The sequence below is a fragment of the Perca flavescens genome, chromosome 1 (genome assembly GCF_004354835.1).
Source record: "Perca flavescens isolate YP-PL-M2 chromosome 1, PFLA_1.0, whole genome shotgun sequence".
Taxonomy (NCBI): Eukaryota; Metazoa; Chordata; class Actinopteri; order Perciformes; family Percidae; genus Perca; species Perca flavescens.
Genome location: NC_041331.1, coordinates 28420592 through 28564770, shown reverse-complemented (window position 1 = coordinate 28564770; position 144179 = coordinate 28420592). Strand labels below are relative to the sequence as shown.

Here is a 144179-nt window from a genome sequence, read left to right as displayed (position 1 = left end):
CCCATGATCAAGCATCCAACAGCTGTCAACACAATGATGTTTTGAAACATTGTAGTGTCTCATTTTTCCATGGTCGACTCCACATAGAGGTTCAAATCTTCGATTCATTGTATCTTTGAAGACAGTAAATGGGTGTCAAATAAAAATGAATGCCTGAAAACTATAATGACAAAACAGAGCACAATCCTTCGAGAACAGGGCCACAGCTCGTCCCTTTGTAGGTCCTGAAGAACCAGCGTCTTAACTCTGCCAATCTATTGTGACCATTTCTGTTTGTGTGTGTTTGTTTGTTTGTGTGTGTGTGTATGTGTGTGTATGTGTGTGTGTGTGTATGTGTGTGTGTCAAAGCTCTTATTGTTGGTTTGCAGGGGAGACAAAGAAACCACATACAGAGCCTAACACACACACACTCACACGTGCACGCACAAGAAAGTGAATGTATAATAAGATTTACACACCTTGCTCCCTGAGGAATGGTCATTGAGGAAGACTGAAAGATGTGAGGGGCATTTGAGGTATTCAAACAAAAAAAGGTCAAATTAAAGAGGGATGTACAGTAATTTTGCATTAAAGTATCCAACAGAGAGGAGGGAGTTTGTACAGAAGTGTATGAAAAGAGAAAGACATTAAAAGAAACACAGGACAAGGCAAAAAGTTACAGAACATACCATCTTCTGTATCAGTCGCTTTACTGTGCTGCAAGAGCTGCAGAGTCAGCAGCACAGCTGTGTTTGGTGCATTGAAGCTGCAGAGTCAGTGTATGTGTGGTTTAACTGTGAAGCTACTAGGTCACTACTAGGACAGTGAGGGATTACCCTGCTGTGTGTGTGTGTGTGTGTGTGTGTGTGTGTGTGTGTGTGTGTGCGCGCGCACGTGCTTGCACGCATGTGTGTGTGTGTGTGTGTGTGTCGTAGCCCTCAGATGGCAGCATTCTAACATGCTAATCCCTAACAGATTAGCGTGCTCACTCCTGTTAGCAGGCAGCAGTTCTCAATACCTTTCCTTCACTCCTTTCTTTAATTCTTTCTTATATTTCTATCCGTCATTCTGTCTTTCTTGATGCTTTGGTTTTGCTGTGCATTATTTTCTATATTTCTTGCACTCTGCTGCTTTCTTCCTGCCTTCATCTTCAACACATCTAATCTGTCATGAATGGATTATTATAAATACACTGATCATTGCACTGTTCATTTTATTGGATTGTATCCAGTATTGTCAAATCAGTTTAAGATTATAATGCGACATAACACAACCCCTAATTGTATTTTCTGCTTAAGAGTTAAAAAAAGTCTAACCATCACATTTACTGTACAGTATATTGTACTCCTGACCTCATAATTAAGGTCCTTGATTTTATCAGCGATACTAATGTAAAACACATCGATGGATGTTACTTCAGCATGTACCATGTATACAGAACAGATAAAGATACAGGCGAATGGGCAAGGATCCAGCAAGACAGATAAAGCAGACAGACAGAATGGACAAAATGGCACAGATGCAGAGACAGACAGGCGATCACAAGGACAGAGAGTCAGTCAAGACGGAACAGAGTGCTGGTTGTTTTTATTGTTGGGAAATGTGGTCAGCGGCATTCCAATCCTCCTCTTAACCTTCATCAATACTGAGATACTGCTCACGAACGTGACTCTCTCACGCACGCACGCACACACACACACACACACACACACACACACACACACACACACACGTGTTTCTATTCTACTTTTACACTGCAGTAATTTGTATCAGAAATTTTGTTGATAAGTTCTTCAGTTCTTTGAAGCAGATGCTTCTTTCACACTAACTTAATACATTATTTAATATCAATCTATTTAAAATATATGGTGTATGTTGTATAAAAGAGACAAAGAGAAGGTGTGTGTGCGCGTGTGTGCATGTGTGTGCAAAGAGACAGTTTAGTTCTTCAGAGAATCACATTTTGACAACTGAAGCTTATTAACAGTTGCCATAGGGAATGTTATGGCAGCTGTATATTTCCGTTTTGTTTGGTCTCACTTAAAGTGATAACCTTGAGTAGTTTGCAGGGTGTGATTTGTAGTACTCAGTCCTGGTATCAAAGGCAGAGACTCTAATCAGTGCCGTGCTAACACTAGCATCAGGTGACTGAGCAGCTGTTGGTGTGACACTTTTCCCAGAGTTGACTTGGTAATGATTGGAAAGTAGAGGGATCTGGTGTAAAGCCCTCAAGTACCAAATATGTGTAAATATTTGTGTTAGGCCATTCATACATTTATTTTGAATTTCAGATAGTATAGTGTATATCTAATACAGAGCAGACAATAAAATAAGGGTTTTTCGAGGAACAAATATGAAACATTTTCAGGTTAACAAGTTTTGTTGTTGTTGTCAAAAATCCCAGTTCCTTACATTTTATAGGGAACCAGAAGTTATTCCCTGGCAGCAGTGCCTTCATTTTAGCTGGCTGCACAACGCAGCCCAAATGGCTGGGCTCAGGGTGGGAAGCCTGTGAGGGATCATGCTTTGAAAACCTCTGCATGTTTTATGCTCTTCAGGTCAGGCTCCTTGCTACCAGGTTGAAAGAAGCTGTTGGTGAATCCATTTGTATCTGAGGTGATATATGACAGTCTGCAGCTCTCCCAGACCATCAGACAGACAGACAGACAGAAAACTATTAATCCCCAAGGGGCATTTCATTTTTACAGTCTATCCCATCCATGTCATAAATAAGTACAAGAGTAACAACAACACTAAGCATTCACATCAACATCAACATGCCAGTGACAACAAGAGCATAGATCAACGGTTTGTGTTCAGTAGCCTAATGGCTGAAGGAATGAAAGAATTCACATATCGATTAGTTTTCCGTGCAGGAACATAATAGCGCTGACCTGACGGCATAACTAAACATTCACTAAAAAGTGCATGGTCAGGTTGAGTTAATATTTTATCAGCTTTCTGAACCACTCGTTCCTTCCACAGAGAGCTGAGGTCTTTCTGCTGGACTCCAATGATCTTGGAGCAGACCTTAACAATGTTAGACAGACAGTTTTTGTCCTTAACAGACAAACCATTAAACCAGCACACAAATGAAAAAGTTAAAAGACTCTTGATAAAAGTTTCATAAAATTTCCTTGCAGACACCGAAAGAGTTTAGCTTTCTTAGCAGATGAATTCTCTGCTATACAGTATATTCTACTATACAGTCTGTGTTCTCATTACATTTCAGCTGTGAATCGTATTTCCCAGGTATTTGTATTCAATAACGATTTGTACATCTTCATCATGTATGATGCTTTGCTTTCGACACTGCCTTTTCTGAAGTCAATTCATTTCATTTTTTCATTTTGTATTTTTTAAACAGGAAAATCGGGCCTGACTCAGTATAAAACTGATTTTCAGCAGGTTCCTGCTCTGCAGAACATAAACATCACATACACAACAGAAACTCCTAGACAGAACAGTAACAAACACACAATTATCAAAAGGCGACAATTGCAACGAGAACAGCGGTGCTGATGGAACTTGGCATTAGAGCTTTTGTCTGGCCACAGCTGTGATGAGGGCAGCACCCTTTCCGCTGCCTTCTTCGGATGGCAGGAAAGTCACGTTACACTGAGGAGCCAAAACTCTGGCAGTCTCTTGAAGGACTTCAGCAAAACTAGAAACAGCAGCAGAAGAAGAAAAAACAATTTTGTTTTTAGAAAGTTTTTTGAAGAAGCAAGATAAAGGGGTATCAAGGAAAACACTTTTAATTGAATTGAATCCTTTTAAAATAGTTTTGTGCCTGTAGCACTTCCCAACTACAACAATTAAAACAAGAAGAACTCACTGTGGATGTAGTTTGTAGAGTGCACCGTCCACCCCTACAGTGATGTTTAGATGGTCCAGGCCTCGGTTCTCTCTGATCTTATCGACCACGGCCGCCATTCCTGCCCCACACAGCACAGCTGCACGACGTGACACTGCTCCACATACCTGTATAACAATGAAAACCATTATCATTATTGCAACACTTAACAGACTGTTTGTGCCACAGTTAGCTGAGCCAGACAATATAATATCACTCCTCAACTAGTAGAAAGAAATCTTACTGAATGCCAAAGTGAGGTTGCAACAGAGAACATGATTTTCTTGGAGTGTGTCGAAATTTAAACTCTTAACCTCTCTCCTTTTTTTTTACAGAAATCGGAGACAAGAAATAGGCCAAAGGGTTGCAGAATGATGATATTTTACATTTAAACGCTTACTTTAGAATCGTCGTTAACAAGGTTCAAAAGTTTAACATGAATGATGGCTGCATTGCGTTAGGTGTGCCAAATGACCACTTTCAAAGGGTACAGATGACCTCTTATTATTATTATTAATGTCAAAATATTGACAACTGGTTAAAATATCTATGTTTGTCCTACACAGTCCTCAGCTACAGTATAACAAAGATTATGTCCTTAAAGGACAATTCCGGCGCAAAATGAACCTAGGGGTTAATAACACATATGTACCGAGTCGACCGTTCTCTGGGATATGTTTTGATGGTAATTGAATGTGTCTGTAGCTTGAAACAAGCTAGCACGAACCGCTGATTAGCTTAACGCTAGACTTTTGGGGCACTGGTAGAGTAAAAATAAATCGCTATTTTATACCACTAACAAGGCTCAAAACAAGACATTACCTTTGGGTATACAGGCAGGCGCCATCGTGGGAAAACAGTCATGACCAGTCGAACCACAAACGCCGTGTATACCCGAAGGTAATGTCTTCATAAACTGTCTTTTTAATAAACTGTCTGTACACTTACACAAGTTTTACACGTAGGGACATGTAAATTATGTTGTTTGAGCCTGGTTAGTGGTATAAAATAGCGATTTATTTTTACTCTACCAGTACCCCAATAGCCTAGCGTTAAGCTAATCAGAAGTTCACGCTAGTTTGTTTCAAGCTAGAGACACATTTGATTACCATCAAACAGAGGTGTCAAGTAACGAAGTACAAATACTTCGTTACCTTACTTAAGTAGAAATTTTGGGTATCTATACTTTACTGGAGTAATTATTTTACAGCATACTTTTTACTTCTAGTCCTTACATTTTCACGAAATTATCTGTACTTTCTACTTCTTACATTTTAAAAATAGCCTCGTTACTCATATTTCAGTTCGGCTTCTTTTCATTCCGGCTCGTCATCGTTAAAAAAAAACACACACAAAAAACCCTATCCAAATCGCTCCATCCGGAGAGAGTGAATGTGATTGTGGTTGGATGAGAAGTATAAACATAGTCATTCCGACACCCTATTGGTTTGTACGCGATCCATCAAACCTGCACAGACCCGGTGCTAATACGCCACCGGTGCTTTAACGACCGTTATCTACCGGACCGAATAGCAACGCTGATTTCGGTGCCTGCTTCTCTCTGATGCTCCGAAAACGGACGTTAGAGGGAACTGAAACATTGCCGCACGGGACGCTAGTTAACACTACAGTTGGCAGCATCTAACGTTAGCCTACGGTTAGCTAGCAGCTGGAGTAAACACGGTTAAAATGCTGACAGCTAAACAGTGTAAAAGTGTGTCTGTATTTCACTGGAGAGGATTGTAACACCAGACTGTAGCTGCCGTTGTCTGAAAAACACATAAGAGATGTGTCACCTTTTTCAGCCCTTCTGAGTTTGCAGGTATGATTTTAATATTACATTATTATAGTCATGTGATTTTGTCCTAACGTTTTGGGGTTAAGCTGTTGTCCTTAATGGCATTGTTTCCCCCTTACATCAGGGGTCTTCAACGTTAAGGACCCCTTAACTTAAAGTGAGATGTAGCAGGGACCCCCTACTACATATTGTATGAAATTAAGTTGCATATTAAACTGGGCCTACAATAACAGTTAGGGCAACCTAAAGCGTTCTTACATACCCTTTTTTCATAAGCTATTAAAATATTAATTGTTGGCATGATTTTATAATATTTTAATGTTACATACTGTATGTGGCACAGTAAATCTAGGATTAACTGTATCTTGGGCTGATATCTTAGGGACTCCCTTACCTATAGGCCAGTAAGCCTATCATCAGTGGGAATTTATATTTGCTAATAATATGATGGAATTATGTTAAGGCATTTTAATTTTAAAAGACTCAAAGATAATAAAAAGACAAAAAAATGTACAATAATTTGGAGGCCCCCCTGCAATGACTTTGAGGACCCCTGGTTGAAGATCTCTGCCTTACATTACTTTTACTTTTATACTTTAAGTAGTTTTGAAACCAGTACTTTTATACTTTTACTTAAGTAAAAAGTTTGAGTTGATACTTCAACTTCTACAAAAGTCTTTTCAAACCCTAGTATCTATACTTCTACTTGAGTAATGAATGTGAATACTTTTGACACCTCTGCCATCAAAACATATCCCAGAGAACGGTCGACTCGGTACATATGTGTTTCCGGAATTGGCCTTTAAAATTGCATTTTACTTTAAAAAACACACTGACCTTAAAGTTAGTTAGAAGTCTGAAACTGTACTGAAACAGCTGTTCGACTACAAACATGACATTATTTATTTTTTTTCTGTCTTTTACCTCTTTGACAATGATGCTGTCATCACAGGTGCTGTCGAGCCCCAGCTGTTGGAGAATAGATCGGACCTGCAGTAGAGCCAGGCGGTCACTAGACGGAGACAACACAGTTACACGCATTCCAGTAAAATACAGCCACACAGTTACAGTCCTACACACCTAAATTCTGCCCTGGTGTGTGGGATAGAATGAAAGTGTCATTCACAGATTTAAAAGGCATTATTGGGGACAAATAGGGGACAAAACCTTTATTCTGTGGAATAGGAAATTATCTGAAAGAGACTTCATGTATGTATACATTTGCACATGTCTCAAACACAAATAGACATATACAACATACACACAGTTTCTTCTACCTCTCTATTTGTGACAGGTATTTGGTTTGGAATATTCCAGGTGTTTTCAAAGCTTCAGTGACGTGTCCTCTGAACAGCAAACCTCCTCTGGTTAAATCCAACAATACCTGACGAACAACTTCTCCTAAATACATCCCACTGGTCAGCTTTTCAAACCTGTACACTCACAAAGACACATATTATTTGTTAGATCCACAAAGACCAAAGTGGCCACCTGATCGAGTTACCGAACAGCTCAATATAAAACATACAGAATTACTGGAGCATGAGGCACATACGTACATGTGCATAAAAGTATGCAAGTAATATGGGGCCTTAACACACAAGCACAAAACCATGATTAACACTTAAAAAAACATGTACAGGTATGAGAATTTCCTCATACATATGCAAAAAAACACAGATAAGGTACTGTCCTGAAATCCTGAGAGACACACGAGGATACACACACATGCATGCTGATCAAACAAAATTCAATACAGACGCGTACACGCACATGCGCGCGCGCACACACACACACACACACACACACACACACACACACACACAGAGTGTTTCTAACCTTTGTTTTCCAGGGTTCAGTGAGCTTTGGTCAACCTCAATGTCATAAGGTGTGATGATGTCATTGAGAGAGCCATCATCACCCAGACCTCCCCACTCTGTGTTTATACACATCTTTGGTATCTCAGCATCCCCCACCTTCTTCTCTCTTTTAGTCCCATCATCCAGCTGTGAGCAGAAACAAATGAGGGGGTTAAATATATGGGTTATCATCCAAATATTAATTTAACATCAACACAGGTCACTGAAAAACTAAACACTGAGTGCTGCATAAGACTTGTTCAACCTTTTCCTCGCCTCCTTCAGGGGTCCCCTCTTCTCTTTCCATTTTTTCTGTCTTTTGTTCAGCTTTTTCAATGTTCTTCAGCTCCTCCATGTAACAAACATTAGTGCCAGTTCCTGTGAAACAGAGTCACATCATCTCTGTTATATAAAACATTACAATAACAATACAGCAAGCATTCAGAATATGTATTGCTTACCAAATTAAAGCTTGTGTTTAGAGACAGAACCCAGAGTGCTTAGCACCAAACACAAACATCACATTACTTTTACAGTACTTGTGAGGACCCTGATTGGTGAGAGCTTTTTCTAACCCCAAATTATAACAATAACCATGATAACTACAGGACTGACCACAACCCTAAACACAATTCCAGCCTTAATTCAAATTCAAAAACCTACGCTTGAAAAGCACACTAAGTTACTGACTAATAACCAAATGTCCTCAGTTTGTAAAAAAATTAAAACACTGAAGGCCACATACCAGCAATCAGTCCAATTTCACACTCAGGGTCTTCATAGGCACAGCTCATCATGGTCCCCACTGTGTCATTGACTACTGCTACAATGTCCAAGTCAAACTCCTATACAGACATAAACATGTGTGTACACAATCATACAAACACACATACATAGTTGATATTTAACTACTGCTCTACAGTATACAAGAATATAGTGACATTTACTTTGTAGTGACACAGTTTTGTGTATCTTGCAGACTCTTACATGTACATAAACAAATTATTACATATAGGAAAAATGGCCCATTATTCTTTCAGCTCATCTGATAAAACCCAGATCATCATCTCTATTCTGTTGTATTTTGACTCACGTTGCGTCTCTTGATGGCATCCCTCAGCATGCTCACAACATCATGTCCTTCACAGTCTGTGGCCTTGAAGCCTTTGGTCCAGCTCACCAATGTGCCCTGAGGAACACACAATGGTTGAAAGAGGTTACAAAATGGATGTTACTCATTTTGGTGTCTGTTAACTTGTGAATTTTTACCGTGTGTTTTTCTTAAAAGCTATTAAATTGATCCTTGACTGATTGGTTGCTATTCCTATGATAAAATGTTGTCTGTGGTTGTAACAAACTAAACTCATATAACTGAACTCTGACGTCCACACTTACCGTGTCAATAGATGTCTGCTCGCAGGGGAAAGAGAAGGTGAAGCCTGCAGGAAGATGAGCGTTCTTCATCCCCATGTAGTCCAGGAAGTCACTTACACACTGCGCTATATGATCAAACAACTAGAGACGGACAAAGAAAGGTTTTCAATGAAAGAAAAGTATCCAGCCTAGTTGGCTTTTTAATGCTTTTAAAGAAAATTAATTTGACCTTCCACTTCTGACAGGCTTTTTTTGACAAAATTGCATGTACTGTGCTTCTTTGTTCAGTAATTTACTGAAAATACTCATTAACTCTTTATGAATATTTAATTTACCAAGCCCCAATTTCACATCTTTAATATCTGTCTGCCTACCACTGTCAGTCCTTCTGTCTGGATTGTTTAGTAGGAACACTACAACAAAATGTCGTACCTCTTCTCCACTTCCCTGCATTATCTCCAGCGGTATGGTGTAGATCTTGTGGTATAGCCGGGTGTTCTGTTGCAGACCTTTTTTAAAGTTCACCAGCAAAGCTCTGAAGTTTGTCCCTCCCAGATCCAAGGCGAGGTACTTTCCATGTTCTGGAAAACAAAACAAAAGATGAGCTTACGGATTATCTGTTTTAATACGATTCAATTTAATTTATTCACAGACACATTGTGTGTTTTTAATTTTACTGTCTGACCTGTGCCGTCAGGTGTACGGTACACAAAAGAAGGCAGCATCTTGATAGTAGAGGGGCCTTTACTCTTGAGCCCTGCCTCCAGCCCCGTCCTCATCCTGGTCTTGACCAACTGGAGCTGCTCTTGGCTCAGTCTGAATGGAGACAGCGTCTCATCCACCTGCGATACACGTAAGAGATGCTGTGTCATACCAGATATGACAGCATTACAGTACAGTACAGAAACACGCACGCACGCACGCACGCACGCACACACGCACACACACACACATACACACACACACAATCCTAACCTGCCGCCTTCGTGATGCCAGTCGTTGGGCGACTGCTGTTACCAGGGCAGCTCCTTTGCTGCTGCCGCTGTCTGAGAGGGCAAACCTGACATGGCACTCAGGAAGCAGCCGGCGCACTACTTTATGGAGACGGGAAGGATACCTGAAATGGAAGGAGTCTAATGTTTAACCTCTATTGGTAATCTGTAGCTGCTGCAACATCTTCACTGTTGTAATTTCCCAATGTAGAAGTCTGGCACAGTGTATTAGGTTGATTTAACAAATAAGAATCCATAATTATATTATAATTTAGATACTTACAAATGTATTTTTACAGGTCATAACAATGTGACCAATGACAATTCAAGGTGTGTCCTATTAGAATGTGACTAATCAGGATGATAATTCAAGATACTGTATATCCAAATGATAACCACTGGCATATGATTGTGATTTTTGGTGAATATTTCCATAATAACCTACTGTGGATGCGTCTTGTACAGAGTTCCATCCACACCTACAGTGATCCTTACTGTCCTCAAATTCCGGTTTTGCTTTATTCGAGTCAAAATGGCAGCAAGTCCTGCAGCCACCAGATTTGAGGACCTGAAGGACACTATGGTGCTGACATGTTGAACAGCAACACAGTCATCGGATGTCGGAGTCAAATCAAGATCCATGAGAATGTTTCTGGTGTTCTTCAGACCATTTTTGTATCTGAAATAGACAAACACGTATGATATAACTTGTGTTTACACAGAGGGAGTGTGAGAAAGACTGATGGAAGGATGGATAGACAGACAGACAGACAGACAGACAGAGAAAGATAACTTACTCCTCCATGGCTGCTACATGTGCCGTGGTTATCTTCCCTTTAGTTCTCAGGGCATCAGACACATGTCCATCAAAAAGCAGTCCGAGTTTAGCCATCTTTAATACAACCAGCCTCACTAACTCGCCCAGATACATCCCACTGACCATCTTCTCTAGGCTGCCATGAGGAAAAAAGAAGCAGAGGGGTTTAAGGTTGATATTGTGTCATACATGCTGTGCCATAACATGTTATATCATGAGAAAAGTCAAAGCCGCTCTCCTCACATTTGTTTTCCAGGGTTGTTGGAGGCTGCATCCACATCCCTGTCAAACTCTGTGATGTAATCATTCAAAGCCCCGTCGTCTCCGAAGGCTCCCCACTCAGTGTTCACACACATCCTGCCCTCGTCTCCCTCCACCAGGTCAACGTGACGCAGCTCCTCCATATAGCATGCATTGGTGCCAGTGCCTAAACACACAAGCATACAGGACACCCATAATCATACTGTTCAAAGGTTTAGGGGTGGGCAATATGGCCCTAAAGTAATATCATTATATTTCAGGGAATTTCTGCAATAATGATATCCTTGATGATATGACAAAATACTGAACAATAATTTTATTTTTATTTCAAGAACATATAATGGCAACAAAATGAGTGTTATAGTTTTTTTTAAGATTATTTTTTGGGGCTTTTCAGCCTTTAATTTTTGACAGGACAGCTAGGTGAGAAAGGGGAGAGAGAGGGGGAAGACATGCAGGAAATCATCACAGGTCGGATTCAAACCCTAGACCTCTGCGTCAAGGCATAAACCTCTCAGTACATGTACGACGCTCTACCCACTGAGCCAACCCGGCCACATGAGTGTTATAGTTTTATGTCTTCATAGACGTTAACAGTTTGCCTTCAAATATCCAGTAAAAACTTTTCAAAACTTTTTAATAAATTAGCGTGACATTCAAATTCTGTATAAAATATAAATACATCAAAGTGCACATCCAAACAGTTCCCAAATTAACAGGCAAGTAAGTCAACAAGTCAGAATATTGTCATTATCACAGTATGAACTTTATCACATAATATCATGATATTAAAATGATCACGGATTATGTGATATGGCACACCTCTACTCTGGTTAAATTAATTTGATGATCAAATGATCACAAGATGTTAAACCTATCTAACCTTAAAATGACTATAATCTAACCCCTTTTCACTCAGAGTCTGGTAAAAATGGTTCAAACACATGGCGCAAAACCATTCACACAAAACAATCCTTCCCTCACACAGATGCATTAATACAATCAACCGCTAGAGGGCCTCAAACAGCTAAGTGAACTGTATGAAGATGAATGTACTCACCGATAATGAGTCCTACATCACAGTACTGGTCATCAAAACCGCAGGTCATCATGGTTGCTACAGTGTCGTTAACCATGGCTAACACCTCTACATCCATACCCTTCAGAGTGAGTTACAGAGTGAGTGATTATAAGGTTAATGTAACATCAACTACAGTACAGTTTGTATATTGAATGAAGTGTTTCAGAAGAAGTGTAGGGAGCTCTAAGTTATAAAAAAGTGGGTAAGGGTTAGTCAGTAGTTCTATAGAACGAGCTGCTCATGAAAAAGTCATGTCTCAGTACCTTTACTGGCCTGTCTGATAAATGAAAACTGGTTTGTGGGTCAAAAACAGGTAAGTAACAGTATGTATACTGTAATGAATACAGGCGTCCTACCCCAGTTCTGTCTATTGCTTCTCTGAGGGCCTGGACCACATCTTTACCCTGGAGGCCTCGAGCCCTGTAGTTTTTACTCCAGTTTACCAATAATCCCTACAGAGAAAGAAAGAATATATACAGAGTAACATATACTGCAGGTGCAGGTCATAAAAACCAGATGACCAGATGGATGTATAGTTACCTGATTTAAGGTGGACTGTTCACAGGGGAAAGAGAACGTGAAGGCCAGAGGATGTTTCTTCTCCAAAGTGATGTTCTTCTCATGCAGGAAGTCCTTTAGAGACTCTGACACGTGGTCAAATAGCTACAGACAGAGAGGGAGAGAAGACAGGAAGACATTGTAGAAGAAGGTTCATAATGTGTTAACTTTCCAACCCCCTGTCTGTTTATGCACCCTCCTCCAAACCCATCCTTGTTCAAAACTCTTCACATTCATGTAGATCCTATATGTCTTTTCTGTTCCCTCTAGAATTCTACAATCCCTTGTTTCTATGCTTTTAATTGTCCATGTTTCCTCTCCTCCGTACCTCTGTTCCTTTCCCAATGAGTAGCTCCTTAGGTATGGGGTAGGTCTTCTCCACCATCTCCACTCCTCCCCTCCTAATCCCCATACCCTCTCTCACTTTAACTTGGAGCACCTTAAACCTAGAGCCTCCAAGATCCAATGCCAGAAACTGTCCTTTCTCTGCATGAGTGGAGAAAAGAGGCAACATTATATTAACTGTATTGTATTGTATGTAGTTTATATTCAGTGACATTGAACACAAAAGCCTGAAAAAGTGTGAAAGCCATTAATGTGAGTTACCTGATCCATCAGGAGTGGAGCGGACATGTGTTGGCAGCATCTTCACTGATGCTGCAGCGTTGCTTTCTGCTGAAAGCCCCTTCCTCATTTCAGCCTGGAAACGAGCCGAGATGTCACTTAACTGGTCGTCATGGAGACGCATGGCGTACAGAAACCTGTCCACCTGAAGGTTAAAGGATAAACAGAGTAAACGGTCAGCAAACAGAAGTAAAGAGAAATGAGGCATACTGATTTACTCTTTTGTTTTCTATCTTGCCAACAAAGTAATAAAGAAAAACGAGCAGCAGAACAAAGGTCAGTGGAAATTCAATCTTGTTTATTCGTCCCTCAAAATTGGAGTATATCCACATCATAGTGAAGATTTGTCTTTTATCAGCAAATATGCTGTAATCTTTGATCTTCTTTGAGGTTTACATGTGGCAAACATTTAAAATGTCACAACAGTTGCTGCAGCATACTAAAGTCAGATGTAATACTTGTATCAAAAGCTCAAAGGTCATTTTGTGGTTAACAGTAACTTGATCCAGGGAGTGTCGATTGATTGTGGGACATGTTGTAGGAAACAGAGGAGACTGTGGACTTATTTTCCACACATTGGCTAATATTCTTAAGAAATGAGAAATATATATATATATATATATATATATATATATATATATATAAAACAAGCTTTCCCACGCTCTGTCCCACCCTGTATACTCAATTACTGTGGTGTCATGTATGGGCATGTACTGTATTTGTGTTTGAGTGTGAATGTGTGCAGTGTTTCTAATGGAGTGTCAATACTTTGTCCCTGGGACAGTGTGTGTTGATCCCATCTGCACCAAGGGAGGAGTAGTGACACTGCCAGGCAAAGATGTTAATCATTGCTCAGGAGAGATGAATGGTGACACAGTTACTAATGATTACAGCATCTTGTTACAGCACAAGCTACTGCCGTATCGTTTGGATTTAGTAAAAATAGATGTTGGCACATCTGCAAAACCTCAGCAGGTCAAGTGCTGGATACATAAAATCAGTTTAAAATTTCAACTTTTTATCATATGATAAATCCTACCAGAATGTCCCACACTGAATGATGCAGCACTACATTAGAGTAAGTGAGAAGTACACATTTGTCTAATCTTTTTGTTGAACTTTCCGTAGTTTGCGTATATAATGTTTTACAGGAAATGTTAGATAAAGTAAGGCCATATATAAACTTTTTTGCATGAGAATTTAGCGTGTGTGTTGAGGACCACAACGGACATAAGTCTTGGACTTTACAGTGTTTTTATCCTCGATTGTATTTGATGTCCTTTTATCAAATGTAAGGCATTCTCTTACAATTAAATAAATCAAATCAAATCAAATCAAAAAAGCAAATTATTTTGTTTGTTTTGAAGGACATTTCAGTTTGAATGTATTGCAGCAATCTTGTCAATTTCATAATACCTTGTCTGTAGCAGATTACATCTTGAAAGTAGTCTCTTTAATATTGAGAATTACTGCTACTGGAACACAAGTTTAGTTAAAGTTGTGGAGTAGTTCTTACCTTCTTTGTGGGGTCCTCCTGGAGTTTGGAGAAGAAGAAGGAAATAAGATGAACAGCAAACATCTTGATGTGCAACACACACCACCATGAAAACTCTTCCAGCTGGTTTGTTAGTGAGTCTGTGCTCCTCTGTCACTGCGCGATACAACTGCACACACTCCAATTATATTATATCTGCACATACTAAGATAGAGAAAGTCAGTTTCTTCCCTCCTGAGTCTCGTTCGTCTTGTTCTCACTGATTGAGCCCACTGAGCAGAGATTAACCTCCGCTCTAACTCAATGATTAACAGCAAGCCAAACCCCTTGATCTCATCATTTCCCCCAATCTCTCTTTCCGCCCAGCCCTCTCGTCTTTTTAGTTTCAGTTAAGCGTCTCTTGTGACCAACACTAGTTCTGCAGAAACACTGAATTACCAAAATGTTAGCAGACTTACTCAGCAAAGGTCAAGAAAATTATTTGATGGAATAATGCAGACATTTGAACATCAAATAACTTCAATGGATTGGAACAAACTGATATAGAATATTTATGATACTGTGAAATAAGACGATTTTAATAACCTTAAGGCAGCTTAAAGGAAAACAAAAAGGGAAAATGCTGTATGTTAAGGGATATAAGTAACTACTGGTATATATTGTAGAGGCAGATCCTGCCACATCCATGTTTGTTAATTCCAACCTGTGGCTGATGTCCCTCTTTATTGATGTAGTTTGTCTGTCAGTCATGACTGGAAATACTGTAGTTTCCCATTAGTACACAGGTTTCTTTCCTGTTTGGTTTGAATAGTTACATAATTTAACCCTCGTGTTGTCTTCACCCGCCGACCATGCGCTTGTTGTCCTCTCAGGTCAAAATAGAAAATTAATGTTTTTTGTTTTTTTACTGTCGACGTTGTTTTTTCCTTTGATGGATAATCAAAGACATGTGTATGTCAAAGTTAAGTCAGAATACTCTTTAGAAACCGTTTAATTTTTTCAAATGCTATAAAATGTAACAAAATAACTCAAAATTCAATGAAAGTAGTGATCATTAACTTTTCTTCCGAACCTGGAACCATCCATGTTATTCTCTCATTTCATGAGAGTCATTTTGGTTGGAAAATGTCTATTTTTTTTTTTAAATAGACATTTTGATAACGGGTCCAATTTGACCCTGAGAACAACAAGAGGGTTAATTATCTTTGTTCCCTAATCTTCCACTGATAAATTCACATGTAAAAGTTTGGATTGAATTATGCTAAATGCTATTTAATCTGACCCATCTTTGAGCATTAATGTTACTTCTGAGTAAGTTTTTCATCATGTATTCTTTCATTTTGTTACTCCCTAGTATGAGCTGCATAACAGAAAATATAAACATGGAATAAAGAGTGTTAAAACATATTTTAATTGACTTAACTATACAAACAATAAAAAAAGAAATGTGGCTCATCTGTATCAAGACACTAACAGAAATGAACTGAATTCTATGTATTCAAAATGTTTACAGAAACTGCAATTCATTTCAGATTAGTTCACTGACAGTAATTGCTAAGTTGGATACCTGCTCATGCGGTTTTATGTTTGAGTATATAGAGCAAAATGAAAGCAAACTGATTCAAGACCTGCATAACACACACACACACACACACACATACAGTACAGTGCATGTTTAAAGGTCCCATGACATGGTGCTCTTTGATAGACCTTAGTGGTCCTCTAATACTGTATCTGAAGTTTCTTTCCCGAAATTCAGCCTTGGTGCAGAATTACAGCCACTAGAGCCAGTCCCACAATGAGCTTTCCTTAGTATGTGCCATTTCTGTGTCTGTAGCTATTGAGGAGGAGAGATGGGGGGGCAAGGTGGAGGGTGGGGGTGTGGCCTTGACCAACTGCCCCTTTGCTCGTTTGCAAGCCATGATGTCTCTCTCTCTCTCTCTCTCTCATGGGTGGGCCAAATTCTCTGGGCGGGCAAAGCAGAGAAAGGGGAGGTAACCAACAAGATTCCAGATCGGCCCATCTGAGCTTTCATTTTCTCAAAGGCAGAGCAGGATACCCAGGACTCAGTTTACACCTATCGCCATTTCTAGCCACTGGGGGACCATAGGCAGGCTGGGGGAATGCATATTAATGTTAAAAAACCTCATAAAGTGAAATGTTCATGCCATGGGACCTTTAAATGTTTCCTGGTCAAAATGCTTCTAATACACTAAGTGACTCAACTGAATCTTTGTGGTAAACCATGTTGCTGGTCAGTTTTCTAGTTTCAACTGTGGGCCGGTAGCTCAGCCAGGACAAGGCATCTCCCACAATAACCCCGGACAACGGGTCTATTTCTACTAAGCCAAATTCAAGTGAAGTCAGTAAAGTTTGTTGTTGGTCTAATTCGACCGTTTTAAAATTAGATTCTGGGAGTTATTTGATGCTCTCACTAAAATGGGTGAAAATAAAGCAAGTGTTTAGCACAGTCAAAACAAAGTAAATCACATGAAAACATTGTATAACCCAGTATTCAGGTGTCGGTCTCAGTCCGGACCAAATGCCCATAATCAAACACTGCTCTTGTGTTCAAACTGCATTTTGGTGATTTTATTTTTATAGCTTCAGCTCAAAGCTCTTTACGATCCTTCCAGGGCTGGAAAACGGGATTCGTTTGAAACCAACCATCAGATATTATCCAAGGCTTGTATCAGTTATCGATCTTCATGGGAACAGCATTGACCCATTTGTGTTCTCTTCATTTCTTCTTCTTTTTGCGTTTCCCTTTGTTGTTGTTGTTGTTGTGATGTTCTGTATCGAGTGCGCTCTGATTGGAGAATTCTTGCTTCTGATCTTTGGACCACTCCCTCTGCAGCTGCCGGAGCAAATCAGGAGTCAACAGCCCGTCTCTCACCAGGCGACTAGCCAGAGAGTGGTCCATCATCTGCCCTGAGCCTCTTTGTCCCCTTTGGCCTCTGCTATGGGTCGAATAACTACTGCTGGCACTTCCACTATTACCAACCGTTTGTCTGCCCTGTGTCTGCAGTGAGTCAGTGATGGTTGGGTCAGTCGCTCTTATGAGACGGGTGATATTTCGGACGCCCTGTTGTATGATGTCATCAAGTTCCCGCTGGGTTTCCCGAACCAAGGCCGTGTCTGGGAACATGTCCATGAAACGATAGCTACAGAGACAGAAATCAAATTCACTGCACCATGTCTCACACACACACACAACCAATAGATGATTACGTCAAACAACAACAACAACCGCCCATAATGATCCCATTTAAGTGACAGGAAGAAGAAGTGAATATTAAAAACATAAAACGTACCTTAACCAGAGGTACAGATCGAACACATCATGAACAGCTTCTAAGTGAACCAGGTCTTTTATGTTTTTGGGTGCAGACAGAGGCCAGCCAACGTGGCGACAGACCCAGTCAAATGTCAGGGGTTCGTCTCGACTGAACTGACGGGCAAACTGAAAGAGAAACAACAAGAATCAAATCCGTGCGACAAGGCTGTACGTACAGGGCAGTATGCAAAGGTCAACAGACAAGCTCAACAGACACAACGAAACATTGTCTAGAGCAGTATCATAGTATTAAGAGATTTCTTTGCACACATCGACAACACCAATATTAGAAGTTACAACTTGACCTTGAATCTCAACGGTTACTTGTTGAGGACTGAAATTTAATCCTGCTAATCTTGTTTTATCAGTATGGCCATAAAGTGGGAGAGCAAAAGTACAGTGCCTATAAAAAGTATAAAGCCATCTTGGGACCTTTATATATTTAATTTTTTTTACAACACTGAATAAGTTCATATTGTTTGTTAAACAGGAAAAACCTTTAAAGCTGTGGCAGGCACTTTCTTTTTGGCGTTGTTGGGCAAAACATTCATAATAATCTTTCAGCATATTTTAATTTGAGTGACCTGAGAGAAAACTAGACTTCTGCACCTCCGCTTGGCTCGGGCTTCAGAAAATCTAGCAGTCACAGGAAAAGTTAGCCAATTACAGTTCATTTCGGAGAGAGAGACAGCGTTCCTATTGGCTGTTCTCTGCATGCATTGTTGGTGCAACAAAGAAGGGAGAGCTACAGGAAGAGGTTTCACTTTAATCAAATCCTGGCGTTTGTTGCATTCTACAAACTGCAGCTTTAATGTCAAGGTAAAAACTAATGTAATTGCTACATGTCAAGAAATGATGCAGCAAATATGAATATGTCTGATTGATGATTACAGATCAAATGTCTGGTTTGATCTCTTACTGTGTCCCCCCTGTCTGACCCCAATTAACCCAGACACTGCCGTTACTATTAATGAATAGCTTTTACTTTCCCCTCAGTGTTGCTACTCCTCATCAACCCAACCTTCTCTCCTCATCTCCATTTTGCTCCTTTCATCTCATGCTTTCTTCCCATATTTACTTCTACTCATCCTTACCTTTAGGAAGGAGGTGCATACAAAAGGTTGTTTCTTGTTGATGGGAGCGGTGCAGAAGACGTAGCGTGACCTCAGGTTAAGTGGGATATGCTGAATCATATCAGCCAGAAACTTGAAGTCGTCAATGTTGCAGACAAAATACATACCGTCCACCTGAGACAGGCTGACAAATATGTCCTGCGAGAAAGATATGGGGGTGGGGGGTGGGGGAGAGAAGGAGAGAGCATTCTTACTGACAACTTACATGTCTTTATGAACAGCCCTGTTTTAATTATTCCATTGAGATAATGTGTCATGACATTCAAAGCATTCAACAAATGTCAAAATGGCTTAGGGAAGATAGCAGTTACTTACTTACTTACCAAATAGTGCAACTGTAGGAAGACATTTGTAGGAAAGATTTTGGGAGGGACAACCGGTCCCTTCCAAAAATTAATGCAGAAACCGTTTGAATAAACACCTCAAAGAATTCAGGCTGTCCCGAGGACAAAACAACTCCCACCCAGTGCTAGAGAGGATACTCATTTGACAAAAAAAGTAGAAGAATCCTAGGTAGGAGGATGAATGGATTAAATACTCACGACAAGGTTTGACAGTGTAGCATCCGGTAGATGATAGGCAAACATCTCTATCTGCTCTGCTGTAGGATGGAGACCTGCAGTCTGAGACAGAGTGATAAACATCAGGAACATTTTTGCACCATACTCTACTACGGGGATACACAATGAAGCTGGGCTTTTTTTCAGGGTTTACTTAGGAGTTTGTGTTTGTGTGTATGCTGGTGTGTAAATGATCACCTCTATGGGTTCTACGGAGTGGCTGAGGATTTCCTTCAGAACAGGCAGATCATCTCTGTGCATGGTGGTAACTTCTCCCTCTTTAAACTTGGAGGAGAACCTGGGAAATGTGTCGGAGAGGAGAGAGGTTTAAAAAAAAATGTACTTGACAGAAACTAAAATTACTTGTAAATAATGTATCTTCTCTCCCACCTCTAACCTTCCTGAATTGGGAGAATATGAGTGAAAATGAGACTGACCTCCCGGCGCGGCCAGATATCTGCAGAGCTTGTGATGTGCTGATGGCCTCCATCTGTTTCTCCCCTTTCTCGTTAACATTTGGCTTTATCAGACTGTTGAAGATGATACGTTTAATACTCCTGGAGAGAGAGGGGAAGAAAGGCAGAAAAATAGATGCACATGAGCTGAGTTGATGGAATCTACACAATTTTCTAATTAAAATGTGACATTACACTGCCGCTGTAGCTAAAGCAAGAGTGCCTTTAAAGCCCCCATGTGTAGGATTAAATCACTCCTGACTTTAGCAGCTCCTTGTGGTGTATGCTGGACATGTCAGCAAACAACAGAACAGCTGTCTTGTTTTAAGGTTTCCAAATGACCATTTTAGATAAACACAAGGAATATAGCATGGATGTTTATATAACATCTCCATAGAATGGGGCATACAGAAAAAAGGCTTGATTCCACAAGGCACTGTAATGGTGATTTTTTATTTCTTTACAATCTTTTCAACTGATTTTTGTTGGAGAAAAAAAAAGGGATAAGACCTTGACAGTTAAACCGTGTACATAATGGTACTTACAGATTAAGGCCCATGCCAATAGCATCTGTAGCAACCAGTATCTTGCAGGGATCATCGGGGTCATTGAACTTCTTGGCCTGTGACAGCTTGGTGCCTGTAAACCGCAGAACAGCAGAGCTTGGTCTCTGTCACACAGTCTGGAGCTCATTTACAGACAAAAGGCACAAACAATGGTTTCGCCCATTTTTATAATGACTAAACCTTTTAACAAATAGAGCCCACTGACATGTTGTGGATTTCAAAGACTTTTTTTGACACACATGACCACTTCTTACTTTAATAAACATGCAGACGCTTCATGAATGGAAACAAATTCACAGAGGGGTAGATATTTTAATTTTATTTTTTATGTTCATGGTAAGGTAAGAGCCCCGTTCATGTTGCATAGACATTTTAATTGCATTTTGTGTCTGTTACGAGGCACAAAGACACTATTAATCTTATGCCACCATAACTGCCGTTTTAGCAAAGTGAGCTCTGGGCATTAGCTGCAGCAGCTCTGTGTTGCTAGCACCGATTCAGCTCGTTTTTTTTTTTGCTATCGACAGTACTCACATACGTATAGCGATCAAGATCAACGTAAAAATTGCCAGAGTTCTCCTTTAAGTCTACATAAGGACTGGGGAACAAGTTGACATATTGGGGTTTTTCCTCCTTATACATAAATGAACATCTATCTATACATCACACACAAACTCACACACAAACTCACCTGGAGGTAGACTCCCATAAATTACAGCACATTCTAGTCCTCTGGCCTCAATCTGTCTACTTATGGAGTAGATGTCATTTTTACTGAAGCAGACGATGCAATCTCCTGGTCTCAAGTTGTCTAATGACTCCACAGCATGGTCCAAGATTGTGAATGGAGTTAAACGCTGGTAGGTGTTGACCTTAGGAGAGAGAAAAAAATGGAGAGACAGAGAGAGGGTTACCCAAAGACAATTATTAATTTTTTTTTTTTAAACCTCAAATAACATCAGTGACACTCCCCTCTCCTACTGTACTACATATTACAGCCTCACCTCCACCTCCTCTCCAGTTGTGAACATCAGCTCTCTGATAAAGTCTATGGCTGCTGGTTCCCCGCACACATGGATCTCCTCTGCACAGAGACCTACACATACACAGAGAAGATGTTAACTGCCAAAGTCGGAAACATTAATCATTCAAAAATAAATTATAAAATCAAAAGGTATGAAGAAAACATGCAAAATCAGTGTCCATTAGGGTTTTTAGAGGTGACCATGCATGTATCCTGCCTGAAAATGTTGCGTTTGTGTGTGTGAAAACTCTTTCATTTATTAATTATCATAAATGTTACTATTGCTATTGCAAATATTAAGTGTGAGCTTTATTAACCGAATGGTAAAAGAAAGTTTTAGATGATGCTTATTAGTTTAGTCTTAGGCCAAATTAATCACAGAGTGAGATAGAGAGAGACATGAGGTCCAAGACAGTGAAAGAGGTCCTGTGTGTGTTTGACTAGATGTTGTTAAAATGTGCGATACTGTGTTACAAACCCAGCAGCGCTCTGGTCCAGGCCCAGCCTCTGGAGAGATCTCTGATCATTTGAATTTCATCGATTACAGCCACCTCATCTGAAGAAAATAAAAATAAAAAAAATTAAAACCTGGGCTAAACATTCTAGGGAAAGTCATCTCCCTCCTTGTTTCTCACTGAACACACATAGAGTAATTTCCATCAGTACTTAAATGACCTGACAAGAGAAACATTTGCTTCTAGCGACCAGTCATAACTATCAGTAAGTGTGCAAATGACTTAAAATGTCTGCTGCTTGAAATATCATATGATGAAATGCAAACAAATGAACCACTGTTTTTTTATTTATGTTTTATTTATAGATAGTAGCAAAGTAGATTGATTTTAATTTAACAGAATCACAACTCAAAACTTGTGCCATACAAAAGGCAAGATTCCTTTCATCTTATTTTTTTTTGTGATTTAAAGAGATGAGAATCTTCCTTATGGAAAATAGACAGGAGTCAAACATTCATTTTTTATTTAGCTGATACAATCTAATAAGATACAATTTAATGTGATGTCCAACAGATAAATGTTTTTGAGCTTTCTTGTTTTATTTATGCTAATGAACTGAAATGTGTGTATGCGTTATGTTTACTTACAAGGTGTGGTGACACTGCACATCTCAATGGTGCAGGCCACATGACCAGCTGCTCGACCATCCAAGTCCATGAAGGTCCTCTCCTCTCCAGTAACCAAGTCACATGGCACACCCTACCAAAACACACGGGGCAATAGTCAACAGTACAGCATGGGGATAAAAGATGAAATCTTAAAAACACACAGAGATGGGAAATAGAAAAGACAGGATAGTGAGATAACACAGTTAGATGAGGACACTTTACTTTCTCAGACTCAAGACTTTTTTCACATACAGTATGGAGTAGTAAAACTCCAAGACCTTGATGTGTGAAGTCAGCGGAGTTCCGCTTAAAAAAAACCAAACGGATGACAGAAGAAGACAAATACGTACGGCATTATTGCTCTTCTCAAAGATCTCGTGGGCCAGTAGTTTCAGCGGGCCACAGTAGACTCCAGACTTAGCAGCCAGGTAGCGCTGGATAGCGTGGTAGGTTTTACCACTGTTAGTGGGTCCAGCATGGAAAATCACCTTCCTTTGGATGGCACGAGCCTCAGGGTACCTGTTGACCCACACACGCACGCACGCACGCAAGCACGCACCACAAAGTAACAGTGTGCAAGTTATGACACATGAATTTAAATGGTGACTGAAACCTACAGCCAGTATAAAAGGAAGAAACAGTGTAAACCACTGTTGTACCAGAGTGTTAACTCCAGTATCAGATGTATAAACGACACACACAGTACATGAGACTGACATTCCTAGGCATCTCTAATACATACCAGTTGGCTGGGACTCGGAGGTCCGAGATCTTTCTCAGGTCTTCCATACAGTCCAGCATAGGAAAGATTTGCTTGGCGTGACGCATAAAGTACGGGTATATGTCATCTACATGACCTTGAGAACAACAGAAAATAGAGCTAATTAAAGTTGGAGTTAAATTCATTAATATTATCTCTTGACACAACTCCATCTTGAGGTTTAATTAAAAACCGACAAACCTGCTCTAGAGCAGATGTCACTCAGGATGATGTGCAGATCGGCGGGGAGTGATGTCATTTCCAGAACATACTTCCTGAAGCTAATGAAGGCCTGGTGGAACAGACGAGCTGTATACACACACACAAAAAGACACATAAGGCTCACCATACAAAACATGCTGGTTAGAGCTTCATTCTGATTAGGATGTTGGGACCAACATTATGTTTTATAGAAACTCTTCACTTTCTGTTAATTGAAAATATTTTGAGTTCATTAGTCTTCATTTTTACTATGAACGTTTATTCTTCTAACAGATTAAACATGCTCTGGTTGATGACAACATTTATCAGGCCAAATAAGTAATAACAAATTAATTTCACAACAAGTGGGACATTTAAAATAACCTTAGTAGAGACTGATGTTGGTTGAGCCCTGGCTGTATTTACACCTGTATGGTGACATAACTGCATCTTGAAAAGGGTCTTCATAACATTTCCTTTTTACTCACCATGTATGTGCGAGGATATTTTGACTATTGATTGAGGATTTAAATTTCTTTATTTTGGAATGTGAATACATGTCTTTACATTAAATTTCTATATAAATTAATTTGGTAAATTATCTGCATTCCTACAGCTTTTATCCAATTTGGACCTCAGTGTCTTGCTTAAGGACACTACGACCAGTGGGCAGTAAGAGCCGGGACGAACCCCAACCGTGCAACTACCTCCTGAGCCACAGCTGCCTTAGAAGTTAACAGCCAGGTCAGGTTAATTAGTATAACTGTTAAATAATAAATGCTGTCATGATTATTACCATATATATATATATATATATATATATATATATATATATATATATATATATATATACACACACACACAAAATCACTAACGTTAAATCAATAACATTTACATTGGCGTCAAAATTATAAGTTTTTGAAAAAGTATTGACATCTGTGAAAATGTTATTTAATTCCTCACCATCCAGGCCATGGTCTGCTGCCATTTTCTGAATCTCCTTCTTCTTATAAAACCGGTTCAGAACTTTCAACAGTTCATCTGAATCAGAGAAGAGACAAACACTCTTATGTCTATTATTAACAGAGAGCAAACAACAACGTGACACACAGTGTTCAAGACACTGTACATCTGAGACATCTCAGAAAGCCTTGTTGGCACACAGAAAAAGAAAAACTGAAAGCAACACCATACGTTAATTGTCGCCTCTGTTTCCGAAGTGCAGAATATTTCCACAAAACCTACAGGTCACTTACACTTAAACACAAGTAAATTCACTCACTTTTATCGAGTGGTTGTGTCAGCTCTATCCCCACGCTCCCATCTGCCGAGAAGTCAGTCTTCAGAGAGACGGGGACAAACAGAGAGGTGTCCGGGGGTTTTGGAGAAGAACTGTTTGATGAGACATTTCTGCTGCATACCCCAGCACCAGCCTGTTGTTGTTGTTGTTGTTGTTTGTGTAACAAACCAGACCCACAAGACGCATGGCAGCTGCCAGCGGTAGTGCGGCCAGTCCGGGTGCTAATGTGGCGTTGAAGCCGAGAAAACAAATACATACACCGGTTTACTGACATCGCTGCAGGTCGTGTGTACCCCGGGTATTAGCACCTTCTGCGGGCTACGCACAAAATGTGCTATTGCCGCTCCATGCTGTTCAGCAGCTCTAAATATGTGGATTACACACCACAAACTCCGCCAGAGGACGGTCAACACCGTCAACACTATCCTCTTCCTGCTGACACAACGTGGGACAGGACCAGTCGCTAGTAGAGCTGACCACAAATGTGCCTGTGTTGGCATTGAACATAAAACTATTTGTATTCAAAACGTAATGAGAGCTACTCGCTTAAATTAACCATAACTTTCCAAATTATTTAATATGACCGAAAATTAATATTTGTTTTGAATATTGTGTAGCAAAGAAAGCAAAAAATATAAACAGGCAAGTAAGGACTACTATATAGCTGAAGCCAAAGATCGTAAATGCAATACTGATGATTACCTCGCCATATAAAAATGTCCCGCTTTAGCGTCCCTTTGCCTGCCTAACACGATCTTTGAAGGTTTCCAATGCGATGCATTCGTTCTCTTAATACATCCATGATTCACTCAAGTTAACTCTGCAGAAAGAACTTTCCATTTGTGGTAGAATTGTAGGCCTATTTATGTTTTAGTAAATTCTGTTAGTTAATAAAAAAGCCATGATGAAAATGTGTCTATTCCATATCCTTTCTACTATATTTAAAGACATTTTTTCTAAATGTAGCTATTTCCTTCAAAACCCAAAGTTCATTACAACACTACACCCCACAGAACATTGTTTATCAAAGTTTCTTGTGACTACTATGTACCATGTGCAGTGATCCATCAGCTGAATGTGATAAAGGTCTTTAAAATATTTACAATGTGGGAGTCAAGCAATTAAAGTCTCTCTGAAACCTCTCACACACTTTCCCCAGGTGGTCATCCTAAAGAAATTTTAAAAAGCAGACCCAAACAAATGTAATTATCATTATGAATGTGTATGACTTTAAAAATAAAGGACCTGAAAGCTGTGGGTATTTTCCACACAGAAGTCTAGTCTGATAAATACATTCTTTGTACAAGACTTGGTGAGATGTACCTGTTAACAATAAAGAACTGAACTCTTATGACTATATGTTGTTTTAAAGAAAGAGTGTTGTTCAAAAGATATTCTGTATAAATTTTCTTTATTCATGATTCATTTTGGCTATATATTTGGGTTTGGTGTATATACACATCATATACACACACGCACATGTCGATGGCATGTTCAGACATTGTGTAAAGATTAACATGCAGTAGATGAGATGGGGGCAGAGTTTTGGCATTTAAGTGTTTCTTCATAACCTTTTAAGGTATTTTAAAGTACACCAAACAACCCTACCTGTACAGTGTTTAGAAAGACAGAAAATATGTCTGACAGGCAGAAAGCATTACCTGCAAATAAATTACACTGTTTCCAAACAAAAGAAAACCAGATTGCAAAGGAACAAACATATCTTAACTGTAAGATGAGTGTTCAGAGGTTTATAAAATGAAACATAGAACATGATAGCATGACTTGCCCATGAAAGAGACAAAAAGCAACAAAATAGTGTACTTAGTCAGTCCAATTAAAACAAATAGTGATATATAAATGACCGTATCATTTCCATTATAGACACAGGAGATCTCGGAGTTGAAGTTGTCCTTGAGTGATGTTTAGTTTCAGCTTCCATGCCCCTTTGTAAGTAAGTTAGGCATCAGAGGGGAAAGTGCAAAACTGGCCACAGATCAGAGCTTAAGGGCAAATTCAACCTACACACGTAACATCACCAAACTGTGTGTGTGTGCATGTGTCTTTAAAGCAGGACTTAAACTGTCCGGTCTGAGCATCACAGTGGAATATTGTTGGATTTTACAGTATATTGATATGTTATCCCTTCTAGTGCTTACAATAGCAGACATGAGCCATTTTTTAACATTAGTATTCTACTTATATCAAACGGCTCCAAAAAATGCTGCAACCTATGAAGAAGAAAGTGGAAATGTCATACATTTTCAGGTATAAGTAGCCAGACAACTTCTTCAACTTTCAAACTTTGTTTAAACGTTGAATTTAAGATATCGAAGAAAATGTGACGGACGTGAGAGAACTTAAAGGTTCAGTTCACCCAAATTACAAATGAACATATTTCATATTTTCAGTTTTGTCATCTCTCTCTACAATTTCTCCCTCCATCCCAATAAAATGGAGGTCAATGGAATTTAATTTTTGGTGCTCAAAGCAATCCAACTCCCTGTTGATCCAGATAATCCAAATATCTGGCTTGAAAAAAAATATGTTCTTTTTTTGTAATTTGGGTGAACGGACCCTTAAAATATCTTAAGGAAGACAAACAACAAATGGTTTCTATTCTTCAAGATTAGTCATAAATAAACATCACTTTAAAGACCAAGCAAAAGGCCCTGTACCAGAGAAACATCTTGACTTAAGAAAAACCTAGGGGTGAATCGCCAAATCAGTTTGGAGGCAATCCTGTAGTAAGCAGACCTCATAAGTGAATACCGCATCACATATTCAATTTAACAAAAGACTGAAATGTTGTATTGAGCTCAAGAATCTTTTACAAGCAGCAACTTTGAACGTATGATGCTTTAAGATCTGCAATGATTAGTCGATTAATCGATTTGTGAATCGTCAGAAAACTAATTGCAACTATTTGGATGGTCGATTAAATGTTTCAGTAATTTAAGGTAAAAATTACAAACATTCTCCAGTTCTAGCTTCTCCAATGTAAGCATTGGCTGTGTTTCTCTCCATTATGTAATTGTAAATTTAATATTTTTGGACTTCTGGTCAAACAAAACAAGACATTTGTAGAGGTTACCTTGGGCTCTGGGAAAGTGGGATGGAGCCATTTCATTAATTTATATAACATTTTATAGACTAAACGATTAATCAATTAATTAATCGAGAATGTGCAGTATAATCGATAATGCAATTAATCATTAGTCGCAGCGCTAAATTATTTTATAGGATTAAATTATTTTATGACATAAATGACATTGAAATAATAATGCTCTTCTTGAATCAAACACATTTCTTGTACGGAATCAAATGTGGACTGGAACTGGAAAGATGCAAGACTGGAAAATGTTTTCATTTTACCAAAAACAGCCGCATTTGAAGATGAAATAAAAGATAACATTTGTGTTAAGATGGACATTTGTTGCACCAAACAGACATGGAAGAGTGCATGGAAGAAGCAGTCTGGGGACTGTTGCAACATACTTACCAACAACTGGAAAACTCTTGATTTCCCAGCAAGACGGATCAACAGGAGCAGTGGCAACATCATAGCTTATTGTGAATAAAAACAGAGTACGTGTGTTGACTCATAGCTTAGCTTCTCATTTCCTTCGTTCAGGCTGATCCCCACGTCTTAGATACTTCAAATCACTGGCTAGCCCATCCAGACTCTAGAAGTGTGTGTGTGTGTGTGTGTGTGTGTGTGTGTGTGTGTGTGTGTGTGTGTGTGTGTGTGGGAGGGGGGGATGCCAGAGAAAGTCCAGGATAAGTGCTGTCCAAATATGCAAACAAAAGAAGCTCCTGTTGCAGAAGAAAGGGATAAATGCTATGGTATAGTGGTCTGTAGCCGTCTCCTCTTTGCTCCTGTTTTATTACGCATTCAGCAAACTGAGACTGTATGGCTTCACTTGTGTATGAATGTATGTGTGTTTTCAGAGACGCCAAGATCAAACAGGCTGCCTCACCGTTCCTTACTTGTGTCGGTTTGATTTGCATTCTTGCCTTGACATTCAGCTATCAGCCGTCTTGGATGGTATGCTTGTGCATCTGTATGCAAGTGTGTTTCAGTCCTGGGGGAGAGAGTGAAAGTGGCCGGACAGCTCACATCTGAAGCTGTGGAGTGATGACGGGGATGTCTGAAGGTATGTTATATGTATTCATGTATACATTTCTCAGTCCAGGGAGATAGTGTGGCAGCCCTCACACCTCTGGCTGTTCAGCAGTGAAGAGTTGGTGTGTGTCTGTGTGTATTTTCAGTTCATAGCATCACCCTCACATCTCTGGTTGCTCTGCATCAACTGGCTGGGTTCGGGGCTCGGGTGACTCGTAGCGCTGATGGAAGTTTCTTTTCCTGATCTTCTCTGGAGCTTTTCTCCACAAAACAATCTCCTAAACACAGAGGCAGAAGAATGAAGGAATGAAAATTGACAGTAATCCCAATTCGAAAGCTAGTGGTTGTGTTTCCATTCAGTGTTTCTCACCAAAACTAAATGTATTTCAAATATGTGTTAAATGTGTTTCCTTTGTTAAAAAACATCTGCAGAGACAACATTTTAAATCCTGCATTGTTTGCATCCATGTTTGCTTGGTAGCAGTGGTCTTCTTCGCTGCCTTTCTTGGCCATTGCTACGCTTCTTGGGCAGTTGCCCTACCAACCATTATCATCAATGAATTAATCAACTTTGTAATATGCTTGACAGACAGACAACTTTGTAGTAAAGCACCAAAACTAGTCTCTAGTCTTTTCAGATGATTTTACATAAAAAGGTTGATGATCAATTTTCTAATCATGTGTATGTCACTTTGAATTATTTTAACTAATTAAATAAATAATTTAATGATAATGTTGGAAAACAAAGATTTTTTCAATTTGTAATGGTCCACATTCATTTCAGGACGACTTAGATTGTATTTCAGGACGTTTCTCGGAGAATGGTGAAAAAAAGTTAGGTAAGGACCCAGGGACTCACTACATTGAAAACCTATCATCACTGCTGATGTAGAATACTAGCTAGATGGTGTTTTAAGCCCCCACCGTCGACTTCAAGGCACCTAACCGTAACCTTTGCCTAACCCTAGGGCCTTCCATGCAGCGCTGCCTGAAAGACGACATTGGGGGTTTAAAACACCAAACACCAGAATGCTCTTGCTGTGCCTGCAAGTGTGTTACCTGTTGTTTAAAGTATCTTCTGTCCTCTTCATCTACCAGCACCAGATTAAGGAAGTAGCGTACAGAGAACTTCTTGTTGACATCCCTCATAGTGGGTGTCAGGTCATATCCTGTAAGGAAACAGAAGATGGGATATGCTAACACTTAATCTTTCAGTACAAATATGCTATTATTACTTGTAACTGCAAGAGAAGAGAAGAGAAGAGAAGAGAAGAGAAGAGAAGGAAACTTACCTGCCAGGAACAGTCTGATGGGGATTGATTCTCCTTTAACTGGAGCTCCATCCATGATTTCATACTTTGCAACCGTCTCTGTCTCTGTGGTAGTACTAGGACCTAAAATGGAGGACAAAAATGACTTGATTATGTGATAGAATGCGGTAAAGTGGAACAGAGCTGACCGAGGTTTATGCTCTTATTGGGACCTTACAGAAGAGTAAACCAACTACAGAATTTTACAGGTAGAGAAACCTCAAAAGTGATGAACTTCAACGTTAACAGAGTCATGCTGCTGGTCCATTTGCATTTCAGATCTGTGTTAGTTTCATTTTACACGTATTTACCCTTGATTCTTACCTATGCCTGTTATCTCCTTCTTGATGAGCTGTAGCTCCATGTGTTGGATCTTGATCCTGACCAGCAGGAAGTAGATCTTCCCAACAATCACATCCTTAAGGTGGTATCTAACAAAGAGACACACCAAGAGGAGCTGCTTGAACTGACTTATTGTTATTTGGGGCTTGTTGAGGGAGCAATAAAGACGTTACCATGAAAGTCGGGGGGAGGAGGAAATAGGGTAAAGAGGACAGAACAGAACACTGTGCAATAAATTATTAATAATCTACTCACATACATACCTGGACACTCTAACTGCTCTTAACTGCTAATTTATGCTAAATGTCATTTATTAACTGTATAATAACACAATACCATACACAGTCCTATATATATATATATATATATATATATATATATATATATATATATATATATATATATATATATATATATATATCTTTATTTATCTGTAGTTTATTGTTGTTTTACTGTTTATATTTGTAAAAATATTTAGCTAAAAGTTTATTGTTATTCTTATACTGTATTTTTTCTATTTTTTTTCTATTTAAAGAGTGTTTTGTAAGATGCTAAAATCTGCTGCTGGAAATCAAATTTCCTTGCGGGAGTCATCCCAAAGGGATCAATAAAGAGAAGTCTAAGTCTAAGTCTAATATTGGACTTACTTTGACTTATTGTATTCAAACTCAATGTGCAGGCAGTCTTCTATGCCAACTTCCATCTTGATCGAGTTGTTGACATCTGGGTAGGTGGCTAACTGGTGGACAATCAGCTCGTATTCCTTCACTAAGTCAGACAGACGACGAACTATTGTCACCCTGAGGAAATACCTGTGAGAAGAACAGACAACGCAAGCTTTAAGAGTCGGACCGAAACAATGTTGAAGATGCTGTCATCCAAAGATAATTCCCCTCTGTGTCAATCTGTGACAACCACATGAAATTTGCAGGAAAAATAAAATGGAGTCTTTTCTTTCTCCTTCAAATGTGTGCATAACTAACTCAAACAACCCTGAATGTGTTTTGGTCATATTTTGGCTAGCCACTGCAATTTTCATGTATTGTTCCTTAAAATCAAGTAAAATTGGGCTGTTTCTAAGACATATTATTAATAGCATAGGGCTGCAACTAAACTATTACTGTAATTATCCATCCGTTGACTACATTTTGATTGACTGATTTATTTCCCATCTCCCCAACTTCTCATTTATAAGATTACATCATACAAAACATAGTCGTGCATTGCCAGACCTACCTCCACAGCTTGACATCCCGGGATGGGAGAAAAACGTGCTCTGGTTTATTGGCATTTCTTTAAACCAATCACAATCATCTTAGGCGGTGCTAAGCGCTGGACGGAGCAATAGTGCCTCTGCAAAATAGCCTCGGGAAGGAACTTGTTTTGTTGGAACGTGTACGTTCAAAGGTTGTTTTAGTCGTGCAACAGAAAACTCAGATTGGACAGATAGTCTAGCTAGTTGTCTGGATTTACCCTGCAGAGATCTGAGGAGCAGTTAACCATAGTCCTCATAAATTGACCGGAGTTTAGAACGGCAACACAAAGAAAGCGGAAGGTGGTGGACATCTGGCCGAAAATTAGGGACATCCGGCGGAATTTCCCACGTCACCTGAACAATCCCGGAAATGAAACGTCGTCGATATAGACTATACAAAACATGATTGGTTAATGGTCACATAACTGGTTATGTTTCAGCCGTGATTTCAGTTGTGACTTAAACCATAAACAAGAGCTGGGCAATATATCGATATTATATCAATATTGTGATATGAGACTAGATATCGTCTTACATTTTGGATATCGTAATATGACATAAGTGTTGTCTTTTCCTGGTTTTAAAGGCTGCATTACAGTAAAGTGATGTCATTTTCTGAACTTACCAGACTGTTGTAACTGTTCTATTATTTGCCTTTACCCACTTGGTCATTATATCCACATTACTGATGATTATTTATCACAAATCTCATTGTGTAAATATGTTATGAAAGCACCAATAGTCTACAATATCGTTGTGTTATCGATATCGAGGTATTTGGTAAAAAATATAGTGATATTTGATTTTCTCCATATCGCCCAGCCCTACCATAAACTGTATATAAAGATGGACAACAAGTCTCCATTTCCTCCCACTGTACAAAAATGAAGCCAAACTATCTTGTAATTTTGGAGCCAGAGTCTGTGTGTGCAGTAGTGATCAGGCGGTGGAGCCGATCATACACCAGACCATACACCCACCCAACCAATCACGAGTCAATCACAGCTGTCAACCATGACGTTTCAATAGCATCAAATAACTAATAAAATTAAATTATAAAAACTTATCAGAAAAATGAACACTTGAACAAACATCCGTGTGATGACATATTTGGAAAAACATTATTGTGTCTTTGTGTCTATGTCTAATCCTCTAACAGGAGGGGGCAGGATTTATGACACACTGCAGCCAGCCACCAGGGGGCGTTCAGGATGTTTTGCACTTCTATGCATTAACCACTGATTTGAAACTACAGAGTAGAGCATTGTTTGAAAGTGTTTGGTATTGTGTTCCAAAAGTTTGTAGCTCTAATGAATCATAAGAGATAGAAAATGGAAAGAATTTTTAAAATCACATGATCCTACAATTGGTCACGCTGTTAAAAAAAAGAAAAGAAAAGAAAATCGTATAACGGTTATATTTGTAAACCTGTAGCTAGCAAAATGTTGTCGATAACAAAAACGATTGATCAACCTATTTATTGTATTTCCTGTACATGAACAATAAAATAATGAATTTCAGCACTACTGATACCAATACTAATCACAGCAAATATATGTATTGATCCCTGTAGTGAATATCTCGTACTGTCTCCCTCCATTGTGACAACAGCACAGGAGAAGCTAGAGCAAAGTTCTCCTGCAGACTGTGTGCTGCCATAAGACTGAACGTGGATAAGAGATGCTGAAGTTCCCTGCCAATCAAAAACATCAAGTCAGACTAAAACACATGGGTGTCATAAATACACCCTGTGTGATTGATATGATAATAGAACCTGCAGTTTGCCTTATGTCAAACTGTGTAATAAATATACCTTAGCCTGACATTCGCTCCGGTATAGGACTCATAGGGCTTCTCCACCTGCATGAACTCAAAGTCGTAGCTCCTGTTCTGGGTGAGTTCTCCAGGTAGAGCCAACTCTTTCACCAAGTCCACAAACTCATGGGTGTTGCTCTTATCAGAGAACAGCTCTGAAATACAGCAGAGTGGATTTAGAGTGATGGTGTAGCATTCATGACAGTTTAAAACAGGCTACAAAAAGTTTGATGTATTAGCTTAGTATCGATTCCACGCTCTTTCAACACACTGCTCTCGTCCCCCCTCCTCCTCCTGCAGATACAGTTGGAGGAGGGTTTAGCTACACTATGGCAGGCTGCACATGATGACCACATGCTTTGTTAAACCTTTTAGCCACATGAGAAAGCCGGCAGCTGACAAGTAGTTTTCTAGCTATGAAGCATATTAGCATTTCAAATATTTCATGGAGCTAGTTACGTAAAGCAATTTAGAGGTTATAAGTGTTAAACAGAAATAAATCCATCAGCACCAACCTACTGACATCAGACCAAGTAAGTTGGGTAAGCTCAACATAACCATAAATAGCATACTCCATACACTGTACAGAGATATAAATGCACCACTTCACGCTTACCTATCTGTCCAACAAACTCAATGCGGATGCCTTGATGCTCCAGTCGCTTTCCTCCCTGCTTCACATTTAGATTCACCTGGAGAGGAAATATTTGATATCAAGTAAAAACATGTTGTCACAAAGAATATTTTTGACTTTGAGTATCCTCTCTTTATAGAACACAAAAACATCTCTGACAAGAACTATCCCTTGTTATTTGGATAATATTACTTAATAAAGCTGCTATATCTGCGGATATATTTGTGGATCCTAAACAAACTAAGAGGCTTCGCTTCCTCCTGAAGTCAGAGCAAATATTGCACACACATCAAAAGAACCATCATTTCCCAGTGGGCTCAGTTAAAGAGAGGATCCCAGAATAGACTGTGGTATGGCTGAGAAGTCTGTTATCTGCTGACTGGAGTACTGTTAACAAATACAATGACAGCAAATTTAAATTAAGCTTCATGTGTGTAGGACGGCCTTACTGAAACTTGTGGAGCACTGCATTTCACTTTATAAATAATGTAAACTCAGTTTACCTTGCCAGACACAGACTCTCCATCGTAGAACAGGTAGTGTTTCTCCACTTTGCCATCTTCTGTCTTCAACTCGGCTGTCTTTCTGTTCTCTGCATCGTTCAGCAGTACGTCTATCTCACATACCGGCCCAAATAAACCTCCTAGGAAACTCTGATAACACAAAGTACAGCATAGAAAACAGTGTATTATATACAGAAACAAGCTATTTATGAAATGCATAAGACTATTTGTTCTGAGTTTACTAATTGGGGGTTTGTCAGAATAATACGTTAAATAAGACTTTATTCAGAGTAGATTAGGAGGTACTTCCTTGCTACATTAATCCTGAAAAGCATGAACGGCACATTTCAAGCAGAATGACAGTTGACATCTTTTTTAAAACTTTAAGATTCCTCTTTCTGGAAATGCTGCAGGTGAAACAGAGTGAGCCAAGTATATTAGAATTTGTTGCTGTCTGCAATAACCACGCACCACAGCTAAGTTCAACATGTATAGTGTGTGTGTGTGTGTGTGTGTGTGTGTGTGTGTGTGTGTGTGTGTGTGTATGAATGGGACTGATGGGTGTGCTAGTCTGGACACAATCACAGTCTGAATTTGTAACCATGTAAATCCCCGACAGTTACTCCCGGTTATTTCCACACTAACTCAATCACTTATCATCAGCTGCACAGCCACATCATTTTTCTCTCAGCTGGCACAGAGTCACTAACACATGCTTCAGCATGAAGCAAATCTGAAGCAATCAGCCCAATCATCGAGATGACATGTGAGACCAGTCGCTGCCTGGACACGAATGGGATGCTTTTAATACACTGTATCCCTTAAGAGGAATTCCTAGATAATTTAGGAGCATCCTAGTACAAACTCCAACCTTATGAGCTTCACAGGAGCAAACACAGAAACGGTGCTTCAAAGTCAGTGGGTGTCAACCTGCAATTGTCCGTAACTAACTAAATCAGGAAGCGATCAAGGCTTATCCTTTAAACATGAACAAATTTACGCAATTTAAAGAGTTGTTGCTAACCATAGCTGCAGGGCCGTTAGCTAACTAGCCAAAACATCATTGGGAAAAGCAGAGACGGCCTCGTACTGATGCTACTTCGAACGACCCAGCTAGCTTTCCTGTCAGGCTAAAATATGACATTGCTGCTGTCAAGTGAAACTGGGGGCCCGTGTAAATGCTGGTTTTTTATGAATTAATACCTCAGTTCATTTCAAACAGCTGACGCTTGTTTTTACACTCACCATCTCGGCCGTGTAGACAGTTGAAGCTAACAGCTAGCCTCGATCCGTGTAGCCCGTCTGTCTGAACCAGGAGGTAGTATCAAGGCTCATGTGACCCGGGTCATGTGTGTGTTGTCAGGGGGAGGAGGCTAAAAAAACTCCCCTGGGATACAGTACGGTTGAAGACACCAGACACACTATTCACATTACTGTGTATTATTAAGAAAAATATTAAGTGACTTTGTTTTACAATTGCTGCTTGATCCAGAAACAAATCCATGACTAATAATTTTGGGAGCAAAGCAGACATCCAATTGCATAATTACATTGTTTATTTCATTAGTTCATAATGTCGTTATAAAAATCACTTAATTCTAGTGACAACCACATAATCCATATGTCACTTTAATTAGAGAATGATCATACAGACATTTTGAAGCCAATACATATACTTATTAATATATAGCCTATATATAAAGTTTTGAGGAAACATGATATATTGTTTGATGTTGTTTTTTTTAACATACACACCTTTTTTTGATAGGGATCCCTTAATTTGGTTATAAAAAAAAATGTGTGACCAAAATATGTAGGCTACTGAGTGGGACATTTATTTTACAGTTAAAGATCAGTGCTCTCTGCTGGCAGACTAATGACGATACTGCTTCTAAATTTCGTCAGCCATATCTTTATACACATTTATCTACTGCAATTTGTTGTTACTTGTCTGAGTCTGCCAACATATACACTGATACAATACAGTCCTATGTGGGATAAACTAATATTTGAATAAAATCTGCCATACAACTGATTTGTCTTTATCTTGCTTTAATTGGTGGTGTTGTTCAAAACACCCCTCACCCTTTAAATTAGCTTTCCACTAATTATTCTGTTTATCATGTTGTTTAGTGTGCACATTTGTGTTTAATGTACCATCTCATATTCATCTTTTATATGAGTATTAACATAGCATACAATGTGCAATATCTAAGTAAGTATTTATGATTAGTAATGCATTACATACATATTCTCTTCATGTTAGAAAAGTAGATTTATAAAGTAATTTTAGTTGAAATATTTATGCAAAAAACAGCCTTGGAAATGATACAACTATAAAGCATCCAGAGATAATCTCTTTAATGTTCTGAGCAAGTATAAAAGTGAAGGCTGGAGCAGATGAGGATAAAGTCAAGAAAACTCTGTTCACCCATTAACTATCCAAACTACCCAACTGACTGCAGATATATAATAGCTAGACAGTTAGAAGAACTGATAGTAAGACAATATTTTGAAAAAATCTACTGAAAACACAATTGATACTGTTGATATAAATCCTTTATTGTATTTCAAATGCAAATTAGACAACAGAGCATGTTGAAATGCATGCAAGTGCACAATACATATTTTGAACATGTTTCAGCTCACAGTGGTTAAGATTGCGTGAATCCGTTCCTGAGGGGTTTGGGTGTGCAAGATTCTCTTGTTCAACTTTGCAGAACAGAAGTTTACCAAAATATGTTGCATAACCCTTCTGGCTAAGTGTAAAGTGTCAAAACATTTGAGACAAAGGGATCAGATAATATAAATATGGATTTTCTTTTGTGTGTCTTAAGGGAACACATGCCTCATAGCTTCAAAACAAAAATGGTTGGACCCACAGCTATACAGAATGAGCAATACGTGGACAAAGACAAACATCTTATTGCACTGGTGTTACAATTATTTGAGCATGTTCAAAATTTTATAGTAAAAAGCATATTCCAACTTACATATCTTTTCCACAAGAAAACGCAAATACAGGTCACTGCCAGCTTAAACTAAATTAAAGTGTGTATATGTCTCAATAATGCAGACCATTCTTTTACTTTAGTAGCTACTTTTCAATTGTTTACAGTTGTACTTCTGCCCCTGAAGACAGTAATTCCTACCAATAGCACATTTGTCAATGTCTGAGCAACATGTTTTTAAACCACCAGGTGGTGATGCAATATTTGTTTTACTATTTGAATAGATAGAGAAGAAATGAAATAGATGCTAGCCTTGTATGTGTGTGTGTGTGTGTGTGTGTGTGTGTGTGTGTGTGTGTGTGTGTGTGTGTGTGTGTGTGTGTGTGTGTGTGTGTGTGTGTGTGTGTGTACAGTCTACAGCTGCAGAAGGTGGTCTTCTTTCAGCTCCTGCTCTGCTGGTTTTGCCTCACCCACCAGAGACCTGCTAGGGAACAACCGCCTCATGCCACTCGTAACCCCAACTACAAGCAGAAAAACAAGCATGGATCAGACTACATGAAGCAGAAAAAAAGGAGGACCTTGAAAACTATTGAATTCTTGCAACTCAGGAGCCTTTTTTTTTTAAAATTACCTTTGTATAGCTTGCCATCTTCCTCTGTCCTGGACTCGCCAGAGCCTGCATCTCTCTCAGCAGGCACAAAAGCCCAGTCTGCCATGAATGTACTTTCAGCTGCAGAGCCTTCAAAGCCTCCAGACCCGTCCTCAGTCTGCACAGATACATCCCTCTGTTCACTCATCGATGGTGTTTCCTCCTCTTCCATCCTTAACTCCACTCCATCCTCCCTTGGTGGACTCTCACCCTCATCAGGCTCTGCGTCTCTGGAAATACAATGAGATTCAGATATTAAAAGTTGAGTCTGGCAGGCTGTAGCTGTCTTTTTTTAGAAGGCTGTCCACATTTATCATTTCAGTAAATAATACTCATGTTACCATGTAACCTTATCATCACTGACATGATTGAGTTGAAGTTGTCATGACATTGACATTATAGACCAAAAAAACATATCAACAAAATAATTGTTAGTTGCGGCCCGACTGCACACATATCATTCTGCATAGTGACAGTGACAACAATCAAAACACATTTTTGAGTGAAGGGGGGCTTTAAGGGTCCAAAGTTGGGTATTACTTTGTTTATGTTTTTTCATACTGATGATATAAAATGACTAATGATACTGTTTGTGTTGAAGCTGTTACTCCAAAAAAGAACAGAGGTATATTTACTGTTTTAAGCTTTTGGTTCTCTTTAAGCAAGTGAAAGAGAAGAAAGAAAGCTTAAATCAGCAAAAATGTCTCTTTTCTTTTATAGAGTAACTCTAGAAGCAGTATCAATTTGAAATAAACCAGTCAGTGTAAGAAAATGACAGTTTCCAGTTTAATTATTGTCTTCTTTTTACATGTTATCTGGTACTTCTCACACATAACTATCGGACTACTGTGGCACATACGCTGATACAAAACAATAGACCAGTAGCAGCCCACCAGGCGTCACAGCCCACTTCCTCTCAACACTTCCCTCTGACTTCCTGTTCAAAGCAATCTGCAAAATGGAGGGCTGCTGCTGAGGCCATTGCTGCTTCAAGCAAGCTGAAATGATGTAAGAGGCCAGATAAGACTCTGACTAACAACACTTTACCATCCTTTCCACTTGCTACCTTCTGTCTTCTACACTCCTTGCCTCTTTTCCCCTTCAAGTCTCTGATCCTAAATCTGATTTTTAGAACTTTTAAAGGTCCCATGACATGGTGCTCTTTGGATGCTTTTATATAGACCTTAGTGGTCCCCTAATACTGTATCTGAAATCTCTTTCCCGAAATTCAGCCTTGGTGCAGAATTACAGCCACTAGAGCCAGTCCCACAATGAGCTTTCCTTAGGATGTGTCATTTCTGTGTCTGTAGCTATTGAGGAGGAGGGGGGAAGCAAGGTGGAGAGTGGGGGTGTGGCCTTGACCAACTGCCACTTTGCTCGTTTGAAAGCCATGATGTCTCTCTCTCATGGGTGGGCCAAATTCTCTGGGCCTTATGACCTCATAAGGAGCAAGATTCCAGATCGGCCCATCTGAGCTTTCATTTTCTCAAAGGCAGAGAGAGCAGGTTACCCAGGGCTCGGTTTACACCTATCACCATTTCTAGCCACTGGGGGACCATAGGCAGGCTGGGGGAACGCGTATTAATGTTAAAAAACCTCATAAAGTGAAATTGGTATGCCATGGGACCTTTAAAAGGTGCTTCACAACCAAGTCATTTAATTCTCAGTTGGACTTTTAACCAATTTTATAGATCAGACCAGGTGCAATTATGTGATGGTAGTATCTCAGTGGAGTAGCTTTGGCACATTGATTCTAAAGTAGTCTCACATTGCCAGACCTATGTCCACAGTGCTGCGGAGTAATGCTAAAGCAATCAGTCATCCACCTTTTTTATGCTTTAGAAAATGTGTCAGGAAGCAGTGTTTTATGACAGATTAAATGCTTGCATTTGTCATTGGACCTATTGTAAAACATGTACGTCACTGTGTTATCTGAGAGTTTACATTATGTGAAGACTATGCTACCACTGATTACATTCATTCAAATCACATTGTGTGATTTCAACATTGTAGCTGGACTGCAGCTAGATAAAATATGATTTGTGGTATTCATTTTTGAAGTTTCCTTTTTTTGAATATAAGTCATTAACTGATAGAATTGATGTTGGTTAAGAGGAACCCTAAAAGAGGAAACTGAGGGCTAAGGTCAAGACTGTGATACAGAGTTTCTCAGAAGTCACACACATTAAAACAGAATGTTTTTCACACATACCATATGTGCTAATAACACACGCACATGCACACACACACACACACACACACACACACACACACACACACACACACACACACACACACACACACACACAGAATTATTAACTGGCTCATTAATTCCAGAGGGTCACAGTTTTGAAGTTCAAGTTAAACTAAACTGAACAATCTGGACAGAGAGTCTATATAAAAAGGATGGTTTAGATTCCTTTCAAGATAAAACTAGGAAATATAATTCAATCCTAACTTCTGCTGGAAGAGTTGGATGTTGGATGATTTTACAGTAATCTAAGCTGTGAAGCAGTTGGTCACAGAGAAACGAAAAACTTCAGACACCACCAGAGGCCAAAGGGATTAGGGCCAGGGTGCAAACTGCGGGGGAGCTAGGGGGAGCTCGGCTCCCCTTAATAAGACACCCTGAAAACGTGATTTGTGAAATTTTGGGGGGTCTCTAAAAATATTGACAATGTGTCATTTTGACGTGCAATTTCAGTTTTGTGTAATGTGATCATCGTGGATTATTATGTGTAAAATTGCAAATATATTAATTCATGCATGATGGCGATTTAAACCTAATTCACTTCAATAAAGATAACTATACATGCTTCTCTTGTCATGAGCATCAAGGCGTGGTTGCGCTGCGGTGCAAATTCAACTCATGTTTAGTACATGTTAACTCAAAGATTCACAGAAAAAATATAAACATTGGAGGCCATTAATCGGCGCGCAAAGTCCTTGAAATCCATTTTGCAGTAAGCATCATATAGCCATGGCATAAAGAAAACAAGGCAGTTTAATTAATTTTGGCTTTACTGAGAAATTGTGTAGCGATGATGTTAATAGCACGACCAGTTCACCTGCTGCAAGCCCTGTTAGTTAGCACACCTCCCACCGGGGTGACAACGCAAGAAGAAGCTGAAGAAATAATGTCCTCTCTGGCTGAAGATGATCCTAACCCCTCTTGCTCCTCTCTCTCCCATTCAATTTGAACAGCCAGCAGTGGAGAGACTGGAAGAGCCCATACATGGCTGTTTGTTAAGGATGAAAGCTTGGGGTGCGTCGCTAAGGTCTAATTGAGGAATGGAGGAATTATGTTATTCTTCGGTAGCCTGAGTAACTTTAACCGTTGTTCATGTGCATACACTTGTAGCTGTTATGTATCTTTGTAAGTCATTGTAAGTCGCAAGCGCACAACCCCCTCTTCAATATACTATTGACTTTTTTATAGCTGTGTACATAACCTCAGACATCTTACCTGGACATATTGGTATCTTTGCTTTTTTACCCGTTTCTCTCAAACGGTACAGTGTATAATTGTTTCCTTCTTATTTGGTGTTTGTGTACAAAACAAAAAGGCTTTCTGAGCTTTCTCTGTATAAATACCATATATGTTCACTAACTAGTCTAAAACAAGACACCTGCTTAGGCTTTCAGCTAAAGTTGCAATCAGCAGTGTTTGATAGGCACCAGGCTGAAATCTATTCTGTTTTGAATATGTGGTTAACAGTTTTTACAGCAGTATGTTAGTTGAACAAAGTGCTGTAAATCTACAGTGTTGTGCACGTTGTGGTTAAAGTGATGGGATAAGTGTGTAGAGTTTTGAAAACTGTGTTCAAGCAATGAAAAACAAACTAGAGTTTGGGCCACATGAACTGCTGCTGTGCAGACTGTAGTTAGAGTTTGGCACATGTGACTCCAGTTGTGCCCACTGTCCTTCAGCAATCGAAAAAAAACCTGTAAATTATCTTTCAGTTCAGAGAAAACATTTCTGCCCTTAACTTCAAACTTAGCCATAGACCAACACCTTCTGCATTACTGTAAATGACGTATACTCCTACTTCTGCTCTTAGTGACTACATGAAATAGATCATGATTTCTTTAGGTCTTTCTTTCTCCAGCTCTAACCTCTCTGCCCTCTCTGTCAGTCCCTTTGTCTTTCTTTATCCCTCCACGTTGTCTTCTATTTTGGTTTTTTTTGGCCACCTACCTCACACTTATGTACTCTCTTACACACACAAACACACACACACACACACACACACACACACACACACACAAGACATGTATATACGCAGAGATAGAAGCGGACAGAGGTTGTGTTGCTGGAATTGGGTTAACCAACATAACTGATCCAATGCAGCATCAGCATTTCTATATTTAAAGTCTGCATTTATCTGACAACAGTATGTTATCACAGTCAAGGTTGTTTTGTTTTTCCAGACTTACCGATACAAAGACAATCTCACCTTAGTCTGAGCAACTCACAGAGCAAAGAAACCATCACATCCCAAGCTTGTACATTCTCACACTCACAGACACACACAGACAACACATGAATACTTACAGATACTGTGCAGCTGAAGCAGGCAGTTTGGCTGGCAGGTCGGGTCTCCACGCCATTTCTGGGCTTTTTTGGGTCACACAGTTTGCCTGGTTGTTGGGGTTACATCTCAGAAACTTATACACAGCAGTTTTAGGTGCTCCTAGAGAGAGAGAGAGAGAGAAAAAAGGGTTGTTGATGTTCAGTTTGTGCATTTTGATGCAACAATACTAAAGAGTGATCTTTGTAATAGAGTGTTTCAGGAGATTACAGCATTATTCTGAAACAGGGTAAAGTGGAAGTTGACCTAACGGTCTTCAGCGGTGTTTATCCTCTTCCATAATATGTAAGAATAGGAAGTAACCTCACCGCTTTTTCTCAACACATAGCAGCAAGTTAATCATGGAAATTATCTGATGCTAAGCATTAGCAGTTTTTTTTACACCAAGATCCTCTGTAAAGAAATTAGCTATTGAGTGTTCCATTGCTTATCATCATCTGATCGGGGGATCTTAAATGTTCGATGATTGATGTTGAGCATTCTGTTTCAAACAGTGCTCCGCCAAAATCTTGGCATTTATACATTTGATAAATTATAAGAAAAGCAAACGTAAAAAAAAAAAATTGGTGTGACATTATGGTATCACACTGATACTACTGCCAAAGATGATCTACCACACGCTACCATACAGAAGATATCTGAGAGTTGTATCAATATCATTTAATAATAAATTGGTGTTTTTATATGGGTGACAAGTAATTTGGAACTTGTTTCAGTAAAATGGACAATAATAGTGTCACTAAAAAGGCAATAATAGGCCCAGTACAAACTGATGATAATCTGTTGCTTGGGTGTAGGGGTTGGTGTCATGTGTGCATGCTATGTGACACCTATAATAAAATAAGATTTTGTTTTTATCATTTCATTTATAACATATATTCAGCTGAATGAAATCTTGATTTAGCTGCTGCTCTTATTAGTGATTGGCAAAATACAAGCAGAACAGAGCCAGAGCAACAGTAGCCTAGTTATATACTTCCTTTCATTTTTCTTTTTAAATGTAACCCTGTATTAATACATTAATTGGGACGTGTACTATAAGGAATCATTAGACATGTTCTACACATATGCAGTAGACAATATACAGAAAACTAAAGTTATACTTTGGATATCAATACATTCTTATTTGTCACATGAAATCGTTTGAGGTACAATTCCAGTATAATGTAAACCCATCAGCTCCTTCAAACCTAAATAAATATTTTAAGTTGAGTCTATAATACTACTACTTGATTTAAAAATGTATTAGGGTTTCCCTGGCAGTTTCCTTCCTCTAGGCCTATATAAAAAAAAGACACTACTTGTGTCATGGTGAGAGTCCAAAAAAAAACCTTACATGTACACAGTATACACAAGTCACAACGAAACTTCACTCGGAAACTGAACCTTTCCTCTTTCAGACTGAACATGAACTAGAGTAGGCAGGGGCTCCCACATATTTTCCCCTCATGAACCTTACTGTGATGTTATCATATGATTTTATAGTATGATTCCTGTAGGAACAGATTTTGACTTTAAAGTGTTTTGTACATATGCCATCAGATCAGCAGTGAGGACTAAGTTAACTCATTGTTAACATATGAGTCACAGTTACTTACGGTAACCCCATTATGCTGACATAGTGAGTCAAATAGCGGGAAGGTCCCTAATTTTGCTTGTCAATCTTAAAGTGACCCCAGTTTGGGGTCACTCACTGCTCTGACATTGTGAGGATATTCCGGGAATTCAAGCACTCAGGATGTTGACTACTGCCTGTCTCAATAAAGTCCACATGAAGTCCACAAGCTGCGACCTGTATCCCCGTAACAAGAATCCGAAAGTATTTAAAAATAAAATGGTCGACTTACCCTTTCCGTTATGTAAGGCGAGGCAGGAGATAACGAAGAACAGAATCAGTTTCATCCTCAACTTTGTCTTTCTTTAACAGAAATACCAGGGAAATATAAAGGCGCTCCTTCTCGAAATGAAGCTTCTTGTGCTTGGTGGTGAAGAATAAGTGTAAAAACTCACACAGACAGCCAAACTCCCCCTAAATGAGCTCAGCCCTCTGAGTGCGTCATGGTTTCCTGAAGTCTTCTTGTGCAGAAAGTGGCTGAACATCCTCTGTGGAAACTTTTTTGCTTAAGCAGCCTCAAATATCAGATATCAGGTTGGAGTTTGCGTAACTGCACACTTGGACTGAGGAAATAACAGAAGATTCAATCAGTTTTTTCTGATAATAACGTGAGAAGAAGCGATAATTTGTCTTAATTGGCTGCGGGCTCATTTTGTAGTAAGATAAGAAAACGACAGTATCTTTGAGAGTTTCTTATTTTACATGTCACAACTCGGCCCATTGCATTTGATCTGTTTAGCTCTCCAATTCATGCAAAAAAAAGCAATGTTACGCTGTCTTACTTGTGTGTGTGTGTGTGTGTGTGTGTGTGTGAGAGAGAGAGAGAGAGAGAGAGAGAGAGAGAGAGAGAGAGAGAGAGAGAGAGAGAGAGAGACGTCAAAAGACCTCAAAAGTCCTCAAAAGACCGCAAGGTCGATCACAGATTTACTGATGCCAAAATGGAGAATATGCATTGTACATACTTTATACAGAGTGAGCAGCAGCTTCTTGTGGAAGTATGATGACGTGAAACACTGTATTTGTATAAAAAAAAGAAACACGGCCGCTGTAATGAAACAGCGAGAGAAAGCGTAGCAGACGATCACGGACCGACTGGATGCGTAATTGTAGCCTAAATATATACATTAACTGACCACGGCTCTGAATTGAAGCCGTCATGATCATATCATTCAAGGATTAGGCTACTAATCATTTGCACAAATTAACAGTTGTACTCTTTGCCTTAAAAGTAAGCAGAAGATAATGTTACTCAGGAAATTTACCATGCAGATCAATTTTCTACAACGCTACATGTATATTTTTAGATATCAAAGACACTGAAGAAATTGGACTCTAAAATCTAGAAACTATAAAGATAATAAAGTGATAAATTCCATGCACACTGTAAACATGAATGGAACAGAGTATATTCATCAGTTATTTCCCCCCAGCAAAATATAAGGTCAAAATCCATTGAGGTGTTCTCTCCCTTTTGTTACATGAATGTACAGTAGCCTACATCACTAGATAGTTACTGGTCCAGTGAACTAAGACTATCATATGGGAGGATTGTACAATTAGGGTATGTTCTTAAAATTGTACAATCCTCCCAAATTATAGTCCCAGTTTACTGGACAACACAAATTGTGTGCTAAGAATGCCAAATACAATGCACATGGAAGAGGAACAAACATGATCCTTATTGTCAAAGAATCCAAAAAAAAATTAATCAACTAAAACAATTCAAGGTGCTTTGTTCAACTACAGAAACACACATGTAGATCATTGTATGTATTGCCCTTAGTAACAGACTTTCTTTTTTATATTTCATACAGCAATAAAACAGTAGCAATGAAAAAATAATGGTCAAAACTTTAAATAATTAAATGAACAGCAATATGCACCTGTTGTATTTTAATCCAGGCTGATAACAAAAGGGTAAAACCACTGCTGAGTGATCAGAAAAGGCTCCAGGATTAAATAAATCCTGGCTGTTAGCCTGGTCAGGAGCAGGCTAGCTGCACAGAATAAATCTCCATGGTGATTTATGTGCCTCCACTTTCGTGAAACCGAGTCAAGGCTAAATTCATCCAGGATATCTGGGAAATCCCAGCTTAATCCCTTATCTTGGTTTTGTGAAAAAGGCCCCTGGGAGTCACTGCAGGTCCCAAACCCCTGTTAGGGTTAAACAAAAAACTTACTCCAAACTCTACACAGCAACAGACCCATCTCCTGAGATATAGCACATTATATTACCACTGAAGTGTCCTCTCTTTATAGTATGAGTAAATGTTTGGCTGGGTTTGTGTATCAGTGTTGTGTGTGATATTATGTTGTCTTAAGTGCATGCTTTTATGTGTCAGCGCCTGTTTTTCCATTTTGTGTAGGCCTATTTGTTTTTTTATGCATCTCCACGTTACTGGTTGAATCTACTTAATTAGTTTTGAGGAACTAGCACTTTACTTGAGTATTCAAACTTCAACTTTTACTCTACTGTTGTGCATGTTTTTGCTAGCTAGATATTACAGTTACATTGCAAAAGTCATTTTGCATAATGGAATATATGATCATTTTATAAAATATGTATTTTGTAGATTAAGCCACCCAAACAGTGTATAAAGTAGTTAAAACAAGCTCCCCTTAATCATATTAAAATGCACTCTGAGTAGGGCCATATGGCATTATGAGTAGTTCACTTTTGATACTTAAAGTAGCCTACATGTTGCTGCAAATAATTCTGTACTTTTACTTAAGTAAAATGTTCAGGGCAGGACTTATTCTAATATATAATTTTCTTACCATGGTATTACTATTTGTACTTTATAGAAGATCTAAATTCATCCTCCACCACTCTCATGTTTGTGTATATCTGTGTGTTTCACTTTCTGTGACGTAACACTGTGCTGGTAAACACAAGTTGAGACATTTCAAGTGTGGAACACCTGGCATGTCCCGGTGCCTTGGGCAAATGAAGAGCATTTATCAGATTAACTCGATGATTCAGAAGTTACTCAGGATGCTCCTGTGCTGTTAGGAGCTGCAAGAGGAAAACATGAAAAGAAGAAATACATGGTTGTAACTCGAGTTGCAAGCATGTGATGCACTGTGCATGTGATTTTTAGGAAGTGTTAATGATGGTTAGATATTAGGATAAAAGAAGAAGAATTCAGTGTGCCGTCCCATCGTGACATTGGGTCAGGACCCTCAGAAATCGGCCTTTTACACAACAAAAAATAAGCTTGACAAGTTTTTGAAAATCTGGTGCGTTTTCTTCAATTTTCTTGAGAATAACAGTATGGATGTGGATGGTTGGAGTGATAACTAGCTGGACCAAGCGTGTTTTTTTTTATAAATAATATAACATTCTCTTAATGCCTGTAATGTGCCATCTATACTGTACAGTGTTGAGATAAACAACGGCGGTATGTTTTTCATGTAAGCATACTCCTATGGATGTACGGACTTATGACTGTGGATACTACAGCTACTACATTTGATCCTTGGTCTTTTTTCTGTTTTATGCTATGTGCCTTGTACTGTTTTTGTCTGTAAAATGTAAAAAAATTTAAATAAATACATGGTTTAAAAAAAGAAATCGACCTTTTGGGATGTTACTAATGAGCAGCTGTCTCGCCGCTGTCAATTTGTAACAGGTTAAACAAAAAATTCCAATAATTCTTACGCAGGTGTTTTTGAAAGAAGATCAATATATTAAAAAGAAAGAGTTTAATTGAATCGGTGTACTCTGTCCCTATATACAAACATTCATTCGTTTTTTTTTCAACCTTCCTTTATTTTTCTTCTAGGTCAAGGTCAAGTTTATTTATATAGCACATTTACAAGCAGTCACTCCTGCCCCAAAGTGCTGTACAGATACTAATACAGGTAACAGCATAAAAGCATACTAATTAACCAAGAAGAAAAAGTAAAAACCCATTAAAAACATAGTATCCCCGAAATAATAATAATAACTAAAACACATGAAAAACATGATTACAAACAGTATTAACAATGTCACATCTCAGCTTGTGTTAAAAGCCATTTCAAAGAGATGAGTTTTTAAAAGTGATTTAAATGACTCAATAGAGTTAGCTGCTTTAATATTGAAGGGAAGAGCATTCCAGAGCTTAGGACCTGCAACTGCTCTGTCCCCTCTGGTTTTCAGTCTGGATCTAGGACAGTCCAAAAAAAAAATAATTCTGTCAAAAAGACTTCAAAGTGAGCACTGGAAAACATCTGCAAGGTTGGGCTTTTTTTTTAGTTGGTCAAGTTAAACTGGGTATAATTAAAATTGTTAACAATTCTCAATTAGCTTTTGGCCAATCCGATTATTGCATAAACCACGGACTGTGGTGTGCTGTGGCTATGAAATGTCATGAGGAGAGTTTGGTTATGTGATCACAATGAAAATAGATAGACAACAAAACATAAAAAGGGACTGTTAACTTTCAGGTAATTGAAGGGTAGCTTGAACTTCTCTTAAACCTCAGTATTTCTATAAATTACCCTATCAGCAGTGTCATCATTAGAAGGAAAATCCACTCTGTCTGTATACAGTGATACATATATTATATATTATTTATACTCTGTAGTTGCTTCTTCCAACCCTTCATTGAAATTATCACTTTTATATTGAATGAAATATTCAAACCCAATTTATTTTAAACGGACCCTAACATTTTGTTGAATTTTCCTATTTATTTACCATGTCACACTCATCTTCCTGTATCTACTAATAACATATTGACACATTTAGTCGAAACCAATTTTTAATTTTTTTTAATTTTAATAATACATGTACAATACAGGATTTTCATAAAAAGAGAGAAAACACACCCTCCCTACCCCAACAGGAGAGCCATACAGGTATATTCACACCCATTATACATATATAAAAAAAACAATCAAGATCACATTATTAGTATTACTCAAGAGTCATTCCATTCTGTTCCAAAAAATGAAGGAAGGAGTCTCAGATCCTGTAAAATATGTACTTTTTTCGTTTGAGTAAGTCAGTCTTTCCATTGCTATACAAGAAGACAATTCTTTGATCCAGAGTGATAAAGAAGGACAACAAGCACTTTTCTAGCGTATGTCGAAACAAAATTTAATGTTGTGTTTGTCTTAAAATCATGCATTTGTCTTGATGCACTCACTAAAGGCTCTGCAGTCCAAGTCCATGAACACTTGAATTCTGTGTAATTGTTGATGAGTGATGGTTTCATCAGTCAGGCTACTTGATGATCAATGGGAAGGACTATGCTGACAACGTCTGTGGTTTTGTGATTGTCACATTCTGTGAGAATCAGCAGTTTAATCTCACATCACATCATCTCACTGCACCTCACTATCAATGTTATCACAGGGTGTAGTGATGCTACACAACCCAGCTTTTCTTCATGGTACACAAGCTAAACTGTGTACCTAGGGTGCGTGTTGAACCAGAAAGAGCTGCTCACCAACACCCACGCGCGCACACGCACACACACACACAGAAAGAGCTGCTCACCAACACCCACGCGCGCACACGCACACACACACACACACACACACACACACACACACACACACACACACACACACACACACACACACACACACACACACACAGAGACAGGTCACTAAGTCGAACCAAAAGAAGGCCATCCAAACATCATAAACCACAGTTTGTTTGTTTGTGTATATGTGTGTGTGTGTGTGTGTTACTGTCAGCACACACACACTCTCTGTGCGACAGAGACAGAGGTGGTTCTGTGGCTCCTGCATTCCTCTCATTGACTACCGTTGTGATCTTCTTACTCCTCTTCAGGCCTATTTCTTGTCTGTGTCAGACAAGAAGAGAAGACGACAGAGAGAGAGAGAGAGAGAGAGAGCGTGAAAGAGAACTGTTTGTTCCTGCTGACACATTGGTACGATGCTGCAGGAAGTGGTAACATAAGTTGCTATCAATTTCCTTCAGGAAATGACACAGTAGCCTGCCCAGCCTTGCCTTGCCTCACACACACACACACACACACACACACACACACACACACACACACACACACACACACAAACTGTAAGTGACATATTTAGGAGGAACATACCCAGCTACACACATTACTGCACACACAGCATGTCTCAAGTTTCCATTTAATACTCAGGCATTATAAAATGCTACAATGCCTACACAATCACTAATGTAAGAGATATTCGGTTTGATATATATATGAGAACTGTGAAGGTAATATATATTAGCATTTTCATCTATTGGATGATCATAATCATTATATCAGTATTATAACTTTTATTTAACAAGGTAATCTCATTGAGATCAATCTGTTTTGTAAGAGAAGCTTGAGTACAGACTTCTCTTAAAAGGTTTAAATCCATCCAATGGGATGAGGCATTCAAGTTTCAAAGTGGTTTTCCCTTCATGTCTGCGTTTAATATACTTTTTCATAACTGGCATAATGTGAATTGTAACCATCAACAGCATCTGCAGTTATTCTTGGCACTTGATAAAAGGAATCTTACAAGAAACTGCATTAGTGTACATAGTAATGTGCCAAAGATGAATATGAATGTATTGTGTACTGTGAATCTGTATGCATATTCTGGGTAAGGGTGGGCTCTCTTGGCTTACCAAGAGAGCTTACTGGAAAATAATTCACAGCACATTAGTTCCAAGTGTCATGTGCTAAACAGGTATGTCAATAAACGTTTTGACAAGCATCAGAAAGATTAGTGAGAGCATTAATGAAAGCAGGAATTGCAGGTTCTGATGCGTTTAAATAGTTTCCATTGAATAAAGAAACCACACATTGTTTCATAATAAACTGCAATTTACGTAACGTCAATATTGTTTATGTATGGGAGCATCTGCATTAGCTATGTTTTTCCACTTTTCTTCTCCAAAGAAGCAACACGCTGTAGTGGAAGGGGCTCTAGCGTTCTGGATAGTGCGCACCACGGCAGGAGGCAAGCCTAATTTCTGCAAGCGTTCCCGCTCAGCAGCCAGCCCCGCAGTCGCTGGGTTACCACCGGAGGTGAAATATCACGCCGTCCAGCTGTGACAGAGCGTCCTGGCGCCACGGCAGTTGCCAGGGGGGACCCGCCAACAGCTGAACCAGAGTCGGGAACCAGGATGCGCTGGTGTGCTCCGGTGTCACTAAGATGACTGACAGATTCTTCTCCTGGATGCGTTCCAGGAGGCGAGGGATAAGAGGGACCGGAGGAAAGCGTATAGGAGGGTTCTGGGTCAGGGTTGGTGGGAGAAGGCGTCTATGCCGAGGAGTGGATTGTCACGTGTGCTCAAGGAAAACCACAGTGCGCACTGTGTTTTCTCTCGTGAGGCGAACAGATCCACTTCCGCTTTCCCGAACCTGCTCCGCAGCTCCTGAACAATAGAGGGATTCAATTTCCACTCATTGTGAGAGGGCCCTCCCTTCAACATTAGGTCTGCTGCCCGGTTCAAAACCCCGGGGATGTAAACAGCTTTGAGGGACCACAGATGACTGTGGGCCCACAGCAGGAGGCTCCTGGCCATTTCCAATAGCCGAGCCGAACGCACGCCGCCCTGGCGGTTTATGAACGCTGCTGTAATGTTTTCTGTCCATACGACAACATGTCTCCCTGCTACCACTGGGTGAAGTGTTTAAGACCTTCAGCACCGTGGACAGCTCCAGGCAGTTTATGTGGGGGGGCATCCTCCTCCCACCACCTGCGACTCGCATATTCCTCCCCAGCCAGTAAGGGACGCGTCACGTGTGACGTCACTTTGCCCAGGGGAACCCCGGTTGAGAGGGTTCGAGGGTTTCCTCAATATGCCAGGTCTGACTGAAGAGAGGGAGGAATGGTCAGCATTCGCCACTTGTGGCGTATAGGCTCAATGCGCTGGCGGTGAGACCACCTCTGGATTATCCTCATGTGGAGGACACCCAGGGCGGCTACTACGCGACCCGCAGACATCATGCCCAGAAAAAACATCACAGACAACGCTGACAGTGCCGCGTATGTCGCGGTGCGCAACAACAGAGAGATCAGCGCGTCTCGTCTTGGCGTTGACAGCCTGGCCCTCATGACAATCAAGTTTATGTCCACGCCCAGATAAACTATTGATTGTGCGGGGAGCAGTGAGCTTTTTTTGCCAGTTCGTGGCGAAGCCAGTGTTTGCAGATGTCGCAAACTTTCACAGTTTGCAGCGCTGCCTTTTCCAGGGAGGGGGCCAGAATGAGCAGACCGTCCAGATAAAACAGGGCACTGATGCCTTTTTTCCGCAACGGCTGAAGTGCCGTCTCCATGCACTTGGAAAAAGTGTGGGGGGGCAGTGAGTACCCGACCAGCAGCCGGTTGTACTAGAATGGGCCCCTTGGAAAAGAAGCGCAGGAATTTCCTGTGTCTGGGAATAATTGGATGTGAAAGTATAAGTCTTTCAGATCAACAGACGTGAACCATTCGTGGTGGCGCACACATTCCAACACTTGCTTGACCGTCAGCATGTGGAATTGGGCCCCGTAATGCACCGGTTGAATTGGGGCAGGTCGAGAATAGGACGCAACCCGCATTTCTTTTGTGTGTCACACTCATCCATGCCGCGCTGTGCTCCGAAAGCGGGCGTGCGCATGTTTGTGTTTACAGACATGGCCAGCAAGGAGCGCAGAGCCCGTTCCGCCGCTGAGCGAGACGTGTGATTGTGTCGCCCAGCACATGGTAGGGCTCTGTTGAAAGGGCGGCGGCCTGTCACTGCCGACTGGGGCGGGAGCGGCCACCGGGTCACTGTCGTCTTCATCCCGCTGGCATAGCCGGGGGGAGAAGAATGCTCCCGCTGTCTGCATAGTGAGAGAGCGGTGGAGCTCCGCGTGCTGCGGTGGGCTGGTGTGTGCTTGTCATAGAGGGCGGAGGAGCGGGGCTCGAAGCCTGGGAAGACACCGCCGCAGCATTTTATGGCAGTTGCCATGGCGACGGCGCTGCTCTGGAGGAACGGGCTTCCCAGAGCCGAGCCTTTGGAGCCGCTCCGCGTCGTCGACCGCTTGGTGAGGAGGGACGTGGCTGTCTGATGACGGGGCCCAAATAGTCCATCGGGAGCTATGGGGCCGTGCAGAAGCTCACGCCTGACGTCAGTGGGTAGCTGCGACATGTGGGGCTAGGTATTTCGCTGGGCCACAGTCTGCCACGCCGTGACTCTGGACAACGCCACCGTGGACGCCATGGTCAGGGTGAGGGTGGCGGTCATGGCCTTGCTAATCTCCGTTGCTAGCTCCTGGAGTGGTGGCCATAGCGGAGATGGCAGAGGTTAGCATACCTGATCCTGGGGGAAAAGGCGCGGGTTTCCGGTGGCATAAAAAAAAGCAGCCTCCGGAAGCAGAATGGACGCCAGGCTCTGCTCCAGGGGGGTTACCAAAGGGAAGCCCACTTATGTGTCGCCTTGAACCCGAGTGAACGGGGTGTAGCGAGAGACGGGAGCCTTCAGTTTCCCGGGCTGGGAGAGAGAGAGAGCCTCCTCCACGAACGGCCGAATGCTCCGTGAAGCGTGGCCAGAGTGGAGCCCATGAGAAGGGCGGCTCCTGAGCGTAACATCCCCGCTCAAGATGCCAAGAGCGGGGGCTGGAAGCTCAGCTCAGCCGGGAGCGCTATGCCTCTCTGGTCTGCCGCCTTTTGATGATCTCCGGCAGATCCAAGAAGAGAGCCTAGCGGTGGAGGCCACCGAAACGGTGCCCCCGGCCGTTTCAGAGATGGGGAGAGCCGCAATGAGAGGGCATCAATCTCAAGGTCCAGTCCTCCCAGGGGGGAGGAGGGACAGCCGGTGACGGAGGCGTTATCCGAGGGAATCGAGCCATCGGGCTCGTGCTCGTCGATAAAGCCTTCCTCCAGCAGATCCAGGGTGTTGACGGATTGCCGTCTGTCTGCCCAGCTGCCATCCCCTTCCCCGCTAGCCTGACAAGTCAGTAAGCTTCCGCCCGCCGGTTAAGCTCTTTAGATGGCAGGCGGGAGCAGAACTGGCAGGAGGCGTCGGGGGCGAGAGCCGGGCCGGCGTGAGCGGCGCCGAGGCAGGTCTCACAGCGGGGATGGAGGTCCGGCGGCGGGATGTAGCCGGTCCGGCAGACTGTGGGGCAGAGGCGAACACCGCTGGAAGTTGTGCGGATCCAGGGTGTTGACGGATTGCCGTCTGTCTGCCCAGCTGCCATCCCCTTCCCCGCTAGCCTGACAAACCAGAAAAGCTTCCGCCCGCCGGTTAAGCTCTTTAGATGGCAGGCAGGCGCAGAACTGGCAGGAGGTGTCGGGGGCGAGAGCCGGGCCCGCGTGAGCGGCACCGAGGCAGGTCTCGCAGCGGGGATGGAGGTCCGGCGGCAGGATGTAGCCGGTCCGGCAGTTGGAGCAGAGGCGAACACCGCTGGAAGTCGAGTTTGTCTTCATACTGCTAGCTTGAAGAAAAAGTGGGAGATGAACAACGGGTCCGCTCTGTACATATACAGTATCTGCGGACGTAGTTGAAGCCCGTACTGTACGCAAGGGCGGGAAAGAAAATCTTCACGACTGCGCATGCGCAAAGGGATAAACCCAATAGCGTAGCCTTAGAGAGCGAAGCCTAGAACAATATAGTAAATTAAATGCAGGACACAGCTGTGGGAGACAAACAATATACAAACATAATTGACAAAAATGATCTAAGTTGAGGTATAGCCTGTTGTAACTTTTATAGAACTTCCTCAGATTTATTTTTTAGACATTTCTTTGCATTAAGTAATTTAACAGACTGGGAAGGTTTTTAAACTAATCTGGGCCCTTAAATCAACTTGGGTACTTCTGTTATATGGAGATATAATAGAGAAAAGACTGAGGACCCATTTTACATACAGCCTCTATTTGCAAGTAAAAAAAAAAGCACATATTGTGATTGTGACATGTGTGTATTAGTTAATTGGTTTATTATAACATACAGTATCTGCTGTACATAAAACAGGATGACATTGTGAGTCCTCACACAGGAAGAAAATACACTAACTGGAACTGGATGAAGCTGGCATCATGCAGATTATTATATCTCAAACCAACATTAAGTCCACTTAATGACACTGGAACGGTTGTTTCTGACAGTTCAGGCAGTTGTTCTGATGATCTGCAGAATAAGCATCTCAGTTTGAGGCGCAACAACAACCTGTCAATAATACAACCTGGGTCAACTGGCTCTACTATGTGTACTGGAGACCTGCACCGGGTTGGGTACCCGACAGATAAAACCTGCAAAAAAGTTGTGTAACCGGTAAAAATTTATACGGGCACGGGTAAAAATTAACTTAATGCGGGTGGGCAGCGGGTCACAAAAATATTTTGGACTTTTCTGGAGAAATCAGAAATAAAAATGATTGTGCATTTTTACTCTCTCACACGAACTGGCACAGGGTTTGATTGACATCGATGGCTGTGTGGACGCTCATCTTCTACCTGATCCGATAACTGTATCACGCAGACTGACAAAATATGCAGAGGACAATCAACAAAACATCATTCTGGAGCTGAGGATGCAGCTGACGGATAGCAATCAGGCAGTTACTTTGGATATGTGGACAGATTACCGCAAAATTGCTCATCTTTTGTTACTTTTGCATTACATCAACAACATCATAGGTGACAAGTCATTGCGGGACTTATATAAACAGGTTGAATCAGATCTGGATTTGACTTGGAGATAATTAAGGGTAACAGGTCGGTTCCGGTACTGAGCTTAGCGCGTGTGGGCTTGCAAAACTGGACCCCTGCAGGACTCTGATCTGAACCTCTGGCTGCCTATTATTACAACACTAACCCTGGTTACAGTAGGCCTCAACAATTGTTTAACTGTCAGAGACATAAAGTAGCTAAAAAAAAGAATTTTAGTGTGCTGAAGGGCTTTACACAAAATGAAGCCACATTAAATGAAAACCAATATGATTAACAATAGAAAACAAGTATGCATCAGACTAGGGTCACATAGGATTGTAAAATAAAATGAAATGACACAATATAAAATAAAAATCTGTCATGTACATAGCCAACACAAGGATATTAAGGGGACTGCCTTAGTCCAAGCAGCTAGTTTTTATTTTTTCTTGCAAAGGGAGCGTTTTAGCGATAGCCCAACAAAGATTTCTTCACACCACTCTGAGTGGGAAGAAAGAATTGATGTAAAGAGAAAAAATAGGTCTGGGTCAACCCACATTCATTTCAAAGTGTTGAAACAATATCATCAACTATTCTCAATTATGTATTAGTACTATGAGAAAGACAAAGTCACATTAATTTTGAAGTGAGTATATTTACGGTGCTATTTGAATTAAAAGTAAATTGACCACACGTTTTACTTCACAGAAGAGAGCACATATGTACAGCGTGTAATATGTTCAAAGGTCCTGTGGAAGCAGCATGCCCACTGCACCAAAATTAAGCCATCACCAGTACAAAAAAGAAAGTCATTCACTCTGCCATCCAGTTTCTCTAATTGTTGGGAGTGTACATAAAGATGGTGAATTTAGACTGACTCATTGGCTCATTTGGATGGATTCAACACTTTCAGTCAAACAATAAGTCAGTCAGTGAGCAGTGGCGTCCTTCAGTTGTTTGCAGTCATCTTAGCTTTGAGGCGATTGATTTTGAGAGGGAGCAGACCAACCATCTCCGTACTCAGCTCCAGCTCCGTCTCCACAGCGGCTTTTGCCTCAGGGTGGGCCTCACAGTACTGCACCACATAACTAGACAACAGGTGGAGAGTGAAAGTGACAGTCAACATTATACAGGTACATCCCAATAAAACCTACCCCAGCCCACTCATTTTAACTGCTTTCAACAAAGTCCTTTCTATTCCACCAAATACACCTGTCTTACTACAGTATATACCTTATGCTTCTACATTAACCTAGTCTATATCCATGACGTTCCACTTCTGGGATTGCTCCGGTGCCGGCCCTCTTTTGTCCGGATGTCCGTTACCTTCCGCTTTCTTTGTGTTGGAATTCTAAACTCCGGTGGATTTATGAGGACTATGGTAAAGTGCTCCTCAAATCTCTGCAGGGTAAATCCAGACAGCTAGCTAGACTATCTGTCAATCTGCGTTTTCTGTTGCACGACTAAAACAACTTTTGAACGTACACATGTTCCACCAAAACAAGTTCCTTCCCAAGGCTATTTTGCAGCGGCACCGGGGCTCCATCCAGCACACGACGATTGTGATTGGTTTAAATGCCAATAAACCAGAGCACTGTTTTTCTCCCATCCCGGAATGCTGTGTGCACTAGCCAGACCCTCCTCCGCAGCGCTGTGGAGGAAGGTCTGGCAAGGCAAGACCAACGTCAACCTATAACTATTTACATTACTAGCACATCTTTCAATATGCAAACCAGAAAGTGTTTGGATGTAACACCATAAAATAACAAATATATCTTCTTACTTGTAGTTTTCCAGAGACTTGTCAAGGTTTTCCAGCTGAACAGAGAGTGAAGAGCTGATAAGCCGGCTGTGGAGTCGGGCCAATCTGAAGCGGGCCACCAGAGCCGGTCTGAGCACCTCCTCCTCAAGGTGCTCTGGAATCTTCCCCTCTGGAGAACACAGAGAGTCTATGAACATCTGGAAGTATCTGGAGAGGAGAAAAGAGTAATTCAAATCATTTAGATGGAATAACTATAGATGCACAGATAAGTACCAATAAGTCACACACACACACACACACACTCACTTGGCAGAGGCAGAGCAGAGATGGTTGAATTTCTTAATAGTGTGGTTATCTAGAGACTGTGTATCAGCTTGTCTGTTGGCCAGTGTCAATTTCAGGTCCATCATTTCATTGTAGATCTCAGCCAACTCAAACATCATCTGTCTGCGGATCATTAGGTAGTACCGGGAGTTCAAGTCTGTAGACAAACAGAGAGAGTGAGAGAAAGTCCGATTTAATCAATTATGTCAGCTTGCGAAGACATTCGGATTGGAAATTGTTACAAGTTATTTTGCGTCATCTTTGCCTACTGTAATCTCTTTTATGAAAATATTCAAAAAGACAAAAAAAAACAAAGTTAGTGCAGTACCATTGCAGATTGGCTCCAGCATGTCCACTCTGCGTTTGTGCATTTTGCAGCGCCGCTCCAGATCCTCTTCAAAGAAAGCCAGGGCCCGGAACAGAGCACTGTGATCCTGCAAGATCTCTATGTGGTCTGTCACATAGCCGTCCATCTGAAAGTACTCCTTGGCCTGCAAGAGTGAGTGAAAGGATGGAGACACTTTGCCATGTTTAGCAGTTGAAACTACTGTATACATTGTGGGTTCGACGCTTGGGGCATTTTCTTTCCAAATGTAAACCTGTCTGGATGAAGGATGAAGGATTGTCAGATAAATTTTTGTACTTACAGAAAACCTGGTTTCGTGCTCCATGCACAATACAAAATTCCTTTGAGGGGCAACTCTGCCATTAATATCAGCTTAACATCATAATGCAATTTGCTTCTTGAAGTAAATATTTAAGTCGACAATATGGTTGAGGACTTCAGGGACAGGAAAGTAGTACCAGTGCAGTTAAAAACATCTGCAGCTATCTGCTTGGTACATTCACTGATGTTCCAAGTCAAGTCCAGTCTTTCTCTGCTAACTTCAATAACTCAGCTTCATGGGATTATTTAATTGTGCTCCACTGCCGTGTGAGTCCGTGTATTTAAGAGTGTCTAAATTGAGGATGAGTCTGTCCAAACCAGTTTCTGTGTGTGTGTGTGTGTGTGTGTGTGTGTGTGTGTGTGTGTGTGTGTGTGTGTGTGTGTGTGTGTGTGTGTGTGTGTGTGTCTATGTACCTGCGTGACATAATTCTGTCCCACCAGAAATACAGCTCTGGCCTCAGCGAAGTCCAATGGTAACAAACAGCGCACCTGGAAAACAGAAAGCAGAGTTTCAATCCCATCTTCTACAATGGGTTAAGTATTCATTTGCAGAATGGCGCCCTCTGATGCTAAAAACCTTGTATTACTAAGACATGAAATTAAAAAGATAGCTACTGTTATTTAAAGTAACGATAAAGGAAAGCATTGCTGCTGCTACTGACACAGAGATAATGGTGACTTTTAACAGGTATAGCATGATCTATGACACACTAGTAGTTATAACAAAAAACATTACTTCTAGCAGTAGCATCAGACACAGTATATATACCTTCTCTTCCAGGCTAGCAATGGAGTCAAAGGTGTCCTCAGAGCCAAACAGCAGAGCGCTCTTCCTGCCCTTCTCTTCCTCCTCCTCCTCACGTCTCCTCGCTCTTTTCAACTCTTCTTGACGATCAGTATCCAGCTCCCCGATGCTGTCCTGGTCACAAACACGTGCAAGCACATTTTAAGACACACTCAATATAATTATCTAGAGAGACACTTAAGCATGTGGACATGTAAACATAAACTTTGGTAGGTAAACACACAGATATACAGATACCATAGTTGTTATAAAAACAGTCCACAGTCCAAACTGTGTTTTTCCTTGGGTTGTCTCCTGATAAAGTTGAGGTTTTATGTTATTGTGTATGGTGCTTTTTCCTCGCTGTTCATATGAGAGGCGTGGACTTGAGTATAAAGATATGAGAAACAGCCACACATCAGTGCCCACACATACAACCATGCCGTACCTCTAGCAGCTTCTTAGAGTCCTGCAGGACATTGAGACAGTATTTGATCCAACATCTCGCAATCTCGGCCCTCTTCTGCATGAGCTGCTCCCTACGCTCACTCTCTGTCTCACCTGGGTGAGACAGAAGGAGAAAAAGATGTTAGGATATGCCGGAAGGAAGGATAGATACAGTATATCTGAGATACAGTATATCTGGATGAAGTGAGAGGGAGTGAGGGGGAAGGAGTCAGAGAGAGGAAGGGAGGGAGGGAATAACTGAGAAAGGGAGGTAGGACTGGTCAAATAATTGAAGCAAACATTTGCTACACAGTTGTGTTCATTCCTGCCAGACTAATTGTATTTGATTAGGACTATACAATACAAAAGGAAATAAGCAAATAACTATGCTTATTTGGATGTGCATATTAAAGATTTAGATAGATGCTTACTCTCCTGTGCTGCTGCCTCAGAAGGAACCTCTCCTGCCAAACCTGATATGACAGTAGCTGCTGAGAGGCAATGTCTGCCTTCCATGTATCGGCCCTAGAAATCACACACACACACACACACAACACACACACACACACACACACACACACACACACACACACACACACACACACACACACACACACACACACACACACACACACACACACACACACACACACACACACACACACACACACACACACACACACACACAATGATTTTACTCCATGTAAAGTCCCCAATATATCCATAAAATTGTGGAGAAGCAATAGATTTCTTTCGATTTTGGATAACACACTAAATCCTTTTAGATGTGAGGTTTTAAATCAATTGTTTACAAAACAATTTGAATCAATATGTGCCCTACCTTAGTGATGTAATACTGTGACAGTGTAGCAGCGTTCAAAGCCCACTCCATTGGACTGTACTGATTTAACTGCAACTGTCTCTGCAGGGTGCTGTGGCAGTAGGTAGCAGCACGCTCAGTTTCACCTGGGAGACCAAACACTAGAGTTATTATTACTTTCATCAAGTAAAGTAATACAGTAACACAACAAGGCTCAGTTTCCTTATGTCCACATAGATAAATAGGAATCCAGTTCAGAAACAGATATCTGAATTGCCTTAAATATTGATGGAAATGATGCAACTTTAAAATACTACTTCTGTCTATATCTGTTTAAATATTATGGAGTACATTTTACATGCATGTTTTAGGTATTTCATTTACATGAGTCAATAAATATATACTGTTACTACTTTTTGACATAAGCAAGAAAAGACTCACCAAGGTTTTTATAGACTTGAGCAAGGTAGTACATGGTATGGGTGTAGGCCAACTCAAACCTGAGAAAGAGCAGTTGGAGAAAGAGTGAAAGGTAGAATGGGTATATGGGGAAGGCAGATCGTAATAGAGAAAAATAAAAATCAAACCAAGGGTTTACTGCATGAATGACCCCTCTTATGCAAACCTTTGGACAATAGTATTATTTGAACAGGTGGGAAGTCTGTAAATGTAAATATGTGTGTGGGCCTTCTCTGGGAATGTTGGAGCTGACAAGTTACCTCTTGGTCCTTTCCTGATGCGTCAGCAGCTTCTCTTCAGTAGTGAAGTACTCTGCCATATCAGTGGGTGGACTCCCGTCCTGAAAAACACAAAACGCAACAACCATGGCTCCATGATCTTGCCCGTCTTGTGGTTGCAAGAAACTAATACTCATCAGTCAATTTGTCTTTTGAATGCTGGTGTCATCAACACAGTTACAGCAAGTGGCACACACAGTTAGGCCACATACTTAATTGCTCGCTTTTTGCTACCTACTTCATATTTAATCTTAATTTCAGGGTAGGAATAACTTTTAAGCCCTGGACACAATCAGAGAATGAAGAAAAATGCAATTTCAACAGCACATACACAACTTTTTACTAAAAATACAACAATAATAATACTATGCCTTGGCTACTGACAGACAGGTAAATTATGGTTATGTGACACTCGACCCGTTGACGGTGAGGCAAATTGACAAAAGTGTACAAAATCTAAAATGTACTAAGAAAAGATACAACTGTATTAATCACTACAACTACTACTACCACTACTACTACTACTACTATTAGTTCTATACTACTCACTACGGTGTATGCTGTCAAGTGTCATGAAACCTGTTAGGATAATTATTTATCAAAGAATGGACAGAAATCACTGGAGTTTCTCTCAAAGTTTGTTTTTACTTGCGCAAGCACAGTCAATTTTACAGCACCCAGTAAGTACAGAAAAAAAATTACTGGTATTCTGTTGACAGCAGTGTCTTTTTATAACAATCAGGGAGTGTATTACAAAGGAGATACTGTCTAATTATCTCAGATCACGCCCGGCATCTCCTCCACATGCGCTCTGCCCTAAGGGGCATTCTGTGCTTTTCACAAGGTCAGTGGCTCTCATTATCTCATGAGGCAGAAATAGTTTGCATTTACTTCAAGCAAATAGTTTAACACTAAAAGAAAAGTACGCATAACTTTTCTAACAATACCCAAATAGTAGACGAGTTGTGTGAGACAATAAAGAAGCTAGATATTTATCAGTCTGACAGTAACCTGGGAGGCTAACAGTTACATGATAGCAGTGATGGTTTTCTTCTACTACAGTCTCTCCTGTCCTTTCATCAATCAGTCAATGTACAAGGCTTCAAGTAAACACTCCCACAGGACACCAACTGTACCTCCTTCATATAACGTTGGTAGATGGATTCTGCTGTTTCAAGGAATCCCTGAGCTGTCTCCGTCTCATCCCGGCCTGCCCACAGGATACCCAACTGGTTCTGATAACACAACAGCCAATACATGAGCAAGTGATCAGCATCATCTGATCTCCTACTACATTTAATCTATTCACAAGGCTTTATAAAAAAAAAAAAATGATGGCTCTGATGTACTCTGTGATTCTTGTTCATATGTTATTACAAATCATAACGCCGTAACGTAGCTATGTAAAAGGGCAATTTTGTGGTTTAACTGCTTTACCACAGGCCTACACAACGCTACTTCAATGGCGTTATTGATGATGACATTGGCAATTGTATTGGAGTTTAACAGTACTATGGTCAGTTAATTCGTTATGGTTGATATGTAGCAGCTCGGTCACGATCTATCATATCTTTCCAACATTATTGTTAAGAAAACTTTGGTTGAGCTTAACGTTAGCTGCAGCCATGGCCTGTTTATTCTGTTGGGAAGTTAAAGTTAACGTCAACGTTACCCTGACATGGATAAACAGCGACACATTCTCCGACGACACTCTGCATCTCTCAAGTAGTTTCATGCAGTTCATCAGATGCTCCTGTCCGGCTGACAGCTCCTCTGTGTCAACATGGTTGACGCCCAGATAGTACTCCACAGCCCCGAGTTTAGCGGCCCGCAGCCCGGCAGGCGAGTCGCCGCTGAAGCCCTGACCGAACCCGTCCTCCCTCTGGCCGTCCACCGGCGGCTCTATCGGCCGCTGGTCGCCAATCTCTTCACCGCTTTCCGCTTCACCTTCGCCGGCCTCGAAACTCTTAAGCGAGCAGTGTATCTCTCTGAGGAGCTCCCTGGCCTTGTATTTGGAGCGGAACGGGTCATTCTCAGGGTCATTTCGTGATTCTACAACAGTAAGGTTTTGGGCGTTGGTGAATTTGTCGCAAACAGTCCTCCACTCATCACTGCTCGCTGACGCCATGTTGGTCTTCTTCTTCTTCTTTGTCGTTTCCCTACAACTAGCACAACTGGGTTCTTTTCGTTGCACTACTGCCATCTCCTGGAAGCAAATTTTCGTTTCCTTCGGTACCGAGACTGTACAACATCCATGGACTGTACTCATTGTTTATGGATAGCCTTTTTTCAATTAATAAATGTGATACGTGTTTAAGATCTGTACTTTCAAAAGAATGTCTTTAAAACGGGGATATTTAATGAAGGATTTCTCAATTAAATGTTAATATATTAAGTTCCCTCTACCAGCCAAAGCCAAAGAAGTGCACTTTAAATTAATGATTGATATTTATCCTTCAAGGAGTTTTTACGATTGAGGTTTAACATTGACCTTAATGAATGCACATTTTGTAGCTCAGGAATAGAAACAATGGAACATCTATTTATTTTTTTTCATTTTGGGAGGATTTCTACAGTTGGATTTCAGCTAATAATTTGGATATGCCAGTAGGGCTGCTCGATTATGGGAAAAAATATAATTACGATCATTTCAGTCAATATTAAAATCACGATCATTTAACACGATTACTCGTTGACTTCTGGAAAGATGTTGCAATTATTGAACTTAAAAACAGTGGAAAAAGTTAAATAAATCATCAGTAAAAAAAAAATAATACTACTGTGAACTTTGCCTTAATACTTTTCCTATTGAAACTTTATTTTTTCATTCAGAACACAAGAGAAAAAAAGAGGTTACTTGCAAAACGTAATGAGCTAAATTATTTTTTTTCTCGATTATTCTGTTTTTGTGATCATTGGGAGCCGAAACGATTAAATTTCGATCAATTGCACAGCCCTATGTGCCAGCCCGGATTTATAGTAATAGTTTGGTTTCCAAGAATAACAACAAAATTAGAATTTTTGTTCACTAATTTGATAATACTCGCTAAATAGTTTATACACAAATGCAAATGAAAATTCCTGAAAGCTATTCCATATTTTACAACCTTCCTGAAAGAATTATCTATTATCTATATTCTTAGATTCTTTAGAATTGCTTAAATTAAAAAATGGTCTTCATAAAAGCTGAGATGTGTGTACATAAAACATATGAAATAACCATTCATTTCCTGTTTATTTGATTTGTACTTAACTTAGTTAAAAAGATGTGGTGGTAATTTAACTGTTTAATTGTAAGGGCATTGGGTTGCAGAACAAAGTGTTGAGTGTAAATACGGAGCAGTGGCCTATTGTCATTACCATGGTGAAATATCTGACATTGTAAAGGTGACCTGATCCCTAACAATGACCATGGAACAGGACTTTGAGACCAACAAGAATCAAATGAAAACTGCAATTGCAAAGCTAATCTTCATTAAAAAATAAATCACTCACTCGCTGAATTGTGTTCAAGTTGGTTATAGCCAGTTTATTTGAACAAACTCTGAGAATCAATTCACTAATTGGAGAAAGAATAATGTGAATTATACAATGACAATAAATTAATGTGAATGACATATGACAACACATAATATACAGTATATGTTTGGGCAGCACTGACAGAAGCAACTTGTCTTATTTGTCATACTGCAATAAAACTATACCAAATTGTATGCCCATACACACTCATAGCTTAGCACTCAGTGTGTCCTCTGTGTTTAAGTAAAGGTTAATCAACATAGTCTATATGCTTAGCACAAATTGACCTCAGGCTAAGTTCTCTGTGAAATTCATTAATATTTCAATTACTAAGCAGGTAAGATAGTAATAAAAACAGTAATGCTAATGAAAAGACTGTTAGGGTGATTAGCTGAGAGTACATTCACCCATGTTATAGTTTTGTGTGTGAATGTGTTGAATATTGCAAAAATCTAAAAAAACAAATTACAGCAGTTGACCTAAATTCTTGGAGGAGTTTGTGCAGTAAAAAGTGACTAAAACTTCATGAGGAAGATCAATCATAGTAACATCAGTTTTAAAAAATGGTGCAAGTACCACAGTATCAATAATTAGATGTTTAGATACATTAGTTTTGATGTCCAGGTTTAGGTGGCTGATTAACCAGCATGGTGCCACTCCGCAATGAACGTTCTGCATCTGCTTCCCTCTGTTCACTAGGATCCCTTCTTCTTCTCAATGCTGTAATAATATAGAAACAGTCAGAGTGAATATAATTCTGTTTTATCCTATGACCTTAAGTTTAAAGATCATTTCAATTATTTTGAACATACGTCTTATTATCCTAAATGTCACTATCATATAAGCGCTAAAGGCACTTTAATAACATTGGGCCTCATTCACCAACCGTTCTTACGAAGAAATGTGTTCTTAAACCCTTCTTACGTACTTTTTACGAAGATTCTGGCATTCACCAATGTTTTCTTAACTTGGATTTGTTCTTAGCGAAGAACAAAATCTACGAACACTGAAAAGCACTCTTACGCACATTTGAGTGATGACAATTTGCTCCAAATGAGTGCTTACTGCATTTTATTTAATTCTACAGTCGTTTACAATGATAGTATTGTACTGTAATGTATTTCTGATCATTTGTTGATAAAAAATCATATTATTCAAAAAAGACACTAACACTGCAACTTACATCAGCAATTAAACTGATTAAATCCTGCGTTATTTGGTGATTGATCGCTATTTATAGGGCCGAAATGCAGTGGTGTATGTAACAAAGTACAAATTCTTCGTAACTGTACTTAAGTACATTTTTCACGTATCTGTACTTTACTTAAGTAGACTCAATAGTGCATAGCCTACTTTTGACTTTTACTTTGTTACATTTTGCAGCAATTATCTATATTTTCTACTCGACTACATTTTTACAATGTTCCGTTACATTTTCTGATCAGTATCCCCCTTGCCAAAAGGTCTTCCTGACCGTCACACGTTTGTCTCACCAGTAAAGTTTGGTTGCCGTAGATACTGTATATATCGGGCACCGCTGATCCAAGCCGGCTCCGGTGCTCCAGAGCCCGGGCGCAGCGCCACTGACCCTCGGTAATACAGCCTCCGGTAAAAGTGAAAATGAAAACGTTTGTTTTTTTATTATTCCCGTTTTTAAATCAAAGTTGCCATCTATTTCTCACCACAGCGTCGTTTACTCCCCCGCCAGGCTGTGTAAGACGCGTTCATATCTTATTTATTTGGCTGGACCTCTTCACATCTCCCCATGTCCGCTGCTTCACACACTTTATTTGCTTACTTGCACGGTTAAAGAAAATGAAATACATCCATGAATAAAACCAACCGCATTCCGATTCTAACAACACATTTCCGTTTTATGCTGGTTAGGATAGGAACTTTTTTTAAAAGCCAGGCCTTGTTTGTGGTTGTGGACACCTTCTACTTTTACTAAAATAAATATGTCTCTGGTTATTTGTACTTTTATTTATGTACTGAGATTCAGTACTTCCTCCACCGCAGCTCCGACAAGCTCCGACAACCTGTCTCCCAGGAGGTGCACAGGAAGTGTCATGTCCTTATATGGGAATTTTTGGGGCGTTTTCTTATGCTAATTAGGAACAACTGGCACGCGCTTTCAGTTACGAAGACGTGGGATTCATCAATCCTAAGAACACAGGTGCGAACAAATCTGCTGTTTAAGAACACGTCATGAATCCGGCGTAAACTTTTCTTAGAAACCTTCTTAAGAACATATTTAAGAGAAAACTTAGGAAGATATTGGTGAATGAGGCCCATTGCGCTTTATCATAACTCTTTAGTTAAGTCATTGATCAAATGGTGAACTGGGTCAAAAGTCATTGTGGAAAAATTAAAGACCAGGTTCAAAGTAACTAGAAAGAAAGACGATCTTCACGACTATGCAAATTATAGTAGCCTGCTAAGCCACCTTTACAATGACAACAGCATATCACAGCATAGAATATGGCCTACTTGTATTTGATGAGACGAGCTCCCTGCATCAGCTGTGCTGCCTCATTGGTCAAATGGCAAGCAAACAGTAGCCAGTTGCGTGGCTGCACCTTGTAGGCAAACCTCATGAAGAGCAGTGAATAGCAGGTCAGAGCTGAGAGGAGTGAGAAAACACACATGCATTAGTTTATTACAGCACTGTCTTCTTTTAAACCACTTACTGCTGGAAACTCCTTACTACTGCTCAAACATGTTACATAAACATGTCACCTAGCCTAATTGCACACAAAAAGCAATTCTTCTGCCAGGTTTTCTGTTCATTTGACACCCTCTTAAGGCCAAACTTCTCGCTATCATTCAGAATGTAACGTAGAAAAGGGCAGTAACAGAAAATATCAAAAGTCCCCCAACAAGAATTGTTTACTTTAATGAATATCTTATGTCTAAATAACCTTGAGATAAAGTACAAATTACAAATCTAACCCTATAACAAACTTGAACCAAAAAGGACGGGGGTATTGCGCGTGGCCTGCATGTGCACATCTGGGTTTATCAGTGCATGTCTCTGTGTCTTACCGAAGGTCATCCTGCCACTGATGATCTCAGGGCTCTTCTTCATGTCTGTGATGGCGGCTATAGGAAGACCCCAGTTTGCTACAGGACCCCAGAAATGCTGTAAAGATAAAAGTGAAAAAATATAGCCAAGACCATAGATAAATGGTTTGGATATGTATCTTTAACTGGTTATACAGTAGAACAGAACTATACCATAACTACCATGTGAATACATAATAGTAAAATATGTATTGTGCATCCCATTATTAAAAGTACTGAGAAGTGAAAAGCATGACCTGAAAGGTTTGAACATGATACACCCATATTAGGTATGAAACAGAAAGGTAAACATAAACAAGCGGGCAGTCACAGATGAGGAGTGACACAGATAGAATGACATACAGAAAGGGTAAGTACTTACTGTGCTGTTGAACAGGTTGTTTTTTTAGGGCCACATAGAAAAGATAACAAAATAAATACAGATAAGTCATGCTGATATGCGCTTTGTGATACAAGATCTGCTGCCACCTAAAATAGGTCATGAGTCAGTTTTAGACGGAAACATTTTAATACCTGGATGAAAATATTGATCTATGCTTAAAGTAATATGTCTGCCACAGCATTCATAACAAGTTAAAGGTTAACTTATTGATTACTAATGTATCTTAAAAAAAAAGAAAACTTATTGATTACTGTATAATCGACTAAATGAAACACACCACCACCAAAAAAAGGACCTTGTTTTGTCAGAAAGCTGAAGAAACACAAGAGCTGGTGCCAAAGGTCATACATAATGTGTGTCTAACCCACATCTACAGTGCAGTTGCTTAACTTTCTACTGGATAAAAAAATAAATAACCAAGAGATAACATCTTTACCTGTGACAAATGTAAACAAAGATGGCCTCTTGCATCACTGTGTCATAATTTAGTCTTTACTCTAAATATCAAGCATGCTTCTAAACTAGGGATGAAAGATATTAGTAAAATATCTAATTGCAATTTTTTTGACTGATATTGCGATATGATTCACGATATTGGAGGGAATGATCGTCATTGTATCATTATTCTCATTGAAAAATAAAAAATAAAAAAAATGATTAAAGTGTGATTTTTGGCAAGGATCTGTACCAAACAAAGATTTTTTTTTTCTTTAGTCTATAGATACAATTTGTAGGCCGGGGTGTCCCTGCAGCACCACAATACTTTACTTTAGAATGATTTGACACATATTTTGCCTTTAACAAATATTGCGCCTCCCTGCGATTTGGATATTGCACTAGTTCATATTGCCATTTTGATAACATTGCGATTAATTGTGCAGCACTATTCTAAACTGTGGCTAGTGCACACATCACCATGGCATTATGTAAACATTAACCAACGTCTTGACAACATGTCAAAACCATAGACTGTATAAAAATAGGTCAAAACGTAATAAAAGTAGTTTACTATGCTTGCCTATATCTCTAAGGATAGATTTGACACTGGCCCCAACTTCGAAGAACAACACAGTTTAAGTCGCAACGGCAATACTGTTGTTAAAGTAGTTACGACCCTATTTCAGAGCCTCTCACAAGTTGCGACCCATTTTAAGGTTTGCTGATTGTTTTGGGGTGTTTCTAGAACAACTGACAACATATCCCTCCCATGTAACGTTAGTGTAGATAGAAATGTTTAACTAAATAAACAGAATTAACATTAACAGAAAGTTCAATCGTCCTTGAAAACTAGTAGAGAACCGAGATAAACGATGCCAATGTAACAAATAGTAACATAAATGGTTAAAAATAGTAACGGACTTTTATTAAAACGTTGTCTAGACACAACAGGACAGTAAATTCAGCCGGCTGTTATACATTAACCAACGTTTCCGAGCTGAATCTTATCACTAGACACCTAACAAGCTAACGTCGCTTTAGCATGAGCGCTAATAGAAATTCCAACAGATTCCATGTTAACGTTGCATACCTCATCAAATAATCCCTGAAGTCTTTGCTCTTCAGGTGGTCAATAGCTTTCCGTGCAATTGTCCCTGCCATGGTGTAACGCTGGACTGATGTCTGTTTTGGCCGAGAAGAGCACTCTTGTGTTGAAGGCTGAAGGGCGACTGGAAACCGAAACTCGGCTCAGAGGACGACTGCTCCAATTTACGACCATAACATTGGCGCTTTACGACACTGTCGCAATTACTCGATATGGTTTGTCCTTGTCCATGGATGACGTTTTGTCATTTTTTTTTTTACTTTGTAAAGTTTAAATGCGCTATATAATAAAATGCATTATTATTATTTATTATTAGATGGACACCGGACGATAGATTGATTGATTGTTGCACACAAAAAACATGTAGTTTATAAAATACTTTTTTTTTTTTATCATAAATTAAACCCAACAATATAACGGCCTAGGCTAAAATTAGACATAGGCTAAAGCTGAAATGATTAGACGATAAAACACAGAACTGTTAGGATCATTTCCAGTTTCTAAAATGTGAGGATTTTTCTGCAGTGAGTACTTTTACTTTTAAATCTTTTATCCACATGACCTTAAGTTTAAAGATCATTTCAATTATTTTGAACATACGTCTTATTATCCTAAATCTCACTATCATAGAAGCGCTAAAGGCACTTTAATAACATTGCTCTTTATCATAACTCTTTAGTTAAGTCATTGATCAAATGGTGAACTGGGTCAAAAGTCATTGTGGATGACTTAAATTAAAGACCAGGTTCAAAGTAACTAGAAAGAAAGACGATCTTCACGACTATGCAAATTATAGTAGCCTGCTAAACCACCTTTACAATGACAACAGCATATCACAGCATAGAATATGGCCTACTTGTATTTGATGATACGAGCTCTCTGCATCAGCTGTGCTGCCTCATTGGTCAAATGGCAAGCAAACAGTAGATTTTTCTGCAGTGAGTACTGTTACTTTTAAATCTGTAAGTACATTTTCCTAATGATAGGCCTACTTATACACTTTTACTTATGTAACATTTTTGCAGGGCTTTTACTTTGTATTTTTACAGTGTTGTATTAGTAGGACTCCTTTTACTTAAAAATGATCTCAATACTTCTTCCCCACTGATAGATAGATATATTTGTCACCCTTCTGGCTGTTGTTGTATATGGTCATAGTCATATTTATATATATATATATATATATATATATATATATATATATATATATATATATATATATATATATATATATACATACACACACACACACACACACACACATATATATCTATGGTATATGGTGACATTTTTGCAAATGTTTCTTAAAAAATGAATGATCTCTGTCCACTGGAACTCTATGGCTTTTCATTTAAAACAGTTTATTTAAAACAATTATACTTATCAAACAGATGGAATTAGAAATAAAGGCCTGCCTCTATAAGCCTGCTTCAAATACAAGCCTGGGACCTTCTGAAGTTCAGGTAAATAAAGGCCCCGGTTTTTTATGCCCTGAATATCAGCGACTTGAATCACTGTCCACCATTGGGCCGCACTTCTGCATAGTTCTTGACCAACTGGGAGATCCTGACAACTTTAATGTCTTGTGGTATGCTATCATAATCTGACCACAGGTACTCTGGAGACAGCACCTTGGTTGGTTTGTTGTACAGCAGGTACCTGCATGGCAGAGAGACAGGCTGATAAGCTGTAAATCTTAGAAATACTGTAGATGAGAAAGAAGAAAAAACTTAACACATTCTTATTGATTAAGGTATTTTAAGAAAACAGGATTAGGAAATGTGACAAAGGCTGACAGATATAAAAGACTGGCAGGAAATGAGGAGCAGCTGTTTGGAAAGTTGAATCAAGGACAGCAGCAAAAACCACTACAGAAATGTCACACAATACTTGTTGAGGTGACTCTCTTCCTGCCACACAGCTTCAATCTCATTCTTGGCGTCCTCCTCCGACTGTGTGTAACAGTATCTGAGAAAAAAAAAAGAGGTAGAACTCTGAGACTCTGTTGCTTGTTTAATTTTATTTTTAAATGTGTTTGAGGAAACGAGTAATAAAAGAAAAAAAAACACTGGTAACTTTGTTGTGGCACTACAGTAATGTCAAAAACCAATAAGAAGCTTACATAGGTTCAAAAGACACAGATGCCAGAATGGTAACACTTTATAATAACCATCATTAAAAAATGATAAACTGATAAAACTTTAGTTAGGCCAATATGTACTGTTAACAAACAATGAAATAGTGATTTACAATGTTTACTTATAATTAGTAATGTTATACTTTATGTTAACATTATAAATTATATATATTATATATACATATATATACATTATATATATACACATTATAAATTATATATATATATATATATATATATATATATATATACACACATTATAAATTATATATATATATATATATATATATATATATATAATATATATATATATATATATATATATATATATATATATATATATATATATATATATATATATATAGTTATGGTTACTTGACAAGCTTGTACATGTCCTCCAGGTATCCACCCCAGACAGCAGCAGTGTAATAATAGTCTCCTTCATCATAAGGAATGAAGGCCTTGGATTTAGGCCGACGCTCATACGGGAATTGATCCCTCTGTGTATTCTGAGTAAATAAAATGGAAAATAAGGGTTATAAGGGTGAGGGGCTATGGCTGATACTTGTGACATCGGTTAATGCTGTGGCTGATCAGAAAATGATCGAGAAATACATGACATGACATTATTAATACAACATAAGAAAATACTTTTTAACTCAAAATTAAAATACTATACTACTATAGGAACAAGAGTAAAACCTTGTAGTAGCCACGGTGAAGCACAGCCGACAGCTGACTGAGAGACTCTGCTCCAAAACGGCTGTGGAAGACACTGTCGATGTCCATCATATAAAGATAGTCTGCTTCATTACGGATCTGAAAACATTACAGTTGAGATGTGAGACTGAATGCACCACGGAGAGACTCAACTGGATGATCAATAAATAATATTTCAAAGTACTATTTTTGAGTTTTTGTGCACCTCAGTGAGAGAAATGACAGCTGTTCATGAATCCATTTGTTGTTGTTTTTCTTTGTAAGAGATATGTTGACTAACAAGTTAAAACTATGCTAATTTTTAAGCATCAGCAATTGTAACCAAATGAAAAAGCCACTAGCTTTCGTTATGTGTATGGCCAACAGTATTTTGTGTTTTGATACTTACCTGTTTGTCAATAGTGATAGTGGTCCATTTCATCCTGCCAAGTACTACTTCCTGCCAGCGTTTGGCACTAGGGATGGTGACAACTGAAATTGTCCGGCCCTTACCCAGTTTAATCTGCCCAGTCAAATAAAAAAAGAAAACAAATTAATTACAAATATCTTCTCGTAACATCCGATCACAATATATAAATATAAAATAATTGAAGTCTTTAGGAAAATAAGTTTCAGTTATGTCTTGCCACATTAATTTGTGGCGCAAAATAAGATGTTATGGCAAAATAATGTGTAAAGTGGAGAAAAAGTGTGTGCAAAGTGTACACGACAAAGAAAAGCGCTGATATTAAGCAAAGTAAAATTCTAAATGTGACCTTTTCCTTATTTACCTGTGTCTTCTGTGTCTTTTCTGACTTTTTTCTTTTTTACTCTTTTCTTAAGCTGCAGTGCATTGAGCTCTTGTGGTATTATTTGTTGATGAACTTCTTCATTGGGATAATGAACATGGTCAGTGCCTTACTGTGCACACCTGTTCAAGGTTCATTTTATCTTTATTATCCCTAAGGGGCAATGTGTTTTACAGGCAGCAGTTACCACATAAACATCATACAAAAAAAAAAAAAAAAAAAACTATATTAAAATCCAATGAAGTTACTCAAAAGGCCAATGGCGTGGCCGGGTTGGCTCAACTTGCTCAGTGGGTAGAGCAGGTGCACATATACTGAGGTTATTGCCTCGATGCAGAGGTCCAGGGTTCAAATCCGACCTGGCAGCAGGCAAAAATCCCTCCAGAATGTGGAGGAAAACAAAAGACAGGAATACTAAAACTGGAAACATAGAGAGAACGGGGTAGACTCCACAAACGACCACGAAACAGGATACAATGACCTGGGGCCTGTTGCACAAAAAATGCTGGAAACCTCATATAAAACATATCCAAGCAAAACTGTCTAGAAGTATTTCAGTTTTGGCTAAAGCAAAGCACAGTTTAGACAACAAATCACTTCACATTTTTTATTGTTCAATGGTGTTACCGTATGTAAATTACTGTGTAGAGGTTTGGGGTAACACATATCACAATTCATTGAAATCGTTAATTATACTTAAAAAAAGAGCAATAAGAATAATTCATAACACTGGATATTTGGAACACACCAATTCACTATTTTTACAGTCTAAAGCATTAAAATTACTTGACCTAGTTGAATTTCAAAAAGCTGGGTTACACTTTACTTTAAGTTTTCTACATAAGAGTGACATGACACTGTCATGAACGTGTCATAAAACATTATAAACAAGTCATAAACGTTTATGACATAACTCTTTTTTAGTAAGTGTCATTCGGTTTTGTCATGACACGTTATGGTTATGGTTATGGTTAGGGTTAGGGTTCATATGTCATGACTGTGTCATGTGAGTGTGATGTATTCATGACAGTGTCATGTCACTCTTATGTAGAAAACTTAAAGTAAAGTGTTACCAAAAGCTGTAATCATGTTCAAAGCGAGAAACAATTTATTGCCTGGCAACATACAGAAAATATTTTCTGAAAAGAGAGGGGGGCTACGACTTAAGGGGAAAGTCAAATTTTAAGACTCCCAGTTTTCGCACTATAAGGAAAAGTTTCTGTCTATCTGTCAGCGGCACTAAATTATGGAATACACTAAGTAATGAATTAAAGCAATGTCCAAACATATTCCAATTTAAAAAGATGTTCAAAGAAACTATATTCCAGAGGTACAGATAAATACAGCGCAATTAATTAATAATTTGGGTTTACATTGAACAATGTGTAGTATGTGTATAATTATTGTTTATAGGTAAATATATGAATTTCCATTGATTAAATTTTTTTTTTATCTCTGTTGACTTATTATTTTGTAGCTAACACATTTAATAGGAAAGAAAGGGTATAAAGGGGTAGGAGTACATACGTTTTACTGCTTCCTACTCCTTTTTGAATGTGTAAATAGAGGTCTTTAAGTACTGGAAATTATGGAGTTTTATTTTTGTTTAACTGTTTCTTTTTACATTACTATTTTCTTTGGATGTTGTATTGTATTTACATGTTCAAAATAAAAGATAAAGAAAGAAAGAAAGAAAGGATAAGGGATTAAGCCGGGATATTCAGGTTATCCTGGATGAATTTAGCTTTGACTTGGTTGCACAAAAGCAGGTTGAATTAAACCCAGCCAAGTAGCCTAACCATGGAGATTTATTATTTGCAGCTAGCCTGCTCCAGAGCAGGCTAACAGGCAGGCTAAGATTAATCCTGCAGTCTTATGTGTTAAATCAGCTGCCGCTCTGATCCGAAATAAACATGTTTAACAGTTATTCCGTTGTCTTCTGAATGTGTTCTGCTTCATTTTATTAACATGCATTACGTGTCACTATTCCTGTCACGAGTTTGATTTAAATCCTACTATTGCAGTTGTTTAGATGGTAAGAAATGGTTGCACAGGCTACCGCAAGGTCAGCTTTTCATCAATAACAGTAAGATATTTATGCTGCTGCACAACCTCAACAGCCTGATCATTAAACGCCACAGGAGAGAAGGATTCTTTTTTAAATCAATTGTCATCTCTTTAGTTCTTGACACATTCATATTTGCTAGTTTATTGAGCTAAGAGGAATAAACCGCGCAGGCCATGTTCATTGCATATACATTATCAGGCTGTTGATGTTCAACTATTTTGAAGGTTCAAGGCTGTCAGTAGGCCTACATCTAGGCTGTTCCTGTTCAGGTGAATCATGTTGCGTTCTGCACTATTGTGTGTCTCGACCACTGTCCGAGGTGCTGATCCTCAGACCCCTTCACTACGGTGGTCAAAAGGCTGTCAAACACACTGTAAATGTTTCATGAAAAGAGTGCAGCTGACTCGAGTTTCGTGAGCACAAAAAATCCTAATACACCATCCCCTTTCGTCTTCTTTGCTGTTTAAAGAATAAGCAATCAACAAAAGAGAGTTACAATGTTATTTAGCAGCATTTATTGTGGAATGGGTATCAGTTAAGCTGTGTGGCATGCACAAAACTACTTCTATACATATTAATAAACAACAACTCACTTTGGGGACATCTTGTTCGTTGTCTGTGAAGATGTAGTAAGTGACCCTGAAGTCAACAAGAAAATACTTTTCACCTGACTCCAGGAAGCCCTTCAGGAAACGTGTGTATCTGCCAGAAGGATTATCAATGAAGACAAGAAAAGACAACAATGATTCAAAGAATAAGTGGTATTTATGTGAGGTAGCTTCAAATTTCCAGGTGTACTGGAATATCCTGTGTACCTACTTGCCAACAGCAAACACCACCACAGCAACTCGTGGGTCCATTTTCTTATAGATTGCATCGATAACCACTGGATCAAAGGTTCCCTCCCAAACTAGAGGAGCATTCCAGTTTGTCACAGAGTTCACATCAGTGCGTCTGGGGAGAACAGAAAAATTGTGGATTCAAACTTTATTTAGCAATTTTCCTGTCAGCTATGATAAGTAGTTTGGCTCTGTCTGATTGAAGTTGTGGCACTCACAAGACGATTCTAAAATAAATTATGACTTCTCATCTCAGCATATACACAGTTCCCTAAACAAGGACACAATGGCAGGTTTCACTTGAAGTGCCTTCAAAGATGTACATTAAATAACTAAATAATTACACAAAATGACAGGACATTTAAATGAAGTGAAGTCTTTATGATAAGAGTGGTAAAAGGGAGATAAAAGGTTGTCATGTATAGATTATGCACAGCAGAATAATGTGATATCTGGTTTTAATAGCTTACCCATTCTGTGTGCTTGGCTGAGCATATTTCAGTCTGGGAAAAAAGAGCAAGATTTAAATCAAATGCATCTCAAGGTCAAGGTCAAGGTCAAGGTAAACTTTATTATCCCACAAGGGGAAATTCATGTGGTCATTCATTTTGCACTCTTGTCACGACATATTCTCTAAACATATAGACACCACAGACAGACCAATAAACATGTATACAACAAAAAAGTAACAGTACAATGGGAATGACAAAAACAGAAGTCAACAATCACAGTACAAAGAATAAACAATACTATAATATACTACTAAAAATATACAAAAATAACTAGGAGTGGTTGTCAAAAAAGGAAAATTGAATCTAAAATCCAGTTAAAGTGCCAGTGCAGGATCAAAGTACTTGCGATGTGCATGGTCATTATACAGTCTGATCGCTGTAGGCACAAATGATTTATTGTACCTTTCCGTTTTAATTCTCTGTTGTAAAATTCTACCAGTTGACCTATTGCTTCTCACGAATTTATGATGAAGAGGGTGAGTGGGGTCATTAAGGACTTGGTCGGTCTTTTTTAGGATAAGTTCATTGTACAGCTGAGTTGCTGACACCTGATCAAGTCCTATGACCCCACCGGCCATCTTGATCATACGCTGCAGTCTCTTTTGGTCCTTAACATGCATGTTACCAAACACGCAGATAAGGCCAAAAGACAGAACACTCTGGAGAATACTTTTATAAAACATTACAAGGATGTGTCTGTCTAGTCTGAAAGTGTTTAGTTTCCTAAGGAAAAACATCCGCTGGTGCATTTTCTTAGTTTTATTCAATGCACAGTCATTAAAAATTAATTTAGAGTCAATTTCAACTCCCAAATATTTGTAGGTTGAGACTCTCTCTACAAGTTCACCATTGATCTTAGAAGGGGGGACTATAATTCTGTTTTTGCTAAAATCTATGACCATCTCTTTTGTTTTCTTCACATTTATTTCAAGAAAATTGTCAGAGCACCACTGAGTGAAACCCTGTAGTTCCCTCTGGAATTCATTCACAGAAGAAATGTCAGATTTTAAAAACCAACCAATGCTGTATCGTCAGCATATTTAAAATAAGTGTAAGCTGAAGAGGAGGCCTGACAATTATTAGTGTACAATGTATATAAAATAGGCGACAGAACGCACCCTTGTGGTGCCCCTGTATTTATAGTTTTTAAAGATGATATGCGTGAATTAAATCTGACTTGCTGACTGCGATCCGTCAAGAAGTTATAGATCCAAATAATCAATTGGGGATTTACTCCCAAATGCACCAATTTTTCCACCAGCAGGTGGGGTTGGATTGTATTAAAAGCGCTGCTAAAGTCCATGAACACAATCTTTACCAGGCTCTTAGCATGCTCAAGGTGCTCATGAATGCTGTTAATCAACAATAGCAGCGCATCCTCAACACCTCTCTCTGCACGATAAGCAAATTGATTTTGGTCTAAAAGAGGTGAGAGCTTATGAAGAAGTTCCTTTAGAATTATTTTTTCTAAGAGAAAATGCAGGGGTAAATACATAAATATAACAAGTAACAACCCATACAACGAAGACAGACAACAATAACAACAGAGGAACGTGGTGTCCTAAAAGGTAAATGCACTATTAGACCCCTCTCAGTTTGCTTACAAGCAAGAGATCGCGTCAAGTGTTCTGCAACAGGGTGAGGATGTGACCCAGAGTCGAAGGAAGAGTAAATAAAAAGCTATTTGAACCAGCTGTTCCTGATTCTCACCCAGTTTGCATTGTTAGGTCTTCCATCCTCCAGCCATTGTCTGGGCAAACTCTTTAAAAGAAAACACACAATATTTATTTCTAATATGACAGGATTTAACTAATAATGCTTTACTTAAAGGTTAGTTTCATGCTCTGATACATCCTTTCTGTCTTACAGCGACCTCACCTGAAGGATGGGGTGCTATGTCCTAAATAGATGTAGATGCCCCTGTGAAGACACACAGATACGAGTTAACAGCCAGTAAAAAGGAATACAGTGGTATTTACAAGGTTTCCACATGAGAGTGTAAAGGTCAGGAATAAAAAATGAAAATACATGTAAGGACAACAGAAAATGAAGATTGAATACTGCAGTTGGCTAGCAGTGGGCTAGCCACACACATAGCTAAATTCAGTTCAATCATCATTGTCCCTGACATGAAATTGTGCTTGCAGCCATGTGACTAAACTAAATAATGATAACAGTAAACAGCACAACAGCAAAGTTATGGATGATAATTCAATCTAAAACTTTTAATCAATTATTGTATTGCATGCACTTGTTGAAGAAGCATATATGTGTGAAATTTTAGCTTAATTCTAGCATAAAATTTAGCACAAACCAGTGTAAAAGACCAAGTAAGTCTGGTCCAAGTAAGTCCAAGTAAGTCCGAGTATATTGTGTCGTTAATCGGTCTCATTGTGAAGTCAGACATTTTGAAACACACAGTTGGCTCTGAGTAGCAGTTGTACTTTTTTTGCTGATGTTAACATCACTCTCCCAGAGAACCTTGTACATGAGCTATAAAAATAAAACTTTTACAGGTTAACATCAACAGGTATACAAGTCCCCCTTCATGACCTGAGCAAAACCACCATGTTCATTTATGTGTAGAGAAGACTGAACTGCAGTGTGAAACGTAAGAGACAATCCACACTCAAAGTCAATATAATAAATATACATTTGTAGCCTAAAAACACTGATATCACTGGTGGTACAAAATAATTTTCAGTGTATTTTACACTTGCATCTTTTCCTCCAACATTTTGTGCAACTACATCATTTTGTTGATGTTTAATGTTTTCGCTTTTATTCTCTTTGTAATAAACCTTACAGGTTTAGTATGTAAATACATGCAGCTATTAATCTTTAAAAATCTTATGCCAAAAAGAAAAAAAAACATGTCCTGGTAAAATATATTACAATAATTTCCATGAGTCATATTTACAAACTTTATTACCTGTAAAAGCCTTTACCATGCACAATCTAGCTATAAGATATTAAAAAAGACATTTATAATTTTGGAAATGTAGTCTTTTTCCCTGTTTAGGTTTACCTTTTATTCATTTAATAACAAGTTTTAGTGTAGTAAAGAAGAAAATCAGTTAAAAGTCTTACCCAAAAAAGACGAGAAGACTGGCAAGACTGACCAAAATATAGATCCTGGAAATGTAGCAGAACATATCCACTCTCTGGATAGTTAATATTAACTGTAACTGTAACTGTAACTGCAACACTACTGAACATCAGAAAAACAAGATAACAGAGACTAAACTAAACTAAGAGCCTATGTAACCTAACAAAGGCAGCGCATTAGGTATTTCCAAAACCTACTACGGCACAGGTGAAATTTCTACTGAGCGTGAAAAAAGATCAAACAGGGTCTAAAAAAAGAGACAGAGGGGAGAGGGAGGGAGCGCAGTGTTGGACTGACATCCTCACCATCATGTATAGCTGCATAAAATGGCAAGTAAATGATTGAAGGACGAAGCCTTTAAAGAAATATGTGCAATAAGAAGAAAGAAAAGAGATACTGTTGTTTGTTGGAGCATCCTCTTTTAGTTGGTGTACAGGAAGCCAGTATCAACCATATTCAACTGAACAGTGTCAAAAACCTGCTTTTCTGCATCTTATATTTGACAGGGAAGTCTGAGTTTGACCTGTTGTGTTCTCTCACCTTATACAGCCCTTGTAGCCTACAGCACAAGCAGATAAGGAAACAGAAGATGTGTAAAAACCCCACAGGTCCCAGCCATTTAGAATAGAATGCCTTTTATTGTCACTATACACATGTACAATGAGATTAAAAGCAACTCCTTTCCCAGTGCCAACATGTACGTAAAATAAATATAACAACATGGAATAAAATAAATAGTGCAAAAAAAGGGGCTAAGGTGCATAGTTCTGAGACGCTACACATATAAAAAAATAGATATGGTTTTATCTACAGTGTGGGTTATTGCACATTATTTTAATATTGCCTAATAGTGGTGATCATATTCAATGATTAATAGATATTGGACAATGATAGTAATGATATTGCATAGTATACAGATATTGCACAGTAATGGAATTGCACAGTATTATCAATAGTATTAAATATTAAATATTGCACAGTAGGTGGGTAGAAGAAAGACTGGGGGTTGGGGGGTTAGACTGTGAAGTCAGTACATGTGTGACTTGAAAGTGGTTATGGCTTTTGGAAAAAAACTGTTCTTGAATCTCCTTGTTCTGATGCACCTGTAGCGCCTCCCTGAGTGCAACAGGTTAAACAGATCAAAGCCAGGGTGGGAGCTAGTCCTTGGTGATGTTTTTTGCTCTGCTGAGGCAGCGGGAGGTGTAAATGTCCATCAGGGAGGGGAGAGGGCAGTCAATGATCTTCTGCACTGCCTTTACTACTCTAACATTTGATGTTCTTTCAGCCATGCTAATATTGTAAAGGAAACTTGTGGATTTTGAACAAGTTCAGTTACATCAAGTTAGTGTTTCTGAGCTATAATAAGTTACAAGCTCGGCAGGTCAATATATCAGCCTATAGAACGTCTCATTCAGACCCGAAGCATACATTGCCTAAATCAAATCTCATCTCTGATCAAATGAAAAATTTAAATTGGAAACAAGCTCAGAGAATATAGCTTGCATTTTGATGATGCACGCGGTGTGCTTGTGACCCTCTTGCCCGTCGCACAGCTTCAAATTAATGGCTGAATAAGTCTGAGTTTCTATACAACAATAGGCTTCATATCTTACTGTGACATTTTAATTTGTCATAGTAGGAAAAACAGTCTTAATAACACATTCAAGCTAGATTTTCCTTATAAATATTGTCATGAGCACCAAGAACAAGACTGTTTTAGTAAATTATTTGATTGTTTGTGTTGTCTTTAGAGTAGGTGCAGCTAAACCTGATAACAAACCAGCAAGAGGGATGTTAGATACATACATACAAGCTGTTCACAAAATCAGCAGTAACGCCCGATAATATATTGCATCTAGAACAGTGACCCTGCAGGAAAACTTAAAAGGTTCCTTTTTTGATTCAATACTAGGGTAACTTGTGGCCATAGTATTGTTGTAATGCTTTACACTGCCAGGTGCTCCTGTTGTTTTGGCAATCCTGCATGATGTATTTTTAATTGTGATGGACAGGGATTTATAGTGGTGGGGTGGAGCACTGGGTTCATTCTTACCCTAAAATGTTCTTTGTAAAGAGCTGGCTAAACGTTTCTCAAAGGGCTAAAAACAGCTGGCAGTCATGAGTTTATGCATTCTTGAGTTCTTTCACAGTTTAGCTTTTATGACAGGGAGTATATTTTCATGTTCTGTCTGTGAAAAACACATGGGTCTCTATTAGAGTTGTGTGATCTCCCGATTCGATTCGATTCGATTACGATTATCATGTCAGCAATTCAATTCCACTTGATATCTCGATGTCAGCAATTCAATTCCACTTGATATCTCGATGCATCACGATGCATCACGATGCGTCACGATGTGTCACGATGCGTCACGATGCGTCACGATGCGTCAAATAAATTTTTCTATTAAAGTGATATAAGATATTTAATTCATAGCTTTTCAAGCTTCAAAAACAAAACATTCTGCAGTGCTCTAATACTAAATAAATTGGATACATAAAACTACAGCACTGAGCACATGGCACTTCCTGAATGTGCAAAACATAACACAATATGTAAACAGAAATGTTTTTAGGCCTACATTAAATTGTAAACAGAAATAATCGATTATGAGCCTGCCGATTAGCATCGTCTATGTCCACGATTCGATGCATCAACAGTCTACCTTTTCTGCTAAACAGTAAATATTTTATGACAGCTTTAAACATTGCCATCAAGGTGCTGATACCTGAAATAGAATATGACCGGACCTAGATCTCTGTGTGGTGCTGCATGTTTGTCACTGTGTCCAGTTCCGTGTTTGTTCTCTCACAAGTTTCAGCAGTGCTGGGCTGGGCCTATCACTCAAGATTTTATTTTAATACCTATAACCTATTCATTCAAAAAATCATCGGCTGCCCACTGCCCAGCCTGGAAAACATTGCTACCTCCTGCTGCCTTAGGAGAACCAAGGCCATCACCACAGACCCCTCAGACCCTGCTTACCCCCTATTTGATCTGTTGCCCTCGGGGAGACGCTACAGGTCAATCAAATCGCACACCAGCAGGCTGAAAAACAGCACTCACTTTGTCCATGACACTCATGGACACTGTCATAAGCCCTCACTCCACATTTTTTTAATAACTACAGACATTTTTTACCTTTTAGATTTTATGGATATATATTTAAATACATACGCAAATAATAAATATTTTTTATATTATGTTGGTAGATACTATTTTAAATGAGAGCATATTGCGCGCTGAGCTTGTTCTTGTCCTTGTCTGGACAATCGTTCCTTGTTTTCTTGTTGTTTGTTTTTTTGTGTGGTGCAAGGGTGGCTCTATGAGAGCACCCTAAATTTCGTTGTACCTTCACAGTGCAATTTAAAGGCTATTCTATTCTATTTTATTCTATTCTATTCTATTCCATTCATGTGAGAAGTCCACACCTGTGCCGTCTAGCCCAAGTCTCAGTCTATGATAAAAATGATATTAGGACAATATTCAATTCTCTGCAATTTCTTGTCAGAATATGTGCAACCATTATAACATACGTTTTTATATATATATATATATATATATATATATATATATATATATATATATATATATATATATATATATATAAATACAGGCTAATATCAACATCTCATTTGATAACACATAACAACGATTATCTGTCCTTGATTTACTGTTTTTAATTAGTTCTTGTACAGGCTGTGTCAGAGCTGTCAACGCTGATGTGCTGATTGTCTTTATGCATGTTTATCTTAAAATCAAATGAACAATTTGCTTGTCACTGCTGTTATGTGTGGCTCGTGAACACCTACTGTTTGGTGAACACACTTCCTCGCGAGTTGAGTCGCGCAGCTTTGCGCGTTCCTTTCCATCCGCGTGCCCGTGTGTTAGCCTGTGTGTCTACACTGAGGGATTCCATCAAGAAGAGAAATGCCGTCAAAAATCATATTTGATACCGAAGATCAAGCCATGGAGGACGATGTGGACACTGTCGCGGAGGCTAAACCCCTAAAGGTGAGCAGCGTGTGTCGTGTCGCCCTGGATAGACTTAAATATCCACCTAGCTTTAGTGCGGCGTCTCCATGTTTGACAACATGTGGCTGAGCCTTTAATACAGCCATGGCTGAAAGTGCTAGCACTCGGCTAACCGGCCAGCTAACTGTTAGGAGACCAACGAAGAGGTTTATGGAGTAACACTAGTAGTGAATTGTTATTAACATAGCGTTCAGCGGTGTGAATTAAGAAAGTCAACATTAGCATAACTTAGCCTAGCTAGAAGTTCACATGGCATGCCCGTGTGTTAGTGAGCTTCACGGGTGGACAACGTGGAAGGCTTTAACACAGGCTACTGCTTACATCCGTATGTTAAATGCAAGATATCCTGTATTTAGAAAGAGAACTCAAGGGCACATCTCCTGAAATGTGTTTACTGGTGAACTCCCTTGACAAAGGAAGTTCTCTTTTTTGTAAGAAGTAAAAGGTACAAAAAAAAACTAATGTATGCTATCTAGGCTATATACGCTGTGGACGCGACCTGATGACGTTTTATACAGCTGAGCTCGTCAGCTGGTAGTCTGTTATTCAACTATACAAAACAACCTGCTCCTAATAGTACAAACAACAATGTAACTTCATGATAACCGCTAGCCTGCTACTAATGCTTGTTATTGTTGATTAATTATATGTTTTCACGAAACATTCCCAACTCAAGCTCCACTTACTTACATTAAGATGAACGTTTAATTGGGATTGTTTGGTCGAACTACTAGATAATGAACCTGATGCTAAACTAATATTTATTATGTGGTGTTGAACTGAAACGTTTAATTTAATTATAAACAAACAATAATTTAGATTCACTTCAAAAATGATTTATTTATTATAATATTTATATTTAGTTTTCCAAATAATTATAAAAAATAAAATGGTGTTCTTAAACCACTTGGGAATATTATACATAGTGATGGGCAGACAAAGCGTTATGAAGCTTTGGGGCTTTCTTTCTGTGCTGTGCTGTGCTGAAAAAAAGATTCCAAGCTTTGGGGCAGCAAGCACAGTCCCATCTGTCAGCCAAAGCACCTCACTGACTCATAGACAGTAGACACACGTGTGCAGTGAAAGTTCAGCAAGCCTGCATGTTATTATTCAATATGTAATGCTCTTGTTCAGAGGTGCTGCCACCTGGTACAAAAAGCCTAGATATAAAATAATGTAGCTGATACTAACTATTAATGCTCCTTATTGGAGTATTTTAGCCCTAGTAGTGTCCACTGTGGGCTCATGTGTATTAACTTCATGGTTGATATTTATGTAACGTTTCATACAAGTCACAAAGTGATGTGTTGTGATGGGAGAATGACATTCATTAAATTAGCTTACTTTAGATTAGATTACTTGGTATCAGGTGAAATGTTCTCCTACTTTATGATTATGTCATTTTAGTGTACATTGCCATAGTTCTCAGTTATTCTCCTCTCTTTTTATCCCACTAATGTGCTGATTGCATAGTTTAGCTGAGTAATCAAACTGAATGAAGCGCTTTCTGAAGCTCCAATGACGTTTGAAACTTTAGAGGTCACGAGGTATAATTTATTTGAGACAGAGCCGACACAATGTAGTGAAACAAGCTTCGGAGCTTTGAAATCATCCACCCATATTTTAATTATACCTCACATAACCACAATTAAAAGTTGCTTGTCAGTGAAATTGCAATACCATGAGATAACTGCAAACTAGATTGAACTCAAGCTGCCAACATTTTTTTGTCTTAAAACGTTGAGGATCTGCACAGTATTTGGTTCAACTGAAACCTATTTGCCTTCATTGTTTGTTTGTTTTATTATTAAAAAGAACAAGACCAAGGAGGGCAAGAAACTGAAGAAGAAGCAGTTGCAGGACCAGGAAGAGCAAGAGGACCCGGACTGTGAACCTCCAGCACCGAAGAAGAAAAAGAAAAAAGACAAGCTGGCAGTGGACCAAGTGAACGGCAACATAGATGAGGCCACAGACATGAACGGCAACAGTAATGGTCTCGAAACACCAAAGAAGATTAAGAAAAAAGCCGAAGGAGACACAGAGGTCAGTGCTGTGTTGTTAGTCTGAATATGTAGTGACCCGTTTTCCATACGAAAAAGGCCTAGTCTTGGCACTGAATGGACAACAAACTAGATTTATTATCCATCAAGTTGTTCAGTGAGACATTGGAAAATCTGTCCTGCTACAGGGTTTCTGTGGGGGTTAGGGTTAAAAAGTCCAAAGTCTAGAATTTCAAAATACAAACTTTAGGCTTAGCTTAGGTTAAATTTGCATTTTAATGTCTTAGATCATATTAATGTAACACTACCTCTAATGCTCATTGAAATGCTCCACAACGCTTTTTAGAATTTTTTTTTTTTTTGTTTCCATTAGGGCTTTGACTCCGAACTTTGTTATTCGAATATCATTTGAATATTAAAAAAAAATAATGATATTCAAACGAATATTAGGCAGCGTTAATATTCAAACCTGTTATGGGCATTATTTTTTGTAAATGTGTTTGCTTGTAAACATTGTTTTCAATTCAGATTCCCAGGCTTTTTCATGCATTTCAACATGTAACTACACGTCGCGGCGACGAACGTCTCTCGGACGAATTGCACCACAATAAACGTATTGGATTATTAGCAGAGTGCGGGCATCTCATTCTTTTCAGTTGTATCAAGCCCCTTTTTGCCCTGCACCTCACCGGTGGCGATGTGCACACTACCACTACTGCTCTACGTTAAAAAATACACATTTCAAAATTACATTTTTTTTTTTCTCAAAATAAATACATTTACTTTGCAAGGCATTTTGGGACTGCATTCCCTGACTCTGTATGTTTTTCTTATTTAGTGTCGTGATATAGATCTTACATTTCATTCGTAATGGTATTAAAAAGGTTTTAAAAAAATCTTAATTTTGACTTGGTGAAACCTGCAGAACCCCTGTGGTAACATGTCTGTAACATCGTCTCTACTTTTCTTTTTGGGTTTAGAAAAAGAAGAAGAAGCAAAAGAAAGCAATCGAAGAGGCAGAATCCAACGGACATTCCACCCCAAACACCCCTGTCCAGACGCCCATCCAGACACCAGCACAGTCAAGTGAAGACTCTGCTAGTGACAGCGAAAAAGAACAGGTACAACTCGCAGACTGATTGTGCTCATTTCTTCCTCTCGGGATAACTTGACAGTGTGCTGTTACTTACTGAATGATAACTCTGCTTTGTGGAAATTAAGTGGTGAAGTATGAGTTCTGTTGGATAATTCAAGAGAAATCAAGGTGACCACCATGGAAGCGGTTTCTAAACCCTTCTTTCTAGGTGTTAATACATTTTGGTTATAATATATTACTGCATTTTATTTCGTTATATTGGAAAATGTCCATTCTGTAATATTTTATGGCTCACCTTTTGAGCTTAACTGATCCTGTAACTGTAGGATAAAAGTAGAGGCACAGCAATGTGGTTAAACTTTGTTCACAAGAATGGGCTGGCCTGCAAGATGTTGGAAATTAAATAATAATAAATTATGTTAAACAAAATAACCACAAAGATAACTTCAAAGCAACTACTTTTGCCTGTTTTCAAGTTTCATGAATTATATACACTTGAATTATTCCATTTAATTTATAGACTGTTAATTTGTTTAGGAGGAGACACCAGAGCAAAAGGAAGGGGCCTTCTCCAACTTCAGGATCTCCCAATTCACCATTGATAAACTAAAAGGTAAACATCATACTTACATTTTCATTCCTTAGTTACTTCCACTGTTGCTTGACAACAGAAGTGTACAGGTACACGTCCGAAATCAGACTATGCTTGCCGCTCTGCCAAAAAAAAAGAAGCTGCCCAGACTTTAACATATTTGATTTGTCTGAACAACTGCTTTTTTTATTGAATACACATGGTTTGATAATCTGACATTAAAACATTTAAATTAGAAATTTGGTGATCAACTTCATGGACTGAAATGCATTAATTCATGTTAACTCTTTTTGTACTTAAAATGCGCTCTGGACTGTTAACATAGGTTTGGCACTGTTGGGATGCTTTGGGGTTTGCTAAATAACAAATTTCCATGGATCTTCTTCTCCTTTTTCACTCTCTATCAACTCTCTCTCTATTTTTTTTCTTCTCAGCTCGGGGAGTCTCTTACCTGTTTGACATTCAGGTGAAGACATTTAATTCTGTATACGATGGAGAGGACGTAATTGCCCAAGCCCGAACAGGAACGGGAAAGACTTTTTCATTTGCCATCCCTTTGGTGGAGAAGCTCCAGAGGGAGACAGTGCAGTTCGCCAGAGGCCGCGCTCCCAAGGTGCACACTCGTACACTTTCACACCGATAACTTAAAACTAGCATCAGTCAGAGTCCCAGTATCAGTTTGTTCTCTGAGTATGTTTGTTGTACGACTTAGTCTTGTTCCTGTCTGTCTGTAGATACTGGTATTAACGCCAACCAGAGAGTTAGCTATCCAGGTCGCAAAGGACTTCAAAGACATCACCAAGAAACTGTCTCTCACCTGTTTCTATGGAGGCAGCTCATACAATCCACAGCGTAAGTCTTGTGCAACACATAAATATCTGTTAAAGGGATACGCCACCTTTTGTTGAAATAGGGCTTATCACGGTCTACCCTGGCTGTAGATAGGTGGGCCAACGCATTTTTTGTAAGTAATTAGGTTTTTTTTTTTTTTTTTTTTTTGGCTCACTTTTACTCACAACATGCTAACCGGCAACATAGGATTCCATTCACTAAGTTAACTAGTGGCGGCGCTGCAAGTGTTGCACCGGACTAAAGCAATGTATGCACACAGTGCGTTGGCCCACCTATCTACAGCTAGGGGGGATCATGATAAGCCCTATTTTAACAAACGGTGGCATATCCCTTTAAATAGAAGTAATTCTGAAATGGTTCAAATCATTGAAATAGTCCATTTATTTTCATTGATGGGTTCTTTATGTTTTATGTTATTTAAATATATATAACGTTTTTTTAATGTGGTTTCTGTGTTCTGTTTTAACAACTTTAATTCATTAAAATAAAATATCTTTCCACTCCTCTACTCTTGTCTAGTCGAAGCTATCCGTAATGGTATCGATATTTTGGTCGGCACCCCTGGTCGCATCAAAGACCACCTCCAGAACAATAAACTGGACCTCTCTAAACTGAAACACGTTGTTCTGGATGAAGTAGACCAAATGTTGGACATGGGATTTGCAGAACAGGTTGAAGAGATTTTGTCTTCATCATATCAGAAAGGTAACTAAATTAATTTGGTGTGTATGTTTTTGAAAGTGTTAAGTGACACTCGTTTTGGGTCAAGGATCTATAGGTGTTCTTGTTTTCAATGTGTATAAGGTGGAGTGTTAACATTCTGGTGTGTGTATCATATATGTGAAAGTAGATTCAAAGATTGGTATAGGAATGTGTGCTTGTGCTCTTCTCCAGACTCTGACTCCAACCCACAGACTCTTCTGTTTTCGGCCACCTGCCCCCCCTGGGTCTACGAGGTTGCCAAGAAATACATGAGACCTGAGTGCAAACATGTTGATCTGATTGGCAAGAAAACACAGAAAGCTGCAACAACTGTAGAAGTAAGTGTGTGTGTGTGTGTGTGTGTGTGTGTGCGTGTGCGTGTGCGCGTGTGCGTGTGCGTGCGCGTGTGTGCAGAGGTGATGGGTGCAATTTTTTGTTAGAGTTACAGCTTTCTTAGTTCTTAGATCTCTCAAAGTTGCCTATAAGCAGGGACAGTTATAGCAATTGAGACAGAAAAATACACTCACAGTATTTCCATCAGGATAATCCAGGAAGTTCGTTTGGAGTAAAAACTGCAGTATTTATCATCATGAACATCAGTGGAATTGTAATCCAGGACAAGTTAAAAATCTGCCAGCTGGATTCATGAAAATGTCTGTCCTCACTCCCTGGTTTTTCCTCTCCTTCTGTTTCTCGCTGTCATTTCCTCTGTAGCATCTGGCCATAGCGTGCCACTGGTCACAGCGTGCAGCCGTGATCGGAGATGTGATCCAGGTTTACAGCGGCAGCCATGGCAGAACCATCGTGTTCTGCGAGACAAAGAAAGAGGCCAATGAACTTTCCCTTAATGCATCAATCAAACAGGTAGACGCCCACACACTTAACATATGTTAACAGTTTATTAATAGGCCATTCACAAGGGTGGCAATACATTACATCTTTCATTTGTAAAATGATCTGAACTGTGTGATAAGGCAACACCAGTGCTGTTGGGTTAAAACTGATGTTGTTCTGCTTTTATTTTTGAGTGTTTAATGTGTCAGTTCAACAATACCATCAGAAAAAGAATGTGTGGTGTTCATTTCTTATTTCATTTTGTCTGTATGTTATCAGAGCACGCAGACCCTCCATGGTGATATTCCTCAGAAACAGAGAGAGATTACGCTGAAGAGCTTCAGGAATGGGGGTTTTGAGGTTCTGGTTGCCACCAATGTTGCAGCCCGTGGATTAGACATCCCTGAAGTCGACCTGGTGGTCCAGTGTTCTCCACCCAAGGTGTGATGCGTTGCCAGTGTTCAAGAAGAATTTCACCACCTGAGAGTATATCTTAGCGTTTATCGGACGTGCTATTTCGTTGCTGTGTAGATGTTATGTTTTAGATTCATAAATATGTTCAGATTTTAAGGTTCAGATTCCATTCACATAAGACAATACATGTAAAAAAAAAAAAATTGGCATTTGCACACTGAATTTAATTGAAAATGGATATTGGTGCAGTACACTTATGTGCACTGGTTGATTAATTAAAAATAGTGAAATAAACTTGGGGGATGAAGGTACTGCACACTTTGTCGTAAACAGTGTTGCATAAAATATGAATCATAAAGGCCTGTCACCTTTCGTTTTTCTCAAAATGTTTTGTGTCTGTGGTTGGTGTCAGGATGTGGAGTCATACATCCATCGTTCAGGACGTACGGGCAGAGCAGGCAGGACTGGAGTCTGCATCTGTTTCTACCAGAGGAAAGAGGAGGACCAGCTGCGCTACGTGGAAAACAAAGCAGTAGGTGCCCTTTTTAAATTCAGTCGAAGAAGAAAGTGGGGCAAAAAAGAGCGGCAACTTTAGTCTTTTGAGGAGAAAATATGAAAAATTGCTTTCAATGACATCTGTGCTACACATGGGATGGGAATGAACAGGAAGAAAGGGGCGAATAAATAGTGGTAAGACAGAAAAGAAGAGGAGTGAGAATGTTTCAGAACGAAAGCCACGTTAGCAGTCGGAAATAGTGCACAAATTGCACATTTTATTATCTATTCAGTCTGTGTGACTACTTCAAATGTTTCTATATTGAACATCAACCTACAGTAAATACATTTGATCATATTTATTCCAGGGTATCACATTCAGAAGAGTTGGTGTCCCCACCGCCAACGATATCATCAAGTCATCAAGCAAGGATGCTGTCAGGTAGGTAGAGAGAGAGAGCCAAGTGCAACCATTTATACTTTGTTTTGGAAGTATGAAACTATTGATTATTATTCAAAATGTTGTAATGCGTCAGCCACATCATTTGGTTAATAATGAGCATTACTGTTGTAGTTTGGGCAACTTGGTGTTTACAAGAGTTATAGGCTTTAAACTGTGGCCCCACGAAGCCTCTGCCCTGCTAAAAATCTCCTTAATCATGATTCCGCTCAATGTGAAACTAATTTCCCTACAGTAAGCAAAGTGTTGTATTGTTATGATTTTGTTTCTGTATGGTGTCCAGGTTTCTGGACTCTGTTCCAGCTGCAGCCATCGGGTACTTCAGATCGTCAGCTGAGAAGCTGATTGAGGAGAGAGGAGCAGTCGATGCACTAGCTGCTGCCCTGGCACATATTTCTGGAGCCACAAGTCTAGAGCAGAGGTCACTGCTCAACTCTGATGCTGTAAGTTTGGTTTTTATTATCGTCATAAACAATCTTTACATTACACGCTAATAAGTTAAGAAAAAAGGAAGAAGAAACCCAGAACAAAAGACACAAAAAGTTATACATACACACACACACTCAAAGTATAGCAACAAATCTGGACACAGTACTGTATAACAGCGGCCACTGCTCACCCTGAAAGCATTGCCAGTCAGTTAACCTCATGATTGTTTACACACACACCTGACAGGTTATCCCTGTTACACAATTAAACATGTTCCACTTGTTCTCCGTTTAGATTCCATCATGAATTTGTTGTGCTTTTAGGTGCTGTAAACCACAAATTCATTCGCCCCCGTATTGTCGCCCAAAAAATGAAAACCGGCAGCTGATTGGATGAACGCATTACGTGGGTCTGGCTGCTCCCAGATTTTACAACCGGCTTCGTTCGGAATATGATCTCATATTTTACGAAGATAGTTCAACGAGACGTGTTTCTGAAAACATTTTAAGCGAGAAATGGGCCGTGCAGTTGCTGAATCTGTGTTAATTTCAGATTGACAAAGGTCAGTTTTAAAAGATTTTAGTCAGATTTTGAGAGGTGTTAGTCAAGCTCATCCCGCTCATCATTTCCGGGTTAGCGCTCCACCAATCAGATTGGCAATTGAGTCCGACTGCCCGTCTTCCGATTCAACATGTCAAATCAGCCCAAATGAAGGCCGATGGCCCCTCCAACGGATGATGTCACGGAACACAGTCCAACGGCTGATTATCGGGTTGGTGTGTCGGGGCCTTGATGTTTCTGTTTGCTTTTGCAGGGTTACACCACTGTGCAGATGGTGTGTTCTCAGGAGATGCATAATCTGGGTTACGCCTGGAAATCCATCAAAGAACAACTTGGAGAAGAGTTTGAGAACCACATTCAGAGAATGACCTTCCTCAAAGGCAAAACGGTATGTAAACCATAGACTGTAAATAAATATGGACGACGCGTCTCCACTTCCTCCCATTGTACAAAAGTGAAACCAAAATGTCCCGGATACGGGCGCTGCCGCCAGCCAGAGTCTGTGCAGTAGTGATCGGGTGGTCCTGCCCATACACCTGCCCGACAAATCACGACTCAATCACAGCTGTCAATCATTACGTTTCACCCCGTTTTTATAGCATCAAATAACTAATAAAAAAAAAGAAACTTATCAGAAAAATGAACACTTGAACAAACATCTAAAATGACAGGAACTATCTTTGGGGGAAAATGTATTTGACGTGTACTTTGATTTTTAAGTTTGGCCCATGTCCAATCCACTAACATGGAGGGGTGGGGATTTATGAACTATACTGCAGCTGGCCACCAGGGGGCGATCAATACATTTGGCTTCACTTATACACTCTATGCATGAACCCCTGATGTAAACACACAAATATGTACATATGTGCTGCTCTGCTTTATAAACGTGTTTTAAGAAATTATATTTCCTGTTTTTGTATTCTAGTGTGGAAGTCATTGTGGAACTTCAGCTTGTCAGATTCTACTTTTTAAAGTTAAGAATAGGGGTTTGAGTAATCTCTGTACTAGGAACAGTATATTTGATTTGGTGTATACAGTTATAAAGTTGAGCATGGATGTAGGCCACAAATAATTGGGTCAGATGACAAAAAAAAAAAAAAAAAAAAAGAGTACCCTTGTTAGATCTCACTTGGATCAGTAATGTCTTGTGACAAATGACAAAAAAAGGCCCCCACAGTTTCTCATAACTGAAAGTAATAGACTTAGCAAATGGAAAAAGTAAATGAAAAAATAAGTGGTAAATCAAAATGCAAATTAAGGAAAGAACCCTTGTAATTTTTTTAAGAGACTAGACATAGTACACAACTAATTATTCACAGCAAAGCAGAAGTAAACAGCAAAACATCTGTTAGCAAAAAGTGTAGGTGTGACCCTGCCTGCTGTGGCTCTTATTCTGATAGCACAGCAGGTATGTACATAGACTGACTCCTCTCAAAAAGAGAGTGACACAGAAACACTCACCATCTCACCATTGTTGTGTTTATAACAGGGAGTTTGTTTTGATGTCCCAGCTGACAAAGTCAAGGAGATTCAGGTGAGAACAACTGCGAAAACTCGCATCTGGTCAAGATGCGGGGTGGACTGTTTAGTGTCTTCAAGATTAAATTTGTGATGATAAATAATCCAAAGTAAAATATGAATATTTTTTGCAGTGTTTCTTGTTGTAGTTGACAGACTGTGGCAGTCCTGCTAACACCCTTTTCACCCCACTTGATCCTTCAACAGGACAGCTGGAAGGACGGTCGCCGTTGGCAACTGACTGTAGCCACCGAGCTCCCAGAGCTGGAGGAGAAGCAGTTCAGTAACCGTGGCGACAGAGGCTTTGGCGGTGGTAGCCGCGGCGATAGAGGAGGAGGGTTCAGAGGTGGAAGGGGGCGGAGCTTTGGGGGAAATGGTGGCCGTAGTAACGGGTTCCGGAATGGTGGTGGCGGCGGCGGCGGTGGTGGCTATAGCAACAACAGAGGAGGACACAAACGCAACTTCAGTCAAGCTTTTGATTATTGAAGTGCCAACCTGTGGGCTGGCTTATAATCTGTCTCCATAGGCTGAATTGTAAGCTCTTATATATTCGAGTTTCATATACAGTACATGAAATGACCAATTGCATGTTATCTGATAAGTTGGATTCATGTCCAATTAGCCATTTCCTACTGGTTTAAGATCAGGTTTTCTGTGTATAGTATATTAAGACAGGACCACTGGCAGCCATATTTAAAGGCCTGATGTGTGCTTCTTTTAGGTGACACAGTAGTTGTTTCTGCTCTGCACCCAATGAGAGCAGTGATGAAACGGGTGTTAACCTTTAAAGTTTTGCTCAGTGTCCAATGGCTGCCTTACCCTCAGCTCAAACCTCTGTCCCCAAAGATGTATTGGATGATTGCGTTGCAATTGCCTCTATTTAATAACTGTGCCTAGTGCTTCCATTCATTTGAATGTAAAGACTAATTAAAAAAAGGTCAACTCAGGTTGTGTTTTTATTCTTTTAAAGGGGTGCTAAATAAGCATATATACAAGCACAAATGTTGTAAAGTATACATTTCAATGTCCGCAGCTTTTACGGTTACCTGGTAATTAACTTTTTCATTTCATCTGGCCTTCTAGAAGATTTAGTCTCAAGTGCATGACTGGATCCCAAACAATTCAGTGTTGTAAAGTTGAGACTGTCAGGAAAGTACACCAAACTGAGAACTATAAACTGGCCTGATTCCTGATGCAATTTATTTTTTGACCATAGAGTTAAATTAACATTTCTGTCAATTAGAAACAAAACATAAAAAAATCTAATTGTAGCATCCAGTCAAAGGACATAACATATACTTTTTACTCATGTAATGGGATGAGAAGATGAATATCAGTTGCTGATTATGATATATATATATTTCTGACATATGTAGTTTACAAAGAGATTGTCCACACATTGTGTTAATCAATTCAGTAGTTTTCCAGGGCGTTTACAATATTCTAACCCTTTGTAAAGTGCATTGTTACAAGTGGTATACATATTTACACTGATGCAATCTTAACACAATATTAAAAAGAAAACTGTAAATGACACCATAAACTATTCATAATATAAATAATGGGGTTTAACAATAAAATGTTAAAAGTATTTCTTAAAATATTTCAAGTTCAAATATCACATTTAAAATAAATCTTTGAAGGAAGGTACTGTTTTTTGTATTTGACTTTCTAACTTAACAAGGATCCTACCAGACAAGGAGCTCAGATATTCATTTTTCTTGGAAAAATTAAAATGATTTCCTTCCATCAACATCTACTTCCTTATGATTAAAAAATGAATGAATTTAATACAGGCAGGCAATCAGGAACAATCACCAATTAACACAGATTTTTCTGCACACCTTTTGATAATTGATTGATTAAATGTGAAGTGTATCTTTAAGGATTTTTTAGTTTTTAGTTTCCGATGGGATGTGCAGTCTGGACAACATAACACTTTTTACATTACATTACATGACATTCAGCTGATGCTTTTATCCAAAGTGACTTCCAATTACAGTTTTTTACAATCACTTTGGCGCTAATTTCAGAACCTTGACGTCATTTTCAAAACTCTAGACACAAAACTCAAAACGATCATCACTAAATGATCTTTCAATGCTGGAAGAGTCATCCATTACTATACAGACATCTACTGCATAGCACAGCGTGGCTGCAACACCGGCACCCTGAAATCACACAGGCTATCCAATGTTCAAAACATTGCATTGTGCTATCTTTAAATAAATATTGCACATGCACAACCATTGGTTCAAAAAACTAATTTATGATGAAATACCATTGAAACATTACTTTAGATCACCCACACACAAGCTACCCATAGTTTCACTGTGTCATCGTTTGTACAATCATTAAATATTGTAGTACAAAATAGGTTATACATGTTTTATTATGGTATTGGTATTCAATTGACAAACAAAGCGTATTGGATCGGTTTTCTTTGTGCTACTCAAATCTAGCTTTGAGCTAAAACACCTGCTGCTGAATAGCTGAAAACGAGATGATTTCCTGTGACATCAAGATATACCGTTCAATCATTAAAATGTACTGTATTTGGGGCATTGTGAAAGCTGGAAAAAGAAGTATTTGATTGGCAGCCCTTAGATGGTGAGAGGCCTGCTGGTGATCCAAATAAGTGCTGGTTGTTAGGTTGTACTGGTTATAGTTGGTTGTTATGGACTACAGATCATCACTGGTAATGGAAAGTCCATTGGCAGAGTGGTTTTCCAGAGTCAACTCATAATCATCATCTTCCACCTAGGTGACAGGAAAGCACACACACATAAGATCTCATGGGCAGCATTGGTGAGACTTATCCTAACTGAGTTTCTATGTTCTATGTTAACAGAATGATGATGTCTCTGGCTTTAAATGTTACTAACTGTTCTTTGGCCATGTTTGTTGCACCCAGCTTTTGTTCTGATCAACACAAAATTTGATTTATTATTGAAATAAATATTATAGATACAATACTGAATCAAAACCTTTTGAAAAGCTGCTTTGTCTTCAAAAGATTTGAGCTTTTGTAAAACATAATTAGTACAGCCTGCCAATTTATGCTGTTTAAAATGTTGGAATGTCACAATTATACCCACATGGTTATACAAAAATAGATGTTTAAATGTAGATGATTGAAGTTGAAGCTATTCAAACAAAGACAATTAGTTCTGTGTTCATTGATTTCACCTAGATGGCTTTGTTAGTGAGTGTATCTCTAAAAAGATTGGAGGTTGTCTGTATGAATGTCATTGTCATTAGTTGTTCTGACATTTTTATTTTGCTATCTTATTTTATTGTATCTTATTTTTTTTTATCTTATTTATTATTTCTAGTATATTTCTTGTATTTTCTGTATGTGTGTGAGGTAGTATGTGTGTATGTCCTTGGTTACTTGTAACTTGCTGCTGTAACAGAGTAATTTCCCAATTTGGGATTAATAAAATCTATCTATCTATCTATCTATCTATCTATCTATCTATCTATCTATCTATCTATCTATCTATCTATCTATCTATCTATCTATCTTCCACTGGACTAAATTACAGAAGTGTTAGCTAAGTAGGTAAAACTCATTGGGATTAATTAAGTAATGTATCAATCTTAAATATTTTTGAAATCTCATATGTTCAGTAGCATTCTTACGATAGAAGATTAGGGCCACGTGAAAAAAATGTATTGAGTTCTGAAATTAAAATGACTTTAATCTCAGAACGCAATACATTTTTTCACATGTGGCCCTAATCCTTTTCCATTACATTCTCAATTGTCAGATCATTGAATATTTTCAGTTTTCCATTAAATTAATCTATCCCCAAGTTTTTTTCCTATTCAGTGAAAATGAGTAAAACAGCGTCCTCTGCATGGCAGTATGTGGTCAATGTTAATGAGTTTGTGTGGTGACCATAGACTGGTGGTGACAGATGGTGTTGCAAATAGTAAATAAATAAATAAATACATCATGAATAAATAAATGAGGCAATAAATACATAAATAATTAAATAAATGTAATTATTTCATGGTACTTTTATTTCATAAGTCCATATTTATTTATTTCAAGAGACTTTTATTTCATAAGTCCACATTTATTTATTTCAAGAGACTTTTATTTTCCTAATGCCACATTTATTTATTTCCAGTTCTTATATGCAAATCAGGGGGCGTGGCTATCTTTTACATTCAGAACAGAGCCGTGGGCAAAAAAAGGCTGGCGAAGTGAGAGTGCAACACTGTACTCTTTACCCAGCGCACAGTCACCTATTCTGGGGTAATTAGACCACCAACTAGCGCTGACCTGACGGAGCACCACGACCGGCAGTTTGCGGTGCTGTGTGCCCAGCCCACAGTCACCTATTCTGGGGTAACTATACGACCAACTAGCGTTGACCTGACAGAGCACCACAACAGGCAGCTGGTGGTACTTTGTCCACTGCGGGTTGACACGACAGCTGAGGCGTTGTTAAAGTGTAAATTGCAGGTCACATTTTTCATGAAGTTAAGCAATGTGCTTATTAAACATAAAGATTAGAGCCGTCCACCATTGTTTTGTATGGCTTTTTATAACAAATTGCTGAATATAATATGAAAAGTTGGAACTTTTTACAGTGGTTTTAAGCACTCCCCCTCCCTTCCACTAAGACTAGAGTTACCGTATGTCTAACCACGGGTAGCAGTTATATTGGAGACCTAGAAAAAATGGTGAACTATTGTGTTTGTGCGGGATGTACGATACATCAGAAACAGAGGGTCCACTAGGAGAAACGGCTGATTCGTGCCTGGGTGAGGTTAGTAGCTACGAAGTGGGCTGATTTTAGTGCTGTGACCCACTCTCTCCTCTGCTGCTGCGCTGTGGCCCTGTGTGTGTGTGTGAAAGACGGCTGGCCAGCGAGGTTGTCAGGTGCTTGTTGAATTTAACTCCGAAAAGACAGTTAACCCCAGGTTCCCATTAATCTTATGATGGACATGTGTTGTGATATTTAAACAAACGATCCGTCAACGGCGAAATAAAAGCCTCTTATTTACGAGAGCGGTCTGAGAGACCTCCGGTGTGTCCGAGCGAGACTGTCCGAGCGACGAGCCAGCGGCCGGGGCAGGCACTGCTGGTTGTCGCGTTACTTTATGGAGCTTCTCAACTCCGAAAACTTTGAAGCAAATTGTCATTTTAGCAACGATTTTCGCAAGACTGCCTATATTCGAAATCTAAACAGTTAATTTCTCGCCTAAAACGTTGTCAGAAGTGAATTTAGTGATGAATAAGACGGCGAAAATTGTTAAAATTGTCCTGTTGTTGGTCTGCCAAAGAAGTCCCATTCACCTTGTTCTGAATGTGAGAGATAGCCACGCCCCCTGATTTGCATATAAGAACTGGAAATAAATACAGAGTGAAAATAAGGAAAATAAAAGTCTCTTGAAATAAATAAATGTGGACTTATGAAATAAAAGTCTCTTGAAATAAATAAATATGGACTTATGAAATAAAAGTACCATGAAATAATTACATTTATTTAATTATTTATGTTTTTATTGCCTCATTTATTTATTTCATGATGTATTTATTTATTTATTCATTTATTTAATTGTGAATAAAACGGCATTCTATAGTTTAGAGCCAGTTAACCTGAAAAAAATAAATAGGTCTGGCAATGCGAGACTAACCTGAAAATGACTCCGAAACTGGACCTACACACTGGTAAACAAGGAGGACGAAGTCGCAGCGCATGGCAGTCCAAAGACTTATCAAAATATTTCAGACAAGGAGTACCGTTACAGTGGGGAAACATCTGGACACTTTGCTACCATGGAGGACAGTGGTCGTCTTCAAACACTGGTACGTGAGTTAAACACCCTCCCCCTCCCTGCTCGCGCTGTGGCTTTCCTTATGGCAAAGGACCAGCTTTGGCTGTCCTTAACATAACTTTACTGTTGTATGTGCAATTGTTGATGTTGGCATATTGCTTGTAATGGGTTTGCCTGAATTTAGCTGTTTGTGGGACACCATAGTTACACCATAGGCTACTGCAGTTTGATATTTTAGTTCACCTATTTGGCTGAATGTGACTGTTTGCAGTACATGCAGAAGTTGCTTATTGGATTGTTATCATCCTTCCTTTTCTTTTTAAGTTGTACTGTATAATGAGTTATTTGTTTTAATAACTACCCCTGCTAAGGAATACTGCATTAATATGGAGCCAGCTGTTGTTGTTGGTGGTCCTGTGTGGGGTACCCTGCTGTTCGTTTCATTTGCTTTATGAAACTCAAACACTGTAAAAGTCTTTCATTATTCCCCTGTTAGTCAAGGCTGATCTGTACTTCGTTTGCAACTAGGTTGCATTTCAGAGAATGTGGTTTAGTATGGAGTGTCATTAAGTGTTTGGATGTCTGAACTAGCTGTCATTATGTTTGAATTGATAGTTTAGATGTGTGTATAGTTAAGTCCCTTGGCAATTTAGTTCTCTTTCTTTAACATGTTTAAGTTGACAGGCCCAAGTGGTATGTGCCTTAACCTCCTGAGACCCAGCCCATTGACTTATGTCCACTGTAGTGGACATTTGAGTTTCATTACTCTCCTTGAAATCGTTTGTGCAAGTCTCTTAATTCCCGCTGTACTGTACAGAGGACATCCTGGGCTTTTCAGTGATGTGTTATTTGATTGGCTGGGAGGCCGGGAACCGCCTCTTTCTTTCAATCCAAAATGGACAGCATAGGAACAAGCACATTTTATGGAAAGATAAGAGATGAGTCAAATATTATTTGTCAATGGTTTTGTTACTATGATAATCATATATTTTCTTGTTCATTAAGGTGTTAGGAATCATATATTGAGTTCGGATAGAAACTACATTATGTATCTTTTGAAAAATTTGCCATTTTATGAATGTCAATTATAGTGGACATCAGGACTATCTTCATGTAAATAATGACTCCACATCTACCAAATTGTCTTTTTTCGTATTCAAATGATCCTGTTGTCCACTACAGTGGACATTCTTTAAATAAATAAAAATAAAAAAATTTAAATTGTAAGATGTTTTTTTAACCTTAAACAGGTATGGAATCACAAAAAAATCTGATTAGGAAAAACAAACTTTTCCTCGGTTCTCAGGAATCAAGCCTCTGCCAGTCTTGTGAGTTGTCTTCTGACAAGACCAATTAAAAAAAAAAAAAATCCCTGTAGTTTTATATAGGTGTGTGTGTATGTGTTTGAGTGTTGTTGCTTACATTGTCTCTCTGTTTGTAGTCTTTCTCTGTGCTGCGATAGGACACCACATGGATCAGAGTGTAGACTCTGTAAACAGAGAGGCACCAAGATGAGACACGAAAGGCAGGAATTTATTAATCAAAATTTCCCTGCTCATGGTGGGGGGAAATATTCAGAAGTAGTTTAAAATATTTGGTATTTCTTTGCCACATAATCAAATCTCCAGTGTCTGAAAGTTCGGACGTTCCAATTCCTGCTTAGTTTTCAACGTCAGTCTGTGAGTTAGCAGTGGGGGCTGTCAAATACAGGTCTGATATTACAGCTATAAAAACTGAATGTGAAGTGATTAGAAGTTATGAAAATTCTGTGTGTGTGTGTGTGTGTGTACCTGTGATATAACATGGCCAGAAACTGGATTATGAGAAGAATAGCAAAAGACAACAGGAACATCAAACTGACAGGCTCCACCTGTCACACAAAATGACAGTAATGGTGATTACTTTTAGCAGGAGTTACAGCAGTATTGACAAACGTTCAGAAATATGTCACAGTCCTCCTTTAACTATCTCTATCTCTGCAGCACATGCATTCACGACTGGCTGTTTGTCTGTTTGTATATGTGTCTGTCCAAACCTTGAGGACTTCATCAGATAAAGTTCCATTTGGAAAGTATTTAGGGATCTTGATGCTGATGACATCATTTCCAATGGCCTGCAGGAAGAAGGTAGCTACCACCCACAGCACGTTGATGATGAAATACAGGAAGACGGCCTGTGGGGAGGAAGGAGAATTTAAAACAGCCTACTACTCTTAGCCTAAGTCTTCATACTAATTACTAAGAACATGTCAATCTTAATTTCCCAGAAAGACCTAAAATGTCCCATGAGTCTTTGCTCATTGTCATTCCCATTCCAAACAACCCAGTCAAGGGGTGTTTTCTGAATAATAAAGTAATTAACGAAGCTAGCAATTTCTACTTAGAGTAGGACTTAAAAATAGCAATTGCACATAAGTTTAAAAACTGTCATCATTGTACACTTAAGTTTGTCCACAAAACTGCACTGACAATTGTTTTTCAAATGTAAAATGTCACGCTCAATACAGCCTGCAATTCTATGCTAACTTGTTCTTAGTTCTAAATTGTGCAACAGTAAAGAGAAGTGAAGTCTTTGGCCCTTTCTGTAGTAGAGCCCTCAGTAGGCACACTACCAATTCAGACTTATGTGTTAATGAGTTAATAAATAAATAAATAGTTACAAAAATAAACTGTCCTAACACATTATCACTATTTCAAGGTCCAAGCAATAGATGCACACTTCATGTGAGACAAAAATTAATGCCACAAACACAAAAAAAGAGAAACATTTGTAAAAACAGTAAATGCAGTTAACTGACCTTGTTGCGTAGTGACTTTAGTTCTGTGGTAACTTCCTCCAGATGTGCTTTACTGTCTTTAATAGGTGACAGGTAGCGCTCCAGTAACTTGTCCCAGAAGTCTTGCTCACCCTAAACACACACACAAATGCATGCATTTTATTTGAATTAAGGCAAAAGTGGAACTTAATGGCTCCATAGGCAATGCTGGTTTATCTGACTGAGGCCACCACAAAGATGATCATGAAATAATATTACAGTACGGTTACTTCTTTTTTTGTTGATGTACCTTAATTTAAAGTAAAGCTGCAAAAACATTTGTACATCTACCTGGCTTAGTCCCCTTACCCTCTCAGTTATAAACTATTATTGTAGCAATACATTTTTTTGACTACCCATTTAAGTTACTATTAGTTTATCTGTAGTAAAAAAAAAAAGTATAGCTCTCTTCAGCCAACAATGTGACTTGCTAGCTGTTGTACAGTATTTGCTTCTCACAGAGCCAGGGGCTGAATCAGCATCCTACCTCATCAAGTTTTTGCACTTGCGGGGCGGTGAGTGTTTTCTTGATGGCGTTGGTTACTCTCTTATGTAATTTCTCTGCATGACTGGTTTTGAGGATACGCCGAGCCTGGAAAAGGAAGAAAATCAATCATTCGGGGATTCAATAATTCCTCTGGTCCTTCTTTCGTTTTACGTTTAGTTTTTTAATGAAATGAAAATCCTCTGAAATAGAAGCATTTAAATGTAATAAATACAATTACATATCTTATTTATAATGGTAATGTTATAATGGAAATACTTGAAAATAGAGAACTGAAAATATTTCACTTATTTTAAGACATCAGTACTATTTCTTTTAAAAACAAATCAGTGGCTTATATTTATTATTATTATTATTATTATTATTATTATTATTATTATTATTATTATTACATGCTCTTCCAGTGCATATTCTAACTCCTCAAGCTGGCTTTCTGACAGAACATCTTCAGGCCCCACTCCACTTAGCTCTTGGTTAAGAGTGTCTGTTAACATTAAGACCAACTCCTCACACACATCATCCTCATCTTTGTTACGGAGTGTGTATCTGAGGACAAAAAAAGCACATAAACAAGTAATTACACAGATGCAATCAATTTTAGCTGATACAACAGTGTGACTGTGTTTTGAAACTGCCTTAGGACACAAAAAATACACACTTAATGAATAGCAGAAACATACAACTTATGCTTGTACACATACCTACAAGTAAACAACACACACACATGAGCGGGTAATATTATACAATGTTTTCCTATCAATTAAAACATTGGATACAAATTTGAGATTTGTCGATGAGTGTGTCTAAAGACCATGTGATAACATAAGTAACAACACGTACAGACACGTATAAAATGTGTAAACAAATGGATACAAAATAGTTTATACATTTTTCTTTCACTGTACATTTCGTGCAAACATTGCCACCATTTTTGTGGATATTGTGGCAAAAGCCTGAAGACATTTCTCTGTTATTTATTTACCGTATTTGTTCTTGAAGATTTCTCTTCATGTTGGCATAAGTCAGTTTCTTCAAAAACTCCTCTTTTACCGGCTGTACCCAGTCTACAAACACACACACAAACACACACACACACACACACACACACACACACACACACACACACACACACACACACACACACACACACACACACAATCATTGTTGTACGCTATACTTACTGTGTTCTACATAATGACTTGTATGAACAAACACAGTTAAGGCGCTTCTCACCTTTGGGAGGAAGCTCCTCTGTTTCCTCCAGGTCAGCAATCACTGAGGAATCATCATCATCATCTTCATCGGATCCACTCTCCATGCTGCTTTTTTTGACACTGTTATCACTGCACACAGAAACACACATTTGTGTGGGTAGTATGGATATCATAATTCAAGTGTTCATGTGTTTTTGTTCTGCTACATGGACAGAGTATAATCTAAATCCAAGTCAGCAGTATGTAGAAGTGAGTTTGTGTTCATGGGTGTGTTACTAATCTCATGAGTGTCAGTTTGGTCAAATGATTAAGCAGCTGATTAACTTCATGGCAGAAAAGGTTTCTGATGGATTGAGTGAGATTTCTAGTGTCCGAATAGATTATTGATAAACAGAAGATGAGAAAGAAAAGACAAATCAATACCTGCTACTGGAGGCAGCGTCATTGCCTTTGTCCGCCTTCTCATTGAGTTTGTCAGTTGGAAGTTCTTTAGCTCCTTCAACAGCTTTGGTTGAATCGACTTTGGTTTGAGGCTCCCTCTCTGCAGCTGCCTGGTTGGTGATTGTAAGGGGAAGGGCTTGCTGTGCAATCTGGCCTGTGATCTGTCGAAGCATCAGGTGCTCTGTTTCCTGTGTTACCTGTAAAACCACGGGATAAAATTAATGAATCCGTCAATCTATTCATCCACTGGAAGGCTTCTCAGTAGCTGTTTGGTAACAGTACCTACCTGCATCTTTATGTCCCAGCAGCAGAGTCTACAGTTCTTGTCACACAGTAAATTCTGGTTCTTCTTCACTTCTCCTTCTCCCCTGAGAGACAGACAGAATGATGGACAGTGAGAAAAAACATACTGTCAATTATTATCGTGATTGTGACAGTGAGGGATTATGGGGAAAGCAGATTTGGATAAATTTAAAACAAATAATTCCTTGCTGCCTCCACATATCTGTTGGATAAGCGAATCATTGGTCAACAATAGCCTGCTCCCATCATGACCTGAACTAGTTAAGCAGGGCAAAGAGGATGGATGACTGGATGTATTTCATCAGCTTAAATTTTACGTAACTGTACAGTATCACATATCATGATATACCCTCAGTCAGCCCACACCATTAGATGAAATCAGAAGTCAGGTAATCAACCAATAGATTGGCTTTAGATTATGGATTCTTTGATTTGTAAATTAGGGGGTTTACTGCTTTTCTTTGCTTAATATCATAAAAAATTAAAGTAATTAATGGATGAATCAATAATGAAAATGATCGTTTGCAGGCGAAAGTACCACTATTTCTTCTAACAATGATCAATGCATTACTTGGATTCCCTTGTGCCCCAGGACACAATGTGCATGTTAACCAGTGAGTAGATGGTGAGTAGGAGGTATCCACTGGGGATACAGATGAAATACATGAGACCATAGATAATCATCCCTGGAGGAGAAAATAACATATCATAAATCCGTTAACGTTACATAACATAAGAACATAATTTAACAGAACATAAAGCTGGTAACATAATACTGTATAACAAAACTGTTTCCATGTTATAAAATGCAAATAATGTTTATAATAATATAATCTAAGCATACCCCACTCCTCTGGGTGTAGTATAGCTGTGACTGCATACATGATTGCCATAGAAACCAAAAACAAGCCCGTCGGGGTCAGGAAGGTTTGCTGAATCACCATGTCACCTAAAAGGGGAACATAGTGCACGTACATTTAGGGGTTTCAAATAAATGTACTAGATAATAATATTGAAGAAAGGAAAAAAATAAGTCACACAGTAATATAAAGTCACAAGTTTTTACCCACCGATGATGGAAAAAAGGGATGCAGTCATAAGGAACGCATATAGAACACTCATAATGGCAGCAATGGTTATTTGGGTATTAGGCTTGGCCACAAAACAGACGATGACGTAGAACACAGGAGGAATGCTTGCGATGATGATGGAAATTGTTCCAGCGAGTTTGAAGACAAACTGGAAAGCACCTGAGAGAGAGAGAGAGAGAGAGAGAGAGAATTACATTTTATTATAAAGTATGTTTTGATTTAGGCCAAGTCCATAGATGTTTTATGAAAAAGATACAGTCAGCCAAGATGGCGACCCATTCATTCCAATTAATAGGACAGAAAAACTTTATTCTTCATAAAATTACTGTCTGCGTGAAAATCTTACAATGTGAATACTTCCAAAATCCATATTTACAAACCAACCAATCAGAATATGACATGGATTGATGCAGAATACACAAGTTAGCTAGCGTAACTCGTAAATCCATTGTCTATGAACAGGTACACTTAACTAGCAAAACAATTATTTTAGTCTCTAATTCATCTAAATGCAGAAAGAGCCTGACCTGATTGATGCATTCAAACCCCCCTGACTCGTAAAAAAGTATGATAAGGGGAAATGGATGGAAATGATAGAGAAGAAGAATATGTTTGCCCAACTGCGGTCAATAGAAAACCCCCAAGAAGGAAGTGCTTGTAGAGTAATGAACTAGACCTGAACCTACCTGCTATCATGAGAGTCACAGAAGCTGGACCAAGGATAGAGGAACCAACAGTGAACATCTGGTAGAAGATGTAAAGCCTGGAGATGGACGAGTTTCTTTTCACTGTCTCTTCACCGCTGCCATGTAAGTCACAACCACAGAAAAGTTCATATTAATACAATGTACATGTCATAGGGTCTGATTCAAGATGTATAGCCTGTAGATATCACTGAAATACCAGAAAAAAAAATAGAATCAAATGAGAACTTAGCAAATTTTAATAAATGCAAGGCACACTGCACTGCCTTTCTTGTTGAAGACTCCTCGATCAGTTGCGTCTTTGTTATTCTTGTCTCTGCCAACCTTTATTTTGCTGTGAAGTTAAATGACAATGGACATTTTTTCCGCTCAGAGTTTTTTAGCTTCAAGGCGTTCAGGCCGCTCCAGCAAAAAAACGCTCAGCAACGGAAAAAAAGCGAGCAAAATGCCTCACTCTCAAATACTTCACTCTCAATGAAAATAATAACAAAAAGCTGCCCCCCAGGCTGCTAAATGTGCTCTGTCTGATTGCGGCCTAAGGGTAAACTCCACTATTATTAATAATAAACAACACTAACCTGTGCAGAAGGTCCAGTGTATTAGCCAGTGTAGATGGTCCCCATCGTCTCCTCTGGTTATAAAACTCTTTGAACTCTTCTGGTGAGTTGGTGTATGCATCCGATGCAGCATTGTATTCGACACGCCACCCTTGTTGCAGTAACAAAGTACAAAGCCAACGATCCTCTCCTACAAATATATACATGCACAAACAAGACGCAAATATGAGACAAGACGCGAACAGTCGAAAAAAGGCAAAGAGATAAAACTAGGCCAGGTAAAAATGGCCGGTGCACTTTCCAACCAACCTTGGTCATATTGCACATATTCCGAAGCTCTGGTTGCAGTTGTTGTGTATCTCTTCAATACATTGTCATCCATTAAGGCCGATCCTCTGAACAGACTGAAACATCCTGGGCTGCACAGCACGGAGCCAAAGACATGCTCTGCTGTCTTCTGTAGCCAGTGGCCTACTGCATACTCAAACTTCTGATACCACACCATGGGACCTGATGTACAACAAATACACATTTCCAATTAATAACTACAGGATACTATGTAATGAAGTTCCCACCTAAGCAACCGATAAACAGTTATTAAAGTGTAACCAGTTCTGCCTTTCTTGCAGTTTTCTACAGATATTTTCTTTCAACTCACACAGCAAATCTCTGTCTTTTGCGATGTATCGCAGCCGATGTGTATATTGGGCCAGTTTATATTGCGATGTTGATTAAAAAATATATATATATATATATATATATATATTGTGCAGCCCTAATATACATTTAGGGCATGAATTTAGGTTGCTTTCCCACTGCAACTGGGTCTACAAATTCCAGCTAGTAGATACTTTGCTATGTCCTACTGTGTTGAATGGGTCCAGTGGAAGCCTCTACATAACCCCAGCTGCCATTATGGTTACACTATACTGGCTCTACATGCCAGCTGCACAGGGCAACAAGTAAAGTAAAATGAAGGCCAAAACAATGTCTACTTACCCATACCAGTAGGATGGATTCTACCACACGCAGCACCTACGTTTTGATACATCCTCAACCTGTCAATATAAATGGTTTTTTTAATTACTATGTTGTTTAAAAATGTTTTATATACAATAATAACTGAAAAACAATTGTTGCTTTGTCTGCCACTGACCTATCTACAAGCAGAATCACAGCTTTAGGTTGGAAGTCTGTGTCTCCGTCCAGAGCCAGGATGTATGTATTGTCATCTGAGATGTATCTTCTCTTGTAGTCATTGTCATACTGAGGCATCATATAAATCTCTCCATACATAGAGATCATACTGTCTCTGCACGGGTTATTCTGGCGCTGGGCAAAACAGGATAGATATTTTAAATATTAAAATATTTTGTACACATACTGTCAAAATACCATTATGTACACTTTTTATACAAAAAGCAGAACAGTCTTACTGTGATCTTCTGAGGATTCTTGACGATGTAGCCCTTCCAGCCAAGTAGATAGTACATATACATAATCTGAAAGTCATATACAGTAATGTATAGTGTAAAAATCCAAGACCTGCTCTTAAAGAAATGGGTGCAATTTAAATAGTGTATTTTTCCCACAAAGACTTTAACAGAGGTGACTTATCTATTATTAATTTCATTATTCGAGAGACATAAAATTGTGTGTAAAGGAACCATAATACAAATAGGAAACAGTATAAATATACCCACAATATTATAAAGCATATCTCAATTCTAAACCTTACTTATTACTGGGCAAGCCTGTATATTTCAATAGAGGACTCAGGCCTTTCTTTTAGCAATGCCCTGCATCATACTAATGCAGTTTTAACTGGGAACTACCTGGTGAAAATCGTTTACTGTTGGCCAGTGAATAGCATCTTGTTCCTTAAAAAAACACCACTACTTCACCATAACCATACCTGGGACCATCTTTTCTTATTCCTGATGAGTTCTTTGTCTTTTAGGTGAACATAGAGCATGTTGCCTTCTGGCATAACAAACATTAGCCTGCCACCGTAGGGAGTCTCACTGATCGACACTTCATCTGGTTCTTTGTTGGTAAACACTCTGAATGGATGGATGGATAGATGGTTGGTTAGAAGGATTGATGGATGGATAGATAAATGTAAAGCTGGATAAGAGACTGATGGATAATCTCACCTATAAACTTCTAGGACAACATGGATCAAGTCGGTAACGTAAGAGTTAACCAGCCTCTTGTCTGTGTCCTTTTCAGTCATGAAGGCATCGTCTACGTAAATGTGACTTTCAAAGTTAAAACAGTCCTTATGTTCCTCCTTTGGATCACCTCGATAGCGGTCCAACCTGAAACAACAACAAACAACTGTACCAATACTGCAAACACTATTGTTGAATTACGTGGGAGCCAGAGGGAGCCAAGCTCCCATAGAGTGAGGACTGGCTCCCATGAAAGCACCAAAGTCAAAAATCTGAGGGGGTCTCTCATATCTGAAGGTGTCTGCCATATGTGGCATTGTAATTTAATCTTAATCAACGCTCATTATTCATCCCTGTGCGATCTCTTACCATTAAAGATGTTAAATTAAAATATAGGCTACTACGGACGTAGACCTGAGCCTACCCTACGCTCATGAACGCAGCATGACTGCACTTCATGACCACACCACTAGGCTACGTGAGCAAACCGCATACGATCGATTTCACAGCACTTGCAAGTCCGAAGAAGTGATCTTGCTTTTGTCATTAGTTTTGTTTTCAATAACATTGTAAACCGTGGCAGTAAGCCAACAGCTACGTGCAAGGTGTAACATTGGACTTCATCAGGCATCTCAGAACGCACCCAGGCAGGTCAGTCACTCACACGCTAATGTGAAAGAGACGTTATTTAGCATATATCGTCATAGGTAACAAGCTAACTAATCGCTAAGTGTTATGCTAATGCTGGGAACAGGCAGATTATATCTTTATAGTTAGATATAATCTGCCTGTAGCAGTAGTTGCTGAGGCTCAGACATCCATGGCGCACAGGAGGCAGGACACACTGATCCATCTCCCCAGGAACAAACGCAGTGTCGGGGGGCAAACTCATGTGATGCGTAATTGATCCCGTGGATGATTTGTAGGCTATTAAGTGAACAATGTGTACCCCGGTCCACCAAACACTGGGTCTTAATTCTGCACATATTTGTGTTACTGTAGTCCTATTTACTATTTCATTATTTCATCCATGCGTGGCGCAGCGGATCCGTGCGCACTGTCACCTGCCGTGGAGACGCTGGCCTCACTAACCTCTCCTCCTCTGAGTCGGGTCTCTCTTGCGCTGAACTCAGTTTCTCTGAGCGTACTAACACTTAGGGCCCTATTTTAACAATCTGAAACGCAAGTATGAAACGCAAAACGCAAGTAGCTTTGTGGGCGGATCTCGTAAATCTAAAATGGGTTGGTCTGAAGTAGCTAGGTGTTGTTTGGGCGTAACGTGCAATAAACCAATCAGAGCGTCATCTCACATTCCCTTTAAGAGCAGGCGCGCTTGATCCATGGCGGATTGCTATTATAACAGTGGATTTTCCTGGCGCACGCCAGCGGGAGCTGTCCGAGATGCGGCAAAGTAATAAATGCCCGTCTTGGCCGGGTGGCGATGTTGCTGCGGCCTCTAGGGCGCATCTCCTCAAGGCTGGAGAGGATTGCTGCAGCCATGGAGGCTCCAAACGCACCACCTGCTCCTGTTGTGCCCCTTCCTCTTCCCCCGTCTCCATCTCCGTCCACCCGCTCCATCAGGAGCACATCGCGCATTACTCCCGGACCAGATTCCGCCGGAGTGTCCAATCCCGCCGTAGTTCAACATCACGTCTCCTTAAGTCCTCTAATATTTCCTCATTTATGTCATCAACACATCCATGATTCATGGCTTCAAGCCAAAGAATGCTGGGACTTTTTGAGGACTGTACTGTAAAGTGCCTCCTGACCGATCCAAACACCTGAAGCGCATTTTCAGCAATATTTTTCTTTGTAATTATGTATGGTTTGCAAAAATGGGAACTGCTGCGTCCGTGTAGATGAGAGAACTGTATGCACGTTGTGCACACGCTACATTATGGCCAAGCATGCGCCCCTAAAATAGCATCTGAATAACGCGCTACTGACTTAAGACCAGGTTTTTCCTGGTCAGTGGCGGAATTGGTTTCTGAAACTGCAAAATAGCACCAAGTACCGTTTGCGCCGGAACACGCCTCCTCTTTTCGCTGAACCGCCCCCAGGAGCGCAAATGCATTCCCTATTTTACCGACGTGCGTCTGTGGAAGGAAAAGTCCGCTGTGCGTCAGGTGCAAAATAGGAATGATACATGCGTCGGTGTACAAAGGCAATTGCGCTGAGTGCAAGATAGGGCCCTAAGAAAATAAATTGCATTACATCAGTGAGTTCAAACTGCTTATTGTGCGTAATTTGGACTGACGTTGAGATGCATGTTGTTCTGTAACTGGTGTGGCGCTGCCACTATTCTCTTGATTTCCACTTCGACATTAGACATTTTTTTGAATGAAAGAGACGTTACATTTAGAATATGTGATATCATCACAGGTAACAAGCTAACCATGGCAAAGTGTTGTGCTAATGCTGGGAACAGGCACATTGTATCTTTATAGGTTAATATTTCACCAGGTCTGAGGGCTAGAGGGATGTGTTAAGTAGACCCTATAAAGTTATTCCACAACTGATTTTAATACTGTACTGTCTGGACATGCTTTGAATTCATAATATTTATGGGAAAGATTGGACTCGTGGCAAAAGACTCTGCTGTGTGCATACTGCGCAAAAGCACCACTCGCGCCTAGGTTATTTAATTGTATAGCCTTGTTAGGCTATGCGCGGGGTGTGCCAACTTTTTTTATGAGATAGAGAGACCCCCTTGAAGACAAAAAGATAATTCGAACACTGCACTTAAGCGTTTTCTTCTTTTGTACAAACCGTCAAAGCATGAAAGAAAAGAAATAAATAGGAAAATACAATTTCAAATGTTAAACTGCACAAATGTTTTTTAAGCCCTTGAATATCTTAAGTCATACACAAATGAAGTGAATACATTTAATTCATAATTAATATTTTAAAAAGCAACATAACACCAGGCTGAAAAGATGTTTTACTGCCTCTCTGGTTGAAAATGTCACGTCTTTTGCACCTCTGATCAGAAGTGAGCTTCACACACATATTGATGTCATGTGTACGGACACACCCTGGATTACACTTCTGCATCACTGCAGCAAGGTGAGACGTTTAACCAAGGGAGGTCAGCAAAAACAAGATTCTCAGTTGCTATTCAATTGCTCTTTAAAAGCATGTGAGAAAGGAACAAAACCCATGTTGTGTATTAGAACAACTGGTACACGTGTCTGCAGTGACAGTGTATTTTACCTGAACATGGAGGTGAGGATTTTCAGCATTTCATCATAAGTCTCATGCCACATGGTGGCACAAAGATAGATCACGCAGTTCTGTATGTCATCTTGGCTGTTGAGGAGAGGGGAGAGGTTTTCAGCAGAAGCTTTAAACCTTTCATGTTGTGACCATGCAACAGTGTAGGAAACAAGCTTTACATTGCTGGCTGCTGGTGACTGACCCATGGTGCCAATGATTTCATACAATAACCATATGTTCAGATTTAAATTAGAAATTGTAATAGTATTTTTAATATTTGTAAACACTGTATGGATATTGTTCTTTTTCCTTTGTGTGTTGCTACACATTTTATTTTATATGTATGTACTGTATGTATATGTATGTGTGTATATATATATATACAGTATATATATATATATATACATACACACACACACAGTTGAAACCAGATATTTACATACACTCCACACTTGTGGAGGTCCACAATTCTTTTCCTGATGTGATGTGATGATTCCATGATGTCAAAGAAAGAGGCTCTGTGTTTGAGGTGTGCCTTTATATGCATCCACAGTTCTGTCAAGAGGAGTGGGCCAAAATTCCAGCAAACTATGTTAGAAAGCTTGTGGAAGGATACCCAAAACGTTTGGCCCAAGTGAAACAATTTCAGGGGAAATTCTACCAAATACTAAGAAAGTGTATGTATATTTCTGACTTTGATGAAAGTGATAAAAAAGATTCTGATATTTAACAAATGCAAAAAATATGTTAATATGTATTGATCTAAAACAGAAAAAGTTTACTCTGATTTAATGTATGACAGTAAAAAAATAAATGTTTTTGTGTGTTTTTTTTAAGTGTATGTAAATATTTGGTTTAATATATATATTGTGTGTGTGTGTATATATATATATATATATGTATATATATATATATATATATATATGTGTATATATATATATATATATATATATATATACTCATGACAATATATTTTATTTTTGTGCAAGAAATGTACTCTGTACTTCTACTCCATCTGCACACAATTATCACCCCTAGTGAGATTGTTCCATATACCTGCTTAAAATATGACCAAATCACAAAATAATCAGGGAAACTTCTCTTCATACCACTCTTACCTGTCTTGATTTTTGGCTCGTGGCACCTTCATCTTGGTGTTGAGTAGCAGAGACAGGTCAATGAAAGCGGATTCATAGAGTCGACGAACAAAGAGCTGAGAGGTTCTCTCTATACGCTGGACCTAAGACATGGTAAAACATTAAAGTATTTAGGTGTATGTCTTTCTGCCTGATGCTAACATAAGAGGTCCTTGGGTTGATGAAATTACTAGTAAAGTGTGCCATGTAATGTGATTTTTAAGTTTGACTCTGGCAGTAAGCTGTAGTTTTAGAGGAAATGGATGCTTGAAATTCAGAACCTGTCTTTTTTAAGTCGTTCAAATTACAAAGAAAACCAATTCTGCCTGATTTAGTTATCTAGCCATGCGAATAGTTTTATTTTGCCAGGTTTTGAGATGTCCACATTTTCTGCTGCTACCCTAATACAATGGTGTGATTGGGGTTTTATATCTGGTACAGACTTGGAAAATTACATTTAAAAGCTACGGCAGCAACATCTTTCCAGACACAGCTTTCCCTCTAACCTCATTGTCAACATTTTTGATTGGGATTTCTTTTGTAAAATAGAAGTTCCAACAAAAACTGTTCTTAGGCTCATCAACATTAACATAGACATTGTTTCTGGGGAGAGATGTTGCTGCTGTATTGGGTTGATGGCAGAAATCTCAGAGAGGGGGATATTTCTTTTCATAATTTGGGTGAACTGACCCTTATAAAGACTTTACATAAATGAAGGGCATGGAGGCGTGCATGTGTGTGTGTGTGTGTGTGTGCGTGCATGTTTATATCTCTACCTTTATCTTCCAAACATAGTAGGTACACGTGACAAAGCCTGACCACATACACACTCCCTCCAGTGCCAGCATTGAAAAAGGCCATTGCATGTAGTAGCTGTCAATCAAATAGACCATAAACATTTTTGGCAAAATATACATAGATTGGATGTGTATATGCCTGTACATAGATTTCTTTGCATGATGTGTAATTCTAGGACATTTTACTCACATTAAGCTACATACAAGCATACACAGTTTAAACCTGATGCAAACACACAAACATGTACCTGTTGAGTGAAGTCCGACAAATGCTCCTTGTGATTTCCAGTAAAACCACAGGGGTTGTGTTCTTAGTGCTCAAGTAGGCCAAGCTTTCACAAAACTCTGCAATAGGAACATAGCTAAATGGTGGAATTATGTTTCTTACTCTTATCACACACAGCTTCCCATTATATATTTGTCTTCCAAAGTATAGAGACGTGAGTACTTGTAGCCAAAGATTGCTCACCGTTTACCACATGACTAATGGGGTACAAACATGTTCAGCTTTCTGATTTATCGCTAACATAACAAAATTAAACTAACCTGAACAACAAAAGTTAATTTAAGCAGAGCACAAACAATTCTCAATGTGTTAAAAGAATAAACTCACCTGTGATGTTCCCGTGCTGTTCTCCGTTCAATTGTTGTACCTGGGTTAGGAAAAGTATCAGTCCCAACAGCAGAACTGCAGGTCCCGTGCAGCATACTGGCAGCGCAAAACTCATCCTGACTGCATGAATCTTACAGGCCACCACACCAAACCAGTGGCAGGCTGCTGAGCAGAATGCCTGAGGCAGGAGGCAAGAGATTATTTATTAAGCCAATTATAATTACTATTAGGGCGCAAAATTCAATTTTTCAATTTATCCAATTACTTTTAGACTACTGAAATGAGTGCAGTAGGATCTGATTCTGATCACTGATTGAGGTGAACCTCAATTAAGAATCAATGTGGGAGATTTTTAGTAGTTCTTAAAGGCACTCTTTAGAACATGCCCTCACAACTGGCATTTTAGCTAACTGGGAGCTCTGGCCATTAGCTGCAGCAACTCCAGTTTGCTGGCACCGATTTTGGTCGTTTTTTTTTCCTATCGATAGTTCTCGGAGACATCTAGTGATCAAGATTCAGGTAAAAATCGGCCGGAATTCTCCTTTTAAGTTTAAACACCTTTGACTAGATTAGAACAGGAAATTAATCTAGCAGGCCTGATTAATACGTGTTTAACTGGCTGCTTCAATCTATTGATCTAGACTGTGAGCCATTAAAAATAAAGTTTTATTCCCCCAACACACTGTATTCACTTACTTATAAAACTTTTTCCATGTTAGTGAAGATGCATACTGCTCAAAACCGAAATGAAAAAAACATAGTAATCTTTCCCCAGCATTTTGTTTTGTTGCTAAACTGTGTTTAAAATGAGCGGTGACGTTAAATCACCTGTTTCAGGTAACGGTATCCTAGGGTACCGTCTATTTGCTGGATTTTTCTGAGGTAACGTTAGCTAATGTTAGCAAATAAGCCCACTGAAGGCGATGATTCATATTTTGACACAACGTTTAGTAATGCCAGTAGTAAAGTTAGTGTTCATAGTGAGTGAAAGTGTGTTGTGAGATGCACATTGCTAAATGTATGATGTATCTGGAATTGTTCATTAGCTGTGTGATATCTGTAAAGCTGAACAGACTCACAGTAGGCTAAAACTGATTTTATTCTGATCCAAAAAGTCTTTGTGTGAGAAAGGTCAGACAAGAGACACTAACATTATATCCTGAAATGTAATTGTAAGACATATGATGCTTTTGAGAAATTATTACAAATAAGGCAAACTGTTGCTAAAAAGGAACTACACATTGTTTTCACATCTTCTAGCGGAAACTGAAATATATTCTTTGGCAAATTTTCACTGTATTCTGTCAGTAGCACATGATACAGAGAGAGAGATAGATGGATAGATAGATTTTTATTGATCCAAAAAATGGGAAAGTTAATATAAGATAATCTGTGTCTGTTTGTTTTTCTGTCTTCTTTCTACCTACCTGTAAGAAAAACAGCACCAGTCCTATTTGCAGTAGTTCCCAGTCATTGTTCTGAAGGTTAAAGTCCGACCAGGTGATGGATTCCTCAATAAGCACATGGTAGATCAGGTATACCGCTCCTACAACAGAACACACAGTATCACTGATGTAAAAGAGACAATCTAATAGTAAAGTTAAATATGAAAAAGTACAATATGAAAAACAAAATATCAATAATTTATAGGCTAAAATACAATAAATACAATATAAAGAAGAGCACGTGTTCAAATAGGTTAACATGAAATCAACTGTACTGATTTGAAATACTACAAAAGATTCAAGTGAGATGCAAGTAAATATAAGGAAATTAGGCTGTTGTATAGAGAGGACTACACGTGTTGTGCAGAATAGAAAGCATAGCTTTACAAAATTGAAAACAACAATTATAGACAGCTGGAGAAAATCCTCCGCAATCCATCTGCACCTCTAACATTCACGTTTGTTCTCCAGTGTGAATGTTGGAAATGAGATGATGAGAAAGCTCGGCAAAACCCAGTGACGTTGGTGTTGATAATACATTTCAAGAGCCTGTTATTTTGTCAGCAGGTTTTATTGAGTGTTGTATGTTGATACAGATGTTGATGGCAGATAATTACCTATCACTATGATCCTCAGAATACTGCTGATGACGAACACAAAGTCCCTGAAACCCTCCAATTCTGACAACTTTTCCTGCAGAGAGAAAGACAGATGGGGAGAGTCTCACTGATCATATCAAGTCAATATATTTATATACTACAAATGGCCCAAAACAGTTTGACATCCAGCTGTAGCTCTATCAGAACATATGGAAAAACACCGGCACAGCTGGCCAAAAAGGTAAAGTTGCAACAATTACATTTATATTTTTTATTAATAATCTGGAAGATTTTAATTTAAATATCTGTCAAGTCACTATCCATCGCCGAATGAGGTAACAAGCCTATGGCCCATTGATAAGCCCATGTGTTTGATGAATTTATATATATATATATATATATATATATATATATATATATATATATATATATATATATATATAAAAATTATGTATTACGAACTGGCTGTCTGTGGCCGCATTTCTGGGAAAAATCACCAGCTTTCCATCACCCAGCAGGGGTTGGTCCCCCAGAGAGGGTCGGCGGAGCGAACACAACACTTAATGTTGAATGTTAATAATGCGTAATGTTGAAACAACAATGAAAACACCAAAAACAAGTAAAAGTGAAATCTCTATACTTATCACCATAGAGAGAGAGCGAAACAGAGATCTTCGAGGTTGTAACTTTAAGGCAAGGGCTGAGCTTTTTAAATCATTAACTTGTAGTCTACACTGGGATAAATGGATGGGGCAAATTCCAGTTTGGTGGCTGATAAAGAAGTAGTTCTTTAGTTTGGAGGTTGGTGCGGTGAAGACAGAACAATATAACCACATTATAGAAAGACATGATACCTGCATGCGATTAGTAGCTTGCAGTGGATTTTCCCACCAGCAGAGGGAGATGAGGAGTGAAGAGAAAATTCCAATTCCAATGTAGATATAGCAGTCGGCGCTCTGTCGATCCACATATGATGACACACGGACATAGTAGTCAGCCCCCAAGAGGCAGTAACCTGTTAGTTTGTCAGTTAGTAAGTTAGTTAGTTGAGTAAAGCAGTTAGATAACAATGTCTATGATGTCAGTGAGTTCAAATGCAAGCTAATTACTTACAAAATGCAATATACAGTCACACGCTATTGTAACTTGTTACTGAGGTATTCACTGGCACCTAAATGCTTTGTTCACTTTGCAGCTAAAAGTGTGTCAGTATTCAAAGACGTTTTCTAAACAATGTGCTGCTGAGGTGTTTTTTTTTTTTTTTTATTTTAAATTTGTTTGGGGCATTTTTAGGCCTTTTAATGACAGGACAGCTGAAGAAATGAAAGGGGAGAGAGAAGGGGGAATGACATGCAGCAAAGGGCCGCAGGTCAGAGTCAAACCCAGGCCCACTGCGTCGAGGAGTAAACCTCTATATATGGGGATCCACTCTACCAACTGAGCTATCTGGATGCCCAGCTGAGGTGTTTTTCCTGGAGCTTGTAACCTACATGCAACTTGTATGTGAATGCTCAAATCAGAACTTGTCAGTGTTGTCATGCCAGTCAGTAAATCTTACATCATTCATCAGACTGTTGTCATAGTGAGGGTGGCAGGTTTACTGAACCAGACATTGGATGAAAAAACATAACAGTGGGGAAAAAAGTGAAAGAGCCGACTTGACAAATAAATTAGAGACACCTCAGCTCAGTCAAAACCTGAAGACACACACTATAACTGAAATGTGTTCAAAACAAGTGGAGAAACAAAGCAAAAACAATCTGTTTTCTGACATCTATTATAGTGCATGTTCTGTAGGAGGAGGATAACAAATTGTCTTCCACTTCAATCCACTGCCTACTAGTACTATGTTCAAAAAAGAGAGACAGACAGTGTTGCAGATAAATATAAAGGGAGTTACCAGCAACTGTGAGAATGAGGGAGCAGATTGGGAACAGGATTTTCCATGTGTCTCTCTGTAGTTTGTATACTATCTGCAGAATGGCACACACAATACAGACTCCTCCGCTGATGAAGAGATTAGTCAACACATCAAACTGAGGCATAACGACTAGCACCAGGACTGAAGTACCAAGAGACACCAGACACTCAATGGCACAAATCTGGAAAAGATGCAAAGACACACATTATTACACTAACTCTATTGGCTATTCAGTAGGGTAGGTGAAAGCATTACATTAAGCATCACAGTCAAGATATTCATCTTTTTATTTTTTTTATTTATAGATACACCTCTGAATCTCAGAATTTGAGGGCGATCACAAAAAGTCCGCTACGGTAGGGGAAACACCCATTGTCATACTATGGTCAAGATCTGCTGATCGCACATGCACTTGTAAGATAAATGACAGTGTGGACCCATTTTACAGTATTCCCTAACCTGTCTTCCTAAAATATTTATATTCTGAGCTGCTGAGTATAGTAAATCTAAATCTAAATCAAAACAATTATTGCTGTAATATCCTTGTACGGATTCATGATATACAATTTTCCCTTTCCGTTGTAATTACATGCAAAGCAGATTACATAATAAATGAGTATGCTTTAGAAAAACGTACAAATGACATGGTCTTCATGTTGGGCTGTACAAAGCTCTTGAAGGCACACCTCCACAGTGATTTAAAAAACACCAGGAAGTTGGGGCAGACCAGGCAGAAAACCAACATCAGCATGTAGAACTGTTTTTCCTTTGGGCTGCGCATGGAGGTTGGACTGGACATAGTTGACAACACCAAGAGAGAGCCCTGATTGAACAGAGACCAAGAGTATGTTAAAAAAAACCATAGAGTTTGGACAGATGAGATAGAAGACCAAAAGTAAAAAAATGCTGTCATATACTAGTTTTACAATTAATACATATTTCTGTCATTAGATTGAGATTTTAATGAGTGCATTTCACTTGTTTTGAGTGCAGTTACAGCAGAGTCCTGTGTGTAGCAATACTTCCATACCCTGCAAACGTAAAAATTATTTACTGGCAATCCCTTCCTGATTACCTTGAAGGACTCATCATTGCTTTACTGTCGTCATTCACCCTAACACCAATAAAAAAGTTCATCAGGTTGAATTCAATTCTTTGATTAGATGGGAAGACAGACTGTGATATTCAGGGAATGCATTGTTTTATGGCTGAGCATAGTCCTGTGATAAAGACTAGACCAAAGGAGTAAGATGAGAAATTGAAAAGGAATAGAGGCAGAAGCAGCGGGGTAGACGATGCAAACGCATGCCATACTTCAGAGTTAAAGAGTGATAGTAAGAAAATGAAGATGATGTGCAAAGAGGGAGACCGATATAAAAAAAGAGAAAGAGAGATAATACGACAAAAAGACAAAGTAGGGTACACAGGAAGTAAGTACTCTAAGTCCTGCCCAACCAAATAGCACTGTTGTCCATGTTACTTTGTGGACAGGCAGGCACAGACAGAAAATAAAAGTTTTTCTAAACTATTTAACCCCTTAACGCCTTAATCAAACCCCTTCCATTCCGACTGCAGGCGAGATAGTGTGTGTATTCCCCCCAATGCCGGTTTGTTTACATGCGATACATACCTTGGAACCTTTTGCATGCACTGGTTTCTCGTAGGACCGGTCGGAGTGGGAGATACATCCGGTTCATGGAAGCGAAATTAACCCTAACCCTACCCCTAACCCTACCTACCCCTACACCTAATCCTACCCCTAAACCTAACCCTACCCCTAACCCTAAAGAAACTACTGTCAATGTTAGGGAGTAGGAGAGTGTTTTCTTTCTTGCCGTTGTCAAGATCCATGTATTTGTCATTTACAGTTTAGAAGTTCTAACAACTTTGTGACATGAATGAAATCTACTATGTGTTTTATTAATTTTACCATTTTGTAAAGAATTTTACCATAATGCCTGTTGTCGCTAATTTGCATCATACCTAAATTTATATCTATTCCATATGCTATAGACAAATTAACAATCTCAACTTAATTTAGCATCAGCTTGGAGCCAGAAACATAATATTTTGTTTATATAATTGTGAATAAATTCAGGCGTCAAGGGGTTAAGTTTTGATGAAAACATGTACTACAATCACTGTACCAAAAAACTAAATTGCAATTGAAATACTTGCTAAATGACAGACAGATAGTCCTACCTTAGCGATAATGGCACTGGTCAGGACAGCTAACCCCACAATAACAGCCACCAGGTACTGGCACAGTTGGAAACATCTTCTCTTAGTTTCCTTCTCAGCTCCAATTGGGTTCAGCTGGAATGGATCCCATGTATCCCTGAGACACACATCAACACATACATTGATTGACTTTAGGTCTCATCGCAGTTATCTATGTAGTAAGGCCATAATTCATCCCAACTCACTTGATCAAGATGGCAGAACGCCTGGGAGAACCATTGAATTATAGACTGATGTGAAACATGTTTTCACAGTCCAGATTTAGTTTGTATCTATGTGTAACTCAGAGGAAATATTATGCTGTGTAGTTTACTGAATGTGCTAGTGTTACGCATAAGTCAGAGTGTCAGAAGGAAAGCGACTGTAAATATGTGGTTTGATATACGGGAAAATTCATTAACAAGAGGGTGCATTAGCCTGTCACAAGGAAGCCAATGAAACCATATAAAGATGTTTATTATCGCATGATAATTTAAATGATTGGCTGATACAGGTCATGATCAGGGTGTGGATTTGGATTATGTCTTCAGAAGGTTCAATAGATAATTATGATTCTTATATAAATCCATCTATAAAACATGACATAGACGGTACATTTCCTTAAAGAGGTCAGGGTACAGAAATATTTGAGTTGACATTTGAGGTTTTATCATCCCCTGTGTCATCCCTGCTGGCTGATTAATGTCAAATACAGAATTATTATCAGGGTGTGGTTTGTCTTCCTTATTGATAATACTTTGTGATCTTTGACATTGCCATAGCAACTATGAATAATACCAGCTGTTCAGGTGAACCTCCTGAGCCACGCTGGCAGAAGGTGTGTTTGGGAGATGAGAGTGCACCTTTTCTTTATTTTTATTATTTTTATTTTTTTAATGAAGCATATAAATACATGAATAGAAAAAAAGAACTTTCAGCTGTCTGTTAATCACAATTAAGTGTGTGTGTGTGTGTGTGTGTGTGTGTGTGTGTGTGTGTGTGTGTGTGTGTGTGTGTGTGTGTAATGGTGGTTGAAAGACAGTTTTTCTTTTTACTAGTTAATGGCAGTTCTATAATCGCATAGTACAAAGTACAAAGACGGTATCTTGTCAGAGAGAATTACTGAAAACTGTAAGTAATCCAGAATACAAGCATATTCTGAATCCATTTAATAGGCTGGAATGTCAGTAAGGAAAGGAATGATTTTTGGAAGGAAGGATTTTTGTTATCTATTTTTAACCATTAAGTTTTTCATGCTGCTAAATGATTCAATCTTGATGCCATAATCATCAGTTTGGTTAGTTTGAATTGCATATTTCCTCTGGACAGCCCACACCCGAGAGAGAGAGAGAGAGAGAGAGAGAGAGAGAGAGAGAGAGAGAGAGAGAGAGAGAGAGAGAGAGAGAGAGAGAGAGAGAGAGAGAGCTATTGGTACAAATACTTTAATTATTTACAGTCTATGGTGAAAGAATGTCACAATTGATGAGATGACAGACATCATTTTTATTCAATGTTAGTGAATATAGCTGCCGTAGTGTGTTTTGTGCCCAGTGACATTAGCACTGAAAAGGCCAAAAAGGTGGAAAAATCACAGTTTGGGTGAGATTCTCTATTTCAGTTGTCCAGTGCACTCATGCACAAACTTCTTTTTGAGTTTATTTACCGGTATGTCTCCCTCGGGCGACACAAAAGTGACGTCACGTCTGCTGCAAATATTAAGCATTAACATAAGCGTTTAAAAAAAATCAGTAGTAGAATGAGGGACAGTGACTGGACCTGAAGACTTCAGATACAAATCTTTATATATCATATATTGTATGACCTTATCTGCCAACTGTGAACGCCCAAAACATGACAGTCATAATGTTTGTCCACACCTTAGGCGTGTGTTGGATTACATGGCACATTCCTTTTCTGGGAAACTGAATAAAGATTATTTTATTTCAGTTCTGCTTTTCTAGTAGTTCTGCCCAACTGTATGTTTATAATGATACACTATTGTTTTCTACTCTAGGCCTCTGCACACTTGTATACCATAGCGGAATGGTTGAACTTGCCTAGATTTTGTTTGTTGACCTCTGGTAAACTTACAACACACTTACATGCACATCACTCATAACAGTTGCATAACACTTCATATAGTCATTTGCTAGTATTCTCAGACTTTACAGATACTATTTGACACATAACATTTGTCTTTTTGAAGTTCAGAGTTTTTAAAATCATGATTTGTTGTTGAAAATGTAAGTTGTTTTCCTATAAAACATTCTCCTAATTATATAGAGAATAGCAGCACATCAATTAAGTGTATTTAAAAAATTGTAAACCCGATTCTTGAGACCCCGGAGATTCCAACTTGCAGAATGTGTTTAAAACTGTGGTACGTATTTAACATTTTAAATGGAGCACCACTCCCCTAGCAGCAGTCAGTATCTGCAGGGAAGATATCAGCTACAGCAATAAAGAGAGGCACAGAGGTGCACTAGGGAAATTAACTGTTTCCTCAAACTGTATATTATACCAACTAGAAAACCTGTTAATACGATACTTAATGATATACTGTGTCACTCCTAACAATTAACGTCCTAACGATGATGAAGAGGTTAATAGATTTTGGTTGTGTGCCTACAGACAGGAAGTGGAATAGCTGACTAGTTCGAAACTTAATGGTGTGTTGAATGTATTTCTTCCTAAATCTGTCTGATACAGCCAATCACACAACTTTAAGAACTTGATGGCATGATTCATTTTTCCTCTATAGCTTTGTTAGTTAAATGATAAAAGAAGGAAATACGTTCACTGTGAAAGGCGCTTTCACTTCCAGTAAGTTGTTGGGGTTAAGCACATATTGAAGCCAAATCGTAAACTGTAACCTTTACCTCTCCTTTACAACTATTGTACACAAATGATGGCAGTACAATACAATCTATTTTCATCTGGACAGACCACTGGTAATTTCAGACTAAAACCTAGATGTGTAAACAAATTTGAATACATTATTCTTATAAATTAGTAATGGTTGATGGCCCTGAACAGATGGCCGCATCTGAATTTGTGCAGTAACATTTGTGATAATATAGTGTTCACGTAGATATTCATTTAAGCAAGATTCATTATTATCAACAACTTTTGATCAGTTTTCACTAGATTCGTAGGGCAGTACAGGATATAGCTTTTATGATATGGTATTCTAACCTTGTCATGTAATAACTAGAGCTGCAACGATTAATCCATTAGTTGTTTGACAGAAAATGAATTGGCTTCTGCTATTTTGATAATTTAGCTATTTTGATAATTGATTACTTGTTTAAGTCATCATTCAAGCGGGAGTACTAAACATTCCCTTGAGCCAACACTTTCTTTGTTTTCAGTGATAGGCTCTGCATACTTCCATTATTAATCCAAATACAGATAATATTGTGACATACACAGAAACAGATTTGTGTTACAACTCACATCACAGAAGCAATTTAAGTCTACCATCAAATCTCACAAAGACAACAGAATAAATGTAGCCCCCATAGAAGAAGATGGATTTCTGCTGCCTAAAAAGAAAGTGTCGGCAAGACGCATTATTTTCTCCAACTGTATGTGAGCAGACTAATTAAGATTAAACTGTGGTAGCTGGGCTCAGTGGGAAATGTATTTCATGTCAAGTATGACCCTCTGTCTCTCAACTGTAACATCAGTCACCACCTTAAATAAAGCAGAAATTAAATGTGATGACAAAGAGCAACACTAATACTGTAGGTTAGTTTTTACCTGTGTCTTCCCTCTCTTTTTTTCCCTCTGTATGTCAGTTCCTCCATCTTGCTTGTCCTCCGTACTCCTTATGGTGGCCAATGTAGAGTCTGTGTCTAAGAGGAAAAATATTCAAAGTTCAGAGTTTTTTTCAGATGGATACAGTATGTATTTTAAAGTAAAACATACAAGTTGTGTTATGTATGTTATGGTCAGCATTGATCTCATTAAATCATGTTTAAATATAAGAAAACGTATTAGTATATGAGAAATCTTACCTTGTTATATTTAATTATTCTGTTGATTAGATTTTCTCCTCAAGTCTTCAGCAATCCCCACAGCTCTACTTTCAGTTCACCTCCAAGACTCAAACTCAAATATCAGCAAACTTTTATCTGCAGGAAAGAGGTTCAAGTCATTCAAAGTATATTGAAATTATGTGAAATCCCATAAATGTATTTTTAATTTGCTCTCATTTTGAAAAGTTTGTAATTGTTGAGTCGACTGGAAACTGACTGTGTCAAAGTCTCAGTCGTTCGTCGTAATCTAGTTGTCTGCCTTATCACTAGTTCATGAAAGGGACACCCATATACAGTCAGATCCAGCCCCCTCAGGTGTGTGTGTGTGTGTGTGTGTGTGTGTGTGTGTGTGTGTGTGTGTGTGTGTGTGTGTGTGCGCGCGCGCGGGCATGTGCGCGCGTTCTGATGATCATAGTTTATGAAAGCTATGTAAACCAGAAAGTGTGTGTGTGAGTTTGACCAATATTAAAAGGTAACCATGAGCATAAGATACCATAACCACCCAACATGAGCAAGGTGTGTGTGTGTGTGTGTGTGTGTGTGTGTGTGTGTGTGTGTGTGTGTGTGTGTGTGTGTGTGTGTGTGTGTGTGTGTGTGTGTGTGTGTGTGTGTGTGTGTGTGTGTGTGTGTGTGTGCGCCCGCGATAATTTTGTCAGTGACTGGAAATTTCAAGTTATATATCCAGTTTTTATGAGTGGCAATAAAAACGTACAAGGATCATTTACACTGAAACACACAAACATGGACTCCAGACTATTTCCAGTACTTCACACAACTGCTTTTACCACACTGTACTCTCTCTCTCTCTAATTAACTTAGGCCTTAACACCTATCTTAGTTTTCTATACTAAGGATAAACCTGGGCAATGGAAGAGAGTGCACTGGTATTGTTTTTGGGGGTCTCACATAAACGCTGCATCCGTTTTATTCCATGAGTACATCAGTTATATACAAAAAATTCTTTATGATATAATGCCATACCTATATATGACTCCAAGATACTGTTCTGGATTGCTCTTTGTGTACTGGTGTATATATGAAATTGTTGGGTCCTTTGAGGGGCCTTTTTCAGCGCAGCTAGAGAGAGAGAGAGAGAGAGAGAGAGAGAGAGAGAGAGAGAGAGAGAGAGAGAGAGAGAGAGAGAGAGAGAGAGAGAGAGAGAGAATGGACGACATGCAGCAAGGTGCCGCAGGTCAGAATTGACCCCGGGCTGCTGAGGTAAGGACTCAGCCTTAGTACACGGGTTGCGCGCCATATGAAATTTTATTTTTAGGGTTGATGAGCAATGACCCCATGGAAGCATGAGCTGGCAAGTTTGATCTTTTCTTTATCTCATTCAGGTTGTAAAGCTTATGACTCAACCAACACCATGGGAACCAGTACTCTGTTCATCTTGTTGTTGTTGTATTACAACCTAACCTGATCACAGTTTTTGGGTTTCACAGTTAATGTAAACAGGCTTGTTTGCCATAGCATTCAACATTGACGTCACCTTTTGTAAACATGGTCAGGTCCTATTCTTGCGGGTGATACAACACTTTTCATGTAATACAACATTTTGGCTATATAAGCATTAACAATTGCACCTGCACGTTTGTGTCAGTGCTGACCTTGTTGGCCAGGAAAAATTTTGTGTGTTACCACTGGGTGTCAGTACAGAGCTTTGATTTTAGCCACTGTCTATGCTTGAATGATTTTTTACAGTTTTCAGCAGTGTGTGTGAAAGGAGTTTGTGTACATACTTCATGTGTGTGTACATTTGCACCAGTCTTTTCCATATGTGTGTGTTTGGATCTACGAAGCCATGTGCCTGCATGTTATTGCGCCTGTGTTGCGTGCATCTGTGTCGGTGTGGGCTCAAAAGGATGTCTCTGTCAGGTTGTGGACTCTCATTAAGATGCTCTGCCAGTGCATAATAAGCTGGCCATATGGTCAACATGGCAGTGGTAGCTCCCCCCTACCTTCAGGTGGTTGGGTTTGAGAACAGTCCCGCAATAATAACACACAGTAACCAGAGAGCAAGACAGGAGAGAGAGAATTTGGAGATGGAAGATAAATTGCAAGCTAAAACTTTTCAATAAAAGATGTCAACAAGTTATTTAAGACTTTAAGAGTTTGGCGTCTTTCATTTCTCAGTAGCAGTGATCCCAACTTGACAGTCCTGCTCCATGATCTGTGAAATGTTGTTCACATCCCAATGGTAATGTCACTGAGGACATTGTTACTGCTATTCACAGCTGATGCCTCTCAGATCTACAGAAAGGTCAGTAGCAAGGTACCCATCCCTGGCTCTGATTTGGACATACTGAAACGTTCAATGCCAAACTATAATTAGTAGGCACATGGGCTGTGTGTTGAGAATAACGACCTGCTGTAGATACACATGGAGAGGCTACTGTATGTTGTCTCTCCCTATTTATCGGCTGTTCAGGGCCTGTTAAATGGCACAGGAGGAGTGGAGTCATGAATGAAATGTTAAATTAAATTCCCTAGATGGGCCAGGAAAATCTGGTAGGAACCACTTTCATCTTTTATTACCTTAAAGATATAATAGTTTAATTAATTTTAAATTTTAATTGTGAATCCGGTGACTCCCTGTAATGTGAAAAGGTTTCTGTTACTGCTGATGTCACTGCCATTTATGGAGCTGTATATAGCTACAAGCCACTTTCAGCTCATTGTTTCCGGCGTGTATGGTTGACTCCCCCTTATCTAGAGTTGTGGGCTGCTCAAAAGCTCACACTAGCCGATTTTACAATACCTGTCCAGAGTAAAATGGTGGGGCGATGCAGTAAATGAGGGGCTGGTGAAAAAAGGTTCACATCCGACAAGCCTAGGGGAGCTACCGGTAGATATTCTTCTCAGCAGTCAGCCAGACAAAGGACCGCAGTGGGATGTCCATGTTGCTCTGTTTCTCTTTGATGTGTAAATAATATCATGCAATAATTTGGTACATTATCCATAAAAACTTAATAAATGGGCATACCGGGGCTTATTGCTAGGAGTTTGATTTAGACTCTACTATCTTCCCTAAAGCAGTCAAAAAATTATAGCTTTGAAACTACCATTGATGTGTATTGGAGACAAACATTTAGCTTCCAAGTGCAGATATATTCAGATTCCAGATATATTCTGATGCCAGAGAAGTTTTTTTTACTGTTACTTTTACTAATGCCACTAAGCAGGATGAATGTGAAAATTAATATTGCTGATCGGTACATTAAGGAAAGAATTTTTGAAAATGATGCACAGCAAGAGCTCTACACAGGCCTAAGGGCAGTGATCTGCTAACTGTAACTGATTATGTTGAAATAAATATTTCAGAATCAATTGAGGTAAGGCCCCCCCCCCACCTCCAGTCACACACACACACACACACACACACACACACACACACACACACACACACACACACACACACACACACACACACACACACACACTGTTGATTCTTCCCCTGTGACTAACTTAAAGGGAAGTCACATAAACGTATTTCTACAAACTACTACTAATTGCATGGTCAAATTTTATGTCCCTTTTCATCAGATTTGAACAAAAATAGTTGAAACTGTTTAAATGCAGTTTCTTCTGACCTTTAAGTTGATGTAAAATGAGTCACATTTTACTACCATCTCCCGCTGAAAATGGAACAATGTGTACTTTGATGTCTGAGGTCTGCCAAAACAATTGCAGAGCAACTATATATAGACATATTACTATAGGACAGAAAATATGTTGCTCTCAGCAGAAACTAAAAAAGAGAAAGAGCGCTGTTAGGGTAAATGTTAAGAAACATCTAATTCATCAAAGTGTTTTAGAACTGTATGTTGTCTGAAACAAAATGAGGATCTGGACACTCTGCTTTTAAAGAGGAAATACCTTTGATCTGGCATGGCTTTACTTGACTTAAAATGAAACGTGTTAGACTCCCAAATATAGGAGAGGAATTGGTTGACAGATCCTAATAATAGAATAGCAATGAAAAGGTTCTGTGTTTTCTGTGCGATTTAAGGTTGCAGGCTGGGGAGTAAAATTAGAAGAAGAATGATTTTTTTTTTATACAAGGATCAGTACCACACTTCTCAGCCTGGTACACAAGATCAGTCTGGTGGGAGATGCTTCTGGTGGTATGCACATGATGTACAGTATACTGTATGTGTGTTTAAAATGACATTTTATTACAAAAGAGTTCCTGTTACATAATTAAATAAAGAAAGAGCTGCTTTCATATGACTTAACTTATGTCAAATACCAGCCAACTAACCGAGTTTACACAATCAACTAAAACAGTCAGCGCTGTTGCTCTTTAATTCACCTTGACCAAAGCCCAAAATACACATGATTGAATTTCTCCTCTCAATGGCACACTAGACCATGTTTTTTTTCCCTTCTATGATATGATTTCACCTCTCCGTGAACCATCACCTTATCGTGGTGGAGAGGTTTGTGTGTCTCTGTGAACCTGAGGGCTGTGTTGTCTGGAGCTTTGTGCTCCTGGTAGGGTCTCCCAAGGCAAAGTGGTCTCAGGTGAGGGGCCAGACAAAGAATGGTTCAAAAACCCCAATGAAAAAGCTAAGCAGAGATGGAGTGACCCTGCCCGGAGGAAGCCCGGGGCCCCGTCTGGAGCCAGGCCCAGGCGGTGGGCTCGTCGGCCAGCGCCTGGTGGCGGGTTTGCCACGGAGCCCGGCCGGGCACAGCCCGAACAAGCTACGTGGCAACTCCCTCTCCATCCCATGGGCCCACCACCTGTGGGAGGAACCGTTGGGGTCGGGTGCGATGCCACATGGGTGGCAGTGAAGGTCAGGGGCCTCGACGGACCAGACCCGGGCAGCAGACGCTGGCTCTGGGGACGTGGGCGTCACCTCTCTGTGGGGGAAGGAGCCGGAACTGGTGCGGGAGGTGGGCGCTACCGGTTAGATCTGGTGGGGCTTACCTCTACGCACAGTCTTGGTTCTGGAACCATACTCCTGGATAGGGGTTGGACTCTTTTCTTCTCGGAGTTGCCCAGGGTGTGAGGCGCCCGGGCGGGTGTGGGGATACTCACAAGTCCCCGGCTGGCGCCGCTGTGTTGGAGTTTACCCCAGTGGGACGAGAGGGTCGCCTCCCCACGCCTGCGGGTTGTGGGGGAAAACTCTGACTGTTGTTTGTGCATATGCACCAAACAGGAGTTCGGAGTATTCGGCCTTCTTGGAGACCTTGACTGGAGTCCTGCATGGGGCTCCAGTGGGGACTCCATTGTTCTGCTGGGGGACTTCAACGCACACGTGGGCAATGATGGAGACACCTGGAGGCGTGATTGGGAGGAACGGCCTCCCTGATCTAAACCAGAGTGGTTGTTTGTTGTTGGACTTCTGTGCTAGTCATGGATTGTCTATAACGAACACCATGTTCGAACATAGGGATGCTCATAAGTGTACCTGGTACCAGAGCACCCTAGGCCGAAGGTCAATGATCGATTTCATAATCGTTTCATCTGATCTGAGGCCGTATGTTTTGGACACTCGGGTGAAGAGAGGGGCAGGGCTGTCAACCGATCACCATCTGGTGGTGAGTTGGGTCAGAGGGTGGGGAAGACTCTGGACAGACCTGGTAAGCCCAAACGTGTAGTGCGGGTAAATTGGGAACGTCTGGAGGAGGCCCCTGTCCAACAGACTTTCAACTCACACCTCCGGCGGAGCTTTTCGTGCATCCCTGTGGAGGCTGGGGCATTGAACCCGAGTGGACAATGTTCAAAGTTTCCATTGCTGAAGCTGCAGCGAGGAGCTGTGGTCTTAGGGTCTTAGGTGCCTCAAGGGGCGGTAACCCACGAACACCGTGGTGGACAACGGTGGTCAGGGAAGCCGTCCGACTGAAGAAGGAGTCTTTCCGGGATATGTTATCCCGGAGGACTCGGAGGCAGTTGCAGGGTACCGAAGGGCCCGAAGGGCTGCAGCCTCTGCCGTGAAAGAGGCAAAGCAGCGGGTGTGGGAGAAGTTTGGAGAAGACATGGAGAAGGACTTTCGGTCGGCACCAAAGTGCTTCTGGAAAACTGTTCGCCACCTCAGGAGGGGGCGGGGAACCATCCAAGCTGTGTACAGTAAGGATGGGACACTGTTGACCTCAACTGAGGAGGTAATAGGGCGGTGGAAGGAGCACTTTGCAGAACTCCTGAATCCGACTAATACGCCCTCTATGTTAGAGGCAGAGCTGGAGGATAATGGGGGATTGTCGTCGATTTCCCAGGCGGAAGTCACTGATGTAGTCAAACAACTACACAGTGGCAAAGCCCCGGGATTGATGAGATCCGTCCAGAAATGCTCAAGGCTCTGGGTGTGGAGGGGCTGTCCTGGTTGACACGCCTTTTCAACATTGCGTGGAAGTCTGGGACGGTGCCAAAGGAGTGGCAGACTGGGGTGGTGGTTCCCCTTTTTAAAAGGGGGACCAGAGGGTGTGTGCCAATTATAGGGGTATCACACTTCTCAGCCTCCCTGGTAAAGTCTACTCCAAGGTGCTGGAAAGGAGGGTTCGGCCAATAGTCGAACCTCGGGTTGAGGAGGAACAATGCGGATTCCGTCCTGGTCGTGGAACAACGGACCAGCTCTTCACTCGCAAGGATCCTGGAGGGAGCCTGGGAGTATGCCCAACCGGTCTACATGTGTTTTGTGGATTTGGAGAAGGCGTATGACCGGGTCCCCCGGGAGATACTGTGGGAGGTGCTGCGGGAGTATGGGGTGAGGGGTCTCTTCTCAGGGCCATCCAATCTCTGTACAACCAAAGCGAGAGCTGTGTCCGGGTTCTCGGTAGTAAGTCGGACTCTTTTCAGGTGAGGGTTGGCCTCCGCCAGGGCTGGCGCTTTGTCACCAATCCTGTTTGTAGTATTTATGGACAGGATATCGAGGCGTAGTCGGGGTGGGGAGGGGTTGCAGTTTGGTGGGCTGGGGATCTCATCGCTGCTCTTTGCAGATGATGTGGTCCTGATGGCATCATCGGCCTGCGACCTTCAGCACTCACTGGATCGGTTCGCAACCGAGTGTGAAGCGGTTGGGATGAGGATCAGCACCTCTAAATCTGAGGCCATGGTTCTCAGCAGGAAACCGATGGAATGCCTTCTCCAGGTAGGGAATGAGTCCTTACCCCAAGTGAAGGAGTTCAAGTATCTTGGGGTTGTGTTCGCAGTGAGGGGACAATGGAGCGGGAGATTGGTCGGAGAATCGGGCGCAGCGGGTGCGGTATTGCATTCAATCTATCGCACCGTTGTGACGAAAAGAGAGCTTAGCCAGAAGGCAAAGCTCTCGATCTACCGGTCAGTTTTTCGTTCCTACCCTCACCTATGGTCATGAAGGCTGGGTCATGACCGAAAGAACGAGATCCAGGGTACAAGCGGCTGAAATGGGTTTCCTCAGGAGGGTGGCTGGCGTCTCCCTTAGAGATAGGGTGAGAAGCTCACTCATCCGTGAGGAGCTCGGAGTAGAGCCGCTGCTCCTTTGCGTCGAAAGGAGCCAGTTGAGGTGGTTCGGGCATCTGGTAAGGATGCCCCCTGGGCGCCTCCCTAGGGAGGTGTTCCAGGCACGTCCAGCTGGGAGGAGGCCTCGGGGAAGACCCAGGACTAGGTGGAGGGATTATATCTCCAACCTGGCCTGGGAACGCCTCGGGATCCCCCAGTCGGAGCTGGTTAATGTTGCTCGGGAAAGGGAAGTTTGGGGTCCCCTGCTGGAGCTGCTCCCCCCGCGACCCGACACCGGATAAGCGGACGAAGATGGATGGATGGATGGATGGATATGATTTCAAAGTGAAGAAAGAAATGAGGAGTATAATTCTCTAAGAGACCATATTTGAGCCTTTAATCACAAAACTAGAGCAGCAAACTGACCCTTTTATTCCCCAGCCACAGTGGCTCACAAATACTTGACACTGTCAGACAGTCAGACTGAATTTTAGAAAAGATTAGCATCTGACTGTTTATTAATACACAGAGACACAGTTTACTGACTGTCTTAAATTGCTCTTGCACATTCATTTAAATAATTCTATAATGATTTTTTACTTGTCCATCTGTTGTAATGTGGGGGACAATACTGTTCTATTGAGAAAATTTAGATTTATGGGATTGTTCCCATCCTGGTTAGCAACCATTGTGGTCTCACTTCCTCACTTCACACTACATTTTTACAGGCAACAAGGTCAGGGGTTAATTGCAGGTTTTGTAGTTCAATCTCCGACTCCTGACTACACATCCTTGAGCAAGACACTGCACGCAATCTTTTTTAAATCATTTTTGTAAGGGAGAACAGCACTCTTGAGGTAGTGACTTACACGGAAGTCTCACACAGGCTTTAGATTTGATGTGCAACTCGTGATTATTGACTTCAGACTTGCCTCAGACATTACTCAGACTTGATAGTAAATCACTTCAGCAACACAGGGGCAAAGTTCTTTTTGCGGTGTTGCCTTCATATAAAAGATGACGTTCTGGACGGTGGACATTTTTTCTTGATCAAACAAAAGGGAAATGCAGGAGAGCTTGGACAGAAAGACAGTGATTCTAATTTAAAATCTTTCTTTTTTAATTTCAGCTTTATTTAAGAGAGCAGAGTGGCCGGACATTTAATTTCTAAGGGAAATATAAAACAAATATTTCACATTAAATGAAAGGCCTTCTCCAAGGAATGTGTGCGTGCAGTCAATGTGTATTAGTTTTATATGCCATAATTATTGTGATTGAGCTTCTGGAAGAAATGCTGACGTTACTGTAAGGTTCACATATCACTACAGCTTCTTTTCTCAGCCTGAGGTGAGGTTCCACTTAATTCACTGTAAAACGGCTCATTGCTACACAATACCATTAAAAAACAATGCAAATGTTTAATTAACCAATTCAGTCAAAAAATAATTAAATACCATTAAATGCCATTATTCTTCCACCAAACAGTATAGCTCTTTTTTTTGTTTTCTTTTTTTTAAGATTATCTTTTATTATTTTTATATTTTTTAACACAGAACAAACAGAACAACAAGAACCAAAACCCTCTCCCACCCCACACCCTCTGTGGTCTCGGGGAAAACAAAGCAAACCAATATACAAGAAAACAAAAACCACACCTTGCCTAGTCGCTCTCCTCTAATTCTTGTGGTGTTGAGGTCATTAGGACTGATAATTGTGCTGCTGCATTTCTCCATAGGTCTATAGTCGATGACTTGGCTTTGTTAATCCTTGCTGTAGAGAGCTCCAGCATAATTATATCTAGGAAGTACACCACGCACTGTTTTATACAAAGCGAATGGGGGGGGGGGTGGGAGCCAGCGTTGCGCTATCCTTTTCTTGGTTGTGGTTGAGTCAGCTAGCCAAATTTTCTTCTGTCTTCCAAGCAGATATAATTTATAGTTGTCATTAAGTAAAAAAACAATCAGGTGAGTAGGAACTGTCACATCAGATATTATTGATGTTGTCTTATTCCAAAACTCATGCTAAAAGAGTATGTGTACAGTACAGGCCAAACGTTTGGACATACCTTCTCATTCAATGCATTTCCTTTATTTTCATGACTATTTACATTGTAGATTCTCACTGAAGGCATCAAAACTATGAATGAACACATATGGAATTATGTACTTGACAAAAAAGTGTGAAATAACTGAAAACATGTCTTATATTTTAGATTCTTCAAAGTAGCCACCCTTTGCTTTTTTATTAATAAGGGAAAAAATTCCACTGATTAACCCTGACAAGGCACACCTGTGAAGTGAAAACCATTTCAGGTGACTACCTCATGAAGCTCATTGAGAGAACACCAAGGGTTTGCAGAGTTATCAAAATATATAATAAAATACCTTTATTCAGCCTATAGATGTTAAGAAAAAAGCATGGATGACAATTCAAAATTTATCAAAAATATAATGGAAAGTAGCCTATGTTATGTGTCATTGGGCATTTTTAAGTGGGTAGCCTATATAGAAATCCTGGAGCTTACTATCACGTAGACTACACCACTGGAAGTGATATCGATAGGATAAGCGTTGTGATTTACGTAAAACAGCGTCAGCTTTTTTTTTTGCCAGCTTTCCTTCCTGCATTTTGCCTGTAAAACAATGTCTGTGTTCTTCATATTTATGTAGAATTATAGTTTGCTCTTCTTGTTTAAAATATGCGGCTCTGGTAGATGTTTGCAATTGGTCGTGGTGCGCAAACACCGCCTCTTTTATGTGAAAGCGCACGCCGCTGGATTGGGAAACCCTGGGTTGATTGAACTAGTTGATAACCACCGTCGTGATACAGCTTATGCGGGACTGCGGTTGTTAGGTTAGGTGAAGCCGGATAACTGAAAGGGATCCAGGGCATATCGATCTTGCTTCGTAGTACAGGCCTCTGTTTGGCAGGTTTTATGGGTTCATAGCGTTTTGCTGTGGTTCTGCCTGTGATGTGGGGAGTAGCGCAGCTGCTCATCAACTTAATCAGGGAGAGTGGATGCAGGTTTGCCTCCTTAGGTCCTTTATTTAGGGAGGGGCTGGGCAATCCTAAGGTGAAGAACAATAGGTAAGATAGTTCTGTAGTAGATGACATGTTTCTAATATTTGGGGTTATTGTAGTGGGTGCACATATATGTATAAATAGTAATGTTGGAAGTAACTGATCTATCCAATTTGTAATGATGTTTTGAGAAACTTAAGTGTTACTTGTGCTTGCTCAGGATAGCTCACCCTATAATCACCTGTGTAGGTGGTAGGTTCTAATTAGGGGAAGCTGAGTTAAAAAGGGCTTCAGTTGAAGAAGGCTGGGGGAATCTTGGCAGCTTGCTGTGAGCTTGAGGATTTGTTTGCTGTTATTTGGCCTCAGTTTAAAGGTCCCATGACATGGTGCTCTTTGGATGCTTTTATATAGACCTTAGTGGTCCCCTAATACTGTATCTGCAGTCTCTTTCTTGAAATTCAGCCTTGGTGCAGAATTACAGCCACTAGAGCCAGTCCCACAATGAGCTTCCCTTAGTATGTGCCATTTCTGTGTCTATAGGCACGGGAAGTAGGGGTGCTGGGGTAGCTGCAGCACCCCCTGTTGGTGGCAGCACCCCCTGTTGGTGGCAGCACCCCTTGTTGGCGGCAGCACCCCTTGTTGGCAAACTGCGATCAAGCCCGTATTACCAATGGGCATTAATCATTATGGTGATAATTATCCAATCAGAATAAAATACAAGTTGTTTAATGTAATGATTGGGAGAAGGCCGCATGCACTGTGTAGATTGGCTAAAGATAAAGGTGGGTGAGCATAGAGCAGGTTGTTTACATCACACTGATCCAATATCAGCTTTCTAAGAACGCGTTGAGATTGAAAGAGTGGAATTAATTTGTAACTGATCCCCGGTCAGATTGGGTTGCATCAGCGAGTGAAAGTGTGGAAAACGGAGAGAAAGCGGCTGCTATAAAAATGTCCCGCGAATAAATAGCTTTTTAAAAAGAGCTGGGAATGACGAAGAGGAGGATGCCGAGGAGCTAGCCAACATTAGCTTGGAAGAATCGCTGCCTTCTACCAGCTACACCCAGCCACAGCTAACGGTGGCTAACGTTAACTTTAGCGAAGTTGTTGTGGAAAAAGACAGAGATGAGGCCGGCGGTCATCAGCATTACAGAACAAGGTAATAGCCCCTCAGGTACCATCATCTCTGAAGACCCTGCACTACGGGGACCGATTACAGAGACCGTCCGGGAGGAAGTTATACCCAGTGGGATATTAGCCTTTCAGAATCGGGCGGCTAAATGTCCAGCATCTCGGAGGGAGAACAAGGCTGGCGGCAGAAAAACACGCTCTCACACTAACGAAGCACTGACCCAACACATTCACAACGGTGAAACGGTACCACGGGAGTGGATTCTAGATTCACTGTCCACCGGAGACATTTGTTGCGTTGCCTGTAAAGTGCTCCCAACACACAGCAGCACATGTGTAGTAGGGTTTAGCGAGCTGCTGAGGGAGCTGGACTTTGAGGATTTGATCTGCGACTTTGCAAAGAAAAAGACAAGAAATTAGAAATTCTAAAGGTAAGAGCTATTATGCTATCTGTAAATTGACTAGGCTAATATAATCTGTTGTGACCGTGTGACCAGATAATGTACATATTTTGTTTAGTTTATTGAAATACCATGCATATCAGACGTATTGCATCATCATTTTGTGATGCTGCTATAGGCCTGTATGAGACAGTTGTCAAGTGCAGTAGCCTATATGTTGGCTTTTGCAGTTTGTGAAGTTGTCAGCTGACTAAGTGACTGTTATTTTGCAACTTGCACTCAGCTGTGTTGTGTGATGGCGTTGTTGTATCTTAAGTCAATCACGTTTCAGAATTGCCATTGTGCTTTCTGCTTGGGTGATTTTTAGTGAATACTATATCGCCATAGTCTTGAGCCATACAACGCTTTGGTATGATTTAATTAATTGTAACATTGTCTTGTGTGAGTCAGATGGCAGTACTTGTTTTATTGAACTGGAAAGGCATACTTGATGCCTGCTAAGCTGGACTAGTCATTCATCTTTTTTTTGTGGCCTTGACCAACTGCCACTTTGCTCGTTTGAAAGCCATGATGTCTCTCTCTCATGGGTGGGCCAAATTATCTGGGCGGGCAAAGCAGAGAAAGGGGAGGTAACCTTGCTCCTTATGACCTCATAAGGAGCAAGATTCCAGATCAGCCCATCTGAGCTTTCATTTTCTCAAAGGCAGAGCAGGATACCCAGGGCTCGGTTTACACCTATCGCCATTTCTAGCCACTGGGGGGCCATAGGCAGGCTGGGGGAACACATATTAATGTTAAAAAACCTCATAAAGTGAAATTTTCATGCCATGGGACCTTTTTAATATTCTGTTTTGTATTTTGGTTTTGAGTATGGTTTAGTGTCATTTTTGTTAATAAAAACACAAATTGGGAACTTGAAAAGCCTCTTCTCCAGTCGTCAATTCTGACAGTCTGGTTAGATGTCCCTTCAACGGTTGGTTCCAAAACTTACACACAGCGTCCTCCAGTCAAACTTGGTACAGTGGCCCAAATACCATTAGTCCATAGGTGCTGAATCCTCCAGTCGTGGCCCCGGCATCGAACAAAAAGTCCCATCCAGCCCTTTTGATGTGTCACATAGCCAGGCTTTAAACGATGGTGGTAAGAGTGACTTCCATAGTGTCAGAATTTTACGACGAGCAATTAGAGAGGTAAAAGCAATAACATTAACTTGAGTTGTTGTCAATATCAGTCCGTCCGGAGGTCTGCCAAAGATCGCTACATGGGGGGAGGGACAGATCCTCAATACCAAAAGCTTTGAGATTGCGTTAAAATATAGCTGCCAGAAGTTGAACAATTTGGGGCATGACCAGAACATATGGGTCAAATCACAAGGGGTCTGAGAAGATCTGTTGCATCCCTTGTCTGGGCCACCCGGATAAATCTTGGCAAGCCTGGCCTTGCTAAAGTGAATCCTATGTACCACTTTAAATTGAATAAGACTAAGCCTAGCACAGCTGGAGGAAGAATTGACTGCTCGCAGGGCTTTTTCCCAAAAGTCATCAGACAGGGAAATCTGCAGTTTGTTCTCCCAGCTGGTCCTAATTTTGTTGACAACAGAATCAAAAGATGGAGAAAGTAGGTTATAGAAGTAAGATATATGTCCCTTGGGTAGAGTCTCAGCCTTAATAATGAGATCTATGCCACTTGGGGGTGGGAATTGAGGGAATTGAGGAGTGGGTCCTAGCGAAATCCTGTAATTGGAAGTATCTTACAAAATCAGAGCAACTGAAGTTAAAAGTTGTACGCAATTGCTCAAAGCTAACAAAACAGCTGTTAACATACATATCTCTGAAATATCGGAGGTCATTCCTAGCAAAAAAATGTGAATCTAGGGTCAATTTTAGCAGGAAGGAATAAATGGTTATTGCAAATAGGAGTTGTCTGAGGAAGGGTGAGCCAGCCAGAGTTGCACCTAATTTGTGCCCAGATTTTCAGAGTGCCAGTTACTATAGGACAGGGGTGTCAAACTTAACTTCAGTGAGGGTCACACTGCAAAATGAGAATCACATCAAGGGCCAGCTGTAGAGTTTATTGACATGGTTTTATTTAAGAAAAAAGTCAAATAACTTTGACCATATTATCAAGTCGGGAAAAAGTTCCTTAGCCATCATCGCAAAAGCATCAAAAACATTGGGAAAAAAACATCTGAAGAAGTGGCACAAACATTGAAAAAAGCGCGTGAAAAAGCAGCAAAAAAACGTTGGGAAAAGTGACTAAAACATTGGAAAAAAACATTGGAAAAAGTACAAAAATACCTCTGAAAAAGTGGCAAAAACTTTGAAAAAAGCATTCGCAAAAGTGAAAAGAAACTTCTGAAAAGTGACAAAAGCTATGTGTGCCAACATTTATTGTGAACCTAAATTGATATGAGGGCCGGATCAAAATCTGCAAGGGGCCGGATTTGGATTAGATAGTCTGAAGGGGACTGAAGACTGGGGTAGCTCCACAGCTAATTGGTTAATAGCATAGCACTCGCTTTTCGAGATGTTTAATTTATAACCCGAGAACTCGCTAAAGGACTTCAGAACTGAGGGAGAACGTGGGATGCTGGACTGAGGGTCACGGATGTACAAAAGGAGGTCGTCAGCATATAACGAGACCTTATGGTCTGTGCCCCATCTCTGAATCCCCTTGATTCCCTTCTCTGCCTTCAAAGCAATCGAAAGTGGCTCCATAGCGGCGTGGAGAGAGTGGACATCCCTGTCGAGTCCCGCGGAAGAGAGGAAAAGACCCAGAGCGCTGGGTGTTGGTACAAACTGATGCGCAGGGGGAGTAGTAGAGTAACCGAATCCAAGAAATGAAAACTGCCCCAAAACCAAACTGTTGGAAGGAGGAGAACAGGTAGGCCCAGTACACCCTATCAAAAGCCTTCTACTGCTTCGAGAGATATAACAACCTCAAGTTCTGAAGGTGAATGCGGGGTGTGAATGATGCTGAGAAGTCTTCTGACATTAGCGAACAAGTGCCTCCCCCTGGTCCTCTGATATAACTGAGGGCATGACCGACTCCATTCTGCGGGCCAGAGCCTTTGTATTTTAACGTCTACGGATAAGAGCAAGATTGGGCAGTACAATGTACAATTCATTTCTAATAATAATGGGGCCAGTTTGTCTGAGAATTTCTTATAAAATTCAACCGGGTACCCATCGGGTCCCGGGGATTTGCCAACAGTATAGCTCTTGAAATACTTTTTCATTGATAAGCGTGCCCCAGAAACAACTCAAAAACTCCTAACCCAGAACTGCTCCATTGGAGCTGCTTCGTGACCAACAGTAGATGGAGTAACTGTGAAGTGACAGTGATCCTGGAAAAGGGCAAAAATCATACTGTACCATATGTAAGGTTTAATGCCCTGACATTATCAGCAAGTCTGTTAATTACCTGATAATGAACACCGCAAAGGACATTAAACCGCTTATACCATGGTCAAATCTAAAGTTTTTTTCAAACAATAACTCTGTTTCTGTGGTAACTTGACTAATACCTGGAACAATCATTCCCATCCCACAAGGTTCTTATGCAATGGAAACGTTAACTAGTCCGCTCAGCTCATAGAACCCTTTGGCTCAGCTACAAGCCAGAAAGCTAACGTTGTGCTAACAAGATTCAAAGTCAATAACATTGTGTACGGTTCACAATCAAATATGAATATAATTTATGTAACTAAACATAATTTTGACAATACAGTATGTTTAACAACAAGATAAGCTAGACGTGCCATTGTCTCCAAATCAATCAAGACTTTCACTAGCAAATGATAAGCCATTTAATGTCGGCCGCAGCAAATGGGATGTGAGACGATCGCTTCAGATCAAGTTCAGAGATGCGTTGTAACTTACTACTTGCAGCTTGTGTGTTAGCGCCATCCCGTGGTGTTCATTGGACAAGGCACTGAGTGTTGGAAATATGATTCAGATTTTCTTTTTCATTTAATTTAGCGCATTCATTTAGAACGGTAAACAGTCCATTTCATCGGAACTTCCGAACTTCACTTTTTAATGGACACCCTGCAACCAATCAGAATTGAATATTCACCCAGAATATGTCACAGGTGTGTTTTTGTCAGGTATCTGACAACAGCTTAAAGTGTGACCCGGCCACTAAAAACAGAGGTCATGAACTATGCTTTTTATAACATAGGCCCTGCAAATGTCATATGGCGCTGTGTACAGTGGATCCACTCTACTGATCAAGTCATGAACTTGCTCTGAGCGCTGCCCCGGTCTTTTTGTGTCTACTCTGAATGTCATTTGCAATCTCAAAGAGACATATTCCACTTCCTGTTCACCTCAGGACAGAATCACATTAAAATATTGTTGGTGTCCTACAGAGAGAGAAGCTGGAGGTGTGTGTGTGTGTGTGTGTGTGTGTGTGTGTGTGTGTGTGTGTGTGTGTGTGTGTGTGTGTGTGTGTGTGTGTGTGTGTGTGTGTGTGTGTAACAGCTGTAATGAAGAAGAACAAGCCAGATAGCATCAGCTTTTTTCTTCTGCTTTGTTTTCTTGCTTGCTCACCTCTCTGTCTGTTTGTCTTTCCTCCTCTCTTTCTGTCTTTGAATTTGGAATCAGGTTTTTTTTCCAGCATGCATTTACATAAGTTGTATGTTCCTTTTGAGGAGTTTTGATCAATTATATCATAAGACTTGTGATGCACACATATAGGATATTCATGTTGCACATCCTGACCTTGTCAATCTTTTGCTTGGTATCTATCGGTTTTAATCTCTCTTTTTCTTTCTCTGCTTTTCTGTGTTTGTGACACAAAGGGTCAGCTTTAGTCATGCACAGACCACCAGGTGACTACACACAGAAATACCAGATTCTTAATAGGTACATAACACATGTATAATCAAATGCAATTCAGTAAAAACTTTACTGTTTAATACTAAGTTAATATTTCCACCTTTATTTATAGGGCTGTCCAAATACCATTGTATGAGCTATAAATTACCAAAAAACGACACCAGGCTGCTACAGTATAACCACAGAGACTACTACACATAGCAGACTGCTCAGGTATAACTTGACTCAGTCAGACATTTCTCCGTTTTCAACTGAGATTTTCCATTAAACCACTGTAGTGTGCAGGGTCAAAGAAGACAGAAAGCAATCCAAACATGCATTGGGAAAGGGGTAGAGGTCAGGTCACACGTTTAGATGATGACCACATTGGAAAGAAACTAAAGCACCCACAGGAAAACTCATGCAGGGAACTCCAAAAAGTAAGGTCCCAGGACCCTCTTGCTGTGAGGTGACAGTGTGAACCATTGAGCCACTGTGCTGCCTGGCAGCAATATTGGATAGAAAAAAGGATTTTTTTTTTTAAATTCCACTTTTGGTTTTCTTTGTTAGAATTAACAAATGAAGTAATAGTTGGACGACGGTTGGAGGGTGGACAGAAGCAGAGAGGAATGAAAAACATAGTGAGTAAGGGAATAGACTGACAGATGAGAAGGAGAGAGCGATAATGAGGCAAAGGGAGAGAGAGGAGTTCTGCCAGCAATGCCTCTTTTGTTCATCCAGGCAGAAAGTTACAAGCTTCTGGCTTCTCACAACCATGTTTTGTATATGCGTGTTTTTCATTAGGCAGTGATACAGGAACAGAGGCAATGTACCATATGTTCGTGATGTTCTATATTGTATTTATTATTTATTTAGAATATTTGCAAATCAAGTCAACACAACTTAGGAAACCTTTTTTGCACACCTCTTTTGTCGGGCCAGGTACGTAGGATGTGACCCAAAGTAGCAGATCAGAAGCTTAGAAAAAGTCCCGCACACTGACCATTATGCAAGCAATAATT

At 39.7% G+C, this 144179-nt stretch overlaps 8 protein-coding genes across 10 annotated transcripts; 1 reads left to right on the top strand and 7 right to left on the bottom strand.

The window, feature by feature from the left end:
- Window positions 1-3441: 3441 nt before the first annotated feature.
- On the bottom strand, window positions 3442-14782 carry hkdc1 (hexokinase domain containing 1). 3 transcript variants are annotated; one of them, XM_028580833.1, is made up of 21 exons: window positions 14713-14782; window positions 13179-13341; window positions 12901-13058; window positions 12555-12677; window positions 12371-12466; window positions 11994-12093; window positions 10916-11099; window positions 10653-10808; window positions 10301-10534; window positions 9839-9980; window positions 9549-9705; window positions 9296-9444; window positions 8885-9004; window positions 8583-8678; window positions 8235-8334; window positions 7818-7867; window positions 7470-7609; window positions 6908-7063; window positions 6555-6642; window positions 3815-3960; window positions 3442-3643 (listed from the first exon to the last, which is right to left on the bottom strand). In XM_028580833.1, exons 1-21 carry the CDS (start codon window positions 14773-14775, stop codon window positions 3514-3516), a joined length of 2751 nt encoding a protein of 916 aa, XP_028436634.1. In that variant the 5' UTR covers window positions 14776-14782; the 3' UTR covers window positions 3442-3513. The 3 variants fall into 3 exon arrangements, with proteins under 3 accessions (XP_028436634.1, XP_028436642.1, XP_028436651.1); XM_028580841.1 differs by having other exon boundaries at window positions 7470-7606; XM_028580850.1 differs by lacking the exon at window positions 12371-12466.
- Window positions 14783-16810: 2028 nt separating this feature from the next.
- supv3l1 (SUV3-like helicase) lies at window positions 16811-25643 on the bottom strand. The gene is made up of 16 exons (XM_028577057.1): window positions 25133-25643; window positions 24814-24891; window positions 23851-23958; window positions 23632-23746; window positions 23240-23408; window positions 22869-22980; window positions 22245-22322; window positions 21747-21838; window positions 21434-21614; window positions 20722-20815; window positions 20159-20278; window positions 19920-20019; window positions 19704-19784; window positions 19123-19299; window positions 18006-18154; window positions 16811-17855 (listed from the first exon to the last, which is right to left on the bottom strand). Exons 1-16 carry the CDS (start codon window positions 25422-25424, stop codon window positions 17432-17434), a joined length of 2370 nt encoding a protein of 789 aa, XP_028432858.1. The 5' UTR covers window positions 25425-25643; the 3' UTR covers window positions 16811-17431.
- A 901-nt stretch (window positions 25644-26544) lies between these two features.
- Window positions 26545-36488, bottom strand: vps26a (VPS26, retromer complex component A). The gene is made up of 9 exons (XM_028581352.1): window positions 36381-36488; window positions 35136-35285; window positions 34615-34690; window positions 33997-34153; window positions 31576-31740; window positions 30911-31017; window positions 30569-30670; window positions 30336-30445; window positions 26545-29554 (listed from the first exon to the last, which is right to left on the bottom strand). The coding sequence occupies exons 1-9, from the start codon at window positions 36381-36383 to the stop codon at window positions 29438-29440; spliced, it is 987 nt and encodes a 328-aa protein (XP_028437153.1). The 5' UTR covers window positions 36384-36488; the 3' UTR covers window positions 26545-29437.
- Window positions 36489-55809: 19321 nt separating this feature from the next.
- On the bottom strand, window positions 55810-64308 carry kifbp (kinesin family binding protein). Its single transcript, XM_028573381.1, has 13 exons — window positions 63754-64308; window positions 63218-63316; window positions 62064-62143; window positions 61786-61844; window positions 61366-61490; window positions 60956-61049; window positions 60526-60638; window positions 60063-60212; window positions 59708-59782; window positions 58955-59117; window positions 58609-58783; window positions 58324-58509; window positions 55810-57628 (listed from the first exon to the last, which is right to left on the bottom strand). Exons 1-13 carry the CDS (start codon window positions 64282-64284, stop codon window positions 57490-57492), a joined length of 1989 nt encoding a protein of 662 aa, XP_028429182.1. The 5' UTR covers window positions 64285-64308; the 3' UTR covers window positions 55810-57489.
- A 1276-nt stretch (window positions 64309-65584) lies between these two features.
- On the bottom strand, window positions 65585-70797 carry mpc1 (mitochondrial pyruvate carrier 1). The gene is made up of 5 exons (XM_028573394.1): window positions 70595-70797; window positions 69046-69049; window positions 68646-68742; window positions 68091-68223; window positions 65585-66320 (listed from the first exon to the last, which is right to left on the bottom strand). Exons 1-5 carry the CDS (start codon window positions 70663-70665, stop codon window positions 66296-66298), a joined length of 330 nt encoding a protein of 109 aa, XP_028429195.1. The 5' UTR covers window positions 70666-70797; the 3' UTR covers window positions 65585-66295.
- Window positions 70798-72120: 1323 nt separating this feature from the next.
- LOC114552989 (globoside alpha-1,3-N-acetylgalactosaminyltransferase 1) lies at window positions 72121-84972 on the bottom strand. Its single transcript, XM_028574117.1, has 11 exons — window positions 84596-84972; window positions 79552-79593; window positions 79384-79434; window positions 77632-77664; window positions 77142-77276; window positions 76916-77024; window positions 73855-73968; window positions 73449-73565; window positions 73122-73255; window positions 72500-72577; window positions 72121-72268 (listed from the first exon to the last, which is right to left on the bottom strand). The coding sequence occupies exons 1-11, from the start codon at window positions 84700-84702 to the stop codon at window positions 72121-72123; spliced, it is 1068 nt and encodes a 355-aa protein (XP_028429918.1). The 5' UTR covers window positions 84703-84972.
- Window positions 84590-95721, top strand: ddx21 (DEAD (Asp-Glu-Ala-Asp) box helicase 21). The gene is made up of 16 exons (XM_028580149.1): window positions 84590-84797; window positions 86634-86861; window positions 87799-87939; window positions 88452-88527; window positions 88941-89119; window positions 89241-89358; window positions 89878-90063; window positions 90253-90398; window positions 90775-90924; window positions 91174-91335; window positions 91721-91840; window positions 92172-92245; window positions 92547-92706; window positions 93507-93641; window positions 94746-94790; window positions 94982-95721. The coding sequence occupies exons 1-16, from the start codon at window positions 84714-84716 to the stop codon at window positions 95258-95260; spliced, it is 2283 nt and encodes a 760-aa protein (XP_028435950.1). The 5' UTR covers window positions 84590-84713; the 3' UTR covers window positions 95261-95721.
- Window positions 95722-97148: 1427 nt separating this feature from the next.
- Window positions 97149-126130, bottom strand: chs1 (chitin synthase 1). The gene is made up of 34 exons (XM_028582750.1): window positions 126084-126130; window positions 122304-122439; window positions 120739-120924; window positions 120081-120282; window positions 119035-119195; window positions 118199-118274; window positions 117564-117682; window positions 116137-116314; window positions 115772-115868; window positions 115503-115599; window positions 114709-114830; window positions 113588-113683; window positions 110357-110521; window positions 110116-110263; window positions 109637-109702; window positions 109357-109532; window positions 109200-109258; window positions 108510-108710; window positions 108222-108390; window positions 107626-107741; window positions 106919-107098; window positions 106693-106797; window positions 106420-106534; window positions 105832-105913; window positions 105528-105742; window positions 105124-105233; window positions 104873-104954; window positions 104283-104436; window positions 103873-103977; window positions 103368-103478; window positions 102606-102743; window positions 102361-102440; window positions 101993-102059; window positions 97149-97534 (listed from the first exon to the last, which is right to left on the bottom strand). The coding sequence occupies exons 1-34, from the start codon at window positions 126128-126130 to the stop codon at window positions 97457-97459; spliced, it is 4239 nt and encodes a 1412-aa protein (XP_028438551.1). The 3' UTR covers window positions 97149-97456.
- Between the last annotated feature and the right edge of the window lie 18049 nt (window positions 126131-144179).

What these genes read in the sequence shown, in the direction of transcription:
- hkdc1 (XM_028580833.1), bottom strand. Translation starts at nt 14,775, where the DNA reads ATGTTTGCTGTTCATCTTATTTCCTTCTTCTTCTCCAAACTCCAGGAG. An exon ending in AGCTGAAGAACATTGAAAAA is followed by an intron (nt 7,610 to 7,817) that starts GCTGAACAAAAG and finishes AAAAGAGAGAAG; the next exon opens with AAGGTGGGGGATGCTGAGAT. An exon ending in CTCTACAAACTACATCCACA is followed by an intron (nt 3,644 to 3,814) that starts GTGAGTTCTTCT and finishes TGCTGTTTCTAG; the next exon opens with TTTTGCTGAAGTCCTTCAAG.
- supv3l1 (XM_028577057.1), bottom strand. Translation starts at nt 25,424, where the DNA reads ATGTCAGTAAACCGGTGTATGTATTTGTTTTCTCGGCTTCAACGCCAC. An exon ending in GACACAACCACTCGATAAAA is followed by an intron (nt 24,892 to 25,132) that starts GTGAGTGAATTT and finishes TCTCTGATTCAG; the next exon opens with ATGAACTGTTGAAAGTTCTG. An exon ending in TATGCACCTCCTTCCTAAAG is followed by an intron (nt 18,155 to 19,122) that starts GTAAGGATGAGT and finishes TTTCTCTTTCAG; the next exon opens with TTTGCCCGTCAGTTCAGTCG.
- vps26a (XM_028581352.1), bottom strand. An exon ending in TGAGTTTGTTGGACAGATAG is followed by an intron (nt 34,154 to 34,614) that starts GTAAGCGTGAAG and finishes GCTGTATTTCAG; the next exon opens with AGCTGTTCTCTGATAAGAGC. An exon ending in CATCAGACTGTTCCTGGCAG is followed by an intron (nt 30,446 to 30,568) that starts GTAAGTTTCCTT and finishes GTTTCCTTACAG; the next exon opens with GATATGACCTGACACCCACT.
- kifbp (XM_028573381.1), bottom strand. Translation starts at nt 64,284, where the DNA reads ATGGCAGTAGTGCAACGAAAAGAACCCAGTTGTGCTAGTTGTAGGGAA. An exon ending in CGCTGTTTATCCATGTCAGG is followed by an intron (nt 63,317 to 63,753) that starts GTAACGTTGACG and finishes TTGTGTTATCAG; the next exon opens with AACCAGTTGGGTATCCTGTG. An exon ending in CATCAGGAAAGGACCAAGAG is followed by an intron (nt 61,845 to 62,063) that starts GTAACTTGTCAG and finishes GCTCTTTCTCAG; the next exon opens with GTTTGAGTTGGCCTACACCC.
- mpc1 (XM_028573394.1), bottom strand. Translation starts at nt 70,665, where the DNA reads ATGGCAGGGACAATTGCACGGAAAGCTATTGACCACCTGAAGAGCAAA. An exon ending in CAGTGGCAGGATGACCTTCG is followed by an intron (nt 68,224 to 68,645) that starts GTAAGACACAGA and finishes CACTCCTCTCAG; the next exon opens with CTCTGACCTGCTATTCACTG. An exon ending in GCTCGTCTCATCAAATACAA is followed by an intron (nt 66,321 to 68,090) that starts GTAGGCCATATT and finishes ATATTATTACAG; the next exon opens with CATTGAGAAGAAGAAGGGAT.
- LOC114552989 (XM_028574117.1), bottom strand. Translation starts at nt 84,702, where the DNA reads ATGGAATCCCTCAGTGTAGACACACAGGCTAACACACGGGCACGCGGA. An exon ending in ACGAACAAGATGTCCCCAAA is followed by an intron (nt 73,969 to 76,915) that starts GTGAGTTGTTGT and finishes TTGACTGGGCAG; the next exon opens with ATTAAACTGGGTAAGGGCCG. An exon ending in GACATGTACAAGCTTGTCAA is followed by an intron (nt 72,578 to 73,121) that starts GTAACCATAACT and finishes TTTTTTTCTCAG; the next exon opens with ATACTGTTACACACAGTCGG.
- ddx21 (XM_028580149.1), top strand. Translation starts at nt 84,714, where the DNA reads ATGCCGTCAAAAATCATATTTGATACCGAAGATCAAGCCATGGAGGAC. An exon ending in TTAATGCATCAATCAAACAG is followed by an intron (nt 90,925 to 91,173) that starts GTAGACGCCCAC and finishes GTATGTTATCAG; the next exon opens with AGCACGCAGACCCTCCATGG. An exon ending in CACTGCTCAACTCTGATGCT is followed by an intron (nt 92,707 to 93,506) that starts GTAAGTTTGGTT and finishes TTGCTTTTGCAG; the next exon opens with GGTTACACCACTGTGCAGAT.
- chs1 (XM_028582750.1), bottom strand. Translation starts at nt 126,130, where the DNA reads ATGGAGGAACTGACATACAGAGGGAAAAAAAGAGAGGGAAGACACAG. An exon ending in CCAGTGCCATTATCGCTAAG is followed by an intron (nt 120,925 to 122,303) that starts GTAGGACTATCT and finishes CTGTTCAATCAG; the next exon opens with GGCTCTCTCTTGGTGTTGTC. An exon ending in AATCCATCCTACTGGTATGG is followed by an intron (nt 108,711 to 109,199) that starts GTAAGTAGACAT and finishes GTTGTACATCAG; the next exon opens with GTCCCATGGTGTGGTATCAG.